Source organism: Cupressus sempervirens, chromosome 7 (assembly GCF_028749045.1).
Source record: "Cupressus sempervirens isolate cs-2001-9-10 chromosome 7, ASM2874904v1, whole genome shotgun sequence".
In the NCBI taxonomy this organism is placed as follows: Eukaryota; Viridiplantae; Streptophyta; class Pinopsida; order Cupressales; family Cupressaceae; genus Cupressus; species Cupressus sempervirens.
Window position 1 is genome coordinate 661,716,626 of NC_143124.1, and position 144,179 is coordinate 661,860,804.

Consider the following 144,179-nt stretch of genomic DNA (forward strand, 5'->3'; position numbering starts at 1 on the left):
ATATTAGAATAGTTCATAAGGGTCAAAGGGGGTCTTAGGTTGACCTATGACCCCCTTTGACCTATTACATGATGACATATGTCCCTAGGGGTCCTAAGATCCTTAGGGACGTATTAGAATCATTCATATGGGTCAAAGTGGGTCATAGGTTGACCTATGACCCTGTTCGACCCATTACATGATGACATATGTCAATAGGGGTCCTAAGACCCTTAAGGACATATTAGAATCGTTCTTATGGGTCAAAGGGGGTCATAAGATGACCTATGACCCCCTTCGACCCATTACATGATGACATATGTCCCTACGGGTCCTAAGAACCTTAGGGACATATTACAATCCTTAAAATGGGTCAAAGGGACCATAGGGTGACCTATGACCCCCTTCGACCCATTACTTGATAACATATGTCCAAAGGGGTCTTAGGACCCCTAAGGACATATTAGAATGCTTCATATGGGTCAAAGAGGGTCATAGGTCAACCTATGACCCCTTCGAACCATTAAATAATGACATATCTCCCAAGGTGTGTATTAGAATCGTTCTTATGGCTCAAAGGGGGTTATAGGTTGACCTATGACACCCTTTGACATATTACATGATGACATATGTCCCTAGGGGTCCTAAGACCCCTAGGAACATATTAGATTCATTCATATGGTTCAAAGAGGGTCATAGGTTGACCTATGACTTCCTTCGACCCATTAAATGATGACATATATTCCTAGAGGTCCTAGGACCCCTAGGGACATATTAGAATCATTCTTATGGGTGAAAGGGGGTCATATGTTGACCTATGACCCCCTTCAACCCATTACATGATGACATATGTCTTTAGGGGTCCTAGGATCCCTAGGGACATCTTAGAATTGTTCATGACCCATTACATGACAACATATGTCTCTAAGAGTCCGAGGACCCCTAAGGACATATTAGAATAGTTCATATGGGTCAAAAGGGGTCATATGTTGACCTATGACCCCCTTTGACCCATTAGATGATGACATATGTCCTTAGGGGTCCTAGGACCCCTAGGGACATATTAGAATTGTTAATATAGGTCAAAGGGGGTCATAGGTCCATGCGACTCATTAAATGATGGCATATGTTCTTAGGGGTTCTAGGACTTTTAAGAGCATATTAAAATTGTTCGTATGGGTCAAAGGGAGTCAAAGGTTGACCTATGACCACCTTCGACACATTATATGATGACATATGTGCCTAGGGGTCCTAGGACCCCTAGGGACATATTAGAATGCTTCATATAGGTCAAATCAGGTCATAGGTTGACCTACCACCCCCTTTGACCTATTAAATGACAACATATGTCCTTAGGGGTCAAAGGACCCTTAGGAAAATATTAAAATCGTTCTTATGGGTCAAAGGGTGTCATAGGGTGACCTATGACCCCCTTCAAACCATTACATAATGACATATGTCCCTAGGGGTCTTAGGACCCCTACGGACATATTTGAATGCTTCATATGGGTCAAAGGGGGTCATAGGTTGACCTATGACCCCTTTTGACCCATTAAATGATGACATATGTCCCTAGGGGTCCTAGGACCCCTAGGGACATATTAGAATCATTCTTATGGGTCAAAGGGGGTCATAGGTTGACCTATGACCCTCTTCGAACAATTACATGATTACCTATATTCCTAGGGGTCCTAGGGCCCATAAGGAGATATTAGAATTGTTCTTATGGGTCAAAGGGGGTCATAGCTTGACCTATGACCCCTGTAAATCTATTACATAATAACATATGTCACTAGGGGTCATAGAACACCTAGGGATATATTAGAATCATTTTGATGGGTCAAAGGGGCTCATAGGGTGATGTATGACCCCCTTCACCCTATTATATGATGACATATGTCCTTAGGGGTCCTAAGACCCCTAGGGACATATTAGAATTGTTCTTCTGGGTCAAAGGGGGTCATAGGTTGACTTATGACCCATTTCAACACATTACATAACGACATATGTCCCTAGGGTTCTTAAGACCCTTAGGGACATATTAGAATGCTTCATATGGGTAAAAGAGTTTCATAGGTTGACCTATGACCTCCTTTTACCCATTAAATAATGACATATGTACCTAGCAGTCTTAAAAACTCTAGAGACATATTAGAATCATTCTTGTGGGTCAAAGGGGGTCATAAGATGACCTATGACCCCCTTCCACCCATTAAATGACGACATATGTCTCTACGGGTCCTAAGACTCCTAGGAACATATAAGAATTGTTAATATGGGTCAAAAGGGATCATAGATTGACCTATGACCCCCTTTAACCCATTACATGATGACATATGTCCCTAAGAGTCCCAGGACCCCTTGGTACATATTAGAATCATTTATGACCCATTACATTACGACATAGGACCCCTAGAAACATATAAGAATCGTTTATATGGGTCAAAGGGGGTCATAAGTTGACCTATCACCACCTTCAACCCATTACATGATGATATATTTCCCTAGGGGTCCTAGGACCCCTAGGGACATATTAGAATCATTCATATGGATCCAAGGGGGTCATAGGTTGACCTATGACCCCTTTTGACCCATTACATGATGACATATGTCTCTACTATTCTTAGGACCTCTAGGGACATATTAGAATTATTCTTATGAGTCAAAGGGGGTCATAGCTTGACTTATGACCCCTTTAGACCCATTACATGATGACATATGTCACTAGGGGTCCTAGAACGCCTAAGGACATATTAGAATCATTCTTATGGGTCAAAGGGGCTCATAGGGTGACTTATGACCCCCTTTGACCAATTACATGATGACATATGTTCTTAGGGGTCCTAAGGCCCCTAGGGAGATATTAGAATCATTTTTATGGGTCAAAGGGGGTCATAGGGTGACCTATGAACCCCTTCGACCCATAAAAGCACTACATATGTCCCTAAGTGTCCTAGGACCCCTAGGGACATATTAGAATCATTCATATGGGTCAAAAGGGGTCATAGGTTGGCCTATGACCCCCTTCAATCTATTAAATGATAACATATATCCCTAAAGATATATTAGAATCGTTCTTATAGGTCAAAGGGGCTCATAGGTTGACCTATGATCCTCTTCAACTCATTAAATGATGACATATCTCACTAGGGGTCTTAGGACCCCTAAGGACATATTCAAATCATTCTTATGGCTCAAAGGGGGTCATAAGCTGACCTATGACCCCCTCCGACATATTACATGATGACATATGTCCCTAGAGGTCTTAGCACCCCTAGGAACATATTAGATTCCATCATATGGGTCAACCTATGACCCCCTTCAATCCATTAAATGATGACATATGTCCCTAGGGCTCCTAGGATCCCTATGGACATATTAGAATTGTTCAAATAGTTCAAAGGGAATCATAGGTTGACTTATGACAGCTTTCGATCCATTACATGATGACATATGTCCCTAAGGGTCCTAAGACCTCTAGAGACATATAGAATCATTCTTATGGGTTAAAGGGGGTCATATCTTGACCTATGACCCCCTTGGACCCATTACATGATGACATATGTCACTGGGGGTCTTAGAACTCCTAGGGACATATTAGAATCGTTCTTATGGGTCAAAGGGGCTCATAGGGTGACATATGACCCCCTTCGACCCATTACATGATAAAATATGTCTCTAGATGTCCTAAGACCCTTAGAGACATATTAGAATCGTTCTTTTAGGTCAAAGGGGGTCATAGGTTGACTTATGACCCAGTTCGATACATTACATGATGACATATGTCCCTAGGGGTCCTAAGACCCCTAGGGACATATTAGAATGCTTCATATAGGTCAAAGGGTTTCATAGGTTGACCTATGACCCCCTTTGACCCATTAAATGATAATATATGTACCTAGCGATACTAGGACCCCTAAGGACATATTAGAATCATTCTTGTGTGTCAAAGGAGGTCATAGGTTGGCCTACGACCCCCTTCGATCCATTAAATGATGACATATATCCCTAGGGACATATTAGAATCATTCTTATGGGTCAAAGAGGCTCATAGGTTGACCTATGACCCTCTTCGACTCATTAAATGATGTCATATCTCATTAGGGTTCCTAGGACCCCTAGGGACATATTAGAATCATTCTTATGGCTCAAAGGGGGTCATAAGTTGACCTATGACCCCCTCCGACATATTACATAATGACATATGTCCCTAGGGGTCTTAGCACCCCTAGGAACATATTAGATTCCATCATATGGGTCAAAGGGGGTCATAGGTTGACCTATGACCCACTTCGACCCATTAAATGATGACATATGTCCCTAGGGCTCCTAGGATCCCTATGGACATATTAGAATTGTTCATATAGGTCAAAGAGAATCATGGGTTGACCTATGACACCTTTCGACCCATTACATGACGACATATGTCCCTAAGGTTCCTAAGACCTCTAGAGACATATTAGAATCATTTTTATGGGTTAAAGGGGGTCATAGCTTGACCTGTGACCCCCTTAGACCCATTACATGATGACATATGTCACTAGGGGTCCTAGAACTCCTAGGGACATATTAGAATCATTCTTATGGGTTAAAGGGGCTCACAGGGTGACCTATGACCCCTTTCGATCCATTACATGATGACATATCTCTCTAGAGGTCCTAAGACCCCTAGAGACATATTAGAATCATTCTTCTGGGTCAAAGGGGGTCATATGTTGACTTATGACTCACTTCGACACATTACACGATGACATATGTCCCTAGGGGTCCTAAGACTCTTAGGGACATATTAGAATGCTTCATATGGGTCAAAGGGTTTCATAAGTTGACCTATGACCCCCTTCAACTTATTAAATGACAACATATGTACCTAGTGATACTAGGACCTTTGAGGACATATTAGAATCATTCTTGTGGGTCAAAGAGGGTCATAGCGTGACCTATTACCCCTTTCCACGCATTAAATAACAACATATGTCCCTAATTCCATATATAAGAATTGTTAATATGAGTCAAAGGGGGTCATAGATTGACCTATGACCCCCTTCGACTCATTACATGATGACATATGTCCCTAAGAGTCATATGATGACATATGTCCCTAGGGGTCCTACCTTTAGAGAGATATTAGAATCGTTTATGACCCATTACATTACAACATATGTCCTTAGGGGTCCTAGGACCCCTAAGGACATATTAGAATCATTTATATGGGTCAAAGGGGGTCATAGATTGACCTATAATCCCCTTTGACCCATTACATGATGATATATGTCCCTAAGGGTTCGAGGACCCCTAGGGACATTAGAATCATTCATATGGATCCAAGGGGGTCATAGGTTGACCTATGACCCCTTTTGACCTATTACATGACGACATATGTCCCTAGGGGTCCTAGGACCCCTAGGGACATATTATAATCATTCATATGGGTCAAAGGGGGTCATAGGTAGACTTATGACCCCCTTCGACCCATTAAATGATGACATATGTTAGTAGGGTTTCTAAGACTTGTAGAGACATATTAAAATCATTTGTATGGATCAAAGGGAGTCATAGGTTGACCAATGACCACCTTCGACCCATTACATGATGACATATGTCCCTAGAGATCTTAAAACCCCTAGAGACATATTAGAATGCTTCATATGGGTCAAATGGGGTCATAGGTTGACCTATGACCCCCTTTGACCTATTAAATGATGACATATGTCTCTAAGGGTCTTACGACCCCTAGGGACATATTAGAATCATTCTTATAGGTCAAAGGGGGTCATAGGTCATCCCTTCAAACCATTACATGACGACATATGTCACTATGGGTCTTAGGACCCCTACAGACATATTAGAATATTTCATATGGGTCAACGAGGGTCATAGGTCAACCTATGACCCTCTTCGACCAATTAAATAATGACATATGTCCCTAGGGGTCATCATGTAATGGGTCAAAGGGGGTCATATGTCAACCTATGATCCCCTTAGACACATAAGAATGATTCTAATATGTTCCTAGGGTTCTGAGGACCACTAGGGACATATGTCATCATGTAATGGGTTGAAGCAAGTCATAGGTCAACCTATGACCACCTTTGACCCATAAGAACGATTCTAATATTTCCCTAGGGGTCCTAGGACCCCTAGGGACATATGTCGTCATGTAATTCATCAAAGGGGGTCATAGGTCAACCTATGACCCCCTTTGACCCAAAAGAACAATTCTCATATGTCCCTAGGGGTCCTAGGGACATATGTCATTATGTAATGAGTCAAAGGGGGTCATAGGTCAACCTATTATCCCCTTTGACCCATATGAAATTCTAATATGTCCCTAGGGGTCCTAGGACCCCTGGGGACATATGTCATCTTTTAATGGATCGAAGGAGATCATAGGTCAACCTATGAACCCTTTCGACTCTTATGAACAATTCTAATATCTCCCTTAGGGTCCTAGGACCCCTAGGGACATATGTCATTATGTAATGTGTCGAAGGAGGTCATAGGTTGACCTATGACCCCTTTTGACCCACAAGAATGATTCTCATATGTCCCTAGAGGTCCTAAGAACATATGTCATCATGTAATAGGTCAAAGGGGGTCATAGGTTGAAGGGACCTATGACCCCCTTTGACCCATATGAACAATTCTAATATGTCCCTAGGGGTCCTAGGACCCCTAAGGACATATGTCATCATTTAATGGGTCAAAGGGGGTCATAGGTCAACCGATGACCCCCTTTGACCCATATGAACAATTCTAATATGTCCCTATGGGTCCTAGGACCCCTAGGGACATATGTCATCATTTAATGGGTTGAAGGGGGTCATAGGTCACCCTATGACCCCCTTTGACCCATATGAATGATTCTAATATGTCCCTAGGGGTCCTAGGATTCCTAAGGACATATTTTTTCATGTAATGGGTCAAATGGACCTATGACCCCCTTTGACCCATATGAACGATTCTAATATGTCCCTAGGGGTCCTAGGATCCCTACGGACATATGTCATCATGTAATGTGTCGAACGGGGTCATAGGTCAACCTATAACCCCCTTCTACCCATAAGAACGATTCTAATATGTTCTTATGGGTCCTAGGACCCCTAGGGACATATGTTGTTATGTAATGGGTTGAAGGAGATCATAAGTCAACCTATGACCCCCTTCGACCCATATGAACGATTCTAATATGTCCCTAGGGGTGCTAGGACTCCTAGGGACATATGTCATCTTGTAATTGGTCAAAAGGGGTCATAGGTCAACCTATGATGCCCTTTGACCCATACGAATGATTCTAATATATTCCTAGGTGTCTTAGGACCCCTAGGGAGATATGTCATCATTTAATGAGTCGAAGGGGGTTATAGGTCAACCTATGACCCCCTTTGACCCATAAGAACGATTCTAATATGTCCCTATGGGTCCTAGACCCTTAGGGACATATGTTTTCATTTAATGGGTTGAACGGGGTCATAGGTCAACCTATGACCCCCTTTGATCCATAAGAATGATTTTAATATGTCTCTAGGGGTCCTCGGACCCGTAGGGACATATGTCATCATGTAATGTGTCGAAGGGGGTCATAGGTCACCCTATGACCCACTTCGACCCATAAGAACGATTCTAATATGTCGCTAGGGGTCCTAGGACCCCTAGGGACATATGTCATTGTGTAATTGGTCGAAGGGGGTCATAGGTCAACCTATGACCCCCTTTTAGTCATATATATTAATAATACACATATATATTAATAACATACATATTAATATAGTAATATATATTAATAACATATATATATATAACATTATTATATTTAATAAAAATATTACGTTATTATATATATTAATAACATATATATATGTTATGTTATTATATTTAATAAAAATATTACGTTATTATATATATATTAATAACATACTTATATATATATATATATTACATTATTATATTTAGTAAAAATAATAATAATATAAATTATATTTATATATTATAATAAGAATAACATAATATATTATATGTTATATCTTTACATTATGTTATATATATATATATATATAATATTATAATACATATTTACATAGTAATATAACAAAAGTAATTTATAAATCATAAGCTATAACTCTTAAATTCGATTTTCCCTCCAAAATGGGTTGGGATTTCAAAATTTTCACCAAAATTCACTGAGCCATGTCGGATATCTGATTTCAAATCGAATATTCGATTTGAAATTGGATATCTGATTAGGCTTGGTAATTAACAAGCCTACCCAGCCAACCCAAAATACATGTTTGAAGAGGGTTTTAGTGATACTCAGACTTCGGGTAGCCGTCTGACAATGTTATTTTGATCGAAATTGAATGAAACGAAAAAAGTTTTTTAATATCGCTGTCGAAATTTCATCGATATAATTTCTATCAAATTCTAAGTTGGATAAGTATTTATTAGTTAATTATCAATGAAGATTATTGTAAAGTGTTGATTGACATACTAATTGAAAAATAGTTATAACTTTCAAATGATATAACATTTTTTAAATCTAAAAGTTGCATCACATTCTATGCTTTTCCTAGTATAAGAAAAAAATTTTAAAAAATTAAATTTGGTAAAATTTTCTATTAGTTAAGGGACTTTTTTTTTCCAAAAATGTTTTGGTAGAAAATTCATATTTAATTATTTATTTGAAATAAAATACTGAAAAATGTGCGTCACATCTGGGCATGAGTCTACTTTTCATATCTATAATTATATTAAAAAAATATTATCATTTGATTTTGATTAAGGTTGTCAGACATACACCTACTTTTTATTTTTTCCCTAAAATTTTCGTAGTACTGCATTAAAATTCAAAATTTTGACCAATCAATTTTTTTTTCTCCTGATAAGGCCTTGTAGTTTAGAAACTACATTCAATTTCCTATAGATTATTTTTTTACAACTTTTTGATATAAATTCCATAACCACTTCAAAATTATGTGTCAAGTTGACATAACCCTGATTTGCTGATTTTTCACTGCCACTTAAGGCCATAGTTTGGTACACCATGATCCTGCACATGACCTAGCATGCTATTTCAAAAAAAAATTGTGTTACGATCTCCCTCTTCTAGCCATTTTTCTCTTGATTTTTTCTTCCAAAAGACTTCTTCCTAGAATGTTTTCTTGTTTAGCAAGGAGTTCTTTTTCTAGAATGAAGTTTTCAGTGTTCATACCTTCTTTAATTACTTCTGTGTTTAATTTCTTTAAATTTTCTTCTATATCTAGTTTTTCTTTAAATATATTATTGAAATGTTCTTTTTTCCACTTCAATATATTTTCTTTAAGCATTTTCATCTTAGATACAAAAATATACATTTTGGAACCTTTAGAATTGCCTTGATTCCACCATTCTTTAATGAGATCAGTAAAAAATTTGTCTAAAAACCACATTTTTTCGCATTTCAATAGATTTTTAATAGGTTTATGGGGTTTAGTAAATTCAATCCTAACTAGATAGTGATCCAATCCTGCTATGGGTAAGATTGAGGCTTGAATATTAAAATATGTTCCTCTTAGTTCTCCTTTGGGGAAGAACCTGTCCAATTTCTCAGTGATATATGAGAAATATTTCCTTCTATCATTCCAAGTGTTCTTACCATTATTAATAGGGATATCAACTAGGTTATTAAGGTCTATCCATTTAATAAATTCCAAATATGCTTGGGGAATTTGCTAAATACCTCCAAATTTTTCATCTATATTCATGATGGTATTGAAATCTCCACCTATACGAATAAGTTCATTGCTATGATTTTTTATAAATAAACTAATTTCTTCCCATAACAGTTTTTTTTTCTCTCTTATGGATTGGGCAATAGATGTTTATTAGAATAAATTGTAAGTAAGTCTTTATGCTTTTAATTCTACTACTCATCCATCAATTGTTTGAGTTTATTATATTTATATTTACTTTCCTAAGATTCCAAATCATTGCTAATCCCCCTGATGCTCCTCTAGATTCATATAAGTTGATGTTCCAGCTACCTAATTTCTTTACTAGCTTAATTCCTTCTTCCTTATTCAATTTTGTTTCTTGTAACATTATAATTTCATAATCAAATTGTTTTAAATTATGTTTTAGTAAGCGTTTCTTTGCTAGGTGCATTTAAGCCCCTAACATTCCAAGTAGTGATCTTCATGCTGCTATGGGAAGGTTCTTCCCCTTCCCAGGTTTAAGTAACTAATTTATCTTTTGTTGTTCTTTTGTCTGCCTATCTGCTTCTCTTAGTTCTTTCAGAGACTTCCTTCCTTTCTTAGCTTTCTGACTGCCATATTTAGGGGTGCTTATCCCTTCTTGATTAATCAAAATACCTAAATGTTCTATGTTCTCTTATGCACTTATTGCACTTTCCAATTGTTTAGCTTCTTTCAGATCTATCTCTTTGTTTTCTAATTCTATCATTATCTAATCAGCAAGATTTATTTGAACATTTGTACTCATATTAACTACTAAATCCAATGTATTAACTTTTCTGCCCATATCTGTAACATCTCCTTGTCCTAATAATATTATATCTTTGATTGACTATTCTGCTTCACTATTCTTATTTTCATCATCAATGATTAATAGATCTCTTCTTAAATCTTCAAAAGTGTAATTATCTCCTCCTAGTTTCAAAACTTGCCAAATTAGTTCCTCTTTTTGTACATCACTACTTTTATCATATTATCATGGTTAAAAACTTGTATTAGTTCATCTATTAGTAGTTCCAAGTTTTCTTTCTGAGCTTCATCTGGCATTGACATTTTCAGATTATCATTCTTTGACAACTCATTATAAAAGAAGTCATGAAAATCTTGTATTGGAATTCCTTGTATGTTACTTTGATCATTCATTCTTATAATGTTCCCATTGAGATTATTAATTGGAGATTCTTGTGTTGTATTTGGTGTCTGCCAAAATTTAGTACACTTCTTGACTATCTCTTTGTTGACATCTATGGTTTCCTTTATAAACTCTTTTTTCTATAGCAACGGGGTCTCCAGTACTTCTTTTGTGTGTTTATCCTTACTTTTCTTAGGAGATGAAATAGAGAAGAGACCTTCATTTTCAATTTCTTCAAGAGTGCTAGCAAAGTTATCCAAAGTATTTTTTTCTAAGGACCTGGTTTCTTTCCCTGATGCTTTTTCTTTCCAACCCATTTCTTTTGTGACCTTCACTGTCTGAGCTTTTTTTGTTTCTTGTTATTCCTTCTATATCTGTTTGTTGTATTTTGCATCCTCATATAAGCTATCTTAAGTTCTATTTTTTCTCCATCTCTTCTATTGATACCTTTGTTACTTTGATCTTCATAATTCAATTGATTTCCCCGCTATGGATTAGTGCCTTTATTTTGTTTTATGTTTGACAAATCAATCATTTCTTTACTATTATCTGATATTGGAGACTTTCCCTTTTCTATATTTTGCACTTCATTTTCTTCCATTTCTTGTAGATTTTCTATAATTTCTTTCTGACCTTTGTCTTTGATATTTGTGATTTTAGTTATGACTATTGTTTTTTCTTTACTTGTTTTACCAACTTCCAACTCTACAACTTTTTCCTTTGCTATAAAATGATTGCACTTCCCTTGGAATTCTTTTTTATTCCTTATACACATCATAGGGAAGATGTCTTTAAGATCAGAAGTTGGTTGCATAGTTTTAAATGTGATCTTTCTTTCATTATTTAATCTGATTATTTCAGATTTTTTGCCTTCAAATCTATGAGGATTTAAGTTTTATATATATATATATATATCTGTTGGTTATTACCTTAATAGGTTGGAATTCAGGAGTATTAATCTCACAATTAGTCAAAAATTTAATGTTATTACAGTATTTGTATGAAACGTCTGTTCCTATCAAGTTCCCCATTGATGAACCTATATTTTTTAGAATCTCTATATGCAAAAGCTCCAGTGGGAGAAAATGAATTGAAACCCACATTGGAATGGAAAAGTTTAACAATTCTTCCTTAAAATTTGGTATCCATTCCAAGAATTTAACAGCATAAACATTAAAATAGCAAACAGAGATAAAGAGAAAATCTTTTTTGGCATTTTCATCCCTACACTGAATGTACATAACTCTATCAGAATGGTGAGATATACTTACCTGGTTTTGACAGAAATTCTAGAGCCAATTAATTGGATTGATCATATCATGTTTTGGCTCATTCCAAAGAGCAAAAATATTCGCATTCTTCCATTCATGTCACCGCTCTTCACTTTCTGGATTGCTGATGATTAGTATATGTTCTTTAACTTTAATATTGGATTGAGCAACCTTTTGAAGTTTACTAGGGTTTTGCAAGGGACAATTGGGTAAGATATTCCTGCGATGAGGGGGAATATATGTTTTAGGAAGGTTATGAGAGGGTTTGAACCTTGATGATTTAAGCTTACCAAAATGTGCTTCAAGGGTTTTGGTAGAATTCCCATAAGGTTTATCAATGAAACCTGTCTGTTGGGAATACAAAAGCAATTTCTTGTGGAAGGCATATTTTGTATGATTAAAAAAATGAAATTGATTGTCAAGGCTATCAATAGAAAAAATGATATTAGATTGAAAGCTTTCCTGTGCCAAAGAGTTGTCGACTTTATGAAAATCATTACTATTATCTATTTGTTGATTAATCATTGACCAAACCCCTATCTTCTCTGCATATTTCTCCAGACAATTTGGATTAGTGGCACTTGATGTATTATTGATGATCTTGTGATTGAGATTCTTGTGTTGTACATTTGCATACTCTAGATCATTTGGCCCAGCTAGGGTTGAGAAAGCATTATTTGTCTTTACTGCATATTTCAAATGTGCAGACAGAGAGCAGATGAAGGGGCAATTTCCATTGTATCATCTCCCATTCTTAATTATTCAATGTTCTAGTAGAGAAGGATGCATCAATTGTTTGTGATGCAAATATACACGGGTTTTGGACATTCCTATGATATCTTGGATTAGACTGCTTGCCTTCAAAAATGTGCTTTTTATTAAGTGCATAATTTGTATTATTACACTCTTCCCTGCTTATTATGTTCATCGATTGCTATTAAATTTGATCTACTTTCTCTCATCGCCAGAGTGGAAAATACAAATTACCTACTTGACTCAAGATCAACAAAATCTCACCATAAAATTTGAACAACTAAGCAATTAACTTTGATACTATTTAAAAGCTATCTCCAAAATGAAATTACTCCAAATTTTATTCAAGCAGCTAGGCAGTTAACTTTGATCTTCCTTCAAAGCCAAGATCTATATTTATCTGCATAGCTAACAATTAACTTTGATCTTCTTCAAAGATGAGCTCTAAATTTATCTAAGATGCAAACAATTAACTTTGATCTTACTCTAAAGCTTAGCACTAAATTTATTAGAGTGGCGAACAATTAACTTCGATCTTCCTCTAAAGCTGAACTCCATAATGAAACATCTCCCAATTTCAAATAAACTTAGCTGTTGTGTTTCTAAGATTTAATCTTTTTTGCAAGTTGTTATTGATCTTCAGTTAGAGGAGAGAAGAGTTATCGATGCTTATTGAATAAAAGAAGATGACTCATTAAATAATATAATAATTAAATTATTAATATTAATTATAATATTATTAATTATAATATTTAATAAAAACTAAAATAAAAAATCTTATTTACTAAAAATAATAATAAAACAAAAAATCACAAATCTAACTTTCATGTGTTTTCAAACGCAAACCCCAAAAGGGGAAGCTACATAGTAGCTTGGCTGCCAAGGGTAGTCGCTGCCTTGGCAGTGTCCACTACTACTATAGCCGCTACTCTTGTAGTTTTGTGGGGGGGGGGGGAGTTCACAACATCTCCCTCTTTTTTTTAATTAATTTTTTTAATAAATAAAAACATTAAACAAAATGCCCCTCTCCAATTCAAAATATATAGTCTGAATTGTATGGTAATGTACAACAACACATATTTAAATATATGTATATAAAATTATCACAGTAAATTTATTTACTGTGGTAATTATATATATTATATTTTTTTTTTAATCAATTAACATACTAGATCTGATATAGAAACTTAGGATAAACAATCAAAATAAATTAACAATTTTGAGTTTTCTCTTCTAAACCCATCATTCCAATTTTATTCAATCAATTTATGAACCTCTAAAATCTACCAAACGAGGGTTTCAAATTAACAATCCATATATAGATGATTTCAAAATGATGAACAATGGAATTCTCAGACAAGGTTTTCATATTTAAATCACAAACAAATTGATGCAGGAGCATCTTGGGTTGCCTTATAATCCTACACTTTTGTTCATTTTGCTAATTGCTACCAAGTTTCAGTTATTACCACTCGCTAGTTTTCAGTTGGTGTTGAGTTCCCAATGGATGTTGAGCATTTAGTGGATGTCAAGTTCATAATTGTTGCTGAGTGATCTTTGTTGCCAAGTGATCTTTGGTTGTCGAGTGGTCCTTTGGTTGCCGAGTGATCTTTGGTTGTTGAGTTTGTGTGTTTTCTAACTCATCCTTTGGTTGCCAAGTTTATGTGGTTGTTGAGCATTCGTTTGGATGCCAAGTGCCAGTGTTTCATGAAGCCTTCATTTTTTGAGTTGTTTGTGTCTGGTTCCAGTTTGGGCTGACCTTATTTGTATTTAATTTTGATATAGGTAGTTAATATTTGAGGTGCATCAACTTGTGGCAGTGCGTGCATTTAATGTAAGGTTTAACTTTGTTATAGGCTGACCTGTGGTAGCACAAGTATTTAAGGAAGTCTTGGATTGAGTTTTTAGGTAGAACTTAGAGGATTGAAATGAGGCAATATGTGTCTAGAAGTGCAAAATTGAAGTTGGATTGTGAATTTGAAAGTTGTATTTTATGATTGGTTGTAACCTAGAAGGCCTTATAGTTGGGCATGTATGCTAATTATTGATGAATTAATAAAATATTTTGTTCTCTCCCTCCTTGGTGTTGTTCCTTGTGTTGTGTTTTTCTATTGTGTTAACTCTTGCATGGTGGTTTGGATAGCTAGGTGTGCCTTTTGGCCCTAGTTATCTTCCCTCCTTGCACTAGGTGGCATCAAAGCTAAGGTTCATCCTTGTGGTGATTGGATCATGTAGAACCCTGAGCAAATTGGGTTGTAGGGTTGCAGATCTGTAGATTTGACCTACAACTTGCAGAGGGTTACGATCTTGTAGGAACCTAATTTGTAAAGTTGGTTCAAGCTAGAGGAAATATTGATAACACAATATTGGATACATTGAGACAAATTACAGCCAAATTAGATGCTACAGAGATAGCCTAGAGGAGAGGGGCACATCTTGATGATGTAAGTGATGATGAAGCAGTACCACCAAACCCTAATCTAGAACCTGAAGAAGACCAAGATGAAGCAAAGTTGTTGAGAGTGTTGTCTAGAGAAAATTCAAAGCTTGTTGTAGAAGTTGTTCCTTATGATGGGAAATTTGACACCAATGTTGTGTTGGATTGGATCTTTGAAATGGAGAAGTTCTTTGAATATGAAAACACTCTTGATAATAGGATGGTGAAGATTATAGTTACAAGATTGAAATGTCATGCCTCATTATGGTGGGAACATTTTCAAACTGATAGAAAAAGGTGAGGAAAGGAGAAGATCAGAACTTGGATAAAGATGGTAAACAAAGTGAAGAGAAAATTCCTTCCTATTGATTACCAAGTTAGATTATTGAGAAAGATGCAAAATTTGAGACAAAGAGACATGAGTGTGAAGGAGTATACTAAGGAATTTTATGGATTGGACATCAAATCTAGACATGTGGATGATGATCTTGAGAAAATTGCAAGATACATAAATGGATTGAGATTTGGAATTCAAGATGAAATAAGTTTTGTGAAATTGGAAATTGTGGAAGAAGCATACCAATATGGCTTGAAGGCTAAGGAGACCTTGACAAAAAAGCATGAACAAAGACAAAGAGGTAGAGGTTGTAGATTCCAGAGAGGCAGAGGTAGACGTTATGGAGAAGGTGGTAGATCTAACAATTTTGTGCAAGATAAGGGAAAATTTGAATGGAATAATGATGACAAAGGCAAGATCAAGTGGAAAGGTAGTGATTCTTACTGAGGAGGTACTGGTTCTTACTAAGGAAGAAGTAATTTTTATTCTAGAGGTGGTTTTCATGGTAATTTTTTTGGATGTGGTAAATAGGGACATAGATCTTTTGAATGTAGATCCTCTAAAAGTAGGCAAGGTAACAAAAATGTTGTGACTCAAGGAGATGATGAGGGTTCACCAAGTGGACCTAAGGCTAGAGAAAATCTGATGGTGAGAAGAACCTTATGTAATAAGGGAAGTGATGAGGAGCCTTTTTTAAGGAGAAGTCTTTTCAAGACAAGATGTAAGATGGCTGAAAAATGTTGCAAGGTAATCATTGATAGTGGAAGTTCTACAAATTTGGCATTAGAAGAGATGGTTAAAAAGTTACAATTGCAGAGGCTAAAGCATCCTAAACCCTATCATGTTTCATGGATCAAAGATAAGCATAAGGTATTGGTAAGTGAGCAATGCCTTGTGAAGTTCAAGATTGGACATTACCTTGAAAAAGTTTTGTGTGATATTATGCCTATGGATTGTTGTCATATTTTGTTAGGTAGACTTTTTAAATATGATAGATATGCTATACATGATGGAAAATTGAATCAATATACTCTTTGGGTGAATGGGAAGAAACAAATGTTGCTACCTTTGATTAAAAGTCCAGATGAGATTAATTGTACTACTGTAAAAATTTGCATGTTTAATGGGAGAGAATTTGAAAGAGAAATGAAAAGGGACCAAGTTTGTTTTTCTATAATTCCCTAGAGGACCGAGTTTTGCTGGTAATGACCTAGTGATAGTAGAAACTAGTAGAAGCTGAGTACCAACAAAAATTAAAAATTTGCTAAATGAATATAAGGATATTGTTGTAGAGGATATTCCTGATGGTTTACCTCCAATGAGAAGTATAAGTCATTGTATGGATTTGATTCGTAGAACTAGTTTTCTGAATAAAGCACCATATAGATTGACACTTATAGAGAATGAAGAACTTAATAGACAATTGCATGCATTATTTTAGAAAGGTTTGATCAAAGAAAGTTTGAGTCCACGTGTTGTACCTACTGTATTAGCACCTAAGAAGAATGGAGAATGGAGAATGTGTACTTATTCTAGAGTTATTAACAAGATCACAATGAAATATAGGTTTCCTATGCCAAGGATGGATGACATAATGGATTGTTTGAGTAGAGCAAAGTATTTTACCAAGATTGATTTGAAGAGTGGCTATCATCATATCAGAATCAAAGAAGGTGATGAATGGAAAATTGCTTTCAAGACAAAAGATGGTTTGTATAAATGGTTGGTTATGCCTTTTGGTTTGACTAATACAACTAGTACTTTCATGATGTTAATGAATGAAGTTCTGAAAAGATTCTTGGGTAAGTTTGTGATTTTTTATTTGGATGACATTTTGATATTCAGTAAGACTAAGGAAGAACATCTTGAGCATGTTAGACAAGTATTGTAGAGATTCAAAGAAGAGAAATTGATGATTAATCTCAAAATGTGTTCTTTTATACAAGAAGAGATTATGTATTTAGGATTTGTGATTTCAGTTGATGGTTTGAAGATGGATCCTGAGAAGGTAAAAGAAATTTTGGAATGGCCTGCACTTGAGAATGTAGGAGAGGTAAGATCATTTCATGGTTTGGCTAGTTTTTACAGGAAGCTTATAAGGAATTTTAGTTCTATTTGTAATGCTATGAATGAGACAACGAGAGGAGATAAAAAGGAATTCAAGTGGACACATGGAGCTGATAACAGTTTTGAGACTTTGAAACAAAAAGTTGTTGAATTTCCTATGTTGGCTTTACCTGATTTCAATATGATATTTCAAGTAGAATGTGATGCTAGTGGTAGTGCAATAGGAGCTATGTTGAGTCAAGAAGGTAAACATGTTTCTTTCTTTAGTGAGAAGTTGAATAATGTTAAAAGAAAGTATTTTGTGTATGATCAAGAGTTTTATGCTATTTTTCAAGCCTTGAAGAAATGGAGACACTATTTGATTCCTAAGGAGTTTGTGTTATATATTGATCATAAAGGTTTATAGTACTTGGAAAGTCAACATAAATTGAATTAGAGACATATGAAGTGAGTTGAATACTTGCAGAGTTTTACATTTTCATTAAGCATAAGATTGGAGTTACTAATAGAGTTGTTGATGAATTAAGTAGAAGACATTCTTTATTGACTGAGATGAATTTTGAAGTTCTTGGTTTTAATGAAATGAAAGAGTTGTATGATACTGATCCTAATTTTTTTGAGGTGTGGAGAGAGTGCAAAACACCACATCTAATAGATCACATAAGTAAGTATGATGAATATTTCACTCAAGAAGGTATGTTGTTTAAAGGTATTCAGTTGTGTATCCCTAGCAGTTCTATGCGAGTTAATTTGATTAAGGAAAAGCATAGTGGTGGATTGGCTAGACATTTTGGAATTTATAAGACATTAAGTTTGCTTAAAGAGAAGTATTATTGGCCACAAATGTATAAGGATGTTCAAAAATTTGTGAAGAGTTGTGGATTTTATCAAGTTGCAAAAGGAGTAAGTTAGAATACTGGTTTGTATACACCTATTATTGTTCTTGAGAAACCTTGGAGTGACGTCAGTATGGATTTTGTTCTTGGATTGCCTAAGACAGTGAAGGGGTATGATTCTATATTTGTTGTGGTGGATATATTTTCTAATATGGCTCATTTCATACCATGTAAGAAGACAATGCTAAGCATGTTGCTGAACTTTTCTTCAAAGAGATTGTGAGATTGCATGGATTACCAAGAAGTATTATTTCTAACAAAGACAATAAATTTTTTGGTTATTTTTGGAAGACTTTGTGGAAGAAGATGGGTATTGAGTTGAAGTTTAGTTCTACATTTCATCCTCAGACAGATGGACAAACACAGGTTGTGAATAGAAGCTTGGGTAACTTATTAAGATGTTTAATTGGGAATAAGCCAAGAAATTGGGAGATGGTATTGGCACAAGTTGAATTTTCATACAATAATTTTTTGAATAGAAGTATAGGGTAGGCACCTTTTGAGATTGTTACTAGAATGCAACTTAGATGAGTATCAGATTTGAGGGATGTTGTTGGTGAAGAAAAGAGAAGTCTTTGCATAAGGAAGTAAAGTTGAGGATGGAACAAAGTAATCAGAAGTATAAAGAGAATGTTGATAAGTCTAGAAGACATCATATTTTTCAAGTTGGTGATGAGGTGATGGTTCATTTTAAGAAAGGAAGATTTTCTATTAGAACATATAGTAAGTTGAAGATGAAGAAGTTTGGACCTTGTAAAATCTTGAAGAAGTTTGATACTGGTAATGCTTATGAAGTTGAGTTACCTGATGACATGGATATATCTCCTATATTCAATGTTGCTTATTTATATAAGTATCATGAGTCAGATGATGAGGTTATTGTATCAAATGATTATCCTAAGAAGCATATTGAAGAAGTTAAAAAGGTATTGGATCAAGGAGTTAGTAAGAGCACAAGAGGAAAATATTACTATGAGTATCTAGTAAAGTGGAGGAATAGACCAATTGAAGATGCTACATGGATTTCTCAATCTGAGTTGGATTCAACTCAGGTTGTATGATTTAAGAGAATCATTTCTTCCAACCCTAGTTGTCTAATGTAGGAGCATCCTGGGTTGCCTTTTAATCCTACACTTTTGTTCATTCTACTAATTGCTATCGAGTTTCAGTTATTGCCATGTGCTAGTTTTTAGTTGGTACCTAGTTCCCAGTGGATGCCAAGAATTTAGTGGACGTTGAGCATTTAGTGGATTCTAAGTACATAATTACTATTGAGTGATCTTTTTTGCTGAGTGATCTTTGGTTGTCAAGTGGTCCTATGGTTTTCGAGTGGTCTTTGGTTGCTTAGTGATCTTTGGTTGCCTAGTTCATGTGGTTGTTGAGTGTTTGTTTGGATGTTGATTGCCAGTGTTTTGTGAGCTTTCATTTGCTGAGTTGTCTATGTTTGGTTCTATTTTAGGCCAACCTTGTTCATATTTAATTTCAATATAGGTAGTTAATATTTGATGTGAGCCAACTTGTGGCTATGCATGCATTTAATGTAAGGTTTAACTTTTTGATAGGCCAACTTGTGGCCGCATAGGTATTTAAGGAAGCCTAGGATTGAGTTTTTAGGTAGAGCTTAGAGGATTGAAATGAGGCGATATGTGTCTGGAAGTGCAAAATTGAAGTTGGATCATGAATCTGAAAGTTGTATTTTATGATTGGCCATAACCTAGAAGGCCTTACAACTGGGCATATATGCTGATTATTTGATGAATCAATAAAATATTTTGTTCTCTCCCTCCTTGGTGTTGTTCCTTGTGTTTTGTTTTTCCACTGTGTTAACTCTTGGATGGTGGTTTGGATAGCTGGGTGTGCCTTTGGCCCTAGTTATCTTCCTTCCTTCCACCACAAATGGAAATTGATTTTCTCAAACAAGGGTTTTAACCCAATTTAAAATTTTGAAAATAGATTTATCCAAACACGAAAAAGACAAGAATTTGAAGAACAGAAAACTATAGTGCAAATAACGCACAAAATTCTACCTGAATCTGATGCTAATATGACAACACACAGAACTCACAAGCAATTTCTCGTTCCTCTAAAAACCTTCTTCTCAAAAATTGCTCCTTCAAAAACTTGGTTATGGAGAAATGAACTCTAATTTACTAAGAAAGAGTTTTTCCCCAAAATTAAGGCTTTGATTATGTAATCACACGAAAAGCCCTTTTCCTTTTTTTATTATTACTATTTTAATTTTCATATACCAACTTTATGTAATTTTACTAAATTAAACTTTATTAATTCAATTTCTTTTTCTCTTTTATTAAATCCCAAGATGTTTCTATTATAAGATATCTATTAATTTAACTAATAATTTTATTTTGATTTTATTATAAAAATGAAACTCCTAAATAAATTATTATTAAATTAAATAAATATAATTACACCAAAATTAGAACTTTAATAAAATATTTTAAATTTAATTTTTTTATTTAATTAATTTCTCAATTAATTAAATATTGAATTTTCTTTATAAAATTTCATTAAATTATCTTTTAATTTGATTTAATTATAACTGAAAATCACATCAGATCCACAAAACTAAATCTGAAAGCTCAATTGGAAGACAAAGCACAAAGTTAAACTCCAGGGTCAAAATCATGAATTCACATAACTTGACAAATTCATATGGGTAAACAACTCAAATACTTATCCTACTTTCTACGACAATTGGCTTAGGTTAGGATTTTGACTCAAGAATTATCTCCCCACTTATATCATTGAGATACTCTGATAAGGTATGCTCATCCTAGCAATTCACAGAAGTTGATACCTAGTACCTGCAATCTGCATAAAATCCACGCATATACATACACATATAATCTAACCTAAACAAGAAATGGCTAGAAGTGGTGCATTGTGTACATCCCGACTAGCAGGTGACTATGACTCCCTCCCTTAACCACATCATAAATGTCAATCATGAAGTAGAATAAACAAGTAAACCATACACATGCAACTATGGGGTAAGTAACCATATAACTATATATAAATCATTCATCTAACTAATCATCATGAGATAACTAAAATCACTAAATGAACATACATATATCATCATTGAAATAATCTTGAACATATGAAGTAACTAAGTAACTTATCAAATATATCAATTGAGTATGAAATAACATCTAATCTAATATGGTAACCAAGTGCCGATAATCATAAATCATTTAAACATAAAATGGCTTAAAAGAATCTAACAATACTATTTGAAATGTGAAGTAGGGGTAGGCATTACTGTATGTATGTATGTATGTATACATACATACATATGTATATGTGTATATGTATCTATGTATGTATATAAATAGAGAGATCTTGGCACAATAACAAAAATAATAAAACTCACTCAATAGGTAGCATGGTCACAGATGCAATTGCAATGCCTATTGGTAAGTAGATTCCTCTCTCTCTCTCTCTCTCTCTCTCTCTCTCTCTCTCTCTCTCTCTCATTTTTTAGTGTTTATTTCACTTAAACTATTATTTCTTAGGGGGAATTCTGTAATATTGGATTCATTTTATACAAGAGATGATGAGGACATTCTTAGATGTACCCATGTGATGAATTTCTCATGAGAAATGAAGATGTTCAAATGCATGGACAACAGGTGGAGCTAAAAAACACAAGTTTGTATTTTTGTTAGAGGTTTTTAATTAGGTATTTTAAGTTATAGACATCACGAACATTGTTCATGATGGCCTATAATTTTAGAAACTTAGTAGACCTATTAAATAAATGTAATCATGTTGTGTTTTATCAGCTTCGCCTGTTATCCATGCATTTGAACGCAGCTACATGTGTATTCTTGATTCAAAGTGGCAGAATCTTATTTTGGATGTGACGAAAAATGACATGCACCAAAAGATGGGAAAATGATGTCACTTTTGCAAGGGTGGAACCTTTTTTTGTACTTTAAACATTGATCCTATCTTAAAGATTTTACATGTTAACAAGGAATTTAGATGTTTGGGGGGGTGGGGCCAAATGAGCTTCTACCTTCATGTGGTTGGCCCTGATTAGTAGAGAATATTAAACTATTCTCAAAACCAAGTGAAGTTCAATATTAACCTATAATTGCATGACAATTAGCTATGTGAATCTACTATGAGCTATGAGAGCATCATAGCTATTCATCATTTGCCACCAATTTTTTTTAATATTAATACAGCACACCGCCACAATTGTGATGACCACTTTCAATGGCTAGCCATCAGTCTAACAAAATTCTTGCCACCTTCCTATTGCTATTACAATGGAAATTTTTGATGGCTTTCCATGGGTCCCATAGACTTACTATTGCAAACACATCACAATTGTGGTAGTATCTTCAATAACTTTTCGTTGTAATTGGGATGGTGAAAATGAACTCCTTGTTGGTTAATTGGCTCAATTTATGACAACTTTGGTCATTGCAATTACGATGGTTTCCCTTGTCATTAAGAAAAATTTTGATGCATGTCCGACGGGAGCTAATTCCTCTTGATGTCAATTGGGCAATGGGTGTCTGTTACAATTTTTATAGCCTACCATCGCAATTTGGGCCAAAATTTAGTAGTGTGAGTGATAACACTCTAATGAATTACACCAACTTTCTATCTCAATAATAGATTCCACTCATACCTCTTCTCTTGATCTATGATATATCATGTTCGCACACTTTCCTTCCTTTTCATCACATACTCTCATCGCATCCCTGTACATGAATAATTTCATCTTCATGTTGGCATTGTGATGTGGATGAAAAAATATTACTCAAGTGGTCAAATTCAATGGTGTATATGGTTTTCACTAATGGAAACCCAATCACAATAATTGAGTGGATTGACCAATGAGATAAGTGGATGATTAGTAAGTAGTTAACCAAATCGGTAGAAGGGGAAACAACTAAGTATAGTGGCTAGTAGATAGGAAGGGTAATAACACAAGGTTTTATGGTGGTGATCAATTTGCAATAATAGGTAGAACATATACATGAAAAGAAGGAACTATGGTTATGAACATAACTCAAGATTATAGCTAGTGAGTGAGGATCACATAAGCAAATGAAGTTAGACGATGAATAGCTCATGTTGTTGATCTACTGATCTTGAATCAATGATTGGTTATCAGTGATTTGTATGAGTAGTGTGGTGAGATCATATAGTATGGTGACATGTTATGGTGGATGAGGATATGTTGAAGTGACCATTGGCGAGTTAAGTGATGGTGATACTAGATTGTATGAATATAGTTATTTTGTGTTATATGGCATGTTTCTCATATCTAAAATATATATATATATATATATATATATATATATATATATATATATATATATATATATATATATATATATATATATATATATATATATATATATCCATTTTTTTAATATTAAAGTAAAGAAGCTTAAGGATTCTATCCTCTAATATTACGCTAGCACTAGTACATTAGGCCCCCATTTTTGACCAAAGGCCTACTTGGTTTGTTAAATTCATTTTTTTTTTTTAAATACGCTTGACATCATCAAAATTTTGACCATTGTTAAGTTGATAGTTGAAATTTTGACCTTTCGAACATATGATGTGATAATAAAAAAGTGCAAGGTAGTCTTCTTCTTTTTTTACGTGCATGACTACAGCAAGCGGGAGTTTGGTACAGGGTCAACAGGAGAGGAGAGGTTTTCGATTATACTTCTTCTATTGGGGAAAGAAAGAAGTAGAAGCAAAGGTGATAGAAGATAAATGGAGGAGAATTCTATTTTTGCATTTGAAATTTGATTTAGGTATGTTCGTGTAGCTTACTCAATTTCTCTAATATGCCTTGATGTTTCTTCTAGTGCTCTATTCTGTGGTCTTCAGGTGTGTTGGAATTGCTGAAACAACTAATTAGTACTACAAGTACATCTATTTATTTCTTTTTTCCATTTTTAAAAAGTCTTGGTGGAGTCATCTTTGAGTTAGGATGGATATCTCCATGCTCAAAATGATATTCATGCCTTGATGTTGGGTGAGATTTAGATCATAAACTTAGGTTTACGAGGACTTGCGCTAGTTAAATTTATTGGATTATATTTGATGTATCATGCTTTTGAATTCAATTGAATAAAATATATTTGTTTAATGTTTGAGATCATGCCATTATCTATTGTTAGGATGAGAGAGCTATAATTTATCCATTTTCTTGTTTATAGCTCTCTCATTTTGAGGATGGATCATGAAGTGTGGTGTAAACTATTATACACACAAAATCTTTAGAAGAATGACATAGTTGTTAGTTATCATTATTTATGGACTGTGGAAACCTATATATCTGATGGATTATGCTTTTCTAAAGCTATCATGAGGAATGAGTCTGGGTCGTGCCCTAGGCAGATTTTGGTGAAAGAAATACCTATATATCCTTGGCTCTTAGCTGAAGAGGTTCTCTAAAACTTGAACAAAACAAAAAATTGTTAGACTTTCACCTAGCCTGCTCTATTTCTATATGCTATATGCTTATGTTAAATTTACCTAGAGCCTACACCTAGCTTACTTCATTGGAGTAGGTGACATGAAAAATTGGTTGTGTTAATGAGGTGGTAAAATGTCTTTGGAAGATTACTCTTAGGGCCCTCAATGAATATGCAACTTACCTTCTGAGCTAGGTTAAATAGACTCTAGACCTTCATTTGACTTGCTCTATTTCTATATTCTATATGTCTTGTTAAATTTACCTAAAGTCTGCACCTCGCTTGGTTAGTTGGAGTAAAGCACAAGGAGTTTTGAAAGTATTAATGAGTGTGAAAAATGTCTTTTCAAGATATAAACAAGGATTTGAACTATGAGAGCCCTAAATGAATATGCAACTTAGCTTTTGAGATCTCCACTATAAAGGCCAGCAAATTTTACAAATAATGAGTTATTGTACTCTATTTCTTTTGAGATCTCCACTATAAAAGCCTTCAACATACAACTCTTTTCATGGGACTTTGTGCCCAAGTTTTATTATCAGTTCTTTATTTATTTAAATTTGGTTGCTCTAAATTTACAAAGATTTGGGTGGCATGGTTAGCACAGGGGGGGTAAAATGATTAGCTCTTCTAAAAATTTCCCATGTTCACTAAATCTTTCTTGGTTTTTTTTATCTATAATTTAGGAATTGTTCACTTTCTTTTCTGACACTTCTTTTGGAAATGATTCAATTGGCTCTTGTTTTCTAATCATAAGGATTGTTGGGTGTCTGATGGTATAGGTGCTACTGATTCTTATCAAGAAATAGTTGAATTGGCTCAGGGTAAGTGTTTTGAACCAGTTCGTTGGGCTAGATCTTTACAGTTCAGTCATAATGGGCACCAACTTGAACAACAATTTGATGTTCCTCATTTTGTAGTTTCTAAATAAGAACAAGCTCAATGAAATGGCTCACAACTAAGTGTTATTTCTGGTAATTTTGGACATGGTATCATTTTAGCATGATAATGCAATTGAATAGCTCAAGTCTCTTTTTGTTTTCTTTTGATATTTAAAATACTGTGATTTTGCATTGCTTAGGTTAGAACAAGAGTCTTGTTGCTATGTTAACATGGAATATTTTGAATCCCAAGTTCTGATTGGAGAATGGGATCAAGCTGACAACTACCTCTCCAGTTTTACAATAGTCGAAGAGAATTACCACTCTACAAAAAACTTTCTTTGAGCTTAGGAAATAGAAATATTTAGAAGCATTGGACATGTAAGCAGTATTCTCTATGGAAATTTGACCTGTATTAGTGCTTGTTGAATGTGTTGTGAAATGCATTTCCTGCATGAACACTAGACACCTTATTTTAACAACCTCTAATGATTAAGAATTCATATTTTTCAGGCTTCTTTCGTCATGAAAATTGGGCTTTGTGTTATCTTTCATCTTTCTATTTGTAAAAGTTGATTTTGAGTTTGTAGTTTAAATTTAATGCTAATTGATGATTCTTTTCAATGCCCACATCTTAGCTACTGAGATTAAGTGCTAGCTATGTATTCTAAAGATATTCATGGTTCATATTGGAGAATGTATTTGGATTTTGTTTTTTTATTTTCTAGTCATTAAATATTTTGTGAATTTTGTAGACAGTTATTTCAAGATTATGGGTTTCTAGTTTTGACTACTCAAAAAAAAACTTTCTTTGAGATCAAGAAACATAAATATTTAGAAGCACTAGACATGTAGGAAACATTCTCTATTAAAGTTTGAGCATAGGTTCAATGTAAGGCTAATTGATGATTCTATTCAATACTTCTATTTTTGCCATTGGGATAATGCTAGCTTCTTATTCCCAAATTCTTCATGGTTCGTATTTGAGATGTTTGCAGATTTTGTTTGTTCATTAAAATTTTCTAGTCTTTTCATATTTTGTGATATTGCAGACAATTATATCAAGGTTATGGGTTTTAGGTTGTAATTTCTTCAACTATATTTTTATTATCCAACACAGAGTTTTTCAGGTCAAATTTTCTGATTAGTTTTACACTTTTCCACGAAAGATTATGCAAGAGCTGTGGAAATACTTAGAAAGGATCTCAAAGTATTTGAACATTTTAATAGTGGCATTTACAAAGAGCTTATAGATTTAGTATCTCTAGGAAACATCAGGTAGTGTTCTATTTTATTACTTTTTCAAGCTATCCCACTTTCTATTTTCTGTGTTGATTCTAATTTTAAAGCATAATTTGGTTCAATGTAGGGAAAATGAGCAGCTTTCAAATTATGGGGATACAATATCTCAACAGAAACTAGTTTTTCTAGACCTACAAATGTTTATAAAGGGCAACCCTCAAATTTGCAATAAGCTAAAATTTCCACACATCGACACTTCTAGGTTAAGGATCCTCATAAATTAAAGGTCAAACTTCTCTCCTTACATTTCCACTGTTTCCAAACTCGGTTAAAGAAAAACTATTACTTTTTGACAGTTGTAAAAGTTGCAGGAAATATATTGCACTCACTAAAAATAGCATCTTGAAATGAGAGATGTTTGATTGACTTAATGAACTAGTTAGTAATAATTAAGAATTAATCTAACACCAATTACCTCATTCCATAGATGAATCATGATAAAGCTCAAGTAATGCGATTAGAATTTTATTAAATGGAGCCAATTTCATGTTTGTTAATCACTTTTTAATTAGCAGTCTACAAAATGTTTGAAAACAATTTTACCTATTTGGGCAGTGCAATTTTTAAATTCCAAAACCCATTAAGGGTCAGATTTTGTACTTCAAGAAGGGATTGTTTTTTATTTTTAAAAAAAATTCTTACAACTAGCTCATAAGTTTTATATGGCTATTTTCCCAGTCTGAATTGGTAGCATCAACATTGCAAACACCCTACTTCTATTCCTAATATCAAAAATTTGTTTTTTTATCACATATGTGCACCTCCTGGTGGATCTCGAAGCCACAAAAATAATTCTATTGTTGGAGTGATTCACCATTGTGTGCCTTATTTCCCTGTTCATTTAGATGCTATAAGTTGCATTACCGGCCAATATTTGAAAAAAGTTATACCCACTCCATATCTTAACTATTCAAGTTTTAGGCATTTCTTGATATCATGCCCTTTGCTAGTAACACACCTTTCCTTTGATTTATTAAAGTCATTTCCATAGGGATTTGATCTCTCTAGCAGATGTAGGTTATCTCTTACAGGACGGATGGAAAATTCTAAGCCTTCCATACCACATCCTTTTGTACCTGTGGGCACAGACAATGCTTTCCCACCTCAAAATGGAGGTAAATATTTAATGGGTCTATAAAAACTTAATTTTTCAATCAATCAATTTCTTAGTCATTCATGAATGTTTATTATGGGATGTTGGGTTCTTAATTACTTCTCTTTCTTTGTATCTGAATTTCCTTTGTATTTGAATTTCAATAGGATCTCCCTCCTTTGGCAAGGAATAAGCAACTAAACAATGTATATTTTTTATAGTTTTAGTACATGATGACTTCAATAGGTTTACAAAATAAAATTAGAGCACCCACTGCAAATATTGTTGGATTTGATTATCAATTTGTGACTCCTTTTGTTGTGAGGCTTCTAAGGGCCAATAATATTATGAAGGTAAAGATTTTTGATGCAGATCCCCTGGTTTTGGAGGCTCTTGTGGGCTTTGGTATTCAAGTCATGATGGGCATTCCAAATGACATGTTGAGGCTTATGAGTGTCTCTTCGATAGCTGCAGACATGTGGGTTCATGATAATGTCACTAGATATGCCTTCAGAGGGGGCATTGATATTAGGTAAAGATTTAAAGATTTTCTTTCAATGGATGTTTCTAATTGATTGGTTTTCAAGAACTAGAATTTTCGGTCCTTTTTCAAGTTTTCAAGAATTTGTCATCTTTATGTATCATGTTGTGAAAAATAGACCATTAGATGTTTAGTATAGATGTTGAACTTGGTATTCAGGTAAACAAGAATGTTGTTGCTCCTTGACCTAGGATCTTTCTTTTTTGGATTCAACACATTGAGAAAGTTACCTATTTTTATGACTCATGTCAGAACATGACATGTTGATTTGTTTGGTCCTATTTCACCCCCTTCCATAAACTTATATTGGAGCTCATGAGGGTGTTTTGTAGATGAAAGGGAGTGAGCGGTGAAAATTGTGCATCAGTCTGCCATTGAATTTGAAATCTAGTAAGAAACTTTAGAAATCTCTTAACTTAGTCCCATTACAATAAAGAAAGAAGGTCATTGACAAAGTGTTTACAAAGCCATCACTAATTAGTTTCAAGGTCTCATCTCTCCATTATTTTTAAACATATGGTATACTAAACAAGAGCATAAGTGCTAAAATACATGTGTCAAAGATGGAGGCAAGGTTTTTTAAGTTTATAGCTTTGTTTACATCTTGATAGGGTGTATAAGTTTACAAGCTCACTTGATAGCTTATCCAAATTTTGTGAGTTTAAATTTCAATAATTGGTTTAGATTCTTCAAAAGCTAATAATGAAGAACCCAAAATAAAAATACTACAGTTATCTCTTAGTAAATCTTTAATCACAATGATCAACATTGGCATATTTTAGTGTCATCATTTGATGATAAGTTGACATAGATGCCATTGTGACCATATCCCAATGTAAGTATTACAAAGATTGTTCTTGCAACTATAATAATCAAATAGTAGCTCGCTAATGCCATTTTAAAATAATCATAATCTACCCACGTTCAATAGATTTTATCACATTCTTCTATATAATTTGAACTTTTGAGATAAGCTTTGCTAATGCATAATTATATAACTCATAATATCATTGTACTATGACTAAACTTTCTTAAAATGATTATCACTAAGCTATGGGAACTTATAGTTGTGTTTTAGTGATGGGAGAGTGAAAACCTTTCTTGTGTTCTACACATTCTTAATCATGCTAGAAATTTGATTTCTATCTCAAAGCTTAATTATTTAAAGATGCAAGAAACAATTGATAAGTTTGGTTTTAGGTTACTAGGAGAGAATTCAAAAGTTTCTAAAGGATCCCATGTAGAGATTTTGTATAGGCTGAATGTTATCATTAATTGCAGTTTTGCCAATGTAGTTGATTTCAAAAATACATTTATTTTGTGTTTGTGCCACATTGGAGAAAAATGGTTTTGGATGGGTGTGCTTTACAATCCTACTTTTAAATACCTGGTAGTATTGCAAACATCGAGGCAATGTGTAATCCAAGATACCTTGAATAATTTTGATCTGTTCATTGAATACCTACTTGTATAAGTAAACACAGTTCTTGGCTATGAGTAGGTGGACTTTGCAATCTTGTTTCTAAATGCCTATTAGTACTGTAGATGTTCAAGAAAAACAATATACAATGTGCATTGAATAATTTGGACCTCTATTGAATATTATTCCTGCAAAAGAATTCAATTCTTGTCAAAGGAGGACTTCACAAATTTTCATCTGAATATTCACCTAGCAATAGTGTGTAGTTTAAGATGTGATTTATTATAATCTTTTTGATAAATATTTTCCCTTTTAAGTAAATTCAATTACTTGTTATGTGTGAGTGGCCTTTCGAGAAGAGAACGGTGTGGGATATATCATATAATCTATTTTTTGTTTAGTTGTTAATAACTAGAAAAATTTATTAAGGCTTTTGTCCTCATGTCTTGTGTTGAATCTTTTATGGGAATTTTTAACAATCCAAAACATCTACAACCTACACTAAGAACTCCATTCATCACCATACCACTTAGTTTTCAATATGAACAAAGTAGGTTGTCTCACCTCAAACTCACTGAAAATAGTTTCAAAATCCAAGTTGTGCTTCTCCTAGGGGACTAAAAATCATCCTCTTGGAGTGAAAGTTATCATTTTACTTACCAACTCTTTTAGAAAAATGGCTTTTTGATAGAGATTATTTTAGTTCTCTCCTAACAGTCAATAAATAATTACAATAGAGTTTATTTTAGCTCTCTTCCTTTAGTTTGATTAACAATGCTATTGTACTGATCAGGGACTCCTATAGCATGTCACTATTTCCAAAATAAAGTATTAATGCAAATGCTACATGATATATTATATCCATCACACTGTAGAAATTTGGTCTACCATTTAGAATCTAGGTTTAACATGTAAAAGAAATAATATGATAGATCTAAAAAAAAAATTGTACTTATAATTTTGGTATACTAGACCTCCCTCTCTTGCATATTAAATCTATATATATTTTTCCACTCTTTCATCAGCTTGTTGAATGGGAAAGAAATTTTATTGTGTGTTATTTTCCAGTTAACTAACTAGTTTTCTTTTCTAGAGGAGTGACATGTTTGTAGACTGGCATTTACAAAATGAGAATGCATTAGTGAGGGGAGGGATTTTTAGTAGGGGCCATGTTGAGCCTTGCAAGTGGTGTTTGGATGTGCCATGAGCCAACATATAATATATGTGTTTTGGTGCATTCGAGCATAGACTCCATCCTATAATTGTTCTTTACAAAAATTGTGGTGGCGTGTTCTATGGTGGAAGCACAAGTTGAAGGCAAGTACTTGCTTTGGGAGGATATGACCCTAATTCATTGTTATGTCATAGGAAAGACATGACAAGTTACACTATTTTAGGTTTCCATTTCAACTTTAGTGCGGATATGTGCGTTAATGTTTTAGATCAAAATTTATCAAAAGAAATTTTAGTAGATGCTACATTGATGTTCATGGTATCTAAACATAGGGTTTCAGCCACATGAAAGTTTTATCATATCAGTCTACAAAATGCTTCAGCCGCTGTAAATTTTTATCATAGGGTGTTCTAGTTGATCCTAGTCTCCCATGTTTATTCTATTTTCTTCCTTGTGCTTGTATATAACTAGATTTGAATTGCTTTTTCCAAGGTAATTACTATGAGCATGAGGTTGCTTGCTCATGCTATGTTCATTCCCCAACACCATCGGGCTAGCAAGATGCACAAATTGATGCCAGTATAATAACCTTGTCTATTTGTTCCAAATTTTTGTACTCTTTTGTATGGACTTTGTCAAACAATGGTCATACTACAATGCAACTTGGATGTCTATGTTGTAATTTGATGTTTCAGATTTGAAATATTAACCATAGTAATTATTTGTGTTTCAAATATAATGCTTATCATTGACTCACTACACCATGACCAAATGGTAGTACAAAAATATAAATGCTTGCCAATTAATATATAGAAAGAGTAGATCTATGAAGCAATTTGTATGGAAGATATCACTAAGTTTTTTGTCTATAGAAATCCCATAGTAAGTCACTACCATAGACCATCTACAGAGAATGGAGATCTAGCCTAAAATGACAAAAGTGCACTAAAGATAGGATTAGAAGTGAATTAAATGAATATAATGTGATTAGAAGTGTTTGGAACTATTGGTAAACTTTAAACAAAAACCAAAAAAAAAAACATTATTCGACATCTTCTTTTTCTCCCATTAATGTTGTATGGTTTATGTTTCATCTTTACCCTTTGCCTCACTACCACCTAGGACCCTATGTCCATGCTCTTTCATGATATTATATATTATACATGAAATGCCTTGTTAACCATGCTTTGCTTCTCTTTACTCTTGACAACATCCCTTCCACAGATGCAAATACAATTCCTATTATCTATAAATATAGGTCACTCTATATCTTACACTTGACATAAAAGACCTATACAAAAACCAATTTCAGCATATCAACATGCCTACCCTATAGATAACATGAATAGACGTGTAAATGGACAAATTACCTAGATAAGCCCCCACTAAATCATGACCACTCTTCATAATTTTTCACCATGGGTACAAAATAAGGAGAACAAATTAAAAAAATTGTGCATAGAAGCTGTCCATGCCATATCAACTGCCCACAACAAAAAAGAGCTTAAATAGGATTTTTTCATGTTCCTGATCATAGAAACCCACAAATGTTATAGAATGGGACTTGATCACCATCAGAACATGCCAATGCCAACAATTAGTAGTTTAGCCAATTTTCCCTGTCCAAACTGTGATGTGATTTAGAGAGGATGCATACATATGCCATACTTGTGGCATGTCTAAAGAAATATAATATTACTCAGCCTTTTTGCAAGTTTGTGAGACTGTCAGGGTCTAGTTTGCCTAATATATCTAAATTTTAGTAAAATCAAGAAACAACTGTATTTTAGTCCAAAAGAAACCTATTCATTTTGAAAGAAGTTTGGCTTGATGGTAATTTTGGACACTTTAAATAACATGTTTATGAATTTAATCTATAGCACTCTGGAAGTATTAAGTGCATAGTGATTGCCTAGCTACATCTAGCTCTCTTTGATTGGTAGGTGTTAAATTACATATGGTAGCAAAGATGCTTATAAGTAGAGTTATTTTTTCATGGTATTTTAATCACAGGGAAATAGGTTTATTAGTATTTTGATCCAATAATTTCTTCTTCTCTTGCTTGAAAGGCGTTCCTATTTGAGAAAGTGTACCTCTCCATATTGTGCTAATATTGTAGTGATGAACTATAAATGACAATCATGATCTAGTTATTGGGGACATTTGAATACCTAGGGATTCTCACCATTCCATCCCTCTATTATTAAGAGGGGGACCCTATCTATGATTTTGTTACTTTTTAAAGATCTAGTGATTAGTACTCTTTATTATCATTTCATGATCACTAAGATATGATCACTTTTGGGCTTTGATGTAGGAAAGCATGTGATCTTCTCATTTAAGGCCTTTCTTACTTTACTATGTTGATTTATGCCAAATTGCTTTAAGGTTTGATACTAGTGGGAGATAAAGAAATGGGATGGTTCGGGAGGAAGAAGAGGAGAAGAGAAGAGTTCAAGTATGCTTCAAATTCAAGCAGTTAATTTTATGTCTATTTTCTGTTGTTGTACTTGAGATTGACAATAGCTACCTTTTTAGGTAATTTCAAAGCTTCATTTGATTCTTCAGCCATTTATCCTCAAAAGACTGAAGGAAGAGGTGGAAAAAAACCTCCCAAAGAAAAAAAAAAAAATCTTGTATGAAAATATGACAGAACATCAAAAATAGATCCAAGAGCATTTAGTCAATAAAACACTTGAGGCCCACCTGCAAAGTAGGGTAGAGAGAGGTAGGGTAATGTGTTCTCTAATTTGGAAGAGTTATTTTATAGAGCTCCTGAATAAGTTGTGTTCCTTTATTAAACTGTACTATCAGCCATTTAGCCAGTCTTATTTGCATGAATAGTAAAAGCTTGGTATGACTTCCTTCAACTATTTCAGGCACAAGCATAGGAACAAAGCTAAACAATTTGATGATTCAACTGAGAAAGAACTGCAACCATCCTGATTTGTTGGAATCATAGTTTGATCAATCAAGTAAGGTTTTAATTAGTAATTGAGCTTGGTTATTTTGAAACTAATTACTAGTGGGACAAATTGATTTAGTGTTATGTCTAACATTGAGCTTTCTCTTCAGTTGATTACCCACTAATGGCTCAGCCGGTTCAGCGACATGGTAAATTTGGCTTGTTAGACAAACTTATATTGCATTTGAAAGCTCAAAAACATAAGGCACCAATAAAAATTTGCATTAGTTAACCTTGATTTTTACTACACCCTTAAGTTTCTTGTACTAATTTCAAGTAACACAACAATCAAGAGAAGAGTTTGCTTACTGTTCTCAAGTTTTGTGTGCTTCTGCATTTTAGGGCATGCACTTTGTAGTTTCTAAGCATGATTTTTTGATGGTGTCAAAATTGTACATTGATTACAGATTTTGATATTTTCTCAATGGACGAAAGTTCTAGACTTACTGGAATACTATCTTTAAGCATGTACAGTTTTCTTACAAATTCTTCTTTAATGTCTTTTTCAATATAGATCAATGATTTTAATGATCCAGAAAGAAAATTTCATATCTTTTTGTTAAGCACATGAGCTATTGGGCTTGGGATCAATCTCACTGCTATAGATACCTGTATCATTTATGACAGTGATTGGGTATGATATAATTTTACATCTTATCATATTAGTTTCATTGCGGTATGCATTTTTAATGCATGTTTATAGAGTAGAACAAATTATTTATTATTTGGGAACTTTTGTTATGAACTTGCATTGAAGTTTTTTTGTATATCATTATAATAAGTTTGATTATATAGAATCCTCAAATGGATTTGCAAGCAATGGACCGGTGTCATAGGATTGGACAAACAAAGCTTGTGCATGTCTAGAGGCTTATCATGGCTCCTTCTGTGGAGGTAAGGATTGTTTGTTCAACTGTTGGAGACTACTAGGAAATTCTAGTTGGTGCAATTCTAATGAAGAGGGGTGGAAAATCTATAGGTCTGTGGTATTCCTAAAGGTCTCTCTTATTATGCCTATAAATCTAGATTGTGACTTAGGCATTTATCATTGGTAAGCTTCTCTTGTAACATCTATGATGTTTGTAATTGAAAAATAATTGAAACTTCTCAAAGAATGGTTAAAAATTCTCAAAGGTCTCTTTTATTATGTAGGTTACTATGAGAGTTGGTAGTGTAGGTTAACACAAGTAAAAAAATGCTTGCGAACATTCAGAGAATAATAAATTCCATAGTTATGGAATGTTAGGATATGTTGTAAATTTTGCAAGTCCTTGTTATAAATTGACCTCTAATGAAATCGGGTGCTATCCTTGAGAGAAATCTCAAGATTTCTTGGAGCATTGATATGGGAATTATACAATGATCTAGGCAAAGCATCTCAGGTTTCTATATTTTGGGCAAGGGTTGGGGAATAGAGCAGTGTATACTACATTGTTCAAAATACATTCAATTTACTTCCCATGATTGGTGGTTGATGACTTTCCAAAAATAGGCACATTTTCAATGAAATTGCATTAGTAATCTCCATTATTTGGCTCTTCTTGTCTCAACAGGCTAATCATTGTTGTGTAAATGTCTCATTGGAATGGTGTGTGTACAAGTGGTGTTTGGTGTTTTCTATGATTTTGTATTGTACTATCTTTCTGATTTATTGAGAGAATTGGCATACTTCTTGATATCTATTTTAATCAAACAAGATATGACATCCTATCTTCATCACAACATGTAGGAGTAGAATATCCACCACATTTGGAGAACTCTGCTCCAATATTTACTCTGCCTCAGATGTAGCAAATAACTTCTTTTTTAACTCAAGGCCATGTACCTTCAGGTTTTGAGGATGGAGTTGAACTTGAGGCATCTATGGCTTCTAAGGTTTTTGGTCTAAGGTATGTATTTTACAGTAGTCTGCATGTCAAGAGAGGTTTTAGCTTCTTTGATATTTTGATTTTTGTCTTCTAACAATGGTGGGAATCATATTGGTTGGTTTGATTTATGGATTTCTTAGTGCCTTTAGTTCTAGTCAACATGCTTTTTAATTATTTTTCCCATGTTTTCTATTTCATGCCTGCTACACCTTTCAATTTAGTGAAATATCATTGCCAGTTGTGACATTAATAAATCCAAAGTGCCCAGCCACTTATTCCCAAAAAATAGTTCAATTTATAAATGTTAATGCATTTGTCCATTTTATCAAGAATATCAATGAGATAAGGAGACTTGTATACACCTTAAGTGCCATCTAGAACTAACAGTAGCATATTGATTAACAAAAATAAAATGAAAAATTGATTCATCTCTGGAAGCATCACAGACTCATTTCTAGAAGCATAACAAATTTGACTCCTTTATGTGCTGAATAATATTGCTAGTTTACGTCAACCTGTAGGATTATTGACTTCACTTATTATTATAAAAATTTGAGGAACTCTTGGCCTTCAAGTCCTATAAAGGGTTCTAGTTTTCTATTGTTTTAAAACATAATTCATAAATCATAATAGGATGGAGACAATTTTAAAATTAGGACTTTCTATTTAGGGTTGTTCAAGCTTATTTTTTTGTTGGCTATAATGGTGTTGTAAGCTGCTTGGTCTTGTTGACATTATAAAAATATTAATCATTCATCCATTCAAACATGAAAGAAGACATCATAATCTGAAGGTTGAGGTCACACTATTGGACTCTTCATTAGATAAAAGCATGAAGCCAACTGATGTAATAATTATGTCCAAGATTTAGGATTTTACATAATGATGGGTCTAATAATAAGATTGAAATGTGCTACTCCTAATGGAATTTTTGACAAAGAATGAAAAAAGATAACGAAGCTACCAATAAAGGAACTAGCCTCGAGAAAAGGAGCTGACCACAACAAATATCTTTTGAAAAGGAGCAAGAATGCCAAATTTGAAGACTGCAGTTGATGTGGCTTCAATGAATTTTGCTAAATTAGATGAGTTGATCAAGAAATATTCAACTAAGATCCCCACTAGTGAAAATGAATTGTATAGAGCTCCAAAGCTAGAACATGTCACTGAGTTACCAATGAAGATTTTCCAAAGAAAGCAATTGTTTGATAAACCATCAACTAAGGTTCGAATAGGCACAGAAGCAACTCAGTTGGAGAATGGCCAAGTATTGCAGGATGATGTTAAGGATGGTGTGATTAATAACAATTTTCTTTCTAAATCCCAACAATTTTCTAGTTTTGTGACTCATGAATTTGAACATCTAGGGGATAGATTGATCAAATTAATGGATTGCGATACAAAGTTTGTAGCTGTGAAAAATTGTTTCCTTACTAGCCTAAATAAAATTGGACTTGCAACTAGTGTTATTGGTATTTATCAAAATTCACATGCAGGTAGGCTGGGACATGCTCAATTATAAATTTTCAACAAATAGGTTGAGATAACAAAAAATTCTTGTGGTAAAGAAAATGTTAAATATGCATGGCATGGGGCATCTGATACAAGTATATCATCAATTATAATACATGGTTTTAGCAATAACAGATTAATGAATCATGGTCCGACATATGGTGTTGGTGTTTATCTTGCTCCTGAAGATTGCTCCTACCTGAGGTATGAAAGATTATGTTCAAAGATGATGTCTTTGGTGGGGATTTCTTTTAAATGTTTGAATTCTAGAATATTCTTTCCTTTAATATCCATATTTTTTATTTAAGAAGGAATGTTTGACTGACTAGTATTGCTTATTCTTTATAGTGTTCCATTTTTAGACTTGGACATTAATGGGGAACAATATGTTGTGTTGTGCCAAGTTATTTTGGGGAATGTTGAGTTATTTTTTTAGAACAATTTTAATTTGATCATATAGTAATTTTGTTTTAAAAGACAACATTTTTGAAAATAGTTTTCACTTATTCTTGTTATTCTGCAGGATAAGGATTCCCTATCGATTCCAATGGGGAGCGCCCATATTTGATGCAAGACAAGCATTTGCAATGATGACTTCTACTTTTGTCTCACTCATTGAGGTTAGCTTGTCAAATTCCAAATTTCAATCTTCATATTAAATTATTTTTGTAGTTGTTGACTACTTTGTTAGTTATCCATATGCTGCAAAGTGTATTGATTGTTGTGCTTTGAATTGGCTTTGTATTGATTGGTGTTCTTTGAATTGTGCTTTGTATCCATATGATGCAAAGCATAAATAATAAAGATTTTGTTACATGTTGCAGTTGCCACTAGCTTGGTGGACATGTATGCAAGTTTTGGAAGAATACACATGGCATGTATGTGTGTGTGTGTGTGTGTATGCATGTTTTTTTTATGTATGTACATATATAATATCTATATGTATGTATATAGCTATGTGTTTACATGGATGTATACCATTTTTAATGGAATGCCTCAAAGAAATTTGGTTTTATAGCATTCCATAATTGTAGGATATGCACAAATTGGGATATATATGTGGATACATGCATACACTACAATTACCACATGTACGTATGTAGAAACCTAATTTTATTTGAAAATGAAATTGCTTGAAACTGTAAAAATCTATGCAAAAACACCATCAATTACACCCTAAGAACACTGTAACCCTTGTCGCATTTAAGAAACACAATTTGTGGCACCTTGCACCTTGATGGCTCTCATGGGCCCCTCTGGCTTTGGAAAATCTACTCTCTTGGATGCCCTTGTAGGTAATATCAATTGGGTTTCCGTTTCCCATCAAGTAGATGATGAATTTCATATTTGATTTGTGATTCATGAAGCTTTTTTAGATGTTTGATTTGTGTTGTGGAAATTAGGTAGATTGGCAACTAATACATTTTAGTATAGATCTATCAAGTTGAATGGTCAAAAGAAAAATCTCTCCTTTGGAACTGCTGTATGATTTAATCAAAGAAGTATTTTTTGGGTGAATTATTGATGTTTGATGTTATATTCTTACATGGGTGTTATTTTCCTCTCCTCTTTTTTCTTGTAGGCATATGTAACTCAAGATGATACTCTAATTGGGACCTTGATAGTGAGAGAAAGCATAACATACTCTGCTTATGAAACGCTCCCTGATAAAATGCCCTGGTCAGAGAAATCAACACTATTAGAGTATACACTTGTGGAAATGGGTCTTCAGGAATGTGCCAACACTCCCATTGGAATCTGGCACTTGAGGGGAATCAGTGGTGGAGAAAAGAGAAGAGTGAGCATTACCTTAGAAATTCTAATGAGGCCAAGGTTACTATTTCTGGATGAACCAACAAGTAGCTTAGACAGGTAAGAATCTTTCTATATTGGTGGTAGATACTGAATCCATCATCAAGGTTTTTGTTTGTTAAAATTTTTGTGGATGTTCCTTAGATGATACCATTGGTTCAAATTCATCTGACAAGGAACCTTTCAACCCAACAATAGTTGGTTGAATTGGTTATATTGTGAAGTCTTATATATGTAAGAGGGAGCCGCTATTACAGATATAGAAGAGGGATTCGAGTGTATGGACTGGTGTAATACCACAAGCAATAAAAATTCAATTTCTACAAGATTTCCTTGATCCTTTGGAGTCTGAAATCAATTTGGTTTGCTTTATTAATGCATTGATGTGAGTTATTAACCATCCACATTTGTAATTGATGTTTTCCACATTGTGTTAAACTTGTTCTCACACCAGTTGCAGAGCTAGTGACTTCTTTTAACTATTTACTTGCTACAATAGAATTTAAGAATAATGGAAATCATTCCATGAGTATGGGGGCTCGATATTCATGGAATGACCACAATTGACATCTATTGTAAGTTACTTCAACAATGGCCCTTCCTGTGAACTTGTTGTCTAAAACCTTCCTAATGAGATAATATGTTATGAGCTCTTCATCAATGGGATGGAATGTGAATCCAAGAGGTAGTTGTGCATCACCCATATCATGACTATAACCAAAGTTAAGAGCCTCTATTATTGAATTCTCTTCCCTATCACCCATATTCATTTCCTTTGCTATTCATGCTTCACATGGGAGTCTTTTTATACAATGATTTATTGTCAATCATGTCCATTCACTACCAAACAATTCATATTCTACAAATTTGAGACGTTGGAACTTTTGTGGATGTGCAGGCCATTGGAACATACTATAGGGAGGATGAAAAACTTATTCTCAATTGTCAGACTCAGGAAAGTGATACAAATTGTAGAATCTTAACATATGGTTGTTCAAATTCTATATCTCCTAAATGATTTCCTTTTAGCATATAACTTGATGTGCATAGTTGCCAAGTTTGCTTATTGTATCAGGCATATTAATGAAGAAGCATTTAAGTTATTGTTGGTGTTTACGACAATTTGATTAGTTACTGTTGATGTTTTTCAGACATTATATAAAATAGTTCACATGCCTTGTGTATGATTTGACATTTTGCATGCATCCTGCACTCTCTCATCCGACTGATGATGGATTATGAAGAGTGATCTAAAAAAGATGATGCTAAAAAATACACACAATCAAATCCAAAATGAACTTGCGTTACAAATGGATTGTGGAAATCTAATATTGTTAATTTTGCATGCATGTCTTGATAGAACTTGCACCATGGCTTTGGAAGGTTTACGACCAACGTATTGGTCAAAATTTTGACCAACTAGTAGGTTAGTCAAAATTTTGACCTAAAAAATTTTGACCAATGGGTTGGTCGAATTTGGTCAAAATTTGGTTGAAAATTGGGTCAAATTTTCAACCAGTAATGGTCAAAAAATGGCATCAAATGTAATAGTGTAGAGAATGGGGTAAATTTTTGTTGAGGAAATTAAAAGAAGACATAAATGCAGAGGCTGAGAATATGATTCCACAAAGAGGGAGACTGTTTCTCACTAAGGTAGGTGTGATTTTATTCACAAGATGGGATCTAAGTGAATATCTTATCTTTGATAGCTTTTTTTTATTACAAAAATAAGGATTTTAAATTGGATATTGAGGGGGTTAATATTATTTTTGTTGGTTCTAGTTTGATCCCAATGAAGAAGCTTTGTTGTTGTGGGCATTGTATCCACCAAATAAAAATCCAACAATAATTTACTTTGACAAGGATTTTGGACATATGATGAAACTTAAGGTAGGACAAATTTATCCTTTGGTCTTTACAAAAATGGGTGTTAACATGTCTAAGTTCAATAGGGAAAAATCAATGAGAATTATGAGAGAGAGAGGGGGGGGGGGGGGGGGGGGGGGGATCAATTTAAGGCCCTACAAGAAGAATATTTAAGGAGAAGCGAACACCTTGTGCCAATGTTACGATCACCAAATAACATCAAATGGAGGAGAAGGTGGGAGGAGTTAAAACAGGAATACCGGATGTTGATTTGGCAATTATAAAGTGTGAGGGTTGATGCTGCTTCCTTTAGGTTACACTAGAGATTTGAGAAGATTTATAGAAATCTAGAGAATTTTTTGGAAGCATACAAGAAGAACTTGGAAAATATGATTACTCATGATAGAATTTAAAATATGTTAGACATATTGGTGTATGATAAACTTTTAAACAATGCAAATGCAAAGGAGATGGATGAATTAAATAAAGCTCTTTCTAAACATGTAAAATTCACAAAAGAATTAAAATTTGTGTATCAAATTTTAATGTATGAATCAGTAGTGGAAGCACAATATGTTCAACCCAATCAACCTTGATCCTCAAAATGGGCCAAATCTAGTACTCAACTTTTTGATGAACAACCCTTCCAATCAAGTTTGAAAGTTTACACACACCAACCTACACACCTAATAGGTATCTACCTTTTTGTGAGTTTGAACAAATCTCTTTCTCCAAATGAGAATCAAACAAGATCTACTTTGATTCTATCTTCAATATTGAGGACCATCCAATCTCAAAACCTTGGCAAATAGACACAAAACTTGAAAACAATCTCAAAATCAACTTCTATGGAAGTGAAAAGACATTCTATCTTAGAAAATTATATCATAGCCATTTCAAAAGGTTTCAACAACCCACTATTTCTCCAAGGCCAAACTGTACTATTTGACCTACTGGGCTAATAGCCCTATGAAGCCAACTTTTTGGAAATAACTTCAAAATTTCCACAACAACCTGACCAAAAAATTAGGGTTTTAGATACCCTTTTGGTAGTTACATCAAAATTCAAAGAATTAGGACCCTGATCCACTCCTACGCCCCTTAACACCAACTGTGTTTACAAGCCTAATAGGCCTAATTAGGCCTATTTAATGTTAAAGAAAGTACTCCAAGATGGGTTCATGATATTGAGCCAATAGTACATAAAGTCTTCTCCAAACTAATTTCTACTAATTCCATCATTATACATTGTCTAGACATCCCCCTATGCTGGTTGTGTATACAAAACCACACTTTTTAGGCCTAACACATGGGCTTGTTTGACTTAGGGCTTGCTGGTAAAAGTACCAGACCAACTCCTCAAATCTTGGCCTTTTGGAATAATGTATATAGATCCATAATTTGTCTTTCCCTAAGGGATTTTGAATTATCCTGGTGGAATTGCAAGTTAGGACAACACTTCTCCAAAAACCTTATGGAGTGAGGGTTTCAAAGCCATAATACATTTCTTATCTATTTTTTAATACAAAATTTGGCATCTAAATATGCATATCACTATGATTTTACAATATTTCGTGCAAGATACATGCATACATACATACATACATACATATATACATACATACGTACATACATACGTACATACATATATAAATATATATTTCAATATTATTCTACTATAGTATAGAATTTTTGTGCTAGATAGCCCAAAATCATTCAATTGAACCTTCTGGATCAACTCTAACCCTTATTATATCAAGTCCTACCTTGTGATTAGATACAAAAGCTTTTCACAAATTCTTGTTAAGAGGTCTATTGCAATACTTAATAAATTAAATATTTATTGCAATAATAAGGTTAGAGTAATGAAGAATATGTCTGCGTGTCACAAAATCCTTAAACAATTAGGTGCTAGAATTCTTGATAGGGTGCATGCATTTAATTATCAAGATAATTTAATATCAATATTGATACATCAATTGTGATAAATTGATTTAAAGAATGGACACAAAATACTGTCTTTTTAAGTCATGTGTCTATCACAATAATGGATATGATTAGGTCTTCAATACTTTCACTATCAATGACTATAGTTGTTAGTTTCTTTTTGGCCTCAATAAAATAAAACAAAAAGTAATTTGTTTAGATTCTTCATTATTCTCATCTCTAATAACTATGTATACATGACTATTATATGGAATGATAAGTTAATACCAAAACCAATGGATATTGTAATAAAATGAAACAAAAAAACTAGCTCAACTAAATGGTCAAAATATTATAATGCTTCAATTAGGCTCAACTGTAGTTTTATAAGGAGTTATTATGGATCAATTGGTTGTAAAGGCCTACAATACCACTAGTCAATCCACTTTTTTAATTCATGTTCATCCCCATAAAAGATGCATACAAGAAGTGAAAAAGCATGCAAGTTTTCTATTATAAATATCTAGTGACACTACATTTGAACTTCTAATGAATGCATGTCACTCGATCTTAAAAGTGTAAAAAAATCTTGTAAATTTTCAATATTAGATGTATGTATCAACCAAAAATATCTAGCAACCATAGACTTACCTTCATTACCTAGTCTCATTGTAGAGTTGCACCATTTCATAATTATTTTTGCATCTTCTAATGTTGTACCACCTTTGCACTTTAATTCCTCTCTACTAAAAGCTCTTTTCACACATGCTCCCACACAATCATGCTCTCCCTTTTCATGTCTTTTTTTGATTAAATTCAAAACATATTGCACACCACTTGTCCAATTCATCTTGGTCAACCAATCGAACATCCTTGCATTCTTGAATTGTGCAGTTCAATTATGTGATCTTATTATGTTGAATGTATCTTACATCTATTTCCATTAAATTATCATAGAAAACTCTAAAACATCCTTGCAAAAACTATGATGAATGAGGTGATGCTCTTTTAGTAATTGAATAGAAAGAAAATGGGAACCCTCTTCTCATCCCTAATTTCCAAAAGGAATGATCCAAATTGATTAAGCACAAGAAAGTGTTCAATGCATAAATGAATGAAGCAATGGAAAATAGGGAGAAAAGAGGATCAATTGTTCTCTTTCTATTATGGGGGAGTATGTCTTTAAATCTTGATATAGGTAGAAGACAAATAATCACCTTGAACTTGGAAAATGCTGATTTCCAATGTATGTGTACAGTTTTGGAGAATTTTGTAACTTGTTCTGGACTGGAAATGTTGAGACGGAGAAAACCCATAAATCTTTTAGCTTTTTGAAGGGAGGTCGACCTTGACCCTATTGGCGGGGCACAATCCTACCTTGGGGTACAATTGTACCCTGAAAAGTTGATCTTGACCTACACTGCTCCAATGAAATTTTTGTTTGCGGATCTCACAAGTTCGATGAAAAGGGTATCCAAATCTACTCTCTTATTCACTGTTCCACACCTTTATCTGCAAGAAAAATGGCTTTTTTGTTTAGATGAGGGGTTTTCCTCAATCAAACCCCGGTTTGGAATCAACTTTAATAATGAAATTGAAATAGAGAATGCTAGCAAGTAGTAGAAGTAAATCTAACAATGAAGCTAGATACTCAACAGATATGTAGTTGTATTTGAAATGTAAACAAGTATATTGATATGAAAGATTGAACATAACATTAACAAATGTAAATCAAAACCTCCATGATTGTATGCTTGGAATCCACCTTAAGAGAAGAATGAATAGATCTTGAAGATGAACAAAGGATCTTGAAGGAAGATCACACCACCATGATGGCTAGATCTAGGGTTTAAATGATGAATCTTGAATTCTTGAACCAAATCCCTTCAAAGACTTAAAAGATTCAATCCTTGATCTTCAATAGAGAACTTGAATGATACAATGCTTGCTTGATCTTGAAAAGTAGGTATTTGCTCATAGATAGTAGATGTCATTCATAGATGTGCTTAGATAATAATCAGATAATAGATTCACTTAATAATTGGATCTCAGAATGGGGGAAGAAGGCTTCCTTATATAGTGATCTAGGACACAAACTCCTAGAGAATTCCAACATAGGAGAATTAAATCCCATTTAACCTTAACCCCTAGGTATGCACCTAGATTAAATGTAATTTAAGAATCTACCATTCTGAAACCCAGAATAGCCAACTTGGAAGTGGGAAAAGAAACTTTCCAAAGCCAAAGATCCCAAACTTTTTGAAATTACAAAATGGATCCTAGGGTCAGGGATGAGGTTGACCTTACCATAGGTTAGGGTCAAGTTTGAGGTTGACCTTGACCCAGAAGGTCATCCTTGACCTAGAGGCCAAAGTCCTTAGTTTCACAGTGCAGTTTGTTAGAAATAGGCTAGAAATAGAGAGAGATAAGTAGAACATGGGGAAAACAAGTAGATCCATGCAAAGACCCATTCAAGGTGCTTGACACAACCCTAGACCATTTACTCAGAGGGCTAAATTCTCTTAACATGGAAGTTCTTTCATTTTAAATATCATATTTGGAAAGCTATCATAAAAACATAAGTGATTACATAAGAAAGATAGGAGAAACACTATAAATAACATACCTTCATGATTCAGTCCTACTAGCATGAAAGCGAAAAAGAAATAAAAGAAGAAATTATTACCTCACCCAGTAATATGCCCACCTTACCATGAATCACCAAAAGAGAGGGAGAGCCAAACAGGTGGCCAAACCTAATAGTTCACCCATAAACTATGCTTGTAATTGTAAATGTATCTTCTAATGGCTTCTAGAATATTCATAGATCCACCTTCTTGTATCACTATAGTACAAGGGAGACCCTATATATTCTCCCTTCCTTATCATGGTCGCCTATGAGACATGATAAGGAAGAGGAAGAGGAAGAGAATACCTACTTCACAAGGCAAGGAGATATCATGTTAACAATAATGTATACCATATTCATTAATGAGAGATATTGATCCCTACATCCAAGAACATAAATAATTATGAAAAGGATATGTATCTTATGTAAAAAGGATCCTCAAAGAAAGGGAATCTTATCAACAAGACCCCCACCATAGAGGAGTGCATGTGGATAAAATATCATCTTTCAAATCAAATTGGAACAAAGATTAAATCACCAAACCCCCTCCAATGAAGAGGAAAAAGGAATCTTTGGAATGAGGAAGACAACTCCTAACACCATAGAAAGGGTAATAATTTATAAAGCATCATAATTTGTAACATAGAGAAGAGGTGATAACCTAGGACAACAACCTCTCATATAAAAAGATTATCCATAGTCAAAACATCAGTCAATATGAAGAAATAATATTGCAATATAAATAAGTGCCACTAAGCTAAGGAAAGCAGTTCCCTAGACACAAAGAAAGAAGGAAGAACCTTGCCCCCTAGGGAGGAAGACAAGGGATGCCTTTGCAAAAAAAATATCATAAAAAATATATCTTGAATAAAGTCTATGGATGATTACAAACATAATACAAAACCATAGAGAGATATAATAAAAAGAATATTGATTAAGCTCAAGGCACAAAATATGCTAAAAGCCTAATGGATCCTAAGAGACTGGATGAAAATACACCTCTTGCCCCTCTAGTTTCGAGAAAAGAGGAGAAGAGATCTATATTATATCAATAAGAGGAGAATCCCCTATATCAAAATTATGAAGGAATTGTAAAACCGCACGAGAATGAGATATAATTCCTAAAGCAGCTCGTTCACAAACATACAATTTGAAATGTCTACAATTAGCAAGTAAGTGTGTATTATGATAATGAAAAGGACATTTTTACTTGAATAAGGAATATTTCACCATAGATTTAAAGATTTTTTTTTAAGAATTCATTAATTCAACATACACTTGCTTAGCCACCTCTTGACGAATATCAAAGTTATCCAAGATAGGTGTAGGGAGAAGCCTATGAAAAGGAGGATGATGATTATCATCTCCTTCCTTAACTTGAGATTTCAAAAAACCAACACCATGAAAATTTGATTTAGAGGGTATATGAGTAGGATACTTAATACCATTCTCATTGATGCCAAGACCTAAACCTTTATAACCTTGTTTAGTGATCATATTATACCCTGTAGTGTATATATCATGTAAATCTTCTATAGGAGGTGATTGTTTATCATGCTCATGAGTAAAGGTTTTATAAGATGGAATAATACGTTTGGAATAAGTGTCTTTACCCTTTCCTTTAGTATCATCATGAATCAGAGGAGAAGGTAAATCAAAGAAGTCTTGCACATATGTGTCTTGAACTATAGCTTGAACCTCCTCAAAAGTATGAGAAGACCTAGGGACAAGAGATGGAGAATTAGGCATTAGATTAGGAATAATAGGATTCAAATTAGGAAGATTAAGAGATGGTGTATCATCTACCAAAGCCTTCAAATAATCCAAAAGAACAATAAGTCTACCACATGAATCTTTAATGAAAGTTTTAAATGTAGGAAGACTAGTATCAGTTAATTCACAAAAGCATAAGCGAGAATAAAATGAAAGATCATGAACATAATAAAATGAATGATACTCTCATAAATCTCATATTTATGGTAAAGAGATGCTAAAAGAAGGGTAATAAGGAACATAACCATACACCAAAGCATCTTCATAATCTTCATAGTAAATGAAATACAAGAAATAGTTTTGTATTTTGAAAGAGATTTTTTTGTATTTTTGAATTTTAAAATGCAAGAGCATAAACTAAATCTAATATTAATGCAAGAAAAGACCTAATGAAAAAAAATGAAATATAGCACTACAAAACATAATAGGGCATCTAATTCCATAAAAGAGAGGGGGTAAGCGTGTCGGGTTCACCAAAATGAATAGTGAAGGTGAACATGCAAGATAATATGAAAGGAAATTTAACACCAAAAACATAATAGGGCATCTAGTTCCACAAAAGAGAGGGGGTAAGTTGTTGGGTTCACCAAAATGAATAGAAGAAAAATGGGAACCCTCTTCTCATCCCTAATTTCCAAAAAGAATGATCCAAATTGATTAAGCACAAGAAAGTGTTCGATGCAGAAATGAATCAAGTGATGGAAAATAGGGAGAAAAGAGGATCAATTTTTCTCTTTCTATTATGGGGGGGTATGTGTTTAAATCCTAAAATAAGTAAAAGACAAATACTCATCTTGAATCTAGAAAATGTTGATTTCTAATGTCTGTGTATAGTTTTGGGGAACTCTGCAACCTATTCTAGACTGGAAATATCGAGACAGAGGAAAACCTAGAAATATTTTAGCTTTTTGAAGGGAATTCAACCTTGGCCTTGTTGGCAGGGCACAATCCTACCCCGAGGCACAATTGTACTAAAAAGTTGACCTTGACCTGCACTTCTCTCACAAAATTTATGTTTGTAGATCTCGTGAGTTCGATGAAAAGGGTATCCAAATCTACTCTTTGATTCATTGTTCCACACCTATATATGCAAGAAAAATGGCTTTGTTGTTTGGATGAGGGGTTTGCTTGAGTCAAACCCCAATTTGAAATCAACCTTAATAATGGAATTGAAATAGAGAATGCTAGCCAGTAGTAGAAGTAAATCTAACAATAAAGCTATCATACTCAATAGATATGTAGTTGTATTTGAAATGTAAACATGTATATTGATATGAAAGCTTGACCATAACATTAACAAATGTAAAACAAAACCTCCATGATTTTATGCTTGGAATCCACCTTAAGAGAAGAATGAATAGATCTTGAAGATGAGCAAAGGATCTTGAAAGAAGATCACACTAACATGATGGCTAGATCTAGGGTTTAAATGATGAATCTTGAATGCTTGAATCAAATCCCTTCAAAGGCTTGAAAGCTTCAATGCTTGATCTTCAATGGAGAAATTTAATGATAGAATGCTTTCTTGATCTTGAAAAGTAGGTAATTTCTCATAGATAATAGATTTCATTCGTGTATGCACTTAGATAATAATCAGATAATAGATTCGCTTAATAATTGGATCTCAAAATGGGGGAAGAAGGCTTCCTTATATAGTGATCTAGGACACAAACTCCTAGAGAGGGCCGACATGGGAGAATTAAATCCCATTTAACCTTAACCCTTAAGAATGGACCTAGATTAAATGTAATTTAAGAATCTACCATTTTGAAACCTAGAACAACTGACCTAGGAGCGGGAAAAGAAATTTTTCAGAACCTGAGATCCCAAACTTCCAAAAATTGCAAAATGGGACCTGGGGTCTGGATCGAGGTCATCCTTGACCTAGGTCAAGGTTGAGGTCATCCTTGACCTTGGTCAAGGTCAAGGTTGAACTTGAACTAGAGGCCAAAGTACTCAGTTTCACAGTGCAGTTTGTCAGAAATAGGTTGAAAATAGAGAGAGATAAGTAGAACAAGGGAAAAATAGCTATATCCATGCAAAGACCCATTCAAGGAGCTTGACATGACCCCATACCACTTACTCAAAGGGCTAAACACTCTTAACATGGAAGTGCTTCCATTTTAAGATGATACAATAACATATTTTTCCTCCTATTTTCCATCATGTGCATGAATGAATGCCAGTGTACACAAATTGACACTTGTGTATAGTGGTAATACCTTTTTTGTGCTTCATTTTGAGGTTTTAGTGTATAGTTTTCAGCAAAGTCAACAATAGACACAATATTACCTAGGGGAAAATTGTCCCTACACAACTTGAATTACTCATGTAACCATCGAACTCTATGTGTATGATGTATGTAGTCATAAACTACTATTCAAATGCTTTCATAAAATCATGTATGCATAGATCATTTTTTACTAACTCACACATATTTAGTTCTTTTATCTTTAACACCATATGTAACTGACTTGTATTTTCCAAGAGAGACTAGTTTCTTACCAATTTCATGTGTGTTGTCTAGATGTAGGCATTTATGCAACTATTGCAAACTACCACATTTAGGCCAAAAATCTTTCAAACATATGGTCTCTAAATAAATACACTCATAATATTATTTACATAGTACAATGACAATAAATTCTCTTGGTGACATAGGAGGTACTTGTAGACCACATTCCTTCAAAACATTTTTAGCATGCACAATACAAGATATATAATGATAAATACCATATAATGCATAGAAAACTCAACATGGTGACTACAACAACATGTACCATGTGCATGCTTTATCTTAACAAAGAACATAATGTTGTCATATCAAAAAACCTTTGGCTGATTTTAATTTGAGGAAATCTTTTAAGAAACATTTCATAACATTGTATAATTTGAGTCATATACAAATAATGCTTTGCATGTGGCTCATGATTTCTAATTATGCTTTACATTTTCACAATATCTTTTTGTTTGGTGAAGTCCTTGTGTTGTCATGCCAAAAAATTTCAATTAATGTTCATAGTACATCAACAACAACCTTATCCTTGCATGGGAGTCTACCCAAGAATGATCAAAGAGAAGTATTATTAGGATCCCCAATTTTCTCTCATCTCTCTAAGGCTTTGTGTAATGTTGTTTTATTTACCCATAATTACTTACATATATTTCTTATTATAAGAGATTTAATCATTTCTTTTCCCATTATGGTTTATGTGAAGAAATGTCGAGTAACATTATCATCTTTAGTGCATGATTATGAACCAATGGATTGGTATGCATCAAAAAGATTTGTCACAATGAATCTTTCACTACTATTTTCAAATGTTCTCAACCCCAAAATTGTCATTGTCTCTCTAAACTTTAGATTTTTAATCATTTTTACAAACAACTTGGCATCATAATTGATCAAAATAGAAATTTCAAATATTTTTAACAATTCTTCTACAATTGTTTTTTGTATTTTATCATGCATTGGCTACAAATATTTTTGTTGATGTCTATTAGAAACTTTAGTTTTCTATTAATTATTTTGTGAGATGTTAACATAGGTGCATGCTAAACATTTCTATTACTTGCATTACATGCATTTATGACATCAAATTGAGATGCTACATTAGGCGCATTAGCTGAAATAGGTGTATTTGTCATAATCATTTCAATTGGTGTAAGATGAACATCTTCATTTGTTGAATTAGGTGCATTTGTCACATTAATTTTAATTGGTGTATGTTCTTAATTTTCATATGCTACATTAGGTGCATTTATCATGTCAATTTGGATTGTTACATTTTTATCACTTACATTGCATGCGTTAGAGGATGTGTCTTGATGTAATCTCCTCATACACTCCTCTTATTGTTCCTTTTCTACCTCTTGTTTTTCAATAGGTCCTCTCTTTTTCTTTTCGATTGTAGAATGGTTATTGTTCTACATATAATATCATGATCAAAATACATAATCAATTTTTTAAAGAAATACATTGTTATTTTATACTTGAAAGTAACACAATAGAGTGAATGTGTAGGGGGGAAATGAAATCAACCACCCTAACACCTAATGAAGGGGGAAAACCAAGATTCACCTCCTAACGTAGATTCAACCAACACAAAAGAGAGTGTTAATGCATAACCTAAAGAAAAAGGGTGAATTACTTGGATTTACTTCCCTCTCACCTCTACCTTAAGAGGGTTTGGGCACATGGATATGCAATGTAGAACAAGATATAAAGAGATGATGAAGTGTATTGAAATGGAAAAGGGAAGATGATATATATTGCAAGATAAAAACATGAAAGTGGGTTGTCAAATGACCTCTAATAGTGCTAAATTCCATGAACTAGACTAAAAACAATGAAATTAACAAAACCCAAAAATTATTTAGCAATTTGACAGAGGTAACTTTTCGCTAATCAGAGGTGAATTTTTGTGCAGGGATGACTTTCTTCTGAAGTAGGGGTGCAATGTGTCCCTTATAAACTATGTTAAGACTTGATTTGGTTTTACAATTCTAAAGAATGACAAAAAGGGTATTTGAATTAGTAACATGTTCATCATTCTGAAACTAAAAACCTACAAAATAAAGGATTTTCGTTTGTTAGAGGGGTTGCCTTAGTCAAACCCCAATTTAGGAATTAACCTTAAATTAAGATAGAAAATAGATAATACTAGAAAGTAGTAGAAATAGATGGGTAAAAGCACAAACCTGTGTCACCTTTTGTGATATCTTGTACCGTTTCGGCCGGAACACTTTCGGCCGTAACAGTTTCGGTTGTAATTGATCCAACCGTACACACGTGGCGGTTTCGTGCGCCTACGTGGCATGTACCGTTCCGGCCGAAACTAGTTCGGTCAAAAGTGTTACGGCCGAAACCCAAAAAGGGAATAAAACTCCGCACAAACCTCTAGCGGCTATCATTGTTACTGTTGCAGTTTATGAATGTTTGGAGAGCGGATTAAGGGTTTTGGCCGTAATTGGTTGGTGACTTTTCCCTCCCTATTTTTTAATAGTTTTAAATGTATTTTTTGATTAGTAGATGTTAATCATACTTAAAATAGTTGTTTTTTACGTATTTTGTGAGTGGAATGCTTTAAATTATTTATTTTTTAATATGTTTAAATTATTTTAATTATTTTAGATTATTTAAGAATGGTATTTAAATTAATTTTTTAGCAAAAATGTAGTTAAACATGATATAAAAATGTAGAAAAATATTAGGAAAAACATTAGAGTAAAATATAGAAAAACATTAGTTAAAAGTGTAGAAAAATATTAGGTTAAAATATACAAAAACATTAGGTTAAAATATACAAAAACATTAGGTTAAAATATACAAAAATATACCTTCTAACATAACCTTATATTAACTACAATCATAACCCATACCACATTCTAACCATAACATAGGCCCTCTACTAACCGAATGAACCACACTTAGATATTGATGATGTTCATTTTAACAACTAGTTATTGTTAGGTAATAATGATTCTTACATTATCAAATGACACATAACAACCTCATGATACATTTCTAAGTATTTTTATCCATATATATGTTAAGGGGACCTAGGGACTCCTACTAGGTCATTACGTCTGTTATAGGTTGTAATAGGTATTCATATGTTTACTAGCACATAATAGGTATTGTCAGGTAATAATGAGTCTTAAATTACCAAACAATACATTACTTGATCACTTATGTCAACTTTATTTTTCAATACCTTATCCATACATGTGTGTCTTAAGGGGACATAGGAGTCGTAATAGGTTATACTATTTTTTATAGGTTAGATAATAAATCTTAATATGTATTATTAGGATATAATAGGTCTTATTAGTTAATGATGATTCTTACATTACCATATGACACATAACGACCTCATGATACATTTTAAGGTATTTTTATCCATATATATGTTATGGGGACCTAGGGACTCCTACTAGGTCATTACGTCTGTTATAGGTTGTAATAGGTATTCATATGTTTACTAGCACATAATAGGTATTGTCAGGTAATAATGAGTCTTACATTACCAAACAACACATTACTTGATCACTTATGTCAACTGCGTTTTTCAATACGTTATCCATACATGTGTGTCTTAAGGGGACATAGGAGTCGTAATAGGTCATACTATTTTTTATAGGTTAGATAATAAATCTTAATATGTATTATTAGTATATAATAGGTCTTATTAGGTAATTATGATTCTTACATTACCATATGACACATAACGACCTCATGATACATTTTTAGGTATTTTTATCCATATATATGTTAAGGGGACGAGGTCATTACATCTGAGGTCATATGTTTACGAGCACATAATAGGTATTGTCAGGTAATAATAAGTCTTACATTACCAAACAACACATTACTTGATCACTTATGTCAACTGCGTTTTTCAATACCTTATCCATACATGTGTGTCTTAAGGGGACATAGGAGTCGTAATAGGTCATACTATTTTTTATAGGTTCTAATAAATCTTAATATGTATTATTAGGATATAATAGGTCTTATTAGGTAATGATGATTCTTACATTACCAAATGACACATAACGACCTCATGATACATTTTTAGGTATTTTTATCCATATATATGTTAAGGGGACCTAGGGACTCCTACTAGGTCATTACATCTGTTAGAGGTTGTAATAGGTATTCATATTTTTACTAGCACATAATAGGTATTCTCAGGTAATGATGAGTCTTACATTACCAAACAACACATTACTTGAGATCACTTACGTCAACTGCATTTTTCAATACGTTATCCATACATGTGTGTCTTAAGGGGACATAGGAGTCGTAATAGGACCTCATGATACATTTCTAGGTATTTTTATCCATATATATGTTTTAAGGGGACCTAGGGACTCCTACTAGGTCATTACGTCTGTTATAGGTTGTAATAGGTATTCATATGTTTAAACTAGCACATAATAGACTGACCTTACTATCAACCTTAATAAAACTATATCCCATTTACTTTATTAACATTTTTAACTCTAATTCAAACTAGTAAATTAAGTCATGAGTTCTAAATTGTAAATTAACATTTGCTAACTAAACTCATTTACTTATCTAGTAACAAATTTTTCTATCCCTATGTCCTAACTGTCATCTACACTCTGGGCCATAATCATCAAAGCATTTACATCAAAATTTAGATTTTAGTCAAGAATTATATTTTTTTATTGCATGTATGTACATGTGTGCACTTAGTTATCATTTAATCAAGAAATTTTATTTTATTTTTATTGCATATACATGTACATGTACGAATATTTATTTTTCACATTTGCATGAGCACGTTACAATGTACATTAGATATGGTCTCTAAGATAATTTATTTTAAAATACATATGTATGTTACATGATTGTTCATTTAGCACCATACATTTAATGTTGTGTATTTATATGTACATGTGTTTCAAATTAAATTTAACTTTTAATTATTTTAATTTAAATAGACTTGTATGTTTATATTTGTATATATATTGCATGTGCAGATCTCTAGATATTTATCACTCAGATTGTAGCTTCACATTCATATTCTCATATTTATTTTCATATATACACTATGGCATCCGGTTCTGCGGATCGTGCTTCTGCATCCTCAGGGGATGCTAGTGTTCGTGGTGGGGGTCAGAGTGCTGAGTCTAGTACAACACATAGAGCGACCTCCACCCATGATAGACAACAGTTATTTAGAGATACAGTGGCGAGATTATCTCATGCTATGCAGGTTTTGGATAGCTCGCTTTCCTCTTCTACCACCCTCCCTAATAGGGAGAAGGTTATAGCGATGCAAGAGGAGTTATTTCGTATGATTCAGACAGTTGAATCATACAACCCTTTTGATGATATGAGCATTGAGACATTTTATTCTTCTTTAACTCGCAGTGTCACTGGCACTGTGAAGTACACACAGATTGATACTGAGGTTTCCACCGGCATGGTGAAAACCATGTTTCCATCTTATGCACATCGTCGCAGAGTCAGAGGCTACTCTGCGATGAAGTGTACTGATCCACTCGTTGCACCATTGATGTATCCTCGTTGGTTGGCTACTCATCATAGATGGCCACAGAAGGATGAGTTCCCCCTATATTTTTGCAAACAATTGTTTGCAGAATTTCATTTACACTATGATGTTGACTATACAGATTATCCACAGCATGTTGGGCAGGGTCAGGGGAGACTTTCTGATAGATTTAGACTCGCGAACACTCCTGCGCCCGTTAATAAATGGGCAATGGTGGGTCCAAACCTTTTGGTTATGCCGAGAGGTCCACAGATGGCTACTGCAGGTGAGAGTGTTCCTGATGACACAATTAGGACACAGATTTTTTCGAGCATCGCCACCGTCACCACACAGTTACATGAGATTTCTTCTGATCGATGTAGTCAATATATGCTACAGTCTCGAGGTACTACTCCCACAGCTACATCATCTAGCACACCTGTTGATGATGATTATGGAGTTGCAGACATACCTTCTCCTGTAGACATTTCTGCAGTCTTAGAGGTGGATGCATTGCATCGTTTGGCATCATATTTAGCATCTAATCTTTTAGATGCATATCGAGCATTATCTACACTCTCAAGGATTCCACTTCATGACATGAGCTCTCAGATTAGACATATTTTGTCACGTATAACAGTCCCAGAGGATTCATACAGGCAGGAGGACATTCCTGCACCTTCTACTACTCCTACTGCTACATAGGCCCAAGCTACAGCACCAGCCCCAGCTACTCAAGACCCTACAGCACCCCCCCCTACTCAGGATCTCAGTGGCACCATACAGCCTGGTCTATTTACTTCCATGCTTTCATATCAGGGCCACACTATTGACTTGGATGCTAATACTATTTTTTCATTACATGATTCAGATATCAGTCAGATGGGCAGAGCATTACATAATGCTACGGTAAATATCTCTATATGTTTAGATTTATTTTTATTATAGTAAATAATATGTCTATATGTTTAAATTAATGTATATGTGTGTGTTTGTGTATGTGTTATAGGGTTTGACTGAAAGTATGTTACGTTTTGCTGATCTGCAGACTATGCCGACAGATCCTACACGTCGTGAGTCCCAGGTATACATTACAATTTATATACATGTAGATCTTGATATAATTTGTTACACATAATTAAATGGCTCACTTGTTATCATTTGACACAGGGTTCAGATGCAGCTGATAGACCCTTTTGGGGACAAGGCCCAGGATCAGGAGGGGGGATGTAGCTGATTAGATCATATTGGCCTTTTATTTTACTACACACATGTTATGTCTAGATACATATTTATATGGACGGTTTGATGTTTTATATGTTATTTCCATATGCATACATTTTATATCCAGACACTTTGATGTCTTATATGTTATTTTCAGATACATGGTTTATATGGACACTTTGATGTTTTATATGTTATTTCTAGATACGTGTTTATATCATGGACACTAAATGATGTTTTATATGTTATTTCGAGATACATGCTTATATGGAGATTTTGATGTTTTATATATGTTATTTCTAGACATTTGATCTACATGATCTATTTTTATACATTTAATATGGGTACATTATATTCTCCAGATATATGCACATGTATGTTATTGATCTTTTAATGTAGACGTCTATTTTATTGATCTTTTGATGTCTTCATCTTTTATGTAACTTATGTATGTGTTATGCACATGTTTCTATATATGTTATTCATATTTTCAATATTCAAGTTTACATGTATATGTATAGTTATTCATCTTAATGCCTTAATCTAAGTGTAATTAACTATATAATTTTAATGGTCAATGTACATAACAATATAACATATATTTAATGACATGTCTTAATTAACTATATTTAGTCTAATTATATTTAATGTAGATCATGTATTAACTATATTTAATGACATGCCTTAATTAACTATAATTAACTATATTAAATCTAATTATATTTAATGTCTTAATAATTAAGTCTATTTAATGACTTAATTAACTCTATTTAATGACATGCCTTAATTAACTATAATTAACTATATTTAACCTAATTAACTATAACTAACTATATTTAATATAATTATATTTAATATCTTACTAATTAACTCTATTTAATGACTTAATTAGTTACTCTATTTAATGACTTAATTAACTCTATTTAATGACATGCACCTTAATTAACTATATTTAACCTTTAAATTAACTATATTTAATCTAATTATATTTAATGTCTTAATAATTAACTCTATTTAATAACTTAATTAACTATATTTAATGACATACATTCTTAATTAACTATAATTAACAACATTTAATTAATAAAATATAATGTACATGTAATTATATGTAACATAGTTCATATAACATATACATGTAATCTTAACATAACGATTACATAAAAACATAAAGAATGTATCATATAAGAACATATAAAGATTATATGTACACATACAAATACATACAAATACTAAAAAGGTTGTCTTAAGGGGAGATCCTAAGAGACCTGGTCTTAAATGAGATATCCATGTCGAATTTAAATAAAAATAACAATACATGTCTAATTTTGCATATGCAAGATAAATGATCCAATGTACAAAAAATTATATAAAACAAATATCCTATCAATATTAAATATGAAAGTATAAGAGCTATACAGGCATAACTCAACTAGAGCTCCACAATAAGTACATAGGTAAACTAGAGCTCCACAAACAACGTATTCTTAGGATCCTCTCTACTTTTTATAATCTCTAGAAGTTTTTCGTGTTCTTCAATAGGCAATTTCCACTTTTGATTTCCACGACATCCTTTTCTTTGTACTGCTTCAAATTGTAATTTGGTTGCTATAACATGGTTGCTATAGTGTAAAACCTTTTCTCCAGGCTTGTATTCAATAAATTCAATACCACTGCCAATTACCCTTGTTTGTTGATAATATGTTCCTTCAATAACAACTGATCCGATTGGATATGACTGTTCATCAGCATCTATAGTTCCTTCTAGCAACTTGTGTTTTGCTTTTGTGCATCTTAAAAGATAATAGTCCACATTTTCTGCATTATCTAGTAAGGCTTGAACTGCAAAAATATCTCCTGCATGTATATAAAAAGAGAAATATAAATTAATTTTAAAAAAAATATACATGTATATTAATTTATATATATGTATATATGCACACAAACCTACCACAACTAAATCAGAAATGCGCTCATAATCAGCTGAATATACAGGATCATGAATGTCAATGTCAATGTCAACATCTTCAAAAGGAGGCTTTCTAACTATCTCCTTCAAATCCCAATGTGAAACATATCCATTCTCAATATTTTCACATGCACTCACTACATTGTCCTTAATGCAATCATCACAAAAACATGTTTTCTCTCTTACTTTAAGTATTGGAGGTTTATGGTTTCCTATAGTCATCACTTGATGTAGACTTCTAATTCCAGGAATCGTTTGACAATTGTAAGGATTAGATTGATCTATATCTGTTACAAATACAAAAACTAATTGTCATATTTCAAAATAAATATTTAATTAAAAACTCAACTTGATTTGAAAAAGACATTAAAAATAAATATAATTTAGTTCACCTTTCACCTCCCAAAAGTAACGCTTATTGTATTCAATATCTCGAGTAGCAAAATGAACTTTGCACCATTCAACAATATGATTTGCGCTCTCTATCCTATTCCCTGTATGTACATAAAATATGCATGGATATATAAAATTTAAAACATATGCTATTAGAGTATTAAACATGTACATTTAAAAAATGCATATATTTACCTGCAAGTTCATGTTGTCGAAGTGCACATTTTATACATGCTCCTGCTCCATCATGCTCCCCTTTTCCGTGTCCACTTTCAAAGAAATTCCATAAAAACTTAACATTGGTTCTAGCATGTTGCATTGCTAACCAATTAAATGCTTTTGCAGATTTGAATTGTCCTGTGAACGTGAGACATGATAAGTATTTACAATTATCCAAGTACATATATTAAATAGAAATAGACATGTCCAAATAAATACAAGTTAAAATAAAGTTAAATAAATGTGTAATTATTTGGTGTATACTAACCTGCACATCCATCAGACCAAATCCAGTGCTCTGAAACATTTATTCCACGATTTCTGAGATCTTCAGAGAACATTGCAAAACAATGAGCCACATAACTCCTATCATGAACTTTATCATCGCTAATATAGAAATGAACCTCTTTGATGATGATGCGTTCATTTTTATCCAATCTTTCTATCTGATCCACCTCAAATTGTGCATGTCTATAGGTCACTTGCACAAATATTGCAACTTGTTCAGAATGATAATATTGTCTTTTGAGCTCTGTATGAGGTGCAAATGTATAATTCTCAGAAAAATCTACAATTGAAAGTATACAACCAGGTGGAAAACAATTTTTGGAATCACGAAACTGTTTAGCTTGCCATTGTGCACCATGACAATGTTGGATATGTGGATATATCAATGGACGGAACTTGGCCATGAACTCATCATAATGCAATTCACTCTCCTTCAATAAAAATTTTCTAGATTCATCCCCTCTATTATTTTGGTATGTCTCATATTCATATCTCATCCATGAAACTGGTGTGGATTCATTAATATTCTCAACTTGCATAATTTGAGAAAATTTGTGTAAATCTACACAAACTTCACACTGATTTTTGATGCATTGCACTTTGAATTCATCTGAATCTTCTAATTTATCACATAATATGGACCTCACTAATTGTGTTGTACTGCTAAGGATGACCAAATTAGGATCAAGTATTGCCATAACTTTTTTAAATGATTGCAAGTGTAGACCAAATTCAACATGATTTCTACAACAACAAGTTTCTCGCATCTTATTTATGCGTACAAAGGAAGGACGTAAACTCTCAAACATTCTTTGACATATTTTGACATTTGAAAATTCTTGTTTGAATGCTTCAAAAAGTTCACTTTGAGTTATATCTATGAAATGTTTTGGATGTTCAATTTTCTCCCCTGTTTCTTGATCTTTAATTTGTATAGTATCACGCCTGTTGGAAGAAACACAAGAATGTGTGGTCCAAAATTCAATAACTTGTCTTTTTACTTCTTTAGAAATCCTATCTTTTCGAGGAACTCTACAAATAGTCACCCAGTTATTCTCAATGTTATCATCTAGCATATTTCTCCTCTTGATGTATCTCTGGACAATTCTTCTAGATATATGTAGTACATCAGAAATTGCACGTACTTGTTTTCTATGTGTCAATTTTCTACTAGATATAGTAGTCATCAATGCTCTACGTGCATTACTCAAATCACCTCCTCGAGTTGTGTTGTCAATTTTGTTATAAGCATTTTGCAAATTTTCAACTATTTTTTTATTAATATTATGAGCATGGCTTTTCCTATTATCAACACCCAACAACTCTAAGACAGGTCTCATATCTCTTCTCCTAAATAACTTGACAAATAATTGTGCCTGTCCAAATATACTTTTATCCTTGAAATATTCATCCCACATGTTCTGACAATGCTTTTTGATAGTGTTATCATTTATCATATCTTTAGATGGAATTTGGTTAAAAATTAGTTCTTCATCCAAATCCATCAAATTTTTTATGCTTTCTAATTTGTCTCTATCAATAGAACTGCCAATTTCTTCCTTTTCATTACTTTCATTTTCTTCATGAATCTCATCATGTTCAGGAATTTCAGTAGGTTGGTTTTGAGCATGTTTTGTATGGCCTTTCATTTTGTCATCTCTTTTTCTATCATATTTCCTTGATCTTTTCCTTTTACTACCCATTCAATAATTCAACCTATAGAAAAAAAATTTAAAAATTAGATTTTACTAAATATCAGCTAATGGTTCAATATATAATACATAAAAATAAAAATAATTAGAAGAGAAAAAAAGCACCTTCAAATTATTCGATCTTTTGCAATATTGATTAAATCCACAAAACAGTTGTTGAAAATTGCTTCAAAATTAATTGTTTTTTGCTAATCTTCTTTCAATTTTCGTTGTCCCTGTATATTTAATTATTTAAAAAAAGACAAGACAATATTTTTTTATATCAAAAAGTCACACTAACTGCTAGCGGTTTCTCAAGCCGACTAGGGGTTTCGATCGTAACTGTTCTGGCCGAAACCATTACGGCCGAAACAGTTCCGGCCGTAACTGTCTATGTGGTAGCCAAATAAGCAAAAATTAGAACTTCTGTAAACATGTCACTTTGAAGGCCAATTTGACCTACTAAATTGAAGTATTTTTTAAAACTAAAAATATACTTTAGTAGTTCTCGGAGTCACGATTATGATTGTATAATTTTTTTAAAGTTTTGATTATGAATAATATGTTATAATTTAAAAATATTACAAGTAGGTATCTTAAGATTCAGGAAGATGTCTATTCAAAAATAAGAAAAAAATAGTAAATTATGTTAATTTTTTTTTTTTTAATGGTGCACTAGAGGAGAGAGTCTTCTTCAAGAATATGTAATTTTAAAAAAAAAATATGTAGATTTGATGGAAAATGTTTGACGGGAGAATAAAACTGTCTATTTCTGATAACTTTGACTTTGACCAGTTATAACTTCAAAAATATTAGCTGAATTTTTATTTTTATTTTTCGGTGCACCAAGTATACATGTTAACTCTAACATATTCCAAAATCAAACCAAAATATGAAGATTTGCATATATTTGTTTGACGGGAAAAAAACTCTATATTTTTAGTATTTTTAAAAAATTCAAAAATACACTTTAAAAATTCAAAAATAAATAAAATTTTCACTCAATTTAAAAAAAAAAAATTATAGACATAAACTTCATCCAATTTTACACATTTCATTAGTTTACATCATCTTCAAATTCTAAGCACAAATGCCACTTTTATTTCGTTAAAGTTGAAGACTTTAAATTCTGATATCACTTCTCCTTTATAAAAGGTGACACAGGTTTGTGCTTTTACCCAGATCTAACATAAAGCAATGTAAATATATGAATATGCTCTTGAATTTAGAATGTAATCAAGTATGTTGATGTAATAGCCTTGACTCAACTTCAAAAACCATATGAAAGAAACTCAAAGTAAATCAATTTTACAAAGTTATATTTAAATTTATTGAAGAGGCTCATCCTGGTCCCTATTTATGTTTTTAAAGCTTTTAACTTTTTGTGAAGGCTTTGGCCAAGATTATTTGTGACAATGTTGTCCATGGTTTGTGGCTTACTTTGTTAGACCTTTATTTTTGTAAAGAGGTAAATCAAAGACATCCAAATAAAGCATTCAACTTGGATACATTCTAAAAAAATCAATTCAATTCAATTATAAATTTTAATAGAGGTAAATCAAACACATCCAAATAAAGCATTCAACTTGGATACATCTTTAAAAAATCAATTCAATTCAATTATAAACAAGAGTTGTATTATAGCCAGAGTTCTGCCTTATACAAAATTGGATATTAGTAAAGGTGGAAATATGATTAGTAAGGTGGATTGACAAGAATTTAATATTAATTAAAGTATAAAACTAATGAAAATATTATACACACAAAATAGTCAAATTGTGAGCCATTTGAAGAGATATTTTAAGAAACCACATGCAATCTGAAGGGACATTTTTTTGGTTATGAGTATACAACATTTCTTATATATGTCAAACAAAAGTACTTTTAAAGTTTTCCACAAATCCCTAATTTTTGTGAGTAAGCCCTTCAGAAAAAAAATGATCATTTGTAGATTGGCTAAGGTAAAAATAAATTAAAAAATATATGATCATTTGTAGATTAGCTAAGGTAAAAATAAATTTAAAAATATATGATCATTTGTAGATTAGCTAAGGTAAAAATAAAATTTCAACTTTTTCTTATATATGTGTGTGTGTCTCATTTGTTACAAAGATTCTCATTGACAAATAAATTTGGAGAGTAGTTTGGTTTTAAGTTGTGCTAGATTTTTCGTGAAATAGTGTAATATATCCATACCATATAAAAAAAATTCTTAAGTTGGCTTGAACATTTTTTCAAATTGTTGTCATCTAAATGTTCAAATAGTTGTCCTCTACTCTTTCTTATCATAAAAATAGGTAGATATCATTTTAAAACATTTGATATGTTCTTTTTAACATTTTTGCCATAGATATAAAAAAAATTCTATTACTTATATTTCATTTTATGTTAAATTTTAAAATGGTTAAAATAATTAGAAAAATAAAGATAAAACTATAAAAAATTATAATAACATAATTTTAATAATATAATAATATTACTTATATTTCATTTAATGTTAAATTTTAATATGGTTAAAATAATTTAAAAATAAAGATATGACTATAAAAAATTATAATAACATAATTTCAATAATATAATAATAAATAAAATAAGAATTTATAGTGCAAGCTTGAGAAGTGGCTCTATAGTCATGAGCAAGAGCACCTAAGCACCCAAGCAACCTAGTATTCGAGAAAAGTCAATATTAGGTGCACCCAAGTAGCCAAGTATTTGAGAAAGCTCAACAAAACATCTACCAAAATTTTTTGGAAATAACTAGGAAAACTGTTATTTTTGCCAAATATTAAAAATAATCAATCTATTACTTATATTTCATTTTATTACTTAATTTTTAAAATGGTTACAATAATTTAATAATTTAAAAATAAAGACACCAATATAAAAATTTATAATAACATAATTCCAATAATATAATAATGAATAAAATTAGAATTTATAGTACAGGCTTGAGAGGTGGCTCCAAGTATTTGAGAAAGCTCAACAAAACATCTAGCAAAAAGTTTCTGAAAAGAAATATTTTACAACATTAGAAACTTAAAATATATTTTCTCATTGGCCACACGAGAAAATTTTAAATTTTTAAATTTACAAATGTAAAAAATAAATAAAACAAAGGCCATCAAAAATATCCAAAGACCAATCAATCAGAATAACGAAATATTCTTGTAAATAAAGAAAATATAAACATAAATAAAGGCCAGCGAAAATATCTAGACCAATCAAAATAATGAAATATTCTTGTAAATAAAGAAAATATAAATATAAATAAAGGCCAACAAAAATATCTAGACCAATCAGAATAATAAAATATTCTTGTAAATAAAGAAAATAAAAATAAAACAAAATACTCTTGTAAATAAAGAAAACAAGAGCTCTGAAGGAGCTAGAGTCATGCCTTTTGTGGGAAGTAGAATATGGATTTGGGTTTGTAGAAAATAGAAGTTGTCATGGTGGTGATTGTTAAGTTTATATAATTTAGTTACAAGTTATAGCTTTCTATATTTTTAAAATTTTGTTAACTGTTTTATATTTAGTATTATAACTTTTATTCTATATAATAATAAATGAATACAATTGATGGTCTTAAATTGATATAATTGAATATAGTTATTGATTTTTTTAATTAGTATTGTTTAGTTATGTTATATGTAAGCAAAATGTTCAATATGTTTCCCCACTAATATTTATTAAAAGATAAATTAATATTTATCCTCTCATCAAAATATAGTAAAATAAATAAAAATAATTTTAAAAAAAAACTTTACTAATAATAATACTATAGTACAAAGAAATCGGAAAAAAGCTTACCAAGATAAGAGTGTGGCAAGCGGTCAAACTATAAAAAGATGTGCAATGTTTGAATTCAGTAACAACTCAAATGTATTGTCTCCAAATTAATTAATTGCCTTGCAACTTAATTAGGGAATATTCTCCATACCAATCCACAAATATTTCTCCTGAAAAGTTTAAGCTACGTTTTCAAAAGAATGAAATGAATTCCATGCCAATCCACAAATATTTCTCTTGAAAAGTTTAAGCTACGTTTTGAAAAGAATGAAATGAAAGGACATTTAAAAGAAAGGACATTTTAGACTGTAATATTGGGCACCGGCTATGGTGCAACATATTTGTACTGATCGGACCCCTCCACTCCATGCCTTCCTTGCCATCGCATATCCATACTCCCCACCGTAACATACATGCCCATGCCTCATGTGGAATATGCACAACATCTTTATACCTCTGACATAGTCACTTTGATCATTTTCAATTAATTAAAAAGTACAGTGCTTAAAATGTTTCATTTATACTTGTTTTATTAACTCTTTGCCATTGTTATACTTGTCTTGTTTATACTTCATTTTTTCCTTTCATCCACAAGAATGGATAATATTTGATTTATGTACTATGTTAAATAAATTTTTTTTTATAAAAACTTAATATATTATGATTATTTTATTTTTTATTAATTTGAAAATTTTGAGAATTGAAAAGTATTATATTTTTAATTTGTTTTAAAAAATATATGTAAATAGAATGGTAAAATTTGTTATTTTGAAATCAGTAAATAATTATTATTTTTAATTAGTAAATGAAATTCAATTATTTCAATTATGAAGAATTAGGGAAAAATCAATTTATTTAATTAGTGAATGTAAAAGAAAATAAAAATTAAGTATTTAAAAATATATATTTTTATTTTAAAGTCTTTCTTATGTATATTTACTTAATCTTTTATTTAATTTATATTTAATAATTTAATTTTTAATATAAACTAACTAATTTAATTATAAAGAATTGAGGAAAGCATAATTTATTTAATAACAAGCACATCCAAGCACAAAGGTGTTTACACACTCAAAAGATCATGCTTCAAGAAGATTCGACCACAAATGTAAACAATCAAAAAATTGGCAATGTCAAAAGATAGTCAAGTATGGAGTGATATTATCCAGGCCTAAATTATGCCATTTTGTATTATTTTGTTTTGAATGATTGATTCATTAGGAGTGGTTTTGCATGTACAAAGTAGATAGTTATCATTAATAGTCATACAAGGGACAAGGCAACCTTGTAGGATTCAGTGTTTGATGGAATTTAATGACTCAATAAACATAGTTTATTATCCCTATAAAGAAAATTGGTAGAGGAAACCAAAACCTTTTCCCACAACTTATGCATATCTATTCAAGTCACAAAACCATGTCACCCCACAAAGGGTGCCTACATTTTTTTAATATCTGAGAGCTCAATGGAATATGTTCAAAGGTTAGCTCACAATGAGTGCTAGTGTCATGTTCTACCTTCAAAGGCTCTACCTATGTGTGAGTGTCTTCATGAGAGAATCTTCTCTCTCCTTCCACAAAGATGATCTAGCTTGTGGTTTTACAACACACACCCCATTTCAAGTATTTGCATAAATGAGGGACCCCCCTCCCCACGTTTTTATTTATTTATCTTTTTTCCTTTGTTTCTCTTTCATGTTTTGGTTTAGTCATTGGGGATTCAAACTTGTTAGACTTTGACAAGTCCGTCATCCATGAAACCCCATACTTATTAGTGTCTAGGATTTTGTTTTGTCTAATTCCTAGAGATTTTCGAATATTATATTTTTTTGAACTCCATAATGTCTAAGATCCCTAATTCTCTAAGTCTAGTCTGGTTGGTGTCTAAGATAGATCAACTTCAAAGGTTTAGAGTTGTCAGAATCCAAAAAATCTATAAAACCCTAATATCTCCACATTCCTTCATCTAAAAAAAATTAAAAATGGTTAAGTCCAAAATATCTTCAAACATTTTGGACTTTAGATGTCCAACATCTCTAAAAGTTTGAAACTTCCATTTTAGCTTCAAACAAAAAAAATAAAAAATTAAGTCCTCAATTTTTTTAAAAAATTGTTCGAGTTCCAGAAGATGACATCTCTAACAAGTCAAAAAGTTCCAAAATCACCTTGTATTGTAAAATGGCTTAGTTTAATTTTTCTCTCTTTTGGGTATCCAACAACTTTAACAAGTTTGAAACTCTAAAACTGGTTGCAAACAACTTCGAGCAAATGAAGCCACAACAAGAGTTTTTCATAAAGGTTGGTTTGGAAAGATATAGAGGAAGATGATGAAGTAATAAGACCGCCAAGGACCTCATTTTCCACATCCACACCTTTACTACTAGACCGAGGCTTTATAATCACAAAAAGAGTTTTTCATAAAGGTTGGTTTGGAAAGATATAGAGGAAAGACAATGTTAAGGTTGTAGCTTCTATCGGATTGATTTTTACATGAAATACCTTGTTGATGGTAAATCATCTTTAAAATAAATATCTTATATATAATATATATTATGCATTATATATTATTATATAATAATATAATAATATATTATATATATGCTTAAGATGAGTTACATATATGGTTATTTATATTACTATTATATTAATATATTAACTAGTGATGTTTAACCGTAGAGACATGTTGCTTCATGCGACATATCTCCTCCTCTCATATTTATAAGCCTTAATTTGCATTTGGAACACAATCAATACAATGGCAGTTGTTAGTACATTTGCAAAAATCCTAAAAATTAATAGATGATGGAGTAATAAGATCGCTAAGGACCTCATTTTCCACATCCACACTTTTACTACTAGACACCTCATGGGGCTTTGTAATTAATGTATCATCAAAGTATTCATAAAAGAAGTCATACATCGTGAAAGTAAAATAAACTACTCGTAATGAAATGCAATTTCTTTTGTATTTTCTTTAAATAGAAATGAAATGAAAATCTAAGAAAGATTTTTTTTTGTGATTTTGTGCTTATGAAATCTAATTACAGAAATAAAAATACAATGGATATACATAAGAGATCTAACTACCAAGATAAAATAGAGGAGGGGTTTATATTGGTTACACCAAAATGTTTAGTGGGGAAATGAGATCAAATAATTTGTTAATGTAAACTAGATGAGATGAGTTGATTAGTTAAAACACTTTCACCCGAAGTCATTCAATACAAGAGAAAGATGGGCTTCCAAACATAGCTCTTGATATAACTCAAGTTAGATTGGTACAACCCAAGTGATGAGAAAGGATGTCAATACTAAACCCAAACTATATTGAGGAAGTACGTAAGAAAGTCCTCTTTCATGCAATGTTTCAATTGGTTTCCTTGAATACTTAATTGAATGATAAAGACAAACAAGATCTATAGATTTAATGCACAAGAAACATACAAACTTAAGAGCATGTAAATACTAGATCTAAGATATGAAATAATGAAGAAAAGGATAAGACCCTAGATCACAATCTTGAAGAGGAAATCTAACCAAATCTAGAATTTTGGAAACAACCTCTGTCCAAAATTGAAACTAGTTTGGCTCTACAATTGGGAAGCTCAAAGAAGAAAAACCTAGAAATCTCACTGTCTTAGGTATAGGTTGACCTACTCAAGCTATGTAGGTACAAGTTGAGGTTGACCTGGTTGACCTATACCTAGCTACCTGAACTTAGTAGATCCAAAAAATCTCCCTAAAAGAGCATCCAAACATTATCTCCAATCTATACTCCTGAAACCTACAAATCTATAACACAGGTGTGCAAGTGGGTGGCTATGTAGGGGTTTTCCTTAGTCAACCTCCCATTTTGGTGATTTTCACCTCTACGTAAAGAGTTTAAACATATTGTTGGGTATGTATGTGTTTAGTGGTGAATAGAAGTTCTTAAATAGGGAAAAGGCCTCCACTTCATGTGATAATGAATTAAATATACATATGTGAGGAGAAAGAAGATATTGTACAATCCCTTTTGAATTCGAATTAGATTAGCAAGGCCTAAATAGAAGAAGGGGTGCTAATACTGAATTAGAATTACTAAAAGGAATATGATGCAAATAGATTCTCATTGTCTCATGTGTGATATGTGTAAATGCAAATGCAAAATTGAACTAATTGATTAAGTAAGATGTGAAATGTAAATCTAGATGCAAGATATGTGCAGACAACCCAATTTAGATATGAAATTGTGTTTAAATAGAGAATTGAAATAAAATATTAAAAAATTCAACTTGAAATGTGTATGGGAAACTTACTTTTTGCTATGAATGGTGCGAATCTGAGCCTGATTCTAAAATTTTATCCACAAATCCTTGAGTAAAAATGAAAACCCAAAAAAAACGAGAATGTGTGTTTCATGTCTAGGCCTTTGGAATAGGTTGTCTTGGAGGAAAAGTGTATGGACACCATCTTCTCGGAGCCTTGAAACTTGGTAAACCTATACTTTTCCAGAAGCTTTTAGGGAGTTATTTCTAGATCTACAACCAAAAATTCACTATCATGTTCCTGTGCACAGTAAATTTGGATTTTCATTTTTGGGTGGATGAGGGCTTACTTTGGTCAAGCCCTAAATTAAGGAATCAATCTTGAATTGAAAAGTAAATATGTAAAGGAAACAAGATAAATGTAAAAATTCACCTTGCTTTTAAAGACCCCTAGTAAGGACTTTTCCTTGTTATATGTTGTAGATGTTGAATTCGGTATGTAGAAAATAGGATATCTCCATAATTGGAATAGATATACCAAAACCACATCATGGAGCCATGGATGTAAATGCACATCAATGAAGAAGATGATGAGTGTTTCAATGTAGATCTCCTCCCTGGATGACCAACAAAATGCTTAATCATGTAGAGGAAATACTCACAAAGAATCCTTGAAACCTTAAAAGCCTTGAATACTTGATGGAAATTTCCTTTCTTGAATGCTTGAATGGTTGAATACCTTGATCTTGCATGTGGATTTCTATAATGAATGTCTAATGTGAAAATGGAGATCCTAAGCCTTCTTTTATACTAGTTTTGGGTGGGAAAATAATACAAGCTAACTAGGAAGCAAAATTAAATGATTGAAAAACCTTGAGGCTCTTCGGGCCCTTCACTCATTTCGACGTATTCACACAAAATGTGAGTTTTCTTTTTTTTTACGAAAGGAAAAATTTATGTTTACACTTCATTAGGTTTTGAAAATAGTTTTGTTGTGTAGTTTAACTTTTTATCAGGCACACTTATCTAATGTGGAGACTAATATTTTTAGTTGTAGTCTTTAGTATTAGCTTGTCTTGAGTATAATTTTTTCCAATATTTACCAATCATTGGTTGGTTTTTAGTTTTATTTTAAGGTATTAAAAATATTTCTTTTTTTGATTAGGTCTTTATAATTTTGTTAGGGTTTTTATTATTTTTTGTATTGATTCTTGAAGTGTTTTTTTCTAATTTATAAGGAAATATGTCTATGAAATAAAGTGAATCTATTTTTAATGTATAAAATGGTTTATGATCTTTTCAGAACTATGGTATATTATTATTTTTATTTATAAGAAAAAATATCTATGAAACAAAGGGGTATTTTTAATGTATAGAACTATGGTCTATGATATACTTTTAATATATGTATAAAGATATACATTTTGAGAATATTAGTATGAACATTAATATAATCTCTTTGACACCATTAATATAATCTTTGCAACTTGGTTGTATTAAACAAAAACAAAAAAGCAAAAAAAGAAATTCAATTAAATTATAAACAAATATTTCAATATAATCTCTCTGAGAACATTCAACTTGGTAATTTGGCCCTTTCTTTTGTCTTCCTTTCTTAGATGTATTTGCAGATGGTGTTATATTCTACCCCTACTTTGTTTTTGTTGGAGGTTGTCCCTGGCCCCCTGGCCATATGCTCTTTGTAATAGAGCCCCCTTCTTTATGGTTACGTGCTCCTTTTGGGGAAGGGTTGATTTGGATATGTTTGGGGATTTCTTTCCATGGTAGGGTTTTGCACTTGGATGGGGTTGTTGAGGATATACCAGGTTTTCTCGATTTGTTTGTGTTGTTCTTTGTGGAGTTTATGTGTGCTCTGGCTGGTTATGGGAATTTTTCTCTGCCTGTGCAGATGTTGGGTGCGGGTGTTCTTAGAAATATTGATGAAAGCCCTTGGTTTTCAAGATTTTTACTTTCTTTTGAATCAAGAATTTTATTTCTTTTGGATCTCCTTTTCGGAGGTTGGAATTGTTGTCGATCATGATCTCCATGGAGGAAAAAATGGTGTTCGCTCTTGAATTATTTGAAGAGCTAGAACTAAGCTTAGTGTCAACCATATGGATTATTGGTTTCAGCCCTAGATAGCTTTATTTGGTGGAGATAGGATGAGTTCATGACTTACTAGATTAGTTTGGTTTGGTGGAGATAGGATGAGTCCACAACTTACTAGCTTAGTTTGGTGGTGATAGCACAACTCCATGACTTACTATTTTAGGGGATTTTTTTGAACCCTTTGGTTTTGTGTGGAGGGATTTTACCTGATAGGTTGGCTTGGGTCTTACTATATACTTCTCCTTTCACAACTTCTATGGAGGTAAAGAAGTCTCCTATTAAGGTGGATGTGTCTTTGATTTTGGAAGTGGAAGAAACTAGAGAATATTTGGGCTACCTCTTGTGGTTGTGTTGATAGAAGAAGGTGCAACAGAGGTGGAGATGTCTTCAATTTTGGAAGTGGAAGAAGCTGGAGAATATTTGGGCTACCTCTGGTGGTTGTGCTGATAGAAGAAGGTGTAATGCTCTTGCCTTGTCATTTTGACCTTTCTCTTCCTTGTTTCTAATTTCTATTGTGGAACGGATTAAAATTCTTTGATGGTGCGAGCCAACACTAGTGGTTTAGTCATTTTCAGACACTTTCTTTTGACACAGAAAAATGGACAAGCTATTTGCTACCTGAATTTGTTTCCCATCAAATGTCACCCTTTTGCTATTGTGGAGTGAGTTGAAAGTTTTTTGACACACTAGCGGTTTAGCCAACACTGGTGGTTTAGTCATTTTTGGATGTTTTCTTTTGACATAGAAAGATGGACAAGCTATTTGCTGCCTAAATTTGTTTTCCATTAAAATGTCACCCTTATGCTATTGTGGAGCGAGTTGAAAGTTCTTTGACACACTGGTGGTCTAGTCATTTTCATTTTCAAACTTTTTCTTTTGACACAGAAAGATGGGCAAACTATTTAATGCCTAAATTTGTTTCCCATAAAACTCTCTTTTAGTTTCTTTTGACAATTTTAACACAGAAAAATGGGCAGACTATTTAATGCCTAAACTTGTTTCACACAAAACTCTCTCTTTTAGTTTCTTTTGACAATTTTAAAAGACTCAACTCTCTCCCTTTTAGTTTCTTTTGACAATTTTAAAGGGCTCAACACTCTCTCTTTAAGTTTCTTTTGACAATATTAAAGGGCTCAACTCTCAACTCTCTCTCTCTCTTTAAGTTTCTTCTCTCTTCTAGTTTCTTTTGACAAATTTAAAGGGCTCAACTCTCTCTCTTTTAGTTTCTTGGCTCAACTCTCTTTGTGGAGGCTCGTCCTAAGATAATCCCCACAAGATAATCCTTAACAATGTTGTCCTTAGTTTGTGGCTTGGTCGCAACTATCTAGACCTTTGTTTGTTTGTGGCTTAGTGTTGTCCTTAGTAAAGATGGGCAAACTATTTAATGCCTAAATTTGTTTCCCATAAAACTCTCTTTTAATTTCTTTTGACAATTTCAACACAGAAAGATGGATACACTATTTAATGCCTAAACTTGTTTCCCAAAAAACTCTCTCAGTGACTTTTGACAATTTTAAAGGGCTCAACTCTCTCTCTATTAGTTTCTCTTTTAGTTTCTTTTGACAATTATAAAGGGCTCTCTTTTAGTTTCTTTTGAAAATTTTAAAGGGCTCTCTTTTAGTTTCATTTGACAATTTTAAAGGGCTCAACTCTCTCTCTCTTTTAGTTTCTTTTGACAATTTTAAAGGGCTCAACACTCTCTCTTTTAGTTTCTTTTGACAATTTTAAAGGGCTCAACTCTCTCTCTTTTAGTTTCTTCTCTCTTTAAGGGCTCAGTTTCTTCTCTCTTAAGGGCTCTACTTTCTCTCTCTTTTAGTTTCATCTCTATTTTTTGAGAATTTTAAAGGGATCAACTCTCTCCTATAGTTTCTTGGCTCAACTCTCTCAACTCTCTCAACTCTCTCAACTCTCTCTGTGGAAGCTGGTCCCAAGATAATCCTTAACAATATTGTCCTTAGTTTGGCTCAACTCTCTCTGTGGAAGCTGGTCCCAAGATAATCCTTAACAATATTGTCCTTAGTTTGTGCCTAAGTCACAACTAGACCCCTTTGTTTATTCGTGGCTCAGTGTTGTCCTTAGTTTGTGGCTTAGTCGCAACTAGACCTTTGTTTGTTTGTGGCTTAGTTTTTGACAAAGGTAAATAAAAAATATCCAAATAAAACATTCAGCTTGGATAGCCTATAATAAAATAATTCTATTGAATTATAAACAAATATACAAATATTTCTTATAATAAGATACTTCAATTGAATTATAAACAAATATACAAATATTTCTTATAATAAGGTAATTCAATTGAATTATAAACAAATATACAAATATTTCAATTTATAAAGGAGTATGTAAAACAAATATTTTCAGTTCATTATCAGCAAATATAAAATATAAATATGTTGGTGGATGCCAACGTTGCAAACCTGTCGTAGGTCGATGTGTTTTGATGCAGAAGGACTGAAAAGAAGTTAATCATAAAAAATAATGTACCATGCACACTTACTAGTCTCAATGCCATTGTAAGGAAAATGAGTCTGTCTATTAAAAATTGGAAATAGATATGCTCAATTCAAAGTTCGAAGGCTTTTCAATAGAAGCCAATTCATAATAGTCGTGTAGGTCAATACAAAAACCCTGGCTCGTTTAAGAGAAACCCATGGAAAGTTACGCAGTAATGTATCATTGAAGTAGAGGTCTACAATACAAGGGAATTTGTAAAGCGCCAGTACAAATCTAATAAAAGCTACAGAGAGAAACTATCCATTACAAAAACATCAGTCATTCACATAACATGACAGGTTTGTAGGCGTAGCAGCATATGAACTACGAAAACAAGGTCATGTATTTGGGCAGCTGAGGAGGTTAGAGGTTTTGAATAGAAGTTTAATCGGAATTCAATGGCTGGCGTATAGAAGCAGGGTACAAAATGTTCTTAGCTCCAGTTGCATCCACAGCAGTCTTGCTAAGGGGGTGGGGAGCTCCTCTCACGTAGAATAGATATGCACCCCATGCCAGCAGTTGAGGAGCCAACAGTCTGTAAAGAAAGAGAACACTATCCCATTTGGGGATGCTCACACACCTCTCTCCTCTGCGTGCTCCATTCACTATTGCCTTCCCACACTCCTCTGCCGACGCTATCGGCCAAGGCCCTACTTGTACCTGAAAACTTTTCTCAATTTCAGTTTCCACATCAACCCCATTTTCCTATATAATTCATATGCAATCTCCATATCAATCCATTTTCCTATATAATTCTTTCCTATATAATTCAAATGATTAGGGTTTACAAAATCTTAAATTCAACCCATTTTCCTAGTTCAGAAATCTCAAATTCAACCAATTTTCTTATCGATTCAAGTGATTAGGGTTGACAAATCCATTTTCCTATGCAATTCAAATGATTTCCAATCTCAACCCATTTTCGTGTAAATCTCATTCTCAAACCATTTTCCTGCATAATACAAATGATTAGGGATTAGGGTTCACAAATCTCAATCTCAACCCATTTTCCTACATAATTCAAATAGTTAGGGTTCTCAAATCTCAATCTCAACCCATTTTCCTACATAATTCAAAATAGTTAGGGTTCACAAATCTCAATCTCAACCCATTTTCCTACATAATTCAAATAGTTAGGGTTCTCAAATCTCAAATTCAGTTCCATCTCAATCCATTTTCCAATATAATTCAAACGATCAGATTTCAGTTTCCATCTCAACCCATTTTTGTATATAATTCAAGTGACATTTTCCAATATAATTCAAATGATTAGATTTCAGTTTCCATCTCAACTCTTTTTTTTATACAATTCAAGAGACATTTTCCAGTATAATTCAAATGATTAGATTTCAGTTTCTATCTCAACCCATTTTTGTATATAATTCAAATGTAATATTAGGGTTCAAAAATCTCAAATCCAGTTTCCATCTCAAACACATTTTCCTACAAAAGTCATACTTACATCTTGGCTAAATTGGAACTCTCCCTCCCTGTTTACAAATTTGCCCTTAGTCATCTCAGACTCGATCCATCCAGGAGTTGCAATTGTGATACCAACAGAGGGTCCCAGTTCGATTCTCAAGCTGTCAAAGAAATTGATCACTGCCGCTTTGGAAGCCTGAAATTCAATATCCGAAACATCTCAGGCTTGAAACCCTAATATCTTCAATATGTCATAAATGATATAGGCGGCAAAGGTAATACGATTAACTATCAAAAAACACTTTATAGAAGGAATATTTAGTGGTAAGATAAGACGGATTATGGCTAGAATTTTACATTATAGATGCTCATCCTCGGAAGTGGTAACCACCCTGCAGTAGAAGCAGTCGCTACTATTCTACCAGAAACATGCTTCAGATGGGGAATTGCATAATAAGTTGGTTAAACAGATCCCCAAAATGCAACATCCTGACAATCAATGGAGACTGTATTAGTTCATAGCAAAATCTTCCCAGTATTTTTCTTCATACGTATCAGAAATCAACAACAGCATTACCATCACTTGTTGAAAACGAGAAGGATCAATGGCTTCTTCAAACAGGGAACTGTGAGCTATTCCAGCATTTTTCACCAGATGATCCACTATTCATACAATTATCAGTTTAGCTTCTCCCCAATTGATAAATTCATACAAGCAAGCAAACAAATCACAAATTCTTTTACAAACCCACTAAAAAGAAGACGACTTAGAAATCCATTTCCACCAGATTTCATAAATTAGGGCAAAATGAGAAACAAGAAATGTGGGTTTTACGGTGGCCATAGATCCTGATTGTTTCCTCTATGAATCTTTTGCAGTCTTCCTCCTTGGCAACATCAGCAGCAATCACATGAGCAGCAGGGGCGCCCATTGAAGAGGATTTATCAGCAACAGCCTTAAGTCGGTCCTCTCTTCTAGCAATCAGAACCAATTTCGCTCCTTTCTTGGCATATTGATAAGCGATTTGCTGCAATCAAAGCAAGCATAAACTTAATAGAGATCAGATTTTACAAAACAATTGAAGATTCACAGTGGGTTTTGTTCAAAAACACACACTTCTCCTATTCCAGAAGATGAACCAGTGATTACAACAACTTTCCCCTGCATATTCTCAGAAAAGATGAAATGGTAGACCCAGCCACACATCTTCATGAATGCCAAAGAAGGCAACGCCATTGCCAAGAAGAACATCGCCAATGGCGGAAATGTCAAGTCCAGAAACATCTGTAACAAATCCATCTTGCCGATCACTTTCAAAATTTGCCCACAAAGGTTTGGGATCCTGATTATTTACCGAGTTGTGCATCCTTGAGCTCTGTCTCCTTAGAACAAAATGGGATCTTGATTTGGAAGACGCGTGTAAGTGTATTGACAGGTAGCCATGGAGTATCATCTATCTGCTTAATGTTTTCGTTTACAAGGGGAGCTTTCTGAGCGCCACGTTAATGGGAAAATGTTGCAGTGCGAGCTTATTTATAAGCAAACAACAGATTTAGACCAAATCAAACTATGTGAAGATTATCATCTCAGCTTGGATTGCCAGGATTCTTATTATTGTCTTTATAAAATGCTACATTGCTATGTTGTTTATAAGCAAAGACAGAGTAAATCACAATTATATGAATACACTACAGTTTGGATGCTGGTTTTTAACCAAAAGACGCAAAGCGTCAAATTTCTTGTCATAATGTCTTATACATTTAGAATTGAAATCAAGTGAAATCAATATATGAATATATGTGACTTAATATATTTTACTTTAAAATTAAATAATAATCTTAAAATTTTGTAGAAGTTGATAGCTCTAGTTATTCAATAATGAAATCTAGTAATATCTATGAATAAATTTGATCTTTTAAATCTGATATCGAATTTTGTGTCTATGCTAATTGTATAGGTCTCTAGAAAACATAACAGCAGTATATAATTTTATTAATATAGATACCATATGAGCAATGAAACAACAGTTGTGCTTGCAATAGTAAAACACATGTTATTTTTGAATTAAAAAGTTGTCAAACAAGGGGGCCGGCCCTTGCAAACAAATTGGAAACTACCAACATATTACCACCACACAAAACTTCCCCCTATTGTTGTCAATCCAAAAACAACATACGAAGTAACATAATAAAAGTTTTACTAGACATTAAACTAGTATGGCCTGTAATAGTTTTACTTAAACTAAAAAAGTTTATCAACAAAGGTAGAGCCTTAAACCAAACTAAGTTCCATAACTAGCAAAACATAAAAGAAAGGAGACTAAGAGGGATATGCCCTAATTGGGTTGCTTGTCATCCTTCCCCTTAAGAAGAATTTTAGCCCAGTCCTCAGCCAAGAAATCAAACAACATCTTGGAGTCTTCCTTAGTCAGGTTCCCCTCCTGCTTCTCTTTTAGTAGGTGCAGAGTAGTGGTCATAGCGTGTGTCACTTTGATAGTGAGTTTAGCCAGGAGTCTCACTCTTTCCTTCAAGACGTGCACTCTCTCCCTCAGCTCATTGTCATCTAGCTTGTGAGTCTCCTCAGGAACCTCCTACTTATCACTTTGATTGCCATCCACCATGCCCTTGTCAATAACCTGCAAAACAAGGGGGTTAGAAGTAAACATTTCCTTGGGTGAGACCTTGACAGGCAAATACAACATCATGGGGAAGGGGGCTCTTTCCACCATGTTAGGGAACTAGTCTTGGGTGAGGTCCACACACCCAATAGTAATAGAAGCCAAAATATGGATCATCTCTCTTCCCCTAGTATCACCTCTCGAGCTCGACATCGAAGAGTCCGAGACATCCACCTCCTTCTCCTCCTCCTCCCCCAAGCCAAAATTTGAAGTCTTCTATTTAATTCTTTGCTTATGGTGGGCCACCTCCTTCAATTCTGAATCCTCCTCTTGCAAGGCTATGGTTCTCAACTTCCTTTTAGCATTGGTTTTCACAATTCTTCTAGATCTCCTCCTTCCCCTTCTTGTCTCATCATCTGAATCCTCCATCACCTTCTCCTTCCCTTTCTTTGTTTTCAAAACTTTACCATGGGGGGTGATTTTCCTTTCTTTAGGGGACCCACTTGGTGAGGGTTGGGGGGTGGAGGCTCTAGGGCCAGTAATTCTAAGTCGGATATGGTGGGGTGGGGGTCATGGATAGTCGGGATGTCAACCTCCATGATCTTAGGGGGTAACATGGCTAGGTGAAACTGGTATAGACAAAACATCAATCCCTGATGGAGGATAGTATAATTGACTCCCTCATTTTTTCCTTAACATTAGAAACCGTATCAACTAATTCATTAAGCAAGAAAAAAGGGATAGAGATAAAGTCACGATGATAGAAGTGATTCAAGAGAGGAAAATGATAGTAATAACAGACACCATACCTCCCTTCTAGAATTAAATACTTCATCACCACCAAGCAAACTTCATTCTAGGGTTCAAGAAGTTTCTCCCTCAAAAACCCCCCACAATGCCTAATGGATTCCTCGTCATCTTGAAAAAAATGAGTTAAGCTAGCTTCATTAGTAACTCTAGTCACCTTCTACCACTTTCTCCCTTTCATCCCAAAGCCCATTGCCAACGAGATTTATTCTTGGTAATCGTTGACCAAATTACAATTTAAGTCAGTATAATTAAATAAAAATAAAGACAAAAGATCTAGCATCTAAATATGAAACAATAATGGAGCTAAGCTTTAAGATAGAAATGTGGATAGAAAATAAGTAAAATTAAATTAAAAAAGGTTAAAACATTTTTAGAATTAACTAATTATAATGTCAATAGAAATGGATCACTTTAGCATAATCCATATAGTCTTATAAGATATAGTTTACTTCTAATATAAATATTTTTTAAAGGAAATAACAATAAATAATTTTGAAATTGTGAGGGGTAAAGATGTGAAATATCATTCTATTGAAAGAATACATTGATTGGATAAATCAAGTATAACAACATTGTTCATATGAAAAAATTATTATAATTAGAATTTATATATTTTTAAATTAGAATTTATATTTATATTTATTTAAAAATTTATTTGTTAGTTTGATTGATTTGTGTCATTTATATATTTAATTTGTTAAAAATATTATGTTTATTAGTATATTTATAATTAAATTATTTTATAGATATATTCCACATTTTAATAATATTTCTTATAATTCTATCTTATTAGTACATTTAAATTTTATTTATAAATATATTTATTAATAAATAACTACATATAAGATTACAAAATTAATATTTATTAAAGATCAATTTGGTATTACTAACTCTTGCTCTATTTGCAGGACTCCTGAGAACTTAAGACATATTTTTCTTACTTGTCAGTTTGCTAAGATTATATGGAAATTTTTTTGAATTATTATTACTGATCATGTGTCTGTTATGGATATTATTCTTGGCAATATTACTGGTCTCAGAAAGGATGCTAATTTCTTTTGGAATATTCTATCCTCTCATATTCTTTGGTTTATTTGAAAATTTAGAAATGAGGACAAGTTCCAAGACATTGGTAGATCCCTTACTTTGTTTCAATTGAAACTCATACGATTTAAGATTGTTTCGCAGGTGTGTTGTATCATGAAGCTTGAGGAAAATAAATTGAAAAGATTCCTACATGATGGCCATGGGCTAGAACGGGCTAGCATTGTAGATGATCAGGCAACTTTCGATACTGCCCTTAAGCATCTGCTAAAGGAAATTAGAGACACCAGAGGCCCTTCTGTTGATAGGCTGGATTTCTTTACGCATATTTGTGAGAGCAAGAAAATAGCTTGGATGGAAGGAAAGCAAGGTTGGACTGCTTGGATTGAAGACCATGATCACATTCTGGATTAATTCTCATCTTTTTCTTTTGTATTCTCGAAAAAACTGATTCATATTGTGCGAGTTAGCTATTTTTTGGATCTCAGTTGAACTAGATGGTTGAGCTTGGTGGTTGAGGCTTGCCTCCCCTGCTCTGATTTTGTACTCATTTCTTTTTGGATGTTCGATTATTTAATTTAAAAAATAATGAATATAATGTATTAATAATTATATTCTATTATTACATATAATTAATAGAATTAAAGCATGAGCAAATTATTAAGGCAAAATAATAGAAAAATCAAACTTACAGTAGGTAGTTATAGTGTTTTTTTCACATTAAAGAAAATCAAACTTAAGCTCAGGTGGATGTTACTAAATTTTAAAATGCAAGGTCATGTTGGTCAGAGAGTTTCTCCTGTGTAGAGTTTAATGTATAAAAACTTTGTGGAATAAAAATAAATGATGTGTACACATCTAAATGATGCGTAGATGTGTAGAGACTTCATATTAAATGAAAATAAATGATGTTCTTTTTGAGATAGAGAATTTTTTTAACTTTGGTATTTTTCTCCTTCCCTTTTTTTTTGTTAAGAACCAATAGGATTTCAAATAAATAGTTATTTCTTGATTTTATAAATATACATAAATTTATGAACTATATATCTGACATAAGAATTAAAAAATTTATTGAATCTTATTGGTTGGATAGATATTTTTATTAGTTTTTATTGCCTCTAATGGATACAATAGAACTAATAATAATAATGATTTTTTTCCATAGTCTATTTTAAAAAAAAAAATTCCATTTTTAATAATATGTTTTTTCTCGTAATAACAAAGGTGAGTGAATCAGAATTATATATGATATTATGAATAAATTATTATTTCAGTTTGATTGCAACTTTTTTTTAAATAATATTTTTTCTTTATTACAATAATTCTAGCTAAGTTTTTTTTTTCACTAAAAGAGGGGTAAAATTTTTATTGAATATCAAAGAGAGCTGAACAACATAAGAAACAAAGAGAACTACATAGCTTTATCCTAGTCCACAAGTTGAACTAGCATCTGAGATAAATCAAGGGGGAGCATCCTATGATCAAGAATATTCCAAGCTGGCCCTTGCTCAAAGGCCCATTTAGCTAGACAATCAGCCACGCCATTCCACTCATGAGGGATATGCATAAAAGACACTAAATCTAAAGAATTGCTTAACTGAATGATCTGCTAAATAACCAGAGCCAAATGCCAATCCACATGTACAAGGTTCCTATTATGCAATAAGTTCACAATCACCTGCGAGTCAGTCTCATAGATGATTCATTTCCAGCCACGTTGACAACATTGTTCCACTGCAACCAAGATAGCCAGGGCTTCCATGAGGTTATTAGTTTGGTAACCCTTGTATATAGAAAATAGAAATTGAATATCACCATAACTATCACACCTAACTCCCCCAATCCCAGCTGGACCAGGATTTCCTCGAGAAGAACCATCAGTGTTGATTTTAAGAGTGCCTACCTCAGGAGGAGACCAATGTCCCTGATGATCAACAAGCTGAGAGTGTTGCTTAGCTCTATTCCCAGAGCAGGTATGAGAGGCCAAGGGAGTGCAACCCTGAAGAGAAAAGGAGAGGCGAGAGTAAATACCAGCATCAGTAGGATCCAACCCCCCATCGATGTCACATTTAGCTAGGAGTGTTTCTTGAAGAGAATTCTAGCTAAGTTTTCACTAGTATGATTCTTATTCAATAATATATTAAGTTTTAAAGACGAAATGGCAAGGAGACAACAAAGAATAGGGAGAGAGACCATTAATTGAGGGCTAACTTCATCAACATGTAGTTGTTGCATGCAATGTTGTAACACCTTCATTTTTTTTTAGAAATGTAAAGTGAATATTGAACTACCTACAACTAAGGTTTGAAGTGTTACTCATATGCAACTCACATCTAGCGAAATGTGTCCAAAAAATGAATTTTTAAACATTCAACTAAAGCTTAATTAAAAAATATCTAATAGTTAAATTTAAAAATATTATTTGTTGCTAATAGAATATTGTATAACTATATAAAATGTAACAATAGATAGTCTTTTTTTGTAGCTCTACAATTTTTCATGTTTCCCACTTCTTTGAATTTTGAATTTGATGAGTGAGAATGGCCCCCTAGGGTCAGGTCAGATCCCTATTCCTTGCCCGGACCTGTAGCTTGTTCAAACCTCAACTGAGGATGTCTAGAGGAGAGTTGACTCTGATCATCCTTCTTGTAGGGATCTAGTGGAGTCTATTGTGCTTCTTGTGGAGTGTTAGGAGAAATTATGAGTCCAAAAGTGACTCAAGGATGGAACAATGTGGTCCTTGGAGAAAGTAAGACTCATGCACCACTGGAAGCTCCCAAGGTTATCAATGGTGAAGAGGGAGTCAAGATTTTTATTTTGAATAGTTTGGTGGACAATGTGTCTACCAATCTAAAACTATGTCTGATTGGTAGGTTTGTTGCCTTCCTCCCATCGATTGAGATGACTAGGAAGTGGGTAAGTGTGAAGTGGAAATTAAAAGGGAGTGTGACTATTTCAGCAATTTTAGATGGTCTCTTCTGCTTCAAATTTATGGCAATGGAAGACATTACAATGGTGTTGGCAGGGTCTTAGTTATATGGGAAACATAGCCTAAAAATGGCAAAATGGTACCCTGCTTTGGACTTGGCAAAAGAGTTGAACAAAATTTCTCCAATCTAGGTTAGGCTCCTGGGACTTCTCTTGGAGTTTTGGGATGAAAGGATTCTCATGTCTATTGGAAACTCCTTTGGACACTTTGTTGTAGCGGACATGGTTGCCCTTCAAAAATCTCGTCTGGTGTTTGCAAGGTTTGGTGTGAATGTTGTGATTGGGGCCATGTTACCCAAATCCATTGTGCTCAGCTCTAAGTGGGGCAAGAAGGTGCAACCCATTATCTATGAGAATGCAAGATTTTCTACTAGAGCTATGTCTCATTTGGACATGTGTGTGTGGATTACAAAATGAACAATACATCTGGAAGGAAGGAGGAGCTAGTTGAGGACAAGAAAGCCTAAGTTATCTCAAAAGATAAGGGGGAGGAAGAGTTGGGGAGAAGGTGATTGTGGAATCTTTTCCTAGGAAAGGCTTGAGGTGGAGGTTGAAGGGACCTCAGATGGGGATACAAATGATCTAGCAGTGGCTATTGGGGAGAATATGGAGTTGGGTGGGTCCACTAGTGTGATGGAGGAAGGGGAGCTAGTGGATAGTGAAGCTAGGGACCCTCTCCCTTTTTTGCAAGGCATTGAGGATCTTCTTAGAACCAAAATGAGAAATATGGTGCTTAAGGAAGTGTGTGGAGGTTCAGAGGATAAAAGTAAAGAGATTGTGGAGGACAAAGGGAAATGGTTGGAAATGGTGGAGGTTGCCAGAATGCTTAGTTGGAACAACAGTGTTCCCCTACCTCTAAGAGGTTAGATAACATCAATACCCCCTTTCCCCTCTTGGAGGATGAGGGGGAGAAATGGAAAACCTAGAGAAGATAGACCAGAGTCTCAAGGAAACCCAAGGAAGATAAGGAGCTGAAGTTGGATGTGGGGAAATATGGGAAACAAAATAGAAGAACAAAGCAAATGGCATGGGAGGTGGCTAGTGGTAGGGAATCAACCCTAGAGTCTATGAGTAAAGGTAGAAAATGATCTTTCTATCTTGGAATATGACGGGGTTGAATATCCCTCAAAAATAGTTTTCTCTCAAGCAACAACTATCTAACATGAAATTTGATATCCTTTTGATCTAGGAAGTTAAAATGACTTTATCTAACTTGGAAAGTATTGCTAGTTATATTTGGCCAAGGGCTAGTTTTTGCTACAGCAAGGCAGAGGGAGCATTAAGAGGAGTTGCTACCTTTTTGAACCTAAGTGTTAGTAAAGGTAATTTCATACCTTGTTCTAAAAATTATCTTATTATTGAACAAAAGAAAGATGACAGGGTCTAGAATGTCATTAATGTGTATGCTCCAAATTTAAGACAAGGAGGAGGTCATCTCTAGGAGAATTTGTCTATTTTCCTTGCCCTACTAGGAACACCTTTTGTATGGGAGATTTCAATTCTCCCTATATCCCTTGGAGAAAACTAGGGGTGTGGCAGATTTTATAGAAAGTATAAAGGATTTGGCTGAGTTCATTAATAAAAATGACCTGATGGACATGCAGATGTGTGGTGTAAAGTTTACTTGGTCAAATAATAGAAATGGGGATGACCTTATCTAAGTCAAACTATATATACTTTTGGTCCCAATAGGCTGGGAAGGTTTGACTTCCACCTCTCTCACGAGATTACCCAAGACTATCTCAAATCACACCCCTATCATTTTTAATTGGAAGGAGGAGATGTAGGGGGGACCCAAACCTTTTAGATGTGAAGTAATGTGGCATTCTCACCCTAACTTTGGTGATTGGGTGGCAGAGTGGCGAGGGATACAAGTTGAAGGAACTACCATGTTTAGACTCTCCACCAAACTGGATAATATTAGAAGGAATGCCTGACCATGGCAAAATAAGTACTTTGGGGATATCTTTAAGACTAAGAAGGAGGTAGGAAAAAAGGTTAGAGGAACTCCAAAAATTGATGAGGGAGGGGTTGGCCTCAGATGACATGATATTGGAAGAGGAAAATTGTAGGAGGGTGTGGAGAGAGAAATGATGTTCATAGAGGAGACAATTCAGATGCAAAGATCAAGAGTTTTATGGCTCAAACTAGGTGATAAGAATATTGCATTTTTTCATAGATCAACATCCATCCACAAAAGAAGAAACACCATTGATGTTGTGAGTGATGAAATTACACAATACTAAAAAAAGAAAAAGAGATTGGTAATTGAGCTAGTACATATTTCAAAGATTCCCTTAAAGAGGAGTATAGAACTACTAATGAGGAGGATAGACTATGGCTAATTAACTCCATGCCCACTATGATCTTAGTGGAGGAGAATGAGGAATTGACTCAGCTAGTAATGGAGGAGGAAGTTCATGAAGCTATTTTTTTCCATGAAAGCTTATAAATCCCCATGCCTTGATGGTTTCCCCTCGACATTTTTCCAACACTTCTAGGAGATGATCATGACTGATCTTCTCTGGGCTACTCATGATTTCTTCATAACTAGGAAGATTTTAAAGTGATTAATAAAATATCCATTGTTCTTATCCCCAAAGTCAAGGATCTGAGGGTTATTTCTAATTTCATATCAATAAGCCTATGCAACACCACTTACAAAATATTTTCCAAGATTTTGGTGAATAGACTTAAGTTGTTGTTGCACAAATTCATTGGGAAAACCCAAAATGGGTTTGTATGGGTCATCAGATCCTTAATGCTGCTATAACAACACATGAGGTACTTCACTCAATGGAGAAGAGTGGTAATCTTGGTATGGAACTAAAGCTTGATATTTCAAAATCTTATGATAGAATCAAATGGACATTTTTGTATGATATTATGGTGAAAATTGGTTTTAGTCAAGAAGTTGTTAATTTGATTAAATCAATGATAGAGACTATCAATTATTTTGTGTTGATGAATGGATCACCTAGGGATAACTTTGGAGGTGAGAGAGGCCTAAGATAAGGGGATCCTATTTCTCCTTATCTATTCATAATGGTTGCTAAAGTGTTGGGAAGAGAATTCTTGAGGAAGATGGAAGGAAGAGAGATAAAAGGTATTAAGCCTACTACCTCACTACTAGTGGAGGTGATCCAATAGTTCATGAATGAAACTTTTCGAAGTGGAGACTTCTTGGTGGTAGAAGAAAAATACTAGAAATTAGTCCTAGAGGTTATGATGTCAATGTGTGACAAAAAATCAATTTTGATAAAAGTAAGGTATTTTTCTTCAACACCATACCTGATATCTAGAGGAGGATCATAAATGTCCTAGTGTGCAATAATGCCTCACTCCCTAATATTTACCTTGGGCTTCCATTGACTATGAAAGAAGTAAGTAATAACTTTCGAATACCATTTTGGAAAAGATCCAAAAAAAGTTGATTGAGTTGAGAGGGAAAACCTTGAGTAGTGTGGATAAGCTAAAATGTTGGACTCTACCCTCTAAGGAATCCTAGTTTACTTCCTCTCCTTGTTCAAAATCATGCAAAGTATGGTGGAGAAATTGTAGAAAATCCAAAGAAATTTCCTTTGGTTAGGAGGAGAAGAGAAGAGTAGATTAAGCCTAGTGAGTTGGGAAATGGTCTATAGACCCAAAGTTAGAGGAGGTTTAGGAATTAGAACAATTTTTTATTTGAATAATATCCTTCTTACTAAGGTGGGGTGGAAACTATTGAAGGATGAGGCCATTTGGTGTAAGATTGTTAAAGAAAAGTATTTGGGAAATTTGAGTTTTATTCATTGCATTTGGAGAAATGACCTCCCATTGGGTTCAAGGATTTGAGGTAATATCCTTAGGAATAGAAGTTTACTCAGGAAAGGAGTGAGGTGTCCAATGGGCGATGGATTTCAAGTTCATTTCTAGGAGGATACTTGGCTTATTGATAAACCTCTGGTCAGAAAAAAGTATGGGTTCCTCCATGACCACCTTCAAGAGCAAGTAGGGAATAAGGTGTTCAATTACATTGGTCCATGGAGGAAGTGGAAAAAATTAGAATTACAACTTAACTTCTTAGATGGTGAGCAATTGGTGGAGGAACTAAATTGGCTACTCAACTGGTACAAAATCCTATGAGGGGTTGAAAATGATACCTTTCTTTGGAAGGAGACCATGACAGAGGATTTCACTTTTAGTTCTACCTATAAATTAATTTTTGAAAAAAAATTAGCACGTAAATACTAGGGGAAAGTTTGGTTTAGCCATTTGATCTTGATAGTAAATGTTTTTTGGTGGACCTCTATGCATAGGAAGATCCTTACCATTAATAACCTAAGGAAAAGGGGATTCCAAATACCTAATAGATGCTATCTTTTTAGGGGAGCATAGGAGAATATCCCTCATCTATTTTTGGAGTGTGATTATGCCATATACATATTGAGTAGGTTGCTACAGAAGCTTGATATGGTTAGAGTGTTTGATTTTGGGATGGACCAATTTGTTGAGAGTTGGCAATGCCCATTCACTCACCCCCTCCTTATCCAAATGTGGAAAGTTAGCCCCCCCATGTTTATTGGGGCATTTGGAAGGAAATAAACAATAGGGCATTCAAAAATGAAGAGAGGACTGAGGAGATTGTTATTGATATTATTTGCAAGCTTTTGGTGGAAAATATGAAAAGATGCAAGTGGGAAAAATCAGTGATCCCCCCCAATCAAAAGGAACAAAGGATTTACATGACAGGTTCTTGGAGATGGATAATTCCAAGCAACTTGCTAGGAAAAGGACAAGATGGAAGCCACCTAGGGAGAATTGGGTTAAACTTAATTTTGATGGAGCGATGAGGAAGGAGGGATTTGCAGGAGGTGGTATAGTCAAAGAAAGTGAGGGAAGAATGCTTTTGGCTTATGAAAGATACCTAGGGAAAGTCTCAAATAATGTAGTGGAAGAAATGGCTTTGCTATGGGGTTTGAAATTGGTAATCAGTGTTGGATGGGAGAATGTGGAGATTGAAGGTGACTCAAAAATAATAATTGACACTATGAAAGGCATCATGAGCAAAGGTTGGGCAATCAAAAGGGTTATGGAAGATATCAAGCATTTGTTGATTGTCCTAAAGAGACTTGAGTTGCACCATATTTCTTGGGAGGGAAATGGGGTGACAAAAAGACCGGTGAAGATAGGACTGAAAGTACAAGGTCTACAATGCTGGGGAGATCTGGGAATCTTACCAAACTTGGTAAGACTCTTAGTGAAGAAAGAGAATAAATCATGACTAAGTTTAGTTAGGAGGCTTTTTTGATTAATGATGATAGCTCACTAATAAGTGGGTAGAAGGGGAGATGTCATAGAGGACAGATGGCAAGGCATGAAGAAAGGGGTATATGTCATAATTATCTCACATGTTTTGAAAGAGAGAGGACATTGAAGAATGATATACATATATTTTTAATGATTTTCTTATGCCTATTCTTGTACTTAGTGATGAGTAAATGTTCAATATTTAAAAGAATTGGGTGTAATGAAAATGATGGAAAAAATTAGAATGGGACAATGGCAGGTGACACGTGACAACTCAACATAGATGTGATGTGGCTATTCATAACAATAAAAGCCTTTATGAATACTTAAAGCCACCATTTTTTTTGCCTAAGTGTGACTGCATTGTTAGTAATTGCCTCTACTTTTTGAAAATGAAGAGAATTCTAGTGGAAGTTACTACTATGGGTGGTGATCTTCTGCACGTTGAACCTTTGATTGTGGAGGACAGTGCTTGTAAATTGCTAGTTTGGTATATGCTCAAAGAGGGAGCGTTTATCCCTTTTATAGAGGTGCTCCATGGTTATGATGAAAGTTGTTCTTTGTAATTTTTTAACTCGTGGGAGGATAGAAAGATTACTATTAATGGTATTTCCTTCCATATTTATAAGGAAGTTCAAGCCTTGCTAGGAAGGGGAGGAAGTGGTAGAAGCTAACTAGTGTTGGTGATGAGGTGAGCCTAAATGATTTTTTCTAGAAGGCGAAGAACCCATTCATTGTAGGGGAAGGTTTATGAGGGAAAAGCTCTCAAATCCTTGGAATGAAGTCTTCTTGGTTTTGATGAAATATTTAACACTTGAAGGAAGGTATGGTGTTTGATATTATTATCAATTTCCTCTTCTAAACCATTTTTGTCAACATGATCACATTTCTATCCTAGTTTTTTCTATTACAAGATCTGATTGATATGGTTGTCAATGTCAAGGAAAAAATGAGGAAGGGGGTTGACTATACCATTCTTCATCAAGGGTTGATGTTTTTCCTATATCAATTTCACCTTGCTCTACTACCCTGCAGAATTGTCAATGTGGATATCCCTACTCTACCTAACTCCTATCCCCTCCAAATTTCACTTAGATTTATTGGACCCAGAGCCTCCACCCCTAGCCTTTCCATAGTGGGTCCCCTTTGGAGAGGAAGAAGAAAGGTAAGGAGAAAGGGATGAAGGACTTTGAGGATAAGGGGAGAAGTGGTAGGAGGAGGTCTGGGAGAATTTCTAAGTCTAATGCAAAAAGGCAGTTGAGGTCTAGGGCCTCGTAGGAGGAGGATTCTGATTTAGAGGAGACAACCCATCCTAAGAAAATAGTTGAATAGAAGACCTCAAACTTTGGTGGAGGGAATATGGAGGGGTAGGAGGTGGAGGTCTCAGACTTCTCGATGTCTAATTTGGGAGAGGTGTGACTAGAGGTGGGAAAGAGATGACTCATGTGTTAGATTCATTATGTTGGGGTGCATGGACATCATGTGGGCCAGTTCCCTAACATGGTGGAAAGAGAGACCTCCCCCATGATGGTGTCCTCACTAGTTAAAGTTACAATCAAAGATAATGTTTTCCCTAACCCACCTATTTTGCAGGAAATTACTAAAGATTAGGTGGATGGTAATCAACATGATATGCAGGAGACCCTCGTGGAGGCTCAAAAACTATCTAATAAAGAGCTAAGGGAGAAAGTCTGTGCCCTAGAGGAAAGAGTGAGACTTCTGGCCAAGTTTACTATCAAGGTCAGTCACATTGCAACTACCACCTTGCATTTGTTGAAGGACAACCAGGATGGTGATTTGACCAACAAGGATTCTAGAGTGTTATTCAACTTCCTAGCCAAGGACTAGGCTAACATCCTCCTCAAGGGGAAGATTATAAGAAGCCCAATTAGGGTCGTTTCCTCTTTTTTTTCCTTATGTTTATGGTTTGCTGGTTTATGAACTTTGATCATTTTAAGGCAATTGTGCCTTTGTTTAAAAACTTATATAGTTTATGTTGTTATGGTACAAGCAATAGTAGTTTAATACCTGCTAAAACTCTTATTTTCATCTATATGGTTAATGTTTTTGTGATTGTGAGCATTAGGGGGTAATTTTGTTTGGTGGTTATATATTGGGTGTTGACCAATTTGATTGTTGTAAGGGCCAACCCCCTTGTTTGGTTGCTTTATAATTCAAAAACTATATAAAATCTAACATATACGCAACTTAAATGGACCAAATAGTTATTTCCAATCATACATATTTTTTATATATAAATTTTATATTAAATACAAAAGGAAAAATTCTTCAACACAAAAAAAATTATTTGTTGCTATAAAAATACCACATTATTATGTAGAATATGACCTATATCTCACACAAAGGGACTAGTAGTTGAACACTAATTTTTAAAACAATTTCAAACATTTCATGAGAAAATACAAGACATTTATTAGCATTCACCTTTTATATTTGTGATAAGACATATTATTAGTATGATTTTCTTTATGCATATACATTGCTACCCAATAGTTGCACACTAAGATATTAATATTTATTTGAGATTATTTCATTAAGTGAGCATATTATTTTTTAAGTGGCACATACATTTTAGATAGCTACGATATTTTGTTTGAGACAAAAAGTTATTTATTTCACTTGTTAATGAATTTTTTTTTTTTTTTTTGTAACATTTATAAGTCTTCATGTGTTCAAGTATTGGTCTATTTTTTATCAACATTTGAATTTTCTTTTTAAATTTAAAAATAGATCAATTAATTGCGATATATAGTAAAAATGTGTGGGGAGATTGGATAAAATATTCACAAAAGAGTTGTGTGTATTACATTTGTATGAAATATTGATAAAGCATGTCATTTAACATCTAGAACCTTAACATACAACATTTCAATAATCAAACTCAATGCTTAATGTACATTCATAATTTGAAATTATTGTCAACATGTATGTAATATTTAAACAAGTGCCACAAAGTAGCTTGTATTTGTTGTATAGTTTAATTAAGTAAAGTACAGTTAAAATAAAGATTTACTAATTATAGATCGAAAAAACTAACAATTATAAGAGAAAAAAAATAGTTATAAGAGAAAAATTAAATTAATTGTAATAATAAAATTTAATTCATATTTCATTCATATTTTTACAATGAATCTTTTACATAAATTTTTAATTTTCTTTTTAAAATTGTCATTTTTATAAGTGTATATATATAATAATAATAATAATAATAATAATAATAATAATATTTGTTTAATATAAAAATATTTATACTTGAAAAATAATTTCTAATTTATAAAATTACTATTATAAATTATAATGTAGTTTAATTTGAGTGTATTAACTAATAGAAATTATTTAATATGTTTCATATTTAATGAATCCTAAAATCTTGCCTACTTCCTAGAAATTTGTTTCTATAAGACACAAACTATATGCGCCAATCAAATTAATGTAAAAGAATTCTAATAATTTCAAAAATTAAAAATTTGACATATAAATAATTATAAACTTTAAAAAGTAAAAACAAAAACAAAAATACTGAAATTGGTTGAAATAAAAAAATATTAATCACTAGATAAGAATAAGTGATTGTAATAGTATATTGCCTACGACAAATACAATAATAACATAAAAATTGAAATGCACCCAAGAACATAATTTGGGATTCATTGTGAATAAGAACAAGAACAATAACCCACCTTCCAAATTGAAATACACTACTATCATTTAATAAGTGAATTGGTATACAATGAGGTTTGATATACAATTTCAATCATGATATAAGTCTATTATACTAAGATAGTGCCTTGATGCAACCTTCAATGTTCACTATATCTTCCACGAAGGGCCCAAAACCAATAAAATGAGATAAAAATACATGTTTTGGGTACACAATGCACTTTTTAGACTTTCCCAACATCTTGCAATTAGTCTACTTTATGATTATGAGAGTGTAGCAAGATTGCAACAACATTCTTAATTTCATGATTCTCGATATAATATTATCAAATACTAATTAGAAGAACCAAAATAAAAGTAATTTACTACCAAGCAGAATTAAGCTTGTTAGGGCAAACTTATAATGAGTCCACTTTAAAATTAATTTAGCAAAAAAAAATTATAAAAGAAAAAATATGTTTTCTTTTTAGTATTGACGTTATCTATCTCACTGGGGACACCCATTTGTCCTAGGGACTTCCAAGGTGCACTTAAGACATCTTGAATTGTCCCTAAAATGTGTGAGCATCCTCCAAAAAGAACCTGTCCCCAAATTTTTAAGATGTTTGTTATGAATTTTCAAAGAAGTGGAATGGGGTAGACAACTTCCCCTAGTTGTCCACAAGTCCTATAAACACTAATCTTATTATAACTTCTATAATATTACAAAAGGTTCGATGAAAACATATTGAATTATGTTAATTTGTATTTTAGATTGTCCCATTTTGTATGAAAAATGGTCAAGTAGTTCAAATTTTTTTACTTGATAAGATTATTTATTTTAACACTTAATGCCTATTAGGTGTTTTAGTTTTCTTCGAATATGAACAATTATATTGATTATATTTCATGATATTCTTTATTTATTTTGGATGTAATCTAATGAAATAATTTGATTGTAATTATATATTATTAATATTAAGTGGTTGGTTTGATTAATTGTTTGAATTTTATAATAGAAGAAGAGAATTTTTTATTTTTTAAATACTTATAATTGTAAGTACAAAACTTTTAATCTAGTCTTATCAAGTGACAATTTTTTCTATTAAGTTTTCTTTATAGGCTGATCTATATAAATATGGAGGAGAACTTAGAGATACTTAAATAAAAGATAATATTGATAATTGTAAGTCCTACTTATGATTATTTCATCTAATTTATTATAATTTGCATATATTCACTTTTCTTTAGTATACCCTCATTTATACATACTTCTATATATTTGTCCTTGTTCTTGATCTTACTTTTTTTATTACCATAATTCATTTTTATTATATTTGATATCAATACCATAACACAAGAATAAACTCAATACTCATTCCAAAATTTTAACATTTTTACTCCTTTGTAATAGCCATTATGAGTAAAGTTTGCACATATTTCTATAAAATGTCATTTAGTTGCTCCAAAATATATAATATGTTCAACTAGTAATGGATGTATTAGAATATATATTAGTTGTTGTAGGTACACAAGAGATATGTATGTAGATATATTAGAAAATACATATTTGACAATGATATACAAAATCCAGAAATAAATAAATGTGGTCTCTTGGAATTCCAAGTTTATTTTATATGCCAAATTCATTTTTTTTGAAAAGTCTTAGAAACCTCAAAAAAAGATGCAATTAGTGATTGTAATACCAAATATTACCACCTTTTCTTGTAAGTTCCTTAATTTCCTATTCTCCTTTTCCTATAGGCTTGGGGAAATGACTTTAATATTTTTGTGTTATAACTAACAAATAATTGTTTCAATTTGATGTGTGTTTATGGGACATTTTGTGTTGTATAATAAAGCTTTATTTCTTTATGTGGTGTTGACCAAATTATTGTGAGTGAGGCTCTTCTAGGAATAAAATAACACATTTTAAAATTATCTTTTGAAGAGTAATTTGACATTCAAGTGGACATTTATAATATGCCAAAGATCAAAGATGGTGTGCTTGTTTTATGAATTCATTTCATTAAAAAAATTTGGACATCCTATTCATATATTGATAGAGATCTTAGGGGGAAAATCTCAGTTTCTATAGTTGGTAAGTAGACAAAAATTCCTTACAATGTGTCTTAGGTTAACCTAATGTAAATTCAATCTAGTGTGTGTTGGTTTAAGAAGATTACAACTATTCAACAATACATCTATGATGTAATTATTACCATCTCTATGACCATACCACACAACAATGTATTTCTCATTTTAATGAGAAAATAATAGATGGACATTGCTATTATTGCAACATGTATAGGCATAGAGATGAAGACTACATAATAAGAGTGATAGACAATCAAAGGTCTCCCAAAGCAATGAGGCCCACTAGAAGAGATATGTATCCTACACTAGTCTACACAACCTATGGAAATGAAGGTCATTGAGAAAATCAATACAAGATAAGGATGAACCCAAGGAACAACAACATATTATGGAAGGATACTAAAATAGCATGTTATATATACCATAAGATTGGTCATCTTGCATGGGACTATAGATGTTGTAGAAGGCAAGGCAGTAAGTACCTAGTTATAAAGGAGAAAAATATTATTGTGGAATAGCTAGAGAAGGACATCAACACTAAGTGGATGAAGAAGAATGAAGTGGTTGAATAAAATCCAAATGAGGTTGAGAACTCACTTGTTAATGATAAGCCCTCACAAATTGAATAGGATCTCGATGCTTAGAGGGGTTGGATGATAAAAGAAAATAATCAGAAACTAGTCCAATAGTCTAAATTGGTAGGCACAAAAATAAGGAGAGGAGATGTTGATGCTAAGAGAAAATGTAACTTGTTTATGGAATACCAAGAAGCATCCAAGTAACCACTACATAATAATCTAAAGTATTAACTTGACTTATGTTTTATGATAGGCAAAATATTTTACCGATGTTGTAACCCTGACATAAATATGGGGATTGAGAACCATTTGATACTTTGAATTATTGGAATCACTTGTTCTTTCATATTGAAAAATCTTAAGAGCTCTTAAGAAAATTTGTGAAAGCATCACCCATGAGAAGAATCCTTTACATTTTTGTAAAACAAATAATCTTGAAATAGGTGAAAATAATGGCTGAAGAAATTAATACGGTGAACCTAATCAATAGCCAACAAAAAATACTAGGAAATCATAGCAAAAGGAAATGATGTGGAAGATGAGACAACACTATCATTTCTTCATGATGATGTTCTTCTCATAGAAGATGTGAGTGCACATCAGGAGGTTGAGATCCTAGACATTGGAGACAAGGAGATATGAAAGTTGTATGGTATAATTTTCTCAAAAGGAGCCCTAAAAGAACACAAAGACCTAAAAGATTCTATGCTAAGAAGAGTGGTGGACATACCCAATTTCTTACATGAAGAATGCATATGGTTTATTTTATGCAGAATCCATTAGAAATATATATGGTTGGAAAAATCATATAAGATTGTGAAGGCCCTAACTAAGAAGGCCACTAGCTTCAATGTATCTAGCATTAATCTATCAATGAATATTATTTTGACAAGGCAAGCAACCTCACTGACTAGAGGAAAGATGAAATAGGACAAGATGTGTTGCACAATGGATGAAATCCCAAATCCTAAGTTGAGGTTTGTGGCCATGGTATTGGGATACAAGTTGTGCCATACCAATATGAAGAAATGTCCCCAACAACATAGCTTATGGAGTGGTTCAAACCATCCACAACAAGTCAAGGATTGACCTATTTGGATATTTTCATAGAAAAATAATGGAGAAGTTATTAAAGATAATGAATGATTATAAATCTGAAAATCTATAATTTTCATCTATACTTATATGCATGTTCTACCTAAGGAGGGAGTTTCCCAGACCCCCATACATCAAGTGGAGCGAAGACCAATTGGTCATGACACAAATAGGTGAACTACATGGGAAACTAGAAGGAAAAGGAAATTCCATGCTATAGGAATACTTTAAAGGATTATAGAAGGAGATGAATAAGAGAGAAAAAAATACCTAAAAGTCTATAGGAAATCTACAAAGATGAAGTTTTCTTTCTAGTGAGCACATACAAGTGCATTGTGTGCACAACTCAACCAAAAACACATAATTGATACCATTTGGATATGAGCCAAATGATGATGAAGAATGAACCTACATTGAATGATTAGTAGCATCAAATGAAGTCTTTATCTTTCCAAGGTTTGGCAATTGCACAAAGATAAGAAAGACTTTTCTTGGAGTACAAGAAAGATCTGAAACCAACTCCATGAAGAGTAACAAGGAGTCAAGCTGCAAAGTTGTTTAGGAAAAAACCATCATGGTGATGAGTGCCGAGAAAATGGAAGAAGAGTTAGCCACGAGTCATCCTCACATAACTCAAGCTCTGTAGAGAAAAGAACCATCACTAGATCAATGTGAATTAAGGAAACTAAATATGAAGATGATGCAATTGAAGCATTTTTATCACTAAGACCACTAAGGAAGAAGAAGTGTAAGCATCAACAACATAGATGAAAGGTAAACATAAATATAAACTAGTTCCTATTGTGAATGCAATTATTAATAAGCATGGTTACACTATTCTTAAGAATAGAGTTTAAGGTTTTCTAAAGAAAATAAGACAAAGGCTATAAATTTTGTATTAACTAGCATGAGAATAATAGAAAGAAAACTATATGATGTTGGGTTGTCATTTCCCAAAGAATTGAGAAGCATATTGAATGAAAAATAGAGTACATGAGAAAAATATTATTATAAAATGGTGGAGGATTCTCTAATCAAGTTGAGACCAAGGTTGAATGAGTCTTAAAGGATGTTAATCATAGAAGTCTAGAGAGGAAGGCTCAATAACACAAGGGATGCCATAGATATCTTAAACTATCAAACCAAAAAGAAATAGGAAAGCATAGCCAAATACTTGAAGGAATGTACTTCATAAATTGATTCTTATATAAAGAAAAATTAGGCTCTAAGAGGCACAAAGGAACCATCCAATTCAAAGGTCAAAGAAGCATCTAAGCCCAAGAAAGTAGAGGTGGAAACCAAGACAATATTTGAGGTAGAAAGAAAAGCTGAAGAAAGGAGACATGAAGCTCCTAGTCCTCAAAGAGAGGAAGATGTTCCACAAGCAGAGAAACAATAAAATACTATGGTGACTCAATAGAAGTCAACAACATCAAAGACAATTGAAGTAGAAAGGCCTACAATAGAAACTAGACATGATGAACAACCAATAGTTTCCCCGCTAGTTATAGAAGTTGGTGAATGAACTAGAGAGGAACAAGCCAAGTAACCAAGACATATGACTCAACAATAGATTGATGAATTAATAAATAATTTCACCATCTATGGTGATTCATTACTAGAGAAGGATGAAGATGAAAGGGATAAATCACCTGAAATGGTACAAAAACTAGATGATGAATCCTAAGAGGAAAAGTCCCCAAAAATGGAGGAAGAATTGAAATCACCCAAAATTGGACATGAAGATGTTGAAGAAGAAGTAAAGCTACACATAGAAAATCAAGGTATCATAACCATACCTATATCTTTAAGATTGAGAGTGTTTGAAAGAAAGACACGTGAAAAAGTGAGCAGGAAGACATCACCAAGCATGTCAAGAACAACAAGTGAGTACTCTAAGAAGAAGTGAAGGCCAGTCAGACACATGATGACATATTCTTCTTTAGCATCATCATCTTTGAGTTCTAAAGATTAAGGATAATTTTGTGACAAGGATGCTAATGCCACAAAAGAAAAGGAGAAACTTGACACCCTCATTGCTGAAAAGAAATAAATGATCAAAGATATTGACCTAGAAGAAATTAATGAGTACAAGAAGTATTTGAAAAGGCAAGGAGAACTCAAAAAGGAGAAAGAAGAAAGAATACTAGTAATCAAGACAAATATAATTGCAGAATTAGCTTCATATGCCATCGATGATCCTAACACAGATCTCATCAACCAAATTTTCACATTGCTTGACAAGGTAAATGATAATCAAGGAAGCATAGAAGCACTGGTGAAAACAAAGATGGAAGCCAAAAGACTAAATACATTGAACAATCTAATAGAACAATGAAAGACTACTCTATATGATTTAAACAATGAAATAAAAGAAACTTTTCAAGCTTTAGTAATAATCATGAAGAAGACATCATATCCACGAGAACTCTCGCTAGATCTAGAACGAAAGCTACAACAAGCTAAATAGGAGCTACAAACTTTAAAAGATAACTTCAGTGTTGTCACTAACTCTATAGTTAACTCTTTGTCCAAGAACCAAGTGACACTAACCATCATTCATTAGATCAAATATGAGAAAGAGAAAATAACTATCAAATTAATGGCAGTATAGTACAAGCTATCCCCCAATAATGAGCATCATCCAATGCATATTGAAAATACAAATAAACTAGTCATTAGTGTAAGCGATAAAAGTAGTGTTTAAAGGAATGCAATGAATAACCAAAGCATTCAAAATAAGAGAGTTAAGCCACATATATGATTAGATAAAAGAGAATTAAAATACTAAATAGCCTAGGAACATGCAAACCTATTAAACCAAGCAATCTTCCCTTTGATGTGGAGATGTTTTTGAAAGATGGGATGTATGCTCAAATGTTGGATGCTCAAGCTTTAATGAAGTGGAGAGATTTTTCATAATGGTGTTTCTTCTTAATGCATTGGGAAGCAAGTTGGCATGATGACAATACTCAAATGGTGAATAATAATTTGTGAAGGGTAGATAGCTCTATTTATAGGATTTTTCCAAGGATTGGTGTAGGTTCAAGAGTTGCCATGGTTTTGGGAATGGAGGGTTAAGATGGATATTAAATTCATTTGGGAGAATGTGAAGGGGATAATGGTGTTAGGAATATGTAAGGGATGTAAGGGAATATGTAAGAGGTGTAAGGGATATGTAAGAGATGCGTAAGGGAATATGTAAGATATGCAAGGGAATATGTAAGAGGTGTACTGGATGTAAAGGATATTTTGATATCTTATTTGGTGAGTGGGAGGATAAGACAAGGTTTAGGTTTAGGTTCGGATTAGGATTTCTTAATCTTCATGCTTAGTGTTGTGTAAATAATTAAGGTGAGGTTAAGCTTAAATTAGAGGGGAATTAGGAGACAAGTGGACATGTTACACAAATACAAGTGGGTCATTTAATTAAATGGGTTTAATTATTTAATTAAATAAACTTAGCATGGGTGAGTGGATTGGGTTGAGTTAGAACCAAAAAGTTAAGATTGAGTTAAGGGCTAGTTTAGTGTTGTGGAATTTACTAAAGGGGTTATCTAATAAAAATGGAGATTTGGAATTAAATTAAATAGGTATAGTGCAATTATTTAATTTATACCTATTTAATTTAATAGATGAAGGGGGATTTTGTTAATAAATTAGACTATTGGTTGTCATTTAATTTATCAATTGGACTAAAGTTAATTATTAATATTAATTAACTAGGGGATATCATAAATTCATCAAATATTCAATACTTAATTAATAATACTTTAGAAGATGGCTAAATGGGATTACTTAATGATGTAATGAGGTTTAGGTGTCTACATTTGCCCCTCTTTGATGTAGTATTGGGATAACACTATTTTGAAGAAGTTTGAAAATAAATTATGCAAGGAAATTTTTTTAAAGAAACAAAGTTGGCCTAGTCTCAAAAAGGGAGAAGAGAGCCTAGATTGGGTGAGCCCCCCTCAAAAAGGTGATAAGGAGAGAGTACAAGGAATGACGATGTCTAAAAAATTAAGAGAATCAAGGGGAATAAGAGAATGCAGAAGGTTAGAAAGATGGCTAAGAAGGGCTCATGCTCTCGCTATGGTAGTATGATATAGGGGAAAACCATGTTCACAACTCTAAGCCTAGGGATTTAAAAATTTTGGATTTAGAAGGTGGGGAGATAGTTGGGGGTGTTTTTATTTTTTTATGAATCCTTCTAGTAGTGAGTGTGGGATTAGTGAGATATTGTAAAGGTTTGAATTTTCTAGGATTGGAGGAAATTATAGGATCATGATTTTGATTGGATGCATGGCTACTATTGATAATGTTTGGATCTTTTGACATTCTAAAAATGATTTTTTGTTTCCTATTGGATGGGGGGTGTATCTAAAATTCTTTGAAGCTTGACTATGGTGTACCCTAGGTAAGAGTATAATCATGTAGTTGAGCACTTTATTTGATATAGAAATATTGGGGACCTACCAAGGTTACCAATAACATCAACTAGACCAACTCAGGACCTCAAATTGAGGGAATGAAGGAGTTAGGACAACCAAGCTCCACCAGTGAGCTTCAAATTAAAAAAATGAGAGTAAATACAAGATGAATCTATATAAAAGATAGGTACACTTATGAGAATAGAAGACAAGAAGTCTATAGAGGTGTCTCAAGAATCATAGAAGTCGAGTTTGTAGATTTCAACCCAAAGTTTACAACTAACTATGTTTAGCTCTAGCACACTAGAATCAAAGGGATCTATGAATTTGTTCATCATCAAATTCTACAGGTGCCTCAAATAAATTTTGGCTAAGGCACTAGCATTGATGATGTAATTCAACCCATGGAAAAAGTTAAACTAAATTTATGAAGAAGATAATAGAAAGGATGATAAACTTTCAAACCAAGGGGCCTTTAGGATCGATAAAGTGAAAAATATTGAGTATGTGGTGACATGATTTATGTAAGGACTCATTCATCTCAAATGAAATGATTATGATATCACTAATTATTGTGGATAAAATCTTGGAGGAGGCTCAACAAATAATGTAGTAACCCTCCACTTTTGGGAATTTTTTTTCTTGGAAAAGGCATATCTTGGTAGATTAGAGAATGCCCTTCAAATTAACATAACACATTTTTTAATCTTTCAGTACATATTATTTTTGATAGTTGATTGTTCTAAAAATAGTTTACATAGAAGTGGTGAGATATCCTCTTTTTAATAGTAATGATAAACCATGATTTATTAATTTATTCTCTCTAGTTTTTGATATGAAGGTTAGCATAAAAGATAGAGATAATCCAGCGTTTGTCTTTCCTTACTCGTAATAAGAAGAAAATGACATTTTTGAGCTTCATTTTTTATGTGAAATTGCATTTTTCTTGTAATGATGATGGTCTCCTTACTATGAAGGTGAGAAGAATGGTCTTGAGAAGAGAATTCCTCATCTCAACTAACTATTATCATGTTAATACTAACAATCACCTCAATGTTCCTAGCATTCTTTCTAGAATTAGGTGGTTACAAAGTCAATATTCTTATGCTCTTGAGGAGCATATTTTAAAAAGGAAATTCTAGTTGATGATAGGTTTTCACAAAAAATGGAGTTGACATTCCATAACCAATTTCTCCAAAATATTGTAAGTTGACTCAAATCTCATCCATGACCCCTTTATTATGAACTTGGACAAGAAGGATTTGGCTAGGCATAGGTGTTTGACAACTATGGGATGATATTTTCTATGAAAGTGAAAATGTATTGATATGCTAGAGCCTAGTCTCAAATGGTTGGATAATCTTAAGAGTTTAACTACTATGAAGCCTTTTATGAAGAACCCTTTACTGGTGTATCATTTAGTTTAATCCTTTTTGGTAGAGTGATATTTGAATCAACTTGCCTCTAGGTTATGTGCGAATGTGAAGTCATCATAGATATGATCTAGTTATGGTTGAATCATCAAATTGTGTTGACTCATTATATATCATATTTGGGGATTTCAATCCTTGAGCAAAATGGTAGCATGTGTAGATTCCTATGGAAAGAAAACATGCATATAGCCTCCAAGGAGTATTTATTGGTGGGTTTTTCTTTTCCTCTATTCAAAAGCATGTGTTCTTTCCACATTTCCTCTATCTATGGGTTGAGGATAGAGATGGAGGAATATTCCTCCTTTACACGAACCTTTCCACATCAACGTTGTGTGGAAGTTTTACTCCTTGGGCTGCAAGGTGTATAAAGTATTTATCTTTGTCTTGATTAAGTACCATCTTCATTACTTTTTGGAAATTTTTATCCTGTGTGAAGTCCTAGATTTACTCTTCAATTTCTTTGTCATCAATTGTGGAAATAGATGCCTCCTCTTGTTGAGTAGGTCATCTTTGGTCGACATCTTGTCTGTGATTAATTTCTTGATTGTCATCATTGGTATTGTTGAAGAGACCACCACCCCAATCATATCTTGACATGTTTGGATGTGAGGTTTGTAGTGGAGGTGAATTTGATTTTGAATTTTCTTTCCAATATGCTAATATATTAGCCAAAGTAGTATTAATAGCCTTCCCTTTATGATCTCTTTCTTTCTGACTCCTAGTTTCTACAACATGAAAATTAGATGTCGCTGAGAGCTAATAGAAAACTAAGTTTACGATGTCTCAACCTAGATAGTACAACATAGAATTTTCTTAAGGTATTTGTTCATATGTTGGTTGTTGATTGAATTTTAATGATGGGAAAATTACAAGGAACAAGTTTTGAGGCTTAAATTCCTCATATTTTGGCACTTGTGAACAAGGTTGATGTTGAAATTGATGATGAAAAAAACCATGCCAGATTTAGACACTACACGAATCAATATAGGTAATCAATGTAGTGAAGTTAATTTTTGCAAAGGGAAGATTCAAAATCTTTATCAGAAAAACCAAAATATAGGTTCAGATTGAACTCAAATGACCAAGAGTCAATATTTTGCACAAAAGAGAAAAATGGAGTGTTCATTGGCCTTGTGTCATATGATGAAGTTCTAGTCTGTATGCACTAAAATGCTCAACAAAACAATGATATTCTCTAAGGAAGTGTGATAAAGTATTGTGAACTAGTGCAGTGAAATGCTCATGAAAACTAGTATCATTCGATCAAATGCTAGTCTACAAATGATGAAATATTCATAAAGTATTTTGGTGTACGATGATTTCCACTAGAATGCTAAGGTTTGTAAGTTGTAATTGAAATTTTGGTTGATTTTTCCTAGTTTGACTTTTAGATATATTTGTAGGAAGATTTTTTAATGTCTAGATAACAAGAACATCCAAGCACAAAGGTGTTCACACACTCAAAAGATCATGCTTCAAGAAGATGAACACAAATGTAAACAACCAAAAATTGGCAATGTCAAAAGACAGTCAAGTATGGAGTGATATTATCTAGGCCTAAATTATGCCATTTTGTCTCTTTTTTTTCTTGAATGAATGATTGATTAGGAGTGGTTTTGCATGCACAAAGTAGATAGCTATCATAAATAGTCATACAATGGACAAGGAAACCTTATAGGATTCATTGTTTGAGGGAATATAATGACTCAATAAACATGATTTATTATCCCTACTAATAAAATTGGTAGAGGAAACCAAAACCTTTTCCCACAACTTATGCATATTTTTTCAAGTCACAAAAACCACATCACCCCCTACAGGGCGTCTACATTTTTCTCATTTTTGAGAGCTCAATGGAATATGTTCAAAGGTTGGCTCACAATGAGTGCTTCTGTCATATTCCACCTTCAAAGGCTCAAGTAGATACCTACGTGAGTGTCTTCATGAGAGAATCTTCCCTCTCCTTACAAAGATGATGACTTGTTGTGATTTTACAACACATACCCCATTTCAAGTATTTGTAGAAATGAGGACCCTCCATTTTTTTCTCTTCTTTTGCCCTTGTTTCTCTTTCATGGTTTGGTTAAGTCATTGGGGATTTAGACTTGTTAGACTTTGACAAATCTGACATCCATGAAACCCCATAGTTATTAGTGTCTAGGATTTTGTTTGGTCTAATTCCTAGATATTTTTGGATATTCAATTTTTTTGAACTCTACAATTTCTAAGATCCCTAATTCTCTGTGTCTAGTCTGGTGGGTGTTTAAGATAGATCAACTTCAAAGGTTTGGGGTTGTCAAAATATGAGAACTCTAAAAAATCCTAATATCTCCACATTATTTCATCTTTTTTATTATAAAAATGACTAAGTCCAAAACATCTTCAACCTTTTTGGACTTTCAGATGTCCAACATCTCTGAAAGTTTGAAACTTCCAGTTTGGGCTTCCAACAATTTTTTTTATTTTAAGTCCTCAATTTTTTTAAAGTTGTTTGAGTTTCAGAAGATGACATCTCAAACAAGTCAAAAGGTCCAAAAATCACCATTTAGAGGAAAATGACTTGGTTTAATTTTTCTCTCTTTTGGGTATCCAACATCTTTGACAAGTTTGAAAATATGAAACTAGTTGCTAACAAATTCGTGCAAATGAAGCCACAATAAGTGTTTTTCATAAAGGTTTGTTTGGAAAGATATAAAGGAAGATGATGGAGTAATACGACCGCTAAGGGCCTCATTTTCCACATCCACACCTTTACTACTAGACACCTCACGAGGCTTTGTAATGAATGCATCATCAAAGTACTCATAGAAGAAGTCATACATCATGAAAGTAAAATAAACTACTCACAGTGAAATGCAATTGTTTTAGTATTTTCTTTAAATAGAAATGAAATGCCAAACTAACAAAGAAATAATTTTTGTGATTTTATGCTTACAGAATCTACAAAAACAAAAATACAATATATGTATATAAGAGATCTAAATACCAAGATAAAATAGAAGAGGGGTTTATATTGGGTTCACCAAAATGTTTAGCGGGGAAATGACATCAAATAATTTGTTAACGTAGATGAGTTGAATAGTTATAACACTTTCACCTGAAAGTCATTTAATACAAGAGAAAGATGGGCTTCCAAACATAAATCTTGATATAACTCAAGTTAGATTGGAACAAGCCAAGTGATGACAAAAGATGTCAATACTAAACCCAAACTATATTGAGGAAGTACATAAGAAAGTCTTCTTTCATGCAATGTTTCAACTAATTTCCTTGAATACTTAATTGAATGATAAAAACAAATAAGATCTATAGATTTAATGCACAAGAAACATACAAACTTAAGATCATGTAAATACCAGATCTAAGATATGAAATGATGAAGAAAAGGATTAGACCTGTAGTGCTTCTCCATTTGACTTTTGTAAGTCGTCCTAATGGATGCAACCTTGCTAATCTTTTGTTGTGATGGGTTCATGATTGTGACCCTGAGTGGTCTACACTGTTGAGGTGTTTGGATTTATGTTTCTATATCAATTGCTTTGATTATGCTTTTGACTGATCTTTGAGATTATGATGTGGTTTTTGGTTCACTAAGGTTTGTGCCAGTGGTTACCAGGATCGATGTGGTATCATGGGGTTGTTTTGTGATTACCCAGATTGCACTATGTACTATTACCATGCTACACGGGACGAGGTTCCTATAGCAGTGGTTAGTCATGTTTATGACTATGGTTGTTTATATGTTTTAAATGCCTTTTTAATGCAAAGTAAACAATCATTATTAAATGCTTAAGTAATTAGAATTGGATTATTCATGTTGGATTATTTGGTTATGTGCTGCAGACATTTACCTTGTTACATTTTGATCTGAGAGATATCTGTTCTTATGTGATGTTTTACATTTGAGACGACCCAAGGGTCAGATGTTATACCTTGATTTCAGTATCATGGATTTTAGACTACTATGTTGTTCAGTTAATCATATTGCATGATGATGCCATTTTGAGATGACAGTGTGTTTTATGATGATATCTGGTATTTGGACATACCTCTGATTATGTTGGGTGATGGATTTAATGCTATGATTATTTACTTCATTCCTGCGTTGTTATGCTTTATGTGAACATGAGTGATGTAAATAAATTATTTTAATATAATTAAATAAATGGTTAAATTAGGTGATTTAATGCATTTATTGCTTCGACTATGTTATTATATGCAATTGCACTTGATCGTGTTGTTTAGTGTGCAGGATTTATTTCCCTGGCAGTGGCACATGGAGTTAGTGATTCAACCATTCATATTTTACCAATGTCGTCCTTATATGGTCGACGTATCCTTAATTAAATGTTTAATTTAAACCTTTCGGTGATTATTAAATCCAAACTCATTTGCATTATGTGATTAGACCAGTAAGTGTGTCTGTGCATTTAGAAGTTTGCATTTGTCGCAAAAGTGTTAAGTGTTTTTCTATGTTTTTAGGGTTTTCGAGTTTTAATCTTTTCAGATTTAATTTTTGGCAGCTTTGCCTTAGGTGAATTTCCATTACAGATAATAACCTGTCTTCTTTGGGTCGATTCGGAGTTTAACTACTCCAGCTAGCTCTTTCCCAGAATTGACTATTCACCCAAAAAGTGAATAAGAGTTGGAAAAGTGATTTCATAAATCACTTATCACAATTTGGAAATTGATATTTGGAGAGCAATTTGGAAATCCTCTTCTATAGGATTCTTGTTTTGTTCGTTCTGGGAGGTGTGAGCGTGGGATCTTTACGAGGTTGGTCTCGTTGGATTCAGCTCGAGGAGTTCTTACTTTTCTGTCAGTTTCAGCAGTTTTGGCGGTTTGATTATTTTATCGTGCGGGTTTCGATTTCTGCCCCTTTTTCCATCAGGTAGGGCCTTCCCGTTTTATTGGTTTTACTCTGTTTCTGCTTCTGTTTCTTGTAGCTGTATGTTAGGAGGATGAGAACTAGTGTTCCTCTCCGTTTCTGTTTGTTGGTTCTGCTCGGTTGGTCGGGTATGAATGTTTTCCCTGTTTTTGAAATGGGGGTTTCGGTTTTTACGCCGTTATGCTGGCCATTCTTGCATACGGTGTCTGATTCCATTTATTTTTGGATTTTTGGGGTTTTTGAACCCAAAGGCCAAATGGGTTTTAATTTTAGAATTTTTATAAAATTTGAGATTTTTACCTCATTTTGCGTGCCACCCTATTTTCTCGAGTTTTCTTGGCACAATGTGGGACGTGGACCTGGATGATCCATTTAAATATCAGTCATATCACTATTGCACTTTTATGTTGCATTGGGATGCATGTTGCATCCATACTCCCGACTTTGTGTTCGATTGAGTGATTTGTTACCTGTTACGGTTTCTTTTGGACCTTTGCTTTTGTTTCGTGAATGCTAGGATTCATGTAGAATCCATACTCTCGAATTGAGGTCGATTGAGTGAGTTCATGATGTTTGGTCTTGTTACATCATTAGGATTCGTGTAGAATCCATACTCTCAGATTGAGGCTGGTTGAGTGATTTCATGATGTATGATTTTATTGGCTTTGGGATTTGTGTAGAATCCATCCTTCCCGTGTTGCTTTAAGTTGGGTGTTTTCTTTGCATTTTGTTCTCATTCCTGTCCTTGTGTTATGATCTTCATGATGGTAGTGCACCACACACGAGTACGTACACGTACATTTGTTGGGTGACTTGCAAGGCTCGATCTTCCATGGATTTGCTAGAAGTTATGATCATTGGGGTTGGGATGGGATTATGCATGCCCACGGGCACTTGTCGTAGGATGAGCATGGGTAGGGTAGGGTAGCATATGGAGGGGGCTTCTACCTCGCAACCTGGTGACCTTAGTCCCATAGGGTTGGCGGAGGATAGGAAGTTTTAAATAAGTGATAACTAAATAAAATGTGTGAGTAGTAATAAAACTTAAGATAATAAAATGGTACTTTTGTGTATTGGCCTTCTGTCGAGGGAGTTGAGCTATACGGTGTATTGGCCTTCCATTGAGGGAGTTGAGCTACACAGATCCAAGCTTGGGCTTTTTGATGCCAAGCGACTCTCCATGATGTTAGTCCCTACTTAGTAGCCTTTTGAGTGTCTGACCAAGACCTGTACTCCTTGCATTTTCTTAGGTTCTTGGTTTAGCCATCATATTGTCTGGCGTGAGTGTTAGCCATGGATGTTGTGCTTTATGTGTGTTTGTGGTTGGATCATTATCTCCATCAGCACGGTGGGTGTGGACCTATGGGTGCCACATGGTTGGGAGGCCTAGCTACCTTCACCACTGCTAGGGATTGGTGTATAGAAACGATCTTTTGTCCTAGTGCGATAGTTGTTGGATGTCTTCACTTGGTACTTCAGGTTTCAGAGTATGATTTCTTGTGATTTATGCTTTCATTAGGATGATTGTATATCATGTTTAGATGATGTTATTTTACTTGGCGCATTCCCTTATCATGATGTTTAGCATATGATTAGATGCTGTGAATTGTTGTATTAGCATATCTATTGCTTATTGTTGTTTAGCATGTGATAGGTGATGTTATCTACTGTAGGATTATCTTATGCTTTTCTACTAGCATGTTAGATTTCCTTATGCTTTTTTTTTTGTTGTATGTTTTTAGTAGTGATGTCCCTATTACGACAGTACCGACGATCTGGTCAATGGCTTGGGATGTTACGCACGGGGGATGGCTAGGACCCACGATGGTCTTATGATGCTATTGAAAGTTGGGAGGAACCACGTAGTTATTGCGATGTTTCTTTCAGTTGAATGTGATGTTTCCTTTCTGTACTTTTTCCCTTCTCTATTTGGTAGATGGTTAGATTCTGGTGTTCTATTTTTCAGTTACTCTATTATTGTTCAAGTGCTCTCGCCTCAGAATGTGGATCCGATACTCCCCGGTGTGGAGCTTTTTCTGTGTGTTTGGCCTTTTTCAAGTTTCTTGAAGTGTTTTTATTTTCTATGGGCGACATTTGTTCAGCATTGTGCGACACTGTTAAAGTATCGCACACCCATAGAAAGAATGGCGTACGATACTATAAAGTATCGCATGCATTACTGGAGAAGTATTGTACGACACTAGAAGAGTGTCGCACGGCTTCATGAGAAATGTCGTGCGATACTTTTCCAGTATCGCACGCCTTCTTGAGAAGTGTCATACGCACTATGGGAGAAGTGTCGCCCTCCCTTAGTAAAAAGTGTCGCACGCCCTTTGGTTAAAACCTACGCGTGCCAACAACGGGCACTTTTTGTAGCGTTCTGATCATTTTGATAGTTGATCTGGATACCCTTTTGGGTATTCTTCAAGCCTATGTTGTTGCTTTTTGTTTTGTGGAGGTTTCTTTTGAAATTCAATTTTTGGGTTTTTGTTGTAGTCCTTCGGGGTTTAAAATATATCGTTTAAGTATAAGTTGAATTCCTTATACTTAAGATATATTTTAATATATGCGACAAATCGTTTGAGATAGGTTTCAGACCTCTCAGAGATAAGTTATGGATTCTAGGAAATTTCAGGGCTTCAGAAATCCAGACTTAGCCAATTTTTAGGGCTTCAGGATTTCAGGCTTAGCCAAATTTTAGGTTTCTGCATTTTACCCTAGCTTGGTGTTTTGTTGATGAGTGGTTGTTTCTTGTGCCCTCATCATGTGTGTTGTCTTTGTTGGCTTTGTTTGTGTATGTCAGTTTGGTAGTGGCGTTTGGAGATTTGTTGGTTGTCGGGATGGTGGTGAAGTCTTCTGTTGCAATCGTTGTGATCCCTGTATGATGTTGTCATGTGCATTCATACTTGTAAAAAATAAAATTCTTGGCTTGCATTTCATTCTTGTTTCCAAGGATCTTCGGGCGGGGCATTACATCTGGTATCAGAGCCCATGTTCAAACATTTTGATCTCTGTGTTATGTTGTCCTTGTAGTTGTTGATGCGTTGGTTGAGTGCAAGTGTCTTGGTGAGAACTCGTGATCTTTGTTGCTTTGGTATCTACTCATGATGGATTTGCTTGTCCAGTAGATGTGACTAGAGCAATGTGTGGAGAAGGAAGTGAGTCTTCCTGGTTTGGTTAGCGGAATCGATGTGCCTTGGTTGGTTGGTTGCTTGTGTGACCCTCTTTGGATGGAACCACTGATTGGTTTCCATGTGTTGGCTTGTGTGCCTCTTCTTGTTTCTCCTTGTGGAGTTAGGTGAATTGTTTCCCTGTTTTCTCCTAATTGCAAGTATATAGATAAATCTTATTGTGATTCTTTATTTTGTTGATTATATTAATGAAATGGTTCCTTTCATTGAATATGAGTGTTAATTGTGAATCATTGCAAAGTAGTAGGTTTGCATTATATCCTTGGGTTAATGACTTAAGTCCCCAATCTGATTGTTTCTTAAGCTTATGGAAATTTGTATTAAATTGATGAATATTTAAATGTTGCATTGCATGGAAATTAGTGTTTCTGCATATGCATGAGATTATTGATGGTTTACTGTTTGATGTGTGTGAGTGTGTTCTCTAACATTGCTAGGATGATGTATTCCTTAGCACTGTGTGGTGATTTATCCCTCTAGTGTAACTGTACTCAATCATCACCTATAATGTGATTTGTTTGATGCCTTATTTTATTTGGCTAGAGGTACTTTCCTCATGTTGTTGGGCTAGCATTGGTTTTTTAGTTTCTTCCTCTCTTAGAGTAGTCATCAAATTTTATCTATCACTCTCTTTGTGACAGTTGTCACATTTGACTTATTGTTGAAATGAGCTCTTTTTGGTACTTACTGTTGGAATTGATAATTCTCCCATTTGGGCTTTTTGATTATGTTTCATGATGACTATTCTAGATGTGTTTTACTGCTGCCCAGTTGTGTGTTGTGACTCTATCATGTTCATCTCGAATCTCTGGTAGTACGTACAAGGGATAATATCATGGAGAACTTGCTAGCGTGTCTAATAGATTTTAAGTGTTAATGTAATTGGATGGTCTAAAAGATGAGTAAATGGAATGTTATTTTTGAAAGAAATTGAAAGATAGTACTTGTTTTATGGTGACTCTTGGACCCTTGCTTGAAATATTTTAGTTCATTATGCATTAGTGCTTATGTTATGCTTAATTAATGAAATTATGAAAGAAGAGTAATGATGGTTTTAGTGCATGAATTATGTTTCATTCCATGTCTTATGTTGTTTTGGGCATGTGTGCTCTTGTGTGGATTTGGACATTTTGTCCGTCGCTTGTCTTGGTGGCCAGGATTGTTGTTTTGCCTTTATGGTTTTGTTTTGAGTGGTGACTCAATCATAGGTCTTAGGTCTCTCTTAGCTTCTTCATGTTGTAGTCCTTGTTGATATCTTTTCGACTCTTTTCAAATGGATTCAATCTGAGTCCGGATGTGAAAGCTATGGCTTTTGGGGTTGCTGATTGATGTTCCGAGTACCTTTTTGAGTAGAGGCCAATTCGATCATGACATATCATATTTATGGCCATTGGAGAAGTTTAACTCTTCATGATATTCATAATGGAAGAGTATCTTGTCTTCATAATCTACTAGGTACCTGATGGGGTTCGTGCTTGAGTTTTTGTGTTCCCTTCTGCACTAAACTCCCCTTGTGAGGTGTAGTGTGGTTTTTGAGCATTCCTTGTTTGAGGATGATGTTGCCTTGTCATTTGGGAGTGACTCAGTTCTTTGATGAGTCTAGATTCTCCTTTTTGGATGTTGCCTTGGGCACATCTCCGTATCCTTTTCTCTCTTGAGAGAGTAGGCTAGTGTGGTTATGCCACTAGCTCAGTTAGTGTTTTCTTGTGAGTATGTTGATGGTTGGTGGAATTGTGAGTTTCCTAATGCATCATGGACTGGTTTAGTGTAGAGGTTGAGAGAGTGACTCCCTCTCAGTCCTATACTTTGTAGTATCCTTCTCCCTAAGCTTATATCTTCATGTGGATTGTCTCAGTCAAGTTTTCTCTTTAACTGTTGACTTGAGGCTAGAGATTAAGTTTAGCGGTAGATTGGGTGTAGTTTTCCTAGCATGGTGCTAGAGGGACATGGTATCGTTGGACACATGTTACCATCTCGTGAGTTGGTATGCAGACATTTCATGATTGTGTCCACTGATGAAAGTCAGTGCAACCTTGTGAGAAGGTGATATCTTGTTTGGTTGGGTTGCGTTACCCTAGTTTCCAGTGGTAGTTGAGCTTTTGTGCCTTGTAGAGGTGTCATGCTCCTACGCTTGGTGGTGAGTAGTCTTTTGGAGTGTGTCCTTTTGTTGGTAAACTTTCATCTGCTTTGTCCTAAGGGTGAGTTTACGTGGATTCCAGAATGATCATGTGTGACATGATAGTATTCTTGGGAATTTTGGGATGGTTTTTCCGCATGATTCCAACTCTTGTTGGAAGTATGTCTTGTTTTGACCTGGTTTTGTGGTCATGTGCTTGGTGCATGTTGTGGTTGGGCACCTATTGACAAGGTAGAGTGGCTTGTCCCTTACCTTGTATTGTTGACTTTATGGCTAGATGGGTTGTTCCTAGCACATAGAAGGTTCCTTGTTGGAGGACCTTGTGTCTATGTGACACCCATTCTCTTGCGGTTAACCTATTTGGGGCTTAATGTGATGGGTTGAGTATGTTGGAGTGATTTGGTTTGACTTGTGGAGAGTTTCTTGAGTCATCCCTATTGCTCACTTTTGATTTTGCTTCTTGTGTGTTTTGGGTTCTATTCTTAGATTGCAAGCTTCCAGGAGTAAGCCTAGTCTTTGGGGGGGATGATGTAGTGCCTCTCCTATTTGACTTTTGTAAGTCGTCCCGATGGATGCAACCTTGTTGATCTTTTGTTGTGATGGGTTCATGATTGTGACCCTGAGTGGTCTACACCATTGAGGTGTTTGGATTTATGTACACCATTGAGGTGTTTGGATTTATGTTTCTGTATCAGTTGCTTTGATTATGCTTTTGACTGATCTTTGAGATTATGATGTGATTTTTGATTCATTTAGGTTTGTGCTAGTGGTTACCAGGATCGATGTGGTATCATGGGGTTGTTCCATGATTACCTTGAGATGTGTGCAAAGATTGCACTGTGTACTATTACCATGCTACACAGGACTAGGTTCTTGTAGCAGTGGTTAGTCATGTTTATAACTATAGTTGTTTATATGTTTTAAATGCCTTTTTAATGCAGAGTAAACAATCATTATTAAATGCTTAAGTAATTAGAATTGGATTATTCATGTTGGATTATTTGGCAATGTGCTGTGGACATTTACCTTGTTACATTTTGATCTAAGAGATATCTGTTCTTATGTGATGTTTTACATTTTAGATGACCCGAGGGTCAGATGTTATACCTTGATTTCAGTATCATGGATTTTAGACTACTATGTTGTTCAGTTAATCATATTGCATGATGATGCCATTTTGAGATGACAATGTGTTTTATGATGATATTTGGTATTTGGACATACCTCTGATTATGTTGGGTGATGGATTTAATGCTATGGTTATTTACTTCATTCCTGCGTTGTTATGCTTTATGCGAACGTGAGTGATGTAAATCAATTATTTTAATATAATTAAATAAATGGTTAAATTAGGTGATTTAATGCATTTATTTCTTCAGCTATGTTATTATATGCAATTGCACTTGATCGTGTTGTTTAGTGTGCAAGATTTATATCCCTGGCAGCGGCACATGGAGTTAGTGATTCAGCCATTCATATTTTACCAATGTCGTCCTTATATGGTTGACGTATCCTTAATTAAATGTTTAATTTAAACCTTTCGATGATTATTAAATCCGAACTCATTTGCATTATGTGATTAGACCAGTAAGTGTGTCTATGCATTAGAAGTTCGCATTTGTCGCGAAAGTGTTAAGTGTTTTTCTATGTTTTTGGGGTTTTCAGATTTAATTTCTGGCAGCTTTGCCTTAGGTGAATTTCCATTACGGATAATAACCTATTTTCGTTTGGGTCGATTCGGAGTTTAACTACTCCAGCTAGCTATTTTCTAGAATTGACTATTCACCCAAAAAGTGAATAAGAATTGGAAAAGTGATTTCATAAATCACTTATCACAATTTGGAAATTGATATTTGGAGAGCAATTTGGAAATCCTCTTCTGTAGGATTCTTGTTTTGTTCGTTCTGGGAGCTGTGAGTGTGCGATCTTTATGAGGTTGGTCTCGTTGGATTCAACTCGAGGAGTTCTTGCTTTACCGTCAGTTTCAGCAGTTTTGGTGGTTTGATTATTTTATCATGCGGGTTTCGATTTCTGGCCCTTTTTCCATCAGGTAGGGCCTTCCCGTTTTATTGGTTTTACTTTGTTTCTGCTTCCATTTCTTGTAGTTGTATGTTAGGAGGATGAGAACTAGTGTTCCCCTCCATTTCTATTTGTTGGTTCTGCCCGATTGGTCGGGTATGAATGTTTTCCCTATTTTTGAAATGGGGGTTTGGATTTTTACGCCGTTATGCTGGCCGTTTTTGTATACGGTGTCTGATTCCATTTATTTTTGGATTTTTGGGATTTTTGAACCCAAAGGCCAAATGGGTTTTAATTTTAAAATTTTTCTAAAATTTGGGGTTTTTACCTCGTTTTGCGTGCCACCCTATTTTCTTGAGTTTTCTTGGCACAATGTGGGACGTGGACCTGGATGATCCATTTAGATATCAATTAGACCACTATTGCACTTTTATGTTGTATTGGGATGCGTGTTACATCCGTACTCCCAACTTTGTGTTCCGTTGAGTGATTTGTTACCTGTTATGGTTTCTTTTGGACCTTTGCTTTTGTTTCGTGAATGCTAGGATTCGGCTAGAATCCATACTCTCGGATTCAGGGCAATTGAGTGAGTTCATGATGTTTGGTCTTGTTACATCATTGGGATTCGTGTAGAATCCATACTCTCGAATTAAGACCGGTTGAGTGATTTCATGATGTATGATTTTATTGACTTTGGGATTCATGTAGAATCCATCCTTCCCGTGTTGCTTTCAGTTGGGTGTTTTCTTTGCATTTTGTTCTCATTCCTATCCTTGTGTTATGATCTTCGTGATGGTGGTGCGCCACACACGAGTACGTACGCGTACATTTGTTGGGTGACTTGCGAGGCCCGATCTTCCGTGGATTTGCTGGAAGTTATGATCATTGGGGTTGGGATGGGAGTATGCATGCCCACAGGCACTTGTTGTAGGATGAGCATGGGTAGGGTAGGGTAGCATATGGAGGGGGCTTCTACCTCGCAGCCTGGTGACCTTAGTCCCATAGGGTTGGCGGAGGATAGGAAGTTTTAAATAAGTGATAACTAAATAAAATGTGTGACTGGTAATAAAACTTAAGATAATAAAATGGTACTTTTGTGTATTGGCCTTCCGTTGAGGGAGTTGAGCTACACGGTGTATTGGCCTTCCATTGGGGAAGTTGAGCTACACAGATCCGAGCTTGGGCTTTTCGATGCCAAGCGACTCTCCATGATGTTAGTCCCTACTTAGTAGCCTTTTGAGTGTCTGACCAGGACCTATACTCCTTGCATTGTCTTAGGTTCTTGGTTCAGCCATCATACTGTCTGGCGTGAGTGTTAGCCATGGATGTTGTGCTTTATGTGTGTTTGTGGTTGGATCATTATCTCCATCAGCACGACGGGTGTGGACCTATGGGTGCCACGTGGTTGGGAGGCGTAGCTACCTTCACCACTGCTAGGGATTGGTGTATAGAGATGATCTTTTGTCCTAGTGCGACCATTGCTGGATGTCTTCACTTGGTACTTCGAGTTTCGGAGTATGATTTCTTGTGATTTATGCTTTCATTGGGATGCTTGTATATCATGTTTAGATGATGTTAGTTTACTTGGAACATTCCCTTATCATGATGTTTAGCATATGATTAGATGCTGTGAATTGTTGTATTAGCATATTTGTTGCTTATTGTTGTTTAGCATGTGATAGGTGATGTTATCTACTATAGGATTATCTTATGCTTTTCTACTAGCATGTTAGATTTCCTTACGCTTTTTTTTTGTTGCATGTTTTTAGTAGTGATGTCCCTATTACGACAGTACTGACGATCTGGTCAGTGGATTGGGATGTTACACACAGGGGATGGCTAGGACCCACTATGGTCTTATGATGCTATTGACGGTTGGGAGGAATCATGTACTTAGTTGGTTATTTTGCTCATTGCAATGTTAACTATGTTATTGCGATGTTTCTTTCAGTTGAATGTGATGTTTCCTTTCTGTACTTTTTCCCTTCTCTGTTTGGTAGATGGTTAGATTCTAGTGTTCTATCTTTCAGTTACTCTATTATTTTTCGAGTGCTCTCGCATCAGAATGTGGATCCGGTACTCCCCGATGTGGAGCTTTTTCTATGTGTTTGGCCTTTTTCAAGTTTCTTGAAGTGTTTTTATTTTCTATGGGCGACATTTGTTCAGCATTGTGCGACACTGTTAAAGTATCGCACGCCCATAGAAAGAATGTCGTACGATACTATAAAGTATCGCACACATTACTGGAGAAGTATCATACGACACTGGAAGAGTGTCGCACGACTTCATGAGAAATGTCATGCGATACTTTTTCAGTATCGCACGCCTTCTTGAGAAGTGTCGCACGCACTATGGGAGAAGTGTTGCCTTTCCTTAGTAAAAAGTGTCGCATGCCCTTTGGTTAAAATCTGCACGTGCCAACAGCGGGCACTTTTTGTAGCGTTCTGATCATTTTGATAGTTGATCTGGATACCCTTTTGGGCGTTCTTCAAGCCTATGTTGTTGCTTTTTGTTTTGTGGAGGTTTCTTTTGAAATTCAGTTTTTGGGTTTCTGTTGTAGTCCTTCGGGGTTTAAAATATATCGTTTAAGTATAAGTTGAATTCCTTATACTTAAGATATATTTTAATAAATGTGACAAATTTTTTGAGATAAGTGTCAAACCTCTCAGAGATAAGTTATGGATTCTAGGAAATTTCAGAGTTTCAGAAATCCAGACTTAGCCAATTTTCAGGGCTTCAGGATTTCAGGCTTAGCCAAATTTCAGGTTTCTGCATTTTACCCCAGCTTGGTGTTTTGTTAATGAGTGGTTGTTTCTTGTGCCCTCATCATGTGCATTGTCTTTGTTGGCTTTGTTTTTGTGTGTCAGTTTGGTAGTGGCGTTTGGAGATTCGTTGGTTGTCGGGATGGTGGTGAAGTCTTCTGTTGCGATCGTTGTGATCCCTGTATGATATTGTCATGTGCATTCATACTTGTAAAAAAAAAATTCGTGGCTTGTACTTCATCCTTGTTTCCAAGGATCTTCGGGCGGGGCATTACAAGACCCTAGATCAAAATCTTGAAGAGGAAATCTAACCAAATCTAGAATTTTGGAAACAATATTTGTCCAAAATTGAAACTAACTGGGCACTATAGCTGGGAAGCCTAAAGAAGAAAAACCTAGAAATATCGTTGTCCTAGGTATAGGTTGACTTACTCGACCTATGTAGCTACAGGTTGAGGTTGAATTAGTTGACCTATACCTAGCTTCCTGAACTAAGTACATCCAAAAAAATTCCCTAAAAGAGAATCCAAATATTCTTTCCAATCTCTTCTCCTGAAACCCACAAATCTATAACATAGGTGTGTGGGTGGGTGGCTATGTAGGGGTTTTTCTTAGTCAACCCCCCATTTTGGTGATTTCCACCTCTACATAAAGACATTAAACATAATGTTGTGTGTGTATGTGTTTAGTGGTGAATGTAAGTGCTTAAATAGGGAAAAGGCCTCCACTTCACATGATAAAAGAATAAATATGTATGTCAGGAGAAAGATGATTTTCAAGCACAACCCCTTTTGAATTTGAATTAGATTAGCAAGACCTAAATAGAGGAAGGGGTGCTAATACTGAATTAAAATTACTAAAAGGAATATGATGTAAATAAATTCTCATCGTCTCATGTATGATATGTGTAAATGAAAATGGAAAATTAAACTAGTTGATTAAGTAAGATGTGAAATGAAAATCTAGATGCAAGATATATGCAAACAACCCAATTTAGATATGAAATTGTGTTTAAACTGAGAATTTAAATGAAAGATAAAAAAACTCACCTTAAAATGTGTTTGGGAAACTAACTTTTTGTTATGAATAGTGTGAATATGGGCCTAATTCTAATATTTGTTCCACATATCCTTGAATAAAAATGAAAACCTAGAAAAAAAATAGAAAGTATGTTTCGCATCGAGGCTTTGAAACAAGTTGACTTGGAGGAAAAGTTGTTGGAAGCATGAATGCTAATGATATTCCTTTGGGGGAGTATTGTAGAAACATTATTTTGATGATATGTTACATTCATGGTTGTGTTTGAAATTGATGTCAACATAACAGTTTTATATGGTATCTAACAAAAAAGAATGATAAAGATCAAGTTGGTACAAATAGATCGTCGATTATTTTCACTAGTGAGGTTAAAGGGAGATGTTACTAAGTGTCTAGTATATGCAGCTAACCTCAGGTGCATACGATATTAAGTTTGGAAGAAGTTATACAAGTTTTGGTGAAGACTGTTATGAGATAGAATTTATAGAAGCATGTTCTGGTAAACTTGTTATTATGAGAAGCAAGGTTAAAGGCGTGTAGAAGACATGGTGGTGGTGATGTGGCTAAGCTCGCTCATCATAATATTACACGTGCAAAAAGTTATTCAAGTTACAAAGCGACTAATTGATGTTGTCACTAAGTATAATGTGTTCTTAATGAGATCCTATAATAATTAATTGAGAAGGTGTAATAGCCAACTCAAGGAATTGTTTTATGGATTCGGTATAAAGGAAGGACATTTTTCTTTGTTATGTATGAACGATTACATGAAGCATGAAGAGCAATATAGAAGAGAAAGAAGTTGATATGTGAGGATAAGCAAAACATAGCAAAATTGAAAGAACTTTGTTGTCGAGGTTTTATTCTAAGATCTGAAGTTTGATATTTGGATCCAAGGTTTGTGGCTTGGTCTACAAGGTCTAACAGTGATTGGTCTGATTGACAGGATAGAGGAAAAAGGTTAAAACATAGTACGAACAATTATTCTACAAGGAATAGTTGAGAGATCAGTTAGACAGGGAGGTTCAATGGTCTTGCCCCAGTAGTTGTTTGGACAATGGGTCTTTTTTCCTTCTAGAACTCCTAATAGGATTGGGACAACTCCTAACAAGGTTGGAATCTCCTAACAGGGACTCTTATATATTGAATGTTTTATAGACTCCTAATAGGGTTCATCCTCTAACAAGGAATATATATTAGGATATCTTTATAATCATTCCCACCGAGATTTTCCCTCTGATCGAGGGTTTCCCTAGTTAATGAATTTGGTGTAATTGTGTATGTTCATCTTGTTATAGTTGCTATTTACGTTGATTGAATGGTTAAGATTAATTAAGGTTGATAAATGTTTTAATTGTATAGCTGATTCACCCCCCTCTCAGTTATCTTAGTGGACTATTATTTCTAACAAAAGTGTCTAAACATCATTCAACAAATTAACCATCTTCTCAAGCCCTCAAACTAGGTAAACCTATATTTTTCCAAAAGCTTATAGGGAGTTATTTCTAGATCTGCAACAAAAAACTCACTATCATGTTCTCGTGCACAATAAATTTGGATTTTCTTTTTTGGGTGGATGATGACTTACCTTGGTCAAGTCGTAGATTGAAGAATCAACCTTAAATTGAAATGTAAATATGCAAAGGAAGTGAGATAAATGTAGAAATTTTCCTTGCTTGTAAAAACCCTTGTAAACCCTTGTCACTAAGGATTTTCCTTGTTGAGAGGCTATTTATTGCCTAAATTTGTTTCCCATAAAAATGTTACCCTTTTGCTATTGTGGAGCGTGGACCCGAACTGGTGGTTTAGTCATTTTCGGATGTTTGCTTTTGACACAGAAAGATGGGCACGGTTTGTTGGATTTGTTTCCAACAAAACTCTCTCTCTTTTAGTTTCTTTGGACATTAAAAATCTCTCTTTTAGTTTCTTTTTGAGAATTTTAACTTTTAGTTTCTTTTGACAATTTTAAAGGGCTCATCTTGGTCCTTTGTGATTGTTGACAGCTTTAAAGGGCTCATCTTGGTCCTTTGTGATTGTTGACAGTTTTAAAGGGCTCACAATTTTTGTGGAGGCTTGTCCCAAGATAATCCTTAAGAGTGTTGTCGATAAGTTGTGGTTTAGTCACAACTAAGCTTTTGTTAGATCTTAAAGGGTTCACAGTTTTTGTGGAGGCTTGTCCCAAAATAATCCTTAACAGTGTTGTCAACAGTTTGTGGCTTAGTCACAAGTAGACCATCCTTAAGAGTGTTGTCAACAGTTTGAGGCTTGTCGCAAGATAATCCTTAACAATGTTGTCCATGGTTTGTGGCTTAGTTAGATAATCCTTAACAATGTTATCCTTGCTCATGATTTTAAAGGGCTGTGGAGGCTTGTCCCAAAATAATCCTTAACAGTGTTGTCAACCGTTTGTGGCTTAATCACAAGTAAACCATCGACCATCCTTAACAGTGTTGTCAACAGTTTGAGGCTTGTCCCAAGATAATCCTTAACAATGTTGTCCATGGTTTGTGGCTTAGTTAGATAATCCTTAACAATGTTATCCTTGCTCACGGTTTTAAAGGGCTCATAGTTTTTTGGAGGCTTGTCCCAAAATAATCCTTAACAGTGTTGTCAACAGTTTGTGGCTTAGTCACAAGTTGACCATCCTTAACAGTGTTGTCAACATTTTGTGGCTTAGTCACAAGTACACGTTGTCCACAACTAGACCTTGTTTAGACCTTGTTCCATAGTTTGTGGTTTGTTTGTGGTTTGTAACCTTAACAATGTTGTCCATAGTTTGTGACTAATTCCATAGTTCGTGGCTTAGTCACAACTAGACCTATTAGACCTATGTTGTCCATAGTTCGTGGCTTAGTCACAACTAGGCCTTTTAGACCTATTAGGCCTTTGTTAGGCCTTTTAGACCTATTAGGCCTTTGTTAGGCCTTTTAGACCTATGTATTTGATAGAGATAAATTAAAAACATCCAAAACTCGCGTTAATCAATTCAACTAAATTATAAACAAATATACATATTTTTCAATTAATGCTATAGAAATCTACAATAGCAATATGTCATTCAAATATATTCAATTAAATTATAAACAAATATATATGCAATACAAATATGTCACTCAAATATATCCAACTAAATTATAAACAAATATACATAATTTTTCAATTAATGCTAAAGAAATACGCAATACAAATATGTCATTCAAATATATCTTTACTATATCTTTACTTTCGATTAGTTATAAAGGAGTATGTAATACAAATATTTTCAGTTCATAATCAGCAAATATTAAATCTGAATATTGTTATAAAGGAGTATGTAATACAAATATTTTCAGTTCATAATCAGCAAATATTAAATCTGAATATTGTTGCTAGATGCCAACGTTGCAAACCTGTCCGGTCCTAGATCAATGGGTTTTGATGCACAAGGACTGCAAATAAGTTAATCATAAAAATAATGTACCATGCCCACGTCCCACACTTAATAGTCTCGATGCTATTGTAAGAAAACTGAGTCTGTCTATTGAAAATAGATATGCTCAATTCAAAGTTGAAACGCTTTTGCATGGAAGCCAATTCATAATAGTCATATAGTTCAATACAAAAACTCTCTCTTGTTTAAGAGAAACCCGTGGAAAGTTACGCAGTAATGTATCATTGAAGTATTTAAGGTCTACAATACAAGGAAATTTGTAAAGCGCCAGTACAAATCTAGTAACAGCTAGAGAGAGAAAATATACATATTCATACAGGAAACTATCCATTACAAAACATCAGTTATTCACATAACATAGACAGGTTTGTAGGTCTAGCAGCATATGAACTCCCAAAAAAAAGCTCATTTGAATTGAAGCTTACTCTGATTTCAGTGGTTGGTGTATAGAAGCAGGGTACAAGATGTTCTTAGCTCCAGTTGCATCCACAGCAGTCTTGCTAAGTGGGTGGGGAGCTCCTCTCACATAGAATAGATATGCACCCCATTCTAGCAGTTGAGGAGCCAAGAGCCTGTAAAGGAAGAGAACACTATCCCATTTGGGGATGCTCACACACCTCTCTCCCCTGCATGCTCCATTCACTATTGCCTTCCCACACTCCTCTGCTGACGCTACCGGCCATGGTCCTACTTGTACCTGAAAACTTTTCTCAATTTCAGTCTCCATATCAAACCCATTTTCCTATATAATTCATATGCAATCTCCATATCAATCCATTTTCCTATATAATTCAAATGATTAGGTTTTAAAAATCTTAAATTCAACCCATTTTCCTACATAATTCAAATGATAAAGGCTTAGAAATCTCAAATTCAACCAATTTTCCCATATGATTCAAATGATTAGGCCTCAGAATTCTCAAATTCAACCAATCTTCTCATTTGATTCAAATGATTAGGGCTCAAAAGTCTCAAATTCAACCCATTTTCTTATTTGATTCAAATGATTAGGATTCAGAAGTCTCAAATTCAACCCATTTTCCTATGCAATCCAGATGATTTCCAATCTCAACTCAATTTCGTGTAAATTTCAAACAATTAGGGATTACAAATCTCATTCTCAACCCATTTTCCTCCGTATAATTCAAATAATTCATATTATTAGGGATTAAGGTTCACAAATCTCAATCTCAACCCATTTTCCTAAATAATTCAAATAGTTAGGGTTCTCAAATCTCAAATTCAGTTCCGTCTCACCCCATTTTCCCACATAATTCAAATGATTAGGGTTCTCAAACGTCAAACTTAATTTCATCTCGACCCATTTTACTGCACATTTCAAACGATTAGGGTTCTCAAATCTCAAGTGACATTTTCCAATATAATTCAAATGATTAGATTTCAGTTTCCATCTCAACCCATTTTTGTATACAATTCAAGTGACATTTTCCAATATAATTCAACTGATTAGATTTCAGTTTCCATCTCAACCCATTTTTGTATACAATTCCAATGATTAGGGTTCAAAAATCTCAAATCCAGTTTCCATCCCAACACACATTTTCCTACAAATTCAAATAATTAGGGTTCACAAACACAAAAATCATACTTACATCTCGGACATCTTGGCTAAATTGCAACTCCCCCTCCCTGTTTACAAATTTGCCCTTCGTCATCTCAGACTCGATCCATCCAGGAGTTGCAACAGTGATGCCCACAGAGGGTCCGAGTTCGATTCTCAAGCTGTCAAAGAAATTGATCACTGCAGCTTTGGCAGCCTGAAATTCAATATCCGAAACTTCTCAGGCTTGAAACTCTAATATCTTTAATTTCTCATAAATGTTATAGAGGGCAAAGGTAATACGATTACCTATCAAAAATCACTTTATAGAAGTAATATTTAGCAGTAAGATGAGAGGGATTATGGCTAGAATTTTACATTATAGATGCTCATCCTCGGAAGTGGTAACCACCCTGCAGTAGAAGCAGTCACTACTATTCTACCAGCAACATGCTTCAGATGGGGAATTGCATAGTAAGTTGGGTAAACAGATCCCCAAAATGTAACATCCTGACAAATCAATGGAGAATGTGTATTAGTTCACAGCAAAATCTCCCCAGTGTTTTTCTACATACATATCTAAAATCAATAACAGCGCCATTACCATCACTTTTTGAAAACGAGAAGGATCAATGGCTTCTTCAAACAGGGAACTGTGAGCTATTCCAGCATTGTTCACCAGATGATCCACTATTCATACAATTATCAGTTTAGCTTCTCCCCAGTTGATAAATTCATACAAGCAAGCAAACAAACCACAAATTCTTTTACAAACCCACAGAAAAAGAAGACGACTTAGAAATCCATTTCCACCAGATTTCATAAATTAGGGCAAAATGAGAAACAAGAAACGTGGGTTTTACGGCGGCCATAGATCCTGATTGTTTCCTCTATGAATCTTTTGCAGTCTTCCTCCTTGGCAACATCAGCAGCAATTACATGAACAGCAGGGGCGCCCATTGAAGAGGATTTATCAGCAACAGCCCTAAGTCGGTCCTCTCTTCTAGCAATCAGAACCAATTTTGCTCCTTTCTTGGCATATTGATAAGCGATTTGCTGCAATCAAAGCAAGCATAAACTCAATGCAGATCAGATTTTACAGAACAATTGAAGGTTTCACAGTGGGTTTTGTTAAAAAACACACACTTCTCCAATTCCAGAAGATGAACCAGTGATTAGAACAACTTTCCCCTCCATATTCTCAGAAAAGATGAAATGGTAGAGCCAGCCACACATCTTCATGAATGCCAAAGAAGGCAACGCTATTGCCAAGAAGAACATCGCCAATGGCGGAAATGTCAAGTCCAGTAACATCTGTAACAAATCCATCTTGCCGATCACTTTCAAAATTTGCCCACAAAGGTTTGGGATCCTGATTATTTACTGAGTTGTGCATCCTTGAGCTCTGTCTCCTTATAACAAATTGGGATCTTGATTTGGAAGACGCGTGTAAGTGTATTGACAGGTAGCCATGGAGTATCATCTATCTGCTTAATGTTTTCGTTTACATGGGGAGCTTTCTGAGCGCCACGTTAATAGGAAAAATGTTGCAGTGCGAGCTTATTTATAAGCAAACAGCAGTATTAGCGCAAATCAAACTATATGTGTAGATTATCATCTCAGTTTGGATGCGCCTTCTATTGACACAGTTTTGTTTTCCTAGTACAATAAATTCAAATTCTGTCTGTTTTTTTTTTGTCTTTTTAAAAAAAAACATTCTTTTTCTCTGCCAGGATTCTTATTATTGTCTTTATAATATGCTACATTGCTATGTTGTTTATAAGCAAAGAGAGAGTAAATCACAATTATATGAATACACTACAGTTTGGATGCTGGGTTTTTAAACAAAAGACGCAAAGCGACAAAGTTCTTGTTATAATGTGTAATGCATTTAGAATTGAAATCAAGTGAAATCAATATATTAATCTTTGTGAATTAATATATTTTGCTTCAAAATTAAATAATAATTTTAAAATTTTGTAGAAGTTTATAGCTCTAGCTATTATTCAATAATGAAATCTAGTAATATCTATGAATAAATTTGATATTTTTAATTTGACATCGAATTTTGTGTCTCTACTAATTGTATAGGTCTCTAGAAAACATAAGGGCATTATATAAATTTATTAATATAGATACCATGTGAGCAATGAAACAATAGTTGTGCTTGCAATAGTAGAACACATGTTGTTTTTGAATTAAAAAGCTGTCAAACAAGGGGGCCGACCTTTACAGACAAACTGGAAACTACCAACATATTACCACCACACAAAACTTCCCCCTATTCCTGTCAATCCAAAAACAACATACGAAGTAACATAACAAAAGTTTTACTAGGGATTAAACTAGTATGACCTGTAACAGTTCTACTTAAACTAAAAAAGTTTATCAACAAAGGCAGAGCCTTAAACCAAACTAAGTTCCATAACTAGAAAAACATAAAAGAAAGGAGACCAAGAGGGACATGCCCTAATTGGGTTGCTTGTCATCCTTCCCCTTAAGGGGAATTTTAGCCCAATCCTCAGCCAAGAAATCGAACAACATCCTGGAGTCTTCCTTAGTGAGGTCCCCCTCCTAGTTCTCTTTCAGCAAGTGCAGAGTAGTGGTCGTAGCGTGTGTCACTTTGATAGTGAATTTAGCCAGGAGTCTCACTCTTCCCTCTAGGGCATGCACTCTCTCCCTTAGCTCACTGTCAGCCAGCTTGCGAGTCTCCTCGGGAACCTCCTGCTTACCACTCTGATTGCCATCCACCATGCCCTTGTCAATAACATGCAAAATCGGGGGGTTAGAAGTAAACATTTCCTTGGGTGTGACCTTGATAGGCGAAGACACTGTCATAGGGGAGGGGGCTCTTTCCACCGTGTCAGGGAACTGGTCCTGGGTGAGGTCCACACACCCAACAGTAATAGCAGTCGAGATATGGGTCATCTCTCTTCCCTTAGTATCACCTCTCGAGCTAGACATCGAAGAGTCTGAGACATCCACCTCCCCAAGCCAAAATTTGAAGACTTCTATTTAATTCTTTGCTTATGGTGGGCCACCTCCTCCGACTCCGAATCCTCCTCCTGCGAGGTGGTTCTCAGCTTCCTTTTAGCATTGGTTTTCACAATTCTTTTAGATCTCCTCTTTCCCCTTCTCATCTCATCATCTGAGTCATCCATCACCTTCTCCTTCCCTTTCTCTGTTTTCAAAAATTTAACATGGGCGGTGATTTTCCTTTCTTCAAGGGACCCACTTGGTGAAGGTTGGGGGGTGGAGGCTCTAGGGCCAATAATTCTAAGTGGGATATGATGGGGGCGGGGGTCATGGATAGCCGGGATGTCAACCTCCATGATTCTAGGGGATAATAGGGCCAGATGAAACTAGTATAGACAAAACATCAATCCCTGATGGAGGATAGTATAATTGACTCCCTTCCTCATTTTCTCCTTAACATCAGAAACCATATCAACTAATTCATTAAGCAAGAAAAAAGGGATAGAGATAAAGTCATGATGATAGAAGTGATTCAAGAGAGGAAAATGATAGTAGTAACAAACACCATACCTCCCTTCCAGAGTTAAATACTTCATCAACACCAAGCAAACTTCATTTGAGGGTTCAAGAAGTTTCTCCCTCAAAAATCCCCCACGATGCCTAATGGGTTCCTTGCCATCTTGAAAAAAATGAGCTAAGCTAGCTTCGTCAGTAACCCTAGTCACCTTCTAGCACTTTCTTCCTTTCATCCCAAGGCCCGTCGCACGAGATTTATTCTTGGTAGCCGTTGACCAAATTACAATTTAAGTTGGTATAATTAAATGGAAATAAAGACAAAATATTTAGCATCTAAATATGAAACAATAATGGAGCTAAGCGTTAAGATAGAAATGTGGATAGAAAATAAGTAAAATAAAATTTAAAAAGGTTAAAACATTTTTACAATTAACTACTTAGAACGTCAATGGAAATGGATCACTTTAGCATAATCCATATAGTCTTATAGAGATATAATTTACTTATATAAATATTTTAAAAAGGAAATAATAATAAATAATTTTAAAATTGTGAGGGGTTAAGAAATATCATTCTATTGAAAGAATACATTGATTGGATAAATCAAGTATAGCAACATTGTTCATATGAAAAAAAAAATTAAAATTAGAATTTATATTTATATTTATTTAGATTTATTTGTTGGTTTGATTGATTTGTGTCATTTATGTATTTAGTTTGTTAAAAATATTATGTTTATTAGTATATTTATAATTAAATCATTTTATAGATATAGTTCTACATTTTAATAATATTTCTTATAATTCTATCTTATTAGTACATTTAAATTTTATTTATAAATATATTTATTAATATATAACTACATATAAGATATGAATATAATGTATTAATAATTAGATTTTATTATTACATATAATTAATTGAATTAAAGCATGAGAAAATTATTAAGGAAAAATAATAGAAAAATCAAACTTACATTAGGTAGTTATAGTGTTTTTTAACATTAAAAAAATCAAACTTGAGTCTAGGTGGATGTTACTAAATTTTAAAATGCAAGGTCATGTTGGTCTGAGAGTTTCTCCTATGCAGAGTTTAATGTGTACAAACTTTGTGGAATAAAATGAAATGATGTGTACACACGTAAATGATGTGTAGATGTGTAGAGACTTCATATTAAATGAAAATAAATGATGTCCTTTTTGACATAGACAATTTTTTTTAACTTTGTTATTTTTCTCCTTTCCTTTTTTTGTTAAGAATCAATAGGATTTCAAATAAATAGTTATTTCTTGATTTTATAAATATACATAAAATTATGAACTATATATCTGACATAAGAATTAAAAAATTTCTTGAATCTTATTGGTTGGATTGATATTTTGATTAGTTTTTATTGCATTTATTGCATCTAATGGATGCAATTGAACTAATAATAATAAATTTTTTTCCATAGTCTAATTTTTTTTCCCATTTTTAATAATATGTTTTTTCTCGTAATAACAAAGGTGAGTGAATCACAATTATGTATGATATTATGAATAATTATTATTTCAATTTGATTGCAACTTTTTTTTTAAATAATATTTTTTCTTTAGTACGAAAATTCTAGCTGAGTTTTCACTAGTATGATTCTTATTCAATAATATCTTAGGTTTTTAAGATGAAATGGCAAGGAGACAACAAAGAATAGGGAGAGAGACCATTAGTTGAGGGCTAACTTCGTCAACATGTAGTTGTTGCATGCAATGTTGTAACACCTTCATTTTTTAAAGAAATGTAAAGTGAACATTTAACTACCTACAACTAAGGTTTGAAGTGTGACTCATCGTACAACTCACACCTAGTGAAATGTGTCCAAAAATGAATTGTTAAACATTCGACCAAAGCTTAATTAAAAAATATCTAATAGTTAAATTTAAAAATATTATTTGTTGTTAATAGAATATTGTATAACTATATAATATGTAATAATAGACAGTCATTTTTTGTAGCTCTGCAACTTTTCATGTTTCCCGCTCCTTTGAAGTTTGAATTTGATGAGTGCGAATGGCCCCCTAGGGTTGGGCCAGATCCATGTTCCTTGCCTAGACCTACAACTTATTTTGACCTCAATTGGGGATGCCCAAAGGGGAGTTGACTCTGATTGTCCTTCTTGCGGGGATCTGATGGAGTCTATTGTGCTTCCTGTGGAGTGTCAGGAGAGCGTTGTGAGTCCAAAAGTGACTCAAGGATGGAAGGACATGGTCCTTAGAGAAAGTAAGACTCATGCCCCACTGGAAGCTCCTAAGGTGATCAATGGTGAAGAGGGAGTCGAGATTATTATACCAAATAGTTTGCTGGACAGCGTGTCTGCCAATCTGAAATTGCGCCTAATTGGTAGGTTTGTTGCCTTCCGCCCATCAATTGAGATGACTAGGAAGTGGGTAAGTTAGAAGTGGAAATTAAAAGGGAATGTGACTATTTCAGAAATGTCAGGTGGTCTCTTCTACTTCAAATTTATGGTGATGGAAGACATGACAATGGTGTTGGTGGGGTCTTGGTTATATGGGAAACATAGTCTAACAATGGCAAAATGGCACCCTGCTCTGGACATGGTAAAAGAGTTGAACAAAATGGCCTCAGTCTATGTTAGGCTCCCAAGACTTCCCTTGGAGTTTTGGAATGAAAAGATTCTTAAGTCTATTGGGAACTCCTTTGGACACTTTGTTGTAGCAGACACGGTTACCCTTTAGAAACCTCGTCTAGTGTTTGCAAGGTTTAGTGTGAATGTTGTGATTAGGGCCACGTTACCCAAATCAATTATGCTCAAATCTAAGTGGGTCAAGAAGGTGCAACCTATTATCTATGAGAATGCAAGGCTTTTCTACTAGAACTATGCCTCATTTGGACATTTGTGTCTGGACTACAAAAAGAACAATATGTCTGGAAGGAAGGAGGAGCTAGTTGAGGACAAGGAAGCCTAGGTTATCTCAAAAGATAAGGGGGAGAAAGAATTGGGAGAGAAGGTTATTGTGGAATATTTTCCTAGGGAAAGGCTCAAGGTGGAGGTTGAAGGGTCCTTAGATGGGAATATGAATGATCTAGTAGTGGCTGTTGGGGAGACTATGGAGTCGAGTGGATCAACAAGTGTGATTGAGGAAGGGGAGATAGTGGATAGTGAAGCTGGGGACCCTCTCCCTTTTTTGCAAGGCATTGAGGATCTTCTTAGAACCCTAATGAGAAATATGGTTCTTGAGGAGGTGTGTGGAGGTTCAAAGGATAAAGGTAAAGAGATTATGAAGGACAAAGGGAAAGGGTTGGAAATGGTGGAGGTTGCCAGAATGCTTAGTTGGAGCAACGATGTTCCCCCTACCTCTAAGAGGATAGATAACATCACTAACCCCTTGCCCCTCCTAGATGATGGGGGGGGGGGGGGGAGAGGGGTGAAATGGAAAACCTAAAGAAGATAGACATGAGTCTCAAGGAAACCTGAGGAAGAGAAGGAGCTGAAGTTAGATGTGGGGAAATATGGGAAACAGTATAGAAGAACAAATCAAATGGTAAGGGATGTGGCTAGTGGTAGGAAACCAACCCTAGAGTCTATGACTAAAGGTAGAAAATGATCTTTCTATCTTGGAATATGAGGGGGTTGAATATCCCTCAATAATAGTTTGCTCTCAAGAAGCAACTGTCTAACACAAAAGTTGATATCCTTTTGATCTAGGAAGTTAAAATGACTTTATCTAACCTAGAAAGTATTGCTAGTTACATTTGGCCAAGGGCTAATTTTTGCTATAGCGAGGTGGAGGGAGTGTTAAGAGGAGTTGCTACCTTTTGAAACCCAAGTGTTAGTAAAGGGAATTTCATATATTGTTCTAAAAATTATCTTATTACTGAACATAGGAAAGATGATAGGGTTTGGAACGTCATTAATGTGTATGCTCCAAATTTAAGACAAGGAAGAGGTCATCTCTAGGAGGAATTGTCTATTTTCCTTGCCCATACTAGGAACACCTTTTGTATGGGAGATTTTAATTCCCCCCTATACCCCTCAGGAAAACTAGGGGTGTGGTAGATTTTACAAAAAGTATGAAGGATTTGGCTGAGTTCATTAACACAAATGACTTGATGGACATGGAGATTCATGGTGTAAAGTTTACTTGGTCGAATAGTAGAAAGGGGGCTAACCTTATCCAAGTCAAACTGGATAGACTTTTGGTCCTAGCGGGCTAGGAAGGTTTGACTTCCACCTATCTCATGGGATTACCTAGGACTGTCTTAGATCACGTCCCTATCATTTTTAATTGGAAGGAGGAGGTGTAGGGGGGACTTGGACCTTTTAGACATGAAATAATGTGGCATTATCACCTTGACTTTGGTGATCAAGTGGCAGAGTGTTGGGGGATACAAGTTGAAGGAGCTACCATGTTCAAAATCTCCACAAAACTGGATAATATTAGAAGGAATGCTTGACCATGGAAAAAGAAGTACTTTAGGGATATCTTTAAGACTAAGAAGGAGGTGGAAAAAAGGTAAGAGGAACTCCATAAATTAATGAGGGAGGGGTTGGCCTCGGATGACATGATATTGAAAGAGGAAAACTGTAGGAGGGTGTGGAAAGAAACGATGTTCAAAGAGGAGACCTTTTAGAAGCAAAGATCGAGGGTTTTATTTCTCAAACTGGGTGATAAGAATACTGCATTTTTTCATAGATCGACCTCCATTCACAAAATAAGAAACACCATTGATGTTGTGAGTGATGAAAATTACACAATACTAACAAAAACAAAAGAGATTGGTAACTGGGCTAGTACATATTTTGAAGGTTCTCTTAAAGAGGAGTATAGAATTGCTAATGAGGAGGATAGACTATGGCTGATTAACTCCATGCCCACTATGATTTCGGTGGAGGAGATTGAGGAATTGACTCAGCTAGTAATGGAGGAGTAAGTTTGTATAGCTATTTTTTCCATGAAAGCTTATAAATCCCCAGGCCTTGATAGTTTCCCCTTGGCCTTTTTCCAGCACTTTTGGGAGATGATCAAGACTGATCTACTTTGGGTTGCTTGTGATTTCTTTAGAATTGGGAAGATTTTAAAGAGATTAATAAAATGTTCATCATTCTTATCCCCAAAGTCAAGGATCCGAGGGTTCTCTATGATTTTAGACCGATAAGCCTATGTAACACCACTTACAAAATCTTTTCCAAGATTTTGGTGAATAGACTTAAGCCGTTGTTGCACAAATTCATTGGGAAAACCTAGAATGGGTTTGTCATGGGTCGTTAGATCCTTAATGCTGCTATAACAACACATGAGGTACTTCACTCAATGGAGAAGAGTGGTAATCCTGGTATGACATTGAAGCTTGATATTTCAAAAGCTTATGATAGAATCAAATAGACCTTTTTGTATGATATTATAGTGACAATTGGTTTTAGTTAGGAAGTTATTAATCTGATTAAATCAATGATAGAGATTGTCAATTATTTTGTGTTGATGAATGGATCACCTTGGGGTAACTTTGGAGGTGAGAAAGGCTTAAGAAAAGGGGATCCTATTTCTCCTTATCTATTCATAATGGTTGTTGAAGTGTTGGGAAGAACATTCTTGAAGAAGATGGAAGGAGGAGAGATAAAAGGTATTAAGCCCGCTACTGGTAGAGGTAATTCAACAGTTTGTGGATGACACTTTCCTAACTAGAGACTCCTCGTTGGTAGAAGAAAAATCTTGGAAATTAGTCCTAGAGGTTTATGATGTCAATGCGGGACAAAAAAAATCAATTTGGATAAAAGTAAGGTATTTTTCTTCAACACTATGCCTGATATCTAGAGGAGGATCATAAATATCCTGGGATGCAATATTGCCTCACTCCTTGATACTTACCTCAGGCTTCCATTGATTGTGAAAGAAGTAAGTAATAAATTTTGGAATACCATTTTGGAAAAGATGCAAAATAAGTTGATTGGGTGGAAAGGGAAAACCTTGAGTAAGCGGGTAAGCTACAACTATTGGTCTCTTCCCTCTAAGGAATCCCAGTTTACTTCCTCTCCTTGTTCAAAATCATGCAAAGTATGGTGGAGAAATTGGAGAAAATCCAAAGGAATTTCCTTTGGTCAGGGGGAGAAGATAAGAATAGATTAAGCCTATGAGTTGGGAAATGGTCTATATACCCAAAGGTAGAGGGGGTTTAGGAATTAGAAGGATTTATGATTTGAATAATGTCCTTCTTACTAAGGTGGGGTGGAAACTGTTGAAGGATGAGGCCAATTGGTGTAAGATTGTTAAAGCAAAGTATTTGGGAAATTTGAATTTTATTCATTGCATTTGGAGAAATGACTTCCCATCAGGTTCAAGAATTTGGGGTAATATCCTTAAGAACAAAACTTTACTTAGGGAAGGAGTGAGGTGGCTAGTGGGCGATGGCTTTTAGGTTCATTTCTAGGATGATACTTGGCTTATTGATAAACCTCTGGTCAGAACGAAGTATGGATTCCTCCATGACCACCTTCAAGAGTAGGCGGGGAATAAGGTGTTCAATTATATTGGTCCACAGAGGAAGTGGAAAAAGTTAGAATTACAACTTAACTTCTTAGATGGCAAGCAACTGGTGGAGGAACTAAATGAGCTACTCAAGGGGTATAGAATCTTAGGAGGAGTTGAAAATGATACCTTTATTTGGAAGGTGACCATGATGGGGGATTTCACTATTAGTTCTACCTATAAATTGATTTTTGAAAAAGAATTAGTGCCTAAATACTGGGGAAAATTTTGGTTTAGTCATTTGACCTTGAAAGTAAATATTTTCTAGTGGACCTCTATGCATAGGAAGATCCTTTCCATTAATAACCTAAGGAAAAGGGGATTCCAAACACCCAATAGATGCTACCTTTGTAAGGGAGCGGAGTGTTAGATTGTGGTGACTGATCAGGAAAGTACTGTACATACTTCATAAATAGTGGGGTTAAATTTTTTTGGGCAGTAGCCGACATATTATGGCCGACATATGGCCGACATGTTATAACCCTAAAGTGGTTTAATACTTGTATTAAAAGGGCTTAGGGTTGGATATTTTTTTTTTTCATAATGTTGTGATACGAAATTGGTTCTTGCGGCGGTATTGAGCTGTAAGGGATTACGGATTGTAATCAGGTTGTAATCACTGGATTGTAATAAGATCAGACTTGTTGTTTGGTGGACGTAGCCCAGGGATTGGGTGAACCACGTTAAATCTTGGTGCCTTGTGTTCATTTCTGTGTGTTCTATTATTTTCTATTATTGGTTATATTTGCATGTAGTTTTTATTTCTGTCCGTGGTTTATCCTAACAAGTGGTATCAGAGCAAGGTTGTCTTTCAGTTATCCTCTGCAAGAAAGTCTCACGGTCAAGTGGGAGTCTCACAATTGAGTGGGAGCGATGGCAAATGAGGGTAAGTTGAGGGTTGATAGGTGTAAGAATTTGGCTTAGGCCAAAATTCACCCAAGAACAAAAGAACTCAACAATAGCACACAGTAGACCAAAATAGGCAGAGTATGATCATAATGATGATATTCATTCAATAATGGATAAAACCAACATATTATGAGTACACTAGGAGTGCCTGAATATAAAAGCCTCAGGAGAGCTTCTAGAATGCCTAGAAGTTAGCACCATGACATGTCATACAACCAGGCACATGTCCACCAGATATGGATTATCCTCCATTAAGCATGGGATTAAGTGCGATGATGTGAGGATAAGACTACAATGGTGTAGCGCGGAAATCAATGGAGTAGACAACATGTGCTAAATGAGGAGTGCAGAAAACTGTGTTGTCACCATGACAACTAAGTGAATGATGCATACTCCTGTGTTGTAGACACCATGTGCCTAATTAGAGTTGCATAACTCAATGAGAGTTCACAAACTCCTAAGTGTCTCACCTAAAATAATAATAAAATAATGCAAAATAATTAAATAATGCATTAACCTAAGTAAGACTTAAGTAAGTGTAATAAGTAAATACTTATTTACACCAACACCCCCCCTTAAGTGCAAGTTAGGGGAATGCCCTTAAGCTTACGCAATCTAGGATGAAAATGCAAGATGGGTCCCGGCTACTAGACCATGTTAGGTACCCATGTACATAATGATATGCAATCTCCCATAAAGCGGGGAAAGAGGGAAAACCTCATGGGAAAAACCCTCCCCCAAAAAGAGAGATAGATAGGATGCATGGATGGATGGAGTAATCAAGACCCCCCCATTATGACATACATCCAATATATACATAAGAGAATGATGAGAAGAGGTAGAGAGACAGAATGGGCTCCTCCCTCCAAAGAAGAATGCCAAATAGTGAATGCTCCAATGAAGAAGCTGATCCAAGACTGCAGAATGGTGTTCCTCCCCTTAGGAAGAAACAATGCCAAGGGTACAAATGAGATGCTTCCACTGTGTGTGGAAAGAATCCCATGGATAAGTGATGTCTCTGAAACCTGCTCAACTGGCTGAAGAACCTGTCCCAAAGAACTGTCTGTCCCTGCAACTGATGAAGAACCCTGCTGCAACTGCTGATCATAAGTATCCACATTCACTTCAACCTGTAAGGATCAATCATGTAGAGAATGAACAAGAGAGTCTGAAACTCTCATGACAACTGAAGAAGGTAATTCTGCATCAAGAAGAAGAGGCAGATCATGAATACTGTCCCCCAAATCTGTCACTGAACCTGTATCTGGAAGACTGAATGTACCCTGCTATTTTGGACCTATCACTATGGCGATGTATGCATGCGGACTGAACTGATGAAGTGATCTCTCACTGTATCTGTCGACAGAACTCGACGTGTCTGAAGCTGTTGAAACACTATTGCTGGTGTCACTATCAGTATCCACACTGTATGATGTGCGAAGAGGAGTAGAGAACAAGCTCGGAGAACTTTCCTCAATATGTACATCCTTCTCCACAAAAATTTGATGTGTCTCAGGATCAAGAAGTCTATATGCCTTCACACTGTCTTCATAACCAATGAAAGTACAAGGCCGAGATGTCTGTGCCTTGTGACCCCTGGAAGATTTGTTTGCCCAAGCAGGACAACCAAAGACTCTAAAGTGTGTCACAATAGGTTTTCTACCACACCATGCCTCAAAAGGAGTTTTTCCATCTAAGGCAGGATGAGGAGAACGATTAAGAATGTGAGTGGCACTTGAGATTGCTTCGACTTCTAATGATGGATCTAGAGACTTGGCATGAATCATGCAACTTGCCATAGACTTAAGAGTTCGAATCCTCAAAGCTGCAACATCTGTCTTATGTGAATTGAATGCTGAAGGAATCTGAAGATCAATGCCCTCATGTCTGCAAAAATCCTTAAGTCTTCTATTCACATCCATTTTTCCATTATCCATGCGGAGTGCTTTGATGTCCTTTCTGGATTGACATTCGACATGAGCCTTGAAGTTGAGAAATGCGTCCAAAACTTCACCCTTACTATGCAGAAAGTAGACCCAAGTGAACCTTGAAAATTCATCAACTAAGGTAAGTATGTAGCGACCCTGGTTGAATGCAAAAGGACCTGCTAATACCATGTGAACCATTTGAAGAACACTTGTTGCTCTAGAAGACTTCCCTCTTTGTAACTTCCCCTCTGGATGCATATCCACTGAATCTGATGAACACTTACCCTTAGAAAAGTTGATTTGAGGTAGACCTTTGACCATGTGGTATGTGCAAAGTTGCCGAAGATAGCGATAGTCAAGATGACCATACCGCTCATGCCATAATTGCATGTTTAAATGTGATTGTGATAACAAGGCCTTTGAAGGAGTCTTGGATACAAAATGCGAGAAAGAGTACAACCTCTTGTGATCATTCACTTTCCCTACTGCAACCAAGGAATTATCTTTAAGACTGTGCACTTGAACTGAGTCAGGAAGGAACTCAACTCTATGTCCATCTCCGAGGTGAGTAATTTGGTAGATTGAAAGGAGATTTGAACTTAGGTTTGGAACATAGAGAACCTCTTGAAACTCTCCATTTTCCATTTCCACATTTCCTTTTCCTTCAACTTCCATTTTGCTATCATTCCCCATGAAGATGTGTGGTACCCTTGAGCGATTCAATGAAGAAAAATCCTCCTTTGAAGAACCCATATGATATGAGGCACCTGAGTCAAATATCCATTCCTTCAAAGAGTTTGCATTAGCCATGAGTGCTTGCCCTTTGTTCTTTGAATCTGAAGAAGATCCCTTCTCCTTGTAAGCATTAGGCAATGGAACATTATGTTTCTTCATGATGTTGGCCAATTCATCAATCTTTTTAAGATAGCAATCATGCTCTTCATGACCCGTTTTCTTGCAATAAGCTCACTTCTTCTTCTCCTTATTATTGTTGTCCCCTTTCTTGTTGGAATTCAAGGACTTGCCTTGTTGATTGGATTGAGGTGTTGTCTTTTCTGCATCCTCAGATTTGCTCTTCCATTTCTTCTTACCCTTTCCTTTGTTTGAAGATTGTCCAGCTGAATGTTGAGAACCCTCATTGGCCACCAATGCTTTGGTCTGAGGTGATTTGAGAATCCCCATTGTTTTCAACTTCTTTTCTTCATCATCCAACAGTTTAGCATATTCATCAAAAGTTACTTTCTTGTAAGCAGACCCTAAGGTAGTCTTTGAGGTGTTAAAAGAAGATACAAATGTGGAATATTCGAATGGCAGCTTGTTGTGAATAAGATAGATCAGTCTGTCATCTTTGATAGAATTCCCACAATCAGTAAGCTTTGTCCTTAATTCATTCACCTTGATGATGAAGTCCTGTAGTGAGTCATACGACTTAGGATCTAAGGAAACTAGCTCATCTTCTATTTTGAACACATCTTCTTCAGACACTTTACCATAAAGGTTTTTGAGGGTATCCCAAGCTTCCTTGGATGTAGTACATTTTATGATTTGATACATGATCTTATCATCTACCCCCAAACATATATCACCTAGGGCTTTCCTATCCATGGCTACCCAATTAGAAATTTCACTTGTTGATACATTATCACCTGTTGGTTTAGGAAGAGTACCATCTACATATTGTGAAACTCCATTATGCATTAAGTGATACAACATTTTTATAGACCACGTAGCATAGTTATGAGGAGTTAACTTAGGAAACTTAAAGTTTCCCATGATGCATAAAAATGAAAGAAATTTGCAGAAAAGAGAGAACACAACACCAAGAATACCCCCCCTTTTTACTAAATCAAGAAACCCCCCCAAAATAGATGCTTTGGGCACTTTATCAGTAGTGCGATTACAATGGGCCACTTGCCAATTTAGGCCTTTGTGGACTTTTGATTTTGCTTGTTACAACTTCTCAATAGAGTATAAAATTGAAACTTTACAATGTAATACTGAAGCAATACAAAGCAAAGAAAGGCCCTATTCTGAAGGTGACAATTTTGTCCATAGAACACTACAATTTGATGCCAAATCTGGAAAGTAGACAAAAAAATATGCACTTTCAAAAAAAATAGAACCTGTTTTCGACTCCAGATGTGCCCGTACGGAGCAGTTGAAGTTGCAAAATGCAGGATTATTCAGGTACAGTCGCCAAAAAATGCAAATTCTAAAAAATCCGTGCACCAAAACCAAAAAATAGCTGCACCACTAAAAAATTTAGAAAATTTTACTCAATGTCAAAAAAAATTGCACCTGATTTGGAGTCCGAATGTGCGAGTTATGGCCTCTTGAAGTCGGACTGCCAAAACCAAAATCAAATTGGTGAGGGGTTGCACCAGCAAAATATGGGGTTAAATTTGATGGTCATACGGCTGTCGCAACAGTTATAAAATGGCCAAGTTTGACGTGCAGACGGGCGTCAATTTTAGGCTCGTGAAATGATGATGTCAGTAAGAAACTCGGCCACCCAGATGACGTGGCGATGACGTGGCCTTCCTTACTGTACGGATCGTATGGAATTACCTGTGTGTCAGGCTGACTGTACAGGGATGTGACATGGTAGCAGGAGATTGTACCATCTATTGACAGTCAATGCTGATTGTGCAATGTCCTCGACGGGTGAATAAGAAAGCGCCGCGTGGCGCGGTTGGTGGGATGCCGGATTGTGGGTTTCCGTGCCAATTTCGTAGTTTTTAATCCCACATTCGTGGGTAGCATAGTCTGCGGACTGTTTAAAGAGCAGTGTCCGTGGCTTGTAAAACAAAAGCCTGCGTTTATTTGTTGGGCCGCGCCGGTCGCAGCAGTGGCTGTCGGATTTCGCCGGAAATTGCAGACTTGCCGCCAAAATTTCATCGCTCAATAATTTAGTGAGCTCGCAGATTAATATTAAACCCTGCAAAAATTAAAATATATATCCGCCAAAAATAGTAGGCCGGGGTTTGATGGCCTGGTTCTGCCACAAAATTTTTCTCTTACTCAAATTTTTAAAAAATTCTGAAAATAACAAATTCGGAAAAATTAATACAGAGATGAAATTAATTCAGATCTGAAATAAAATAATCAGATCAATAAAACAATCATACCCAATTTGCAAATCAGTGCCTTCGGGTGCCGGTTCGCAAAATTTTTTTGCCTCACGATCAACTTTCACCTAATATAGGCAAATTTATAGTCAATCTTCACCGATTCAGCGCTCCGGACGCAACGGAGAGGTCAGATCTGGCTCTAGACGCTCGCAATTTTTGCGAATCCTCCGGAATTGATGTGCTGAAGCATGTAAGGTCTCGAACGGTTACGTGATGAGAATTCTCCTCAGCTCTGATACCATGTAAGAATTTGGCTTAGGCCAAAATTCACCCAAGAACAAGAGAACTCAACAATAGCACACAGTAGACCAAAATAGGCAGAGTATGATTAGAATGATGATATTCATTCAATAATGGATAAAACCAACATATTATGAGTACACTAGGAGTGCCTGAATATAAAGGCCTCAGGAGAGCTTCTAGAATGCCTAGAAGTTAGCACCATGACATGTCATACAACCAGGCACATGTCCACCAGATATGGATTATCCTCCATTAAGCACGGGATTAAGTGCGATGATGTGAGGATAAGACTACAATGGTGTAGCGCGGAAATCAGTGGAGTAGACAACATGTGCTAAATGAGGAGTGCAGAAAACTGTATTGTCACCATGACAACTAAGTGAATGATGCATACTCCTGTGTTGTAGACACCATGTGCCTAATTAGAGTAGCGTAACTCAATGAGAGTTCACAAACTCCTAAGTGTCTCACCTAAAATAATAATAAAATAATGCAAAATAATTAAATAATGCATTAACCTAAGTAAGACTTAAGTAAGTGTAATAAGTAAATACTTATTTACACCAACAACAGGTTTAATGGGCAGAACTTCCAGTTATGGAAGATGCAAATGGAAGACTATTTATATCAGAAGGATTTATGGAAGCCATTGGAAGGAAAAGCCAAGAATTAGGGAACTATGTCAGAGGCTGAATGGGATCTTTTGGACAGAAAGGCACTTGGAAGCATTCGGTTATGCATGGCACCATCGGTGGCATTTAATATTACAAAAGCAAAGACGACAGAAGATTTGATGAAAACCCTAGTGACACTGTATGAAAAACCCTCCGCTTCAAATAAGGTATTTCTCATGAAGCGTTTATTTAATATGAAAATGGCAGAAGGTGGATCTGTTGCAGATCATTTAAATGAGTTTAATACTATTACTAGTCAATTATCTTCTGTGGGTATCAATTTTGATGAAGAAATTAGGGCTCTCTTGATTTTGTGTTCTTTGCCTGAAAGCTGGAATGGCTTGGTAATGGCAGTGAGTAATTCTGTTCTTGGATCTAGTACCCTAAAATATGATGATGTGATTGGTGTTATTTTAAGTGAGGAAACTCGTAGAAAATCCTCAGGTGGATCTACATCAGGAAGTGCTTTAAATGCACAAAGCAGGGGCAGAACAACTGAAAGAGGAAGTAACTTTGGAAATCGTGGGAAATCAAGAGGAAATTCAAAGGGGAGGAGGTTTCAATCGAGAGGACCAAATGATTGCTGGTACTATGGGAAACCAGGGCACAAAAAGAAAGATTGCTGGAATCGAAAGAAAAATGAAGGAGATAAATCAGATGGAGACAAGGAGGCAAATGTGGTAAGTAACAAATCCGAAGAGGATGCTTTGCTTCTGTCTTTAGAGAGTGTTGATGATTCATGGGTTTTAGATTCTGGTGCTTCATTTCATGCTACACCTCATAGAGGTTATTTCATTGATTATGTCCAAGGGGATTTTGGGCTTGTTTATTTGGGGGATAATGAACCCTGTCAGACTGTTGGAAAGGGAAAAATTAAGATTAAGTTGCAGAATGGGAATCATTGGCTGCTACATGAGGTAAGACATGTTCCAAAACTAAGTAGAAATTTAATTTCAGCAGGGCAACTTGGTGATGAGGGTTCTGTAGTTACTTTTAATGATAAAAATTGGAAGGTTTCAAAAGGTTCCCTTGTAGTAGCAAAAGGTGTGAAAGTAGGCACCTTATATCTTTGTACAGGTCATATTGTTCCTTCTACTTTGATTGTTTCAGAAAAAAATGAATATTCAGGAACAATTACTGTAGTTGAGCAGGGAGAACAAATAGCTGCTGTAGATTCTGATACAGTGCTGTGGCACAATAGACTTGGGCACATGAGTGAGAAAGGTATGAAAGTACTTCATTCAAGGAAAGTTTTACCAGGTCTTAAATGTGTGAATATGGATTTCTGTGAAAGTTGTGTGTATGGAAAACAAAAGAGAGTGAGTTTTGTAAAGACAGGGAAGGAAAACAAAAAGGAGAAACTAGAGCTTGTGCATACAGATGTATGGGGACCAGCCCAGGTATCTTCCCTTGGTGGCTCTCATTATTATGTTACATTTATTGATGACGCAACTAGAAAAGTATGGGTTTATTTCCTTAGACAAAAATCTGATGTATTTCAAACTTTTAAGAAATGGAAATGCTTGGTTGAAAATGAGACTGGTAAGAAATTAAAATGTGTCAGATTTGATAATGGTGGTGAGTATTGCAGTCATGAATTTGAAGATTATTGCTCCACTAATGGTATTCATAGACAAAAAACTGTTCCAAGGACTCCACAGGAAAATGGAGTGGCTGAACGCATGAACAAGACTATAATGGAGCGCGCAAGGAGCATGCGGTTGCATGCTGGGTTGCCTGTACACATGTGGGCGGAGGCTATCAATACTGCAGTATATTTGATTAATAGAGGTCCCTCTACTCCTTTGGGCTGTGGTATTCCAGAGGAAGCATGGACTGGTAAGAAGGTGAGTTATTCTTTTCTCAAGACCTTCGGTTGTGAAGCTTTTGCTCATATAGACTCTGAAAATAGAACCAAGCTAGAAGCTAAATCAAAGAAATGTGTCTTTGTTGGATATGGCATTAATGAATTTGGTTATAGGCTTTCGGATTTTGAAAATCTTAAAATTATTAGAAGTCGGGATGTCATATTCAATGAGAAAGTGTTGTACAAAGATCTGTTGCAGCAACATGAGAAGAAAGAAGATGATTATGTAGTGCTGGATGATACTCCAAAAGCTGATGTTCTAGCCATTCCTCATGATGTGCAACAACTGCAACAAAAAATACCACACACACCAGTGAATGTTAGATGGTCAACAAGGCAAATTAGACCTCCACAAAGATTTTCTCCCTCTTTGTATTCTATTTTACTTACTGATGCTGGTGAACCTGAAAGTTATGATGAAGCTGTGTAGGTGGATACTAAGATTCAGTGGGAGTCTGCAATGAAAGATGAAATGGACTCTTTGCTGAAAAATAAGACATGGGATTTGTGCAAGTTGCCTGCAGGTAAAAAGGCTTTACAGAATAAATAGGTTTACAGGTTGAAAGAAGAGGAAGGAGGTAAGAAAAGATTTAAGGCCAGGTTAGTTGTAAAAGGATTTGCACAGAAAAAGGGAATTGATTTTGATGAGATATTTTCTCCTGTTGTTAAAATGACTTCTATTCGTACTGTTTTAAGTCTTGTGGCTGCTGAAGATTTGCATTTAGAGCAGATGGATGTTAAAACAACCTTTCTTCATGGTGATTTGGATGAAGAAATATATATGGCTCAGCCACAGGGTTTTGAGGTCAAAGGTAAGGAGAACTTAGTGTGCAAATTGAAGAAAAGTTTATATGGCTTGAAGCAAGCACCTCGGCAATGGTATCTAAAATTTGACAGTTTTATGCATGAGCATGGATATAATAGGTGTCATTCAGATTACTATGTTTATTTTAAGAGGTTGGATGATGATAGCTACATTATTTTATGTTTATATGTTGATGATATGCTTGTAGCTAGGTCTAACATGGATCATATTAAGGGGCTGAAATGCCAATTAGCACATGCATTTTCTATGAAGGATTTGGGGGCAGCAAAACAAATCCTTAGTATGAAGATTTGCAGAGATAGGAAGAACAGAACATTGACGCTATCTCAAGCTGATTATGTTGAGAAGGTGTTGCAACGTTTCCCTATGGAGAATGCTAAAGATGTTAGCACACCTTTACCTGGTCATTTGAAATTGACTAAGGAGATGTGTCCCAAGACACAGGAAGAGGAGGATAAGATGTCCAAGGTACCCTATGCTTCAGCTGTAGGAAGTTTGATGTATGCTATGGTATGCACTAGGCCAGATATTGCACATGTAGTGGGAGTCGTTAGCAGGTATATGAGTCATCCAGGATTTGAACATTGGAATGCTGTCAAGTGGATTCTCAGATATTTGAGAGGAACATCCAATAAGTGTTTACACTTTGGGGGCTCTACTACTGATTTACAGGGCTATGTTGACTCAGATTTGGCTGGGGATATTGATACCAGGCAGAGTACTACAGGTTATGTCTTTACTGTTGGTGGGGCAGCCGTGAGCTGGGTTTCTAGGTTATAGAAGATTAATGCTCTCTCCACTACAGAGGCAGAGTATGTTGCTGCTACAGAGGCGGCCAAAGAGATGATATGGCTTCAGTTCTTCTTGGAAGAATTGGGACATCCTCAAAAGGATAATTATTTGTTCACAGATAGTCAAAGTGCCATTCATCTTGCTAAGAATTCAGCTCTGCATTCTAAGACCAAACACATACAGTTGCGGTACCATTTCATTCGGTCAGTTTTGGAGGATGGACAGTTAAAGCTGGAGAAGATACATACCAATGAAAATCCAACAGATATGTTGACAAAGGTTGTAACAAGGGAGAAGCTGAACTCCTCTTCAGCTTCGGTTGGTCTTTTAGACTGAACATGAATAAAAGAATAGTAGAGTCTAGGATGGTTTGATCCAGTGGGAGCCCCATGTGGTAGTGGTATTGCTACAGGATTAGTCTCCAAGTGGGAGATTGTTGTTTAGTGTGGAGCTTGATCAGTCCCCAAGTGGGAGATTGTTAGATTGTGGTGACTGATCAGGAGCATGGTAGCCAACATATTATGGCCGACATATGGTCGACATGTTATAACCCTAAAGCGATTTAATACTTGTATAAAAAGGGCTTAGGGTTGGGTTTTTTTTTTTTCATAATGTTGTGATACGAAATTGGTTCTTGTGGCGATATTGAGCTGCAAGGGATTACGGATTGTAATCAGGTTGTAATCACTGGATTGTAATAAGACCAGTTTTGCTATTTGGTGGACGTAGCCCAAGGATTGGGTGAACCATGTTAAATCTTGGTGCCTTGTGTTCATTTCTGTGTGTTCTATTATTTTCTGTTATTGGTTATATTTGCATGTAGTTTTTATTTTTGTCCGTGGTTTATCCTAACATGGAGGAGAATATCCCTCAGTGGTTCTTGGAGTGTGATTATGCCATCAACATATGGGGTAGGTTGCTACAGAAGGTGGATAGGGTTTGGGTGTTTAATTTTGGGATGGACCAATTTGCTGAGAGTTGGAAATGCCTGTTCACTCACCCCCTCCTTATCCAAATGTG

The 144,179-nt window shown here is 34.4% G+C and overlaps 1 protein-coding gene and 2 pseudogenes across 2 annotated transcripts; 1 reads left to right on the plus strand and 2 right to left on the minus strand.

Moving 5' to 3' along the window:
• The first annotated feature begins 33,906 nt into the window (after window positions 1–33,906).
• Window positions 33,907–39,708, plus strand: LOC149548399 (chromatin remodeling protein DDM1-like; annotated as a pseudogene).
• Window positions 39,709–74,359: 34,651 nt separating this feature from the next.
• LOC149548400 (11-beta-hydroxysteroid dehydrogenase-like) lies at window positions 74,360–77,326 on the minus strand (annotated as a pseudogene). The gene is made up of 6 exons (XR_016354444.1): window positions 76,826–77,326; window positions 76,544–76,736; window positions 76,286–76,371; window positions 76,066–76,197; window positions 75,749–75,904; window positions 74,360–74,946 (listed from the first exon to the last, which is right to left on the minus strand). The product of XR_016354444.1 is annotated as an 11-beta-hydroxysteroid dehydrogenase-like (transcript).
• A 44,015-nt stretch (window positions 77,327–121,341) lies between these two features.
• LOC149548401 (11-beta-hydroxysteroid dehydrogenase-like) lies at window positions 121,342–124,351 on the minus strand. The gene is made up of 6 exons (XM_089792476.1): window positions 123,923–124,351; window positions 123,640–123,832; window positions 123,381–123,466; window positions 123,155–123,286; window positions 122,829–122,993; window positions 121,342–121,912 (listed from the first exon to the last, which is right to left on the minus strand). The coding sequence occupies exons 1-6, from the start codon at window positions 124,103–124,105 to the stop codon at window positions 121,637–121,639; spliced, it is 1,035 nt and encodes a 344-aa protein (XP_089648602.1). The 5' UTR covers window positions 124,106–124,351; the 3' UTR covers window positions 121,342–121,636.
• Between the last annotated feature and the right edge of the window lie 19,828 nt (window positions 124,352–144,179).

Bases quoted from the DNA above. Each gene is read 5' to 3' on its own strand.
- LOC149548401 (XM_089792476.1), bottom strand. From the start codon at position 124,105: ATGGATTTGTTACAGATGTTACTGGACTTGACATTTCCGCCATTGGCG. The intron at 123,833-123,922 runs GTGTGTGTTTTT...CTTTGATTGCAG, and splicing joins CATCTTCTGGAATTGGAGAA to CAAATCGCTTATCAATATGC. The intron at 121,913-122,828 runs GTAAGTATGATT...AAAAGTTTTCAG, and splicing joins TTAGCCAAGATGTCCGAGAT to GTACAAGTAGGACCATGGCC.